Below are 115,000 nucleotides of genomic sequence, written 5' to 3'. Positions count from 1 at the left end.
CTGCCTGGAATGTGCTCACAGGGGTGACCTAAATGCTTGGGATGGAAACAGGCAACCAGCCTGTCCAGCTCACCACACTGCTCCCATCTAATTGCATCAAAGGGGGAATGGTGAGCCAGTGGACCTAGCAGGGTGTTCTTTTTCTGTTAGTATCTTCCCTAAGCTCCCCTTTCTCCCTCTCCTGAAGCAACTCCCTTTCTTTCTTCCAGACTGGAAGAGGAATTTGAGCCCATAATAGAGAATAGCCTAAAAGTGGACATCAAATATCCCTGCTCCAGTCTCTCCATCCCAGCAGGAATAGTGCCTTACAAGGAATGTCTTTGAAACTTTGCCTTCCCATCCTCTTCTGGGGACCTGTCCTATTCAACAGATATTTAGTCTTCTCTAAAGTCTTCTCTTTTTCAACCATAGGCTTTTCCAAATTTCTGACTCTGGGAGAAAACGAAAAATCTTTTTTTTTTTTTTTTTTTTGATGTAGACCAATTTAACTTCCTTTGCCTTAAGGTCTCCATCACAAACCATATCCTAGGCTTGGCCATTCTTAACCATAAAGTCCTTTAGTTTGTTTACAGAACTAAAAATACCTTTTACCCCGTGGATTCCACATCTACCAAAATAAGCAATAGATATGAATTTTAAAACTATGATTTCCTTAGCTGTGCCAGAGGTTCAAGATCAATCTCTTGGGGAATCGTATTCAAAGAACTTGTGCTTCCTTCCAGTGGTAGAAGAGGCAGGAAAATATTTTCCCCATTTTTACAGAACATGCCCTGAAAGTCATGGCTTTTTTATTTTTCCATGGACTGGCATTTGGTATTCCTTCCCTTTGTGCATGCTATTTGGGGCAATTTCTGCAATTAGACGTGGCTTTGTATGTCTTATTCAGCTCTCCTTCCATCACCCTGCTCCTCCCCACTTCTCTCTCTCTCTCTCTCTCTCTCTCTCTGTCTCACACACACACACACACACACACACACACACTCGTGCAGCTGCACAGAATTTGCTTTTATTCCACCAGCGCCTTGAGAAGGACGGTGTTGCAGCTGAAAGGAGATCCTTTCCGACCTGTGTCATTCCTTCTATCACTTGCTTAGTGACTGGTGCTCTCTGCACAGAAGCCACCTGGTCCTTTGTCTCTTCTTCTTGGTAGGTTGATCCTTCTTCTCTCCCTCATTGTTACTCATCAACTCACATTTATCAAGCACCTGCTTTGTGAAGGATATTGTGCAAGGCCAGGTGGAGAAGGTGTAATAACAGAGTCCATGTTCTCAGGATGCTTGGAGTCCATGAGAAACTTGTGATTCTCTCTGACCTGCCGCTTTGTCCTGGGAGAATTTGCTACTTATAACCTTTGGGGTAGAGTCCTGCTGAACATGAAATTAAGAGATCTGGATTTCAGTCATTGTAGCCATTAAGACCGTGGAAAAGTTATTTGCTCACTTTATACTCCTATTCTGGCATCAGCAAAATTATGCAGTTGGTTGAGATGATTTTCACCATCCCTCCTAATTCTTAATTTCTATGATCTTATGTTCTTGTGTTCTGTAACATGCAAGTGCCTCAGAATGTGAGGCTTGGTGAGAAATAGGGTTTTGTGGTTAAATCCATCTGGGAAACATTGGGTTAAATAATGTTAAGGGATGTATCCAAGGCTTTACTATTCTAATGTCTATTGTGAACCTCTCTGAGACAAAGTGTAAGATCCCTAAGCTTATTTTATTGGGGTGGGTGTGTATACAGATCAAATCAATTTTTTATCAGACTAATTTTTCTTCAGAGTTAAAGAATTTACATCTCTAGGCAGCTGGTTCCTTCATGGGGAACTACAGGGTGGAGTGCTCTGTGTAAATATCTATTAACATGGTGAGAACTAGAATTGTGTAGAATACAGTTTGGGAAGATGAAGAAAGAGAGCTTTCCACATGGGCTCTGGACTCAAGAATGGTGCATTTTTTTGAAGGGTCTCACCATATCACCCAGACTAGAGTACAGTGGCATGATCATAGTCTTACTGCAGCCTCCAACCCCTTGGCTAAAGCCATCCTCCTGCCTCAGTTTCCCATGCTGGGACTACAGGCATGTGTCACCATGCCTGGATAACTTAAAACAAAATTTTTGTAGAATGGTTGCCTTTGAAGCCTGCTCAGGTACCCACTGGCTCTGTTAGCTGGTAATTAAACTTCCTGTCCTTCCGTTCTCATTTTTAAAAGGAGGCTAGGAAAAGCTTCTACCTCATACCGCTTAGGAATGTACTTGGAATGCAGTATGCATTCGCAAAACGCTTATCATTAGCTATTACTATCTTTAGTCAATATTTACTGAAAAGTTAATAAAGAAAGAAAATTACAACATTTTATCACAAACACTTAGCCACTGTCCATGACCCTTTGGAGATGCAGCTAGGACACCAGAGTTAGACAACAGGTTGCTATCATTTCAGGGGGAGAGTTAGCTCAGAAGATGGGCAAAAGTTCACACCAGTTCAATATAAACAAAGTGAAGATCTCTACAGAAAGTTGTGATAGGAGGAGAGGTAAGCAATAGGAAGAATGAAAAAGTTGGACAAAGGCTTTTGTACTTAATTTCATGATCCACGTTTGATTCTCTTCTTACAGCCATATTGTTGTATTTATCTTCCAGGTAGGAATGCAAGCAGGCATACTGGTCAGGAGAGCCAGGGTTATACTGCAGTAGCAAACAGTCCACAAAGCTTAGTGGGTTACAGCAAAGGACTATTTAATTCTCAGACTACATAGCCATCACTGACATTCTTAGGGCTCTGCTCTATGTCTTTTTTCTTTTTTCTTTTTGAGACGGAATCTCACTCTGTCACTCGGGCTGGAGTGTAATGGTGCAATCTCAGCTCACTACAACCTCTGCCTTCTGGGTTCAAGTAATTCTCCTGTCTTAGCCTCCCAAGTAGCTGGGATTACAGGCACCTGCCAGCATGCCTGGCTGATTTTTTGTATTTTTAGTAGAGTTGGGGTTTCACTATGTTGGATTGTCTCTAACTCCTGACCTCATGATCCACCCGCCTCAGCCTCCCGAAGTGCTAGGATTATAGGTGTGAGCCACCCCACCCAGCCTCTGACTTTCAATCTGGGTTGTAGGCTGATGGTGCTACTACCTTCCCAAGTGCTATGGGTCATTATGGCAGAAGAAAAGGGCACTGGCAAGTAAATGCTGCAGACCAGATATGACACACGGCACAACTCATCAGCTGAGACTAGTCACGTGACCTTCACCCAATCATGAAATCCAAGAAGGCTGCAATCTTACCATGCACCCAGGAGGTGAACAGGCTGGAAATGTCTGTCAAATAGCAGCAATGGCTACCATTATCTGGCATTAGGGTCACAAAATGTTTGTCTCCTCCAGGCAAAATACACTTAGGTACTCCCTAAAGAAGACAGCCTAAAAGTGCTACCCAGTCCTAGTGTCAAGCTGAAACCCTAGGGTCTCTTGTGGTGTATAACAGTGCAGTTTTCACATTAGTGAGCCACATGTTCTAATGTCCATATCAGCTGTGAATGTGGATCCTTTCCATGCTGAGACTTAAGCTCCAAAAAGATAAGTTATCTTTTCTCTCCTACAAGAAAAGAAATGATTCATTCGAAGTGGGATAACTGCAATTGATATTCCCATTCAGGAATGGGGAAGACGGGGGAAGCACAGCAGGCACTGGTCCATAACGACTCTGAAATCCTGTGCAACAGAATTCAACCCTCATTTGGCTGCCTGGGAGGAGATCCCAGCCCATGGTTCTCTGCCCATGGCTTCTCCCTCTGAAGGGTCTTCTTTCTGTTGCCCTCCTTGCTCCTATCAGAGATGGAAATTGCAGATGATATTGAGCAGCTTTATTGGGCAGCTTCTTGTCCATAATAATTTAGGGGTCAACGGTACTTTACATCTTGAAAAGTCATGAATGGTTTTGTTCAGGTCACGGTTTCTTTGGCAGGATGACTGTCTTAAAATCTTTTTAGGCTTTTTCTATGTGTTTAAGGCAGAGCAACATGCCAGTAACCAGTAACCACACCCATGGTTACAGTTTTCCTACAGTTATCCTATTTTATCCTAGTCTAAATGAGCCATTGTATGTTGTGCTATGGGATAGAGGCAGATAATTTGTCTTTTTTGTTTCTAAGTCTCTGAATTACAGAAATCCATATTCAAAACTGATGTAGAGACTAGAACATGTCACTCCTTAATATAAAAGTTACTGGCTGGGTGCGGTGGCTCACACCTGTAATCCCAGCACTTTGGGAGGCCAAGGCAGGTGGATCACAAGGTCAGGAGTTCAAGACCAGCCTGGCCAATACGGTGAAACCCCATCTCTACTAATAACACAAAAAAATTAGCTGGGTGTGGTGGTGCGTGCCTGTAGTCCCAGCTACTCAGGAGGCTGAAGCAGGAGAATAGCTTGAACCCGGGAGGCGGAGGTTGCAGTGAGCCAAGATGGCGCCACTGCACTCCAGCCTGAGTGACAGAGCGAGACTCCGTCCCAAAACAACAACAACAAAAACAACGACAAAACTACTGTACTAGTAGAGAACCCAGCATTTCAGCTTGATACTGAAACTGCGTAGCACTTTGGGGTTATCTTCCTTAGGGAATAAGTAAGTGTATTTTGCCTGTGGGAGCCATGGTTCTTCTCAGTGTGAATCTAACAGCAGTAACATGGATCTATATATCATCTGTGGGATCTTACAGCTTTAGTCTTATGTTTTCTCTCTCTTACCGGAGCCAATTTGCCCAGTTCGTTAATTTTGGAAACAATAACTTCAATTGAACTTTTGCCCTAAGATGACTTATTCCATTCAAAGGAACTGACGATGGACATGACTGCCCTATGCTTGATTTGTTTCATGGCATGAGCTGAAGTACTCACCAATTTTTCTTGTATAAATGGCTTTTAAGTTTTGTTTACTTCTTTGTGGAGTGGGAAGCAGCTGCCTCTGTCTACCCCTAAAATCCCCACCCTTCTGGACTCTTTCCTGTCCATTTCATCTCTGCTTGCCAATTGGCCAAATCTTTTCTGAACTCATCAATATCTTGTACCGCACTGTCAGATGCAGCCAACAGTGGCCACCATACAATATAACAAGCTGGTTTTCAACCTTCTTCCTAGATACGCAAGATTTTAGGCATATCATCTGCCTTCTAAGTTATCACAGGTGACATGCTTCCAAATTTTTTCCATTCGTAACATGGATTGCCTGCCATGGCCTCCTACAAAGTTTCTTCAATGTCTGTCATCCGGCCACAGAACCAATGTCACAAGTTTTAAGTTTTTACTTTCAGTAGCTTCTTACTTCAGTTTGGATAGGCTTGATTCTGATATGGGAACAAATCAATCCCTGAATAACCAGAGGATTAGAGCAATAAGGGTTTGTTTATCACTCATGCTACTATGGCTTCAGCTGGAGGCCAAGCTTCCTGCCACCCCACTTGCAACACACCTCGCTCTGACAGAGCAGCCACCATCTTGAATAAAGCTGGTCATTGTGTCTGGCATGAAAAAAGCTCTGGGGGCTTTCCCATGAGGAATTAAATATTTTGGTTTAGAAGTGACACACATCACATCTGCTTAAAACTCACTGTCCAGAACTACTTCCCTGGTACCACACAGCCACTAAGGAGTGAGGGAGTAAAATTCTCCATGTTCCTGAAAAGTAGGGAGCTGGAGACATTTGGAAAACAGCATTAATGATTATCACAGGAAGGGAATTGGATGAAGATGCAGACTGCAAACTTAGGATACTAACAAGCTCTCTTGGGAGACTCCCCGAAGGATAAAGAGTTCGTTATAGATTTACTCCTTGGCATGGATAGTAATTTCCTGAGGCTGTTGATTGGTGTGGTACAGACACCTAATGCATTTCTTTTCTAATATACAGCTTCACTCAAGTGAAAACTGTGAGATTTTTCTCTAGTGAATTATGGAACATCATCATCACCATCACTACTTTGTAATTGACATCATCATCCTCATTAAAAATTGGACAAAGCAGCTAATTATAAATAGTGCTTCTGTAGAGCATATGTGTTTGCATTTGTACCCCCAACTCCATCCACTTGCTTACAGGGGGAAGCCCAGGAGAAGGGAAATGGCCACAGTGCATCCAGAGACTAAATTAATATAAGGGAACTTCAGGCCGAAGTATTGTGCTATCAAGTGTCAGCAGGGCACATCAATTAGTTTGTGGAACCAGTGTGTGCTACTGCAGGAAATTAACCCTCAAATTTCAAGATATCTGATTTCTTTTTAACATAACACTCAGATGACCAAATTTGTGTGTGTGTGTGTGTGTGTGTGTGTGTGTGTGTGTGTGTGTGTGTGTGTAGAGGGAGTGAAACAAAAGAGAAATAGCAAAAATTGGCTGCAAAGTATAGAATTACCCAAACATCCATTTTTCTCCCTTTTTTCATCAGGATTCAAAGCTGTCTTCTCACTCCAGCAGAAAAAGTGGGAAGAGGTTAAGAAGCGTCAACATGACCCAGACCCTGGGGAAAAGGGTGAACAAAGGAACCAGAAGAAGGGGTTTGGGCCAGGTGGAATACTGTGTGTGGACAGAGAGGCTTCCATGTTCTTCCAGTTCTTCCATGAAGAACTGAAGGATGAGGGCAGAGCCTTGTCCAGAATGAGACAGTGAGAAGAGGGACACGGGGTCAGACTCATCACCCCTGCTTCTCACTGGCTGTGAGTGATTTGGATTCCACAGTGGAAAGCTCAAGAGTGGGGTGGGTCGTCCTAGGGAGGGTGCGTGTGTGCTTGTGCACAAGCATTGTGTTGTTGTGTTCTCTCAGTAAGAGGTAAGGGAGCTGATCACTTGCCACCCGATCCTCACAGCCAGAGGCCTGTGGGTGACAGGGCCAGGAGGAGAACCATTCCCAGAGTTACACAGAGAAAGAAGAAAACTTCAGGGATCCTATTACCAGAGTGATGACAGTGCAGGTGTGTGTGCACGTGCATGCACACACACACACACACACACACACACACACACACACTCAGAGCAAAGTAAAAATGTAAAACCTGGCAGATAGATCATTCATGATCACTTATATGTTTGGAACATGTATATTTTAGAGCCTTGGGCAGAGGTCAGAATATAAATGGTTATCCCATGATGCTTCATGTTATCTTGCTCATCTTGTTGGGCATGTACATCCATTCTTAGGTGGTTCTTCCCGTGGATGCCCCCGACATGCTTCTGACCTGCTGTAGATCATATGTTCCACTGGAAGGCCAGCGTGGCCCCAGGAGGATGGGGCCCTTGGGGTCTAGTCTCGGTTGTTGGTTTCTGGGGCCTCCCTGTCTCTTGGCTTTCCTTTGACCTCACTTGCAACCCCTCAGCCTCCTTTGCCAGTTGCCCTTTCTCCTGACCTTGATTGGTAGATTGAGGATTGCTGTGAAGGACTCGGTTCTGGTCATTTCTCTTCATTGTCCATATTCTGTTTCTCCAAAAGCACTTAGTGCCATGAATTTATATATTTCTAGATGTTTTAAATTCATAAATCATAAATTTCTTGTTCATATTCCAGACCTGAATAAATAACTGCCTCCTTGATGTCTTCATTTGCATGTATAATTTGCCTCTCCAATTTAATACCTCTAAAGGTGAGGTCTTGACACATCCCAACTTGTTTAACACCTTGTCCTCTCTTTCTTAGTAAAGGGCAACACCTACCTACCTAGTTGCTCGAACCTGGCATTGGCTGCTTATTTCTCATGTTCTGTCGACGACCAATTCCTGCTGATTCCATATTCTAAACGTACCTCCTCAGTTCCTCTCACCTCCTCTCCACTCTAGCTCCACTCACTCTACCTTTCTCTGGCCCAAGTCAACGTCGTCTTTTCTCTAGACGACTGCAATTTTCTGGTCTTTCTATTTCTTCTTCTACCTCTTCATAATTCATTCCCCTCACAGCCTCCAAGGAAATCGCGTCACGTCTCTCCTCTGCTTGAAAACCATCATTGGCTTCATACCACCCTTAAGATAAAACCTGAACACCTCACCCTATAAGATGGTAACCTAGCTAATTCTTCAGTCTTATCTTGGACCTCCCTTTTCCTTGAGCATTCTGCACCCAGCATAGGACTTTCTTTATGACCTTGAACGTCCACGACCTTTCTAGCTCAGGGCTTTTGCCCTTGTCAGTCCAGAATGCTCTTCTCTGCTTTTGGCACTGTGGCTTGCTTTATTTATTTATTTATTTATTTGACAGAGTCTTGCTCTGTCACCCAGACTGGAGTGCAGTGGCACAATCTTGGGTCACTGCAACCTTCACGTCCCAGGTTAAAGCAATTCTCCTGCCTCAACCTCCTGGGTAGCTAGGTTACAGGCACCTGCCATGATACCCAGCTAATTTCTGTATTTTTAGTAGAGACAGAGTTTCTCCATGTTGGTCGAGTGGGTCTTCAATTTCTAACCTCAGGTGATCCACCCGCTTCAGCCTCCCAAAAGGCTGCGATTACAGGGGTGAGCCACTGTGCCAGGCTCCATTCTCCTCTTTTGATTGTCAGTTGAAATACCACCTCTCCAGAGGGAACTTTCCCAGTCACCCTTGCAAAATTGAGTCCCCAGGTTCATTTCTGACATGGCATCCCGTTTATCCTCCTCAAAGCATTTACTGCAATATGGAAATATCTTCCTTATTGTCTACTGTAAACATTTTCTGTCTAGAACGTAATTTATTTATTGTATGAAAATGTATGATTATCAAAGCAGATATTTTGTATAGATCACTGCTAAATTCCCAGCACCTGACACCATGCTGGTACCCAGTAGCTGCTCAATAAATACTTTTTAAATAAATGAATGACCACTATGACCATGGCAAACATCTGAATCTAGATAAAACCACAAAAAATAACATCAAAATCTGTGCTGGTATGAAACGGGTGCTTGGCGAATGCTGGGGAAGCAATCACCTGCCTCTGGAAGCCACTTGGCAGTGTCTACGGATAGAGTTGTGTCTTCCTTCACCTGGGAACTGGTACTTCTGAAGGTGCGATTGTACTCAACAGACACTTTGGAGGAGTGATCTAGGCATAGGGTTTTTCTTAAACTAAGAAATGAGTCTATTTCACTAAACAACTAAAAACAGAACTCTGATTCATGAATTTGCTAATGGCTTTTCCTTCTCAGGGGAACCTCCCCGGGCACAGTGAAACCTCTCTTGGGGCACAACCTCATGCTTGATGTGAAGGTAACCATGGAACATCAGCTCTGCCTGTAGGGTGGCAGGCAGCCCAGCCGAGCTTAACCCACGGGATACTCAAATGGAGGAGGTTCTTGACGCCTTATCAGGGTGTGTACTCTTCTGCAGAGTGCAGGTGCCGTCCCATGCTTTGCCAGGGTTGGTTGAAGACTTATTGACCTAGTTGACAGTCTCGTGCATAAAACTGGCAATGATGAAAACAAACCTGCAGACGAATCATTCATTACGAATTTTGAAAACAAAACCAGAAAGAATCGTGGGTTAGTCAATGTATGACTCATAAAATAACGACGGGTAACTGGATGAAGGTAAAGAGTATCTTCTCTATTGTATTTGTTGCTGGTTTCCTTTGCTTTTATTTCGAACATTTTTTTTTTTAAAACAGAGCAACTTTTGTGTGAAGTCTAAGTTGCTTATTGACATAGCCCGTAAGTGAGAAAACTCCTCTGGATGACTCCGTGTACTTGCCTTCTCTCGCTTCACTGTGACAAGCAAGGTGACAGAATGGAGTGGAAATGCATGAGATGGGCAAGCTGACTGCTTTCCTGTTGTGATGTGGCTTGGAGAAAACAGAGTAAAAGCCCCTTACTCAGGCTATACCTCCCAGCCAGGCAGCATCGGAGGCCCAAGGAGCCATTCACCACAAATTAATGAACCCCTTGGTTTCAGGAACTAGGGACCTTCCTGAGGCTCTGCGTGCCTAGCTAGGCTTAACTTTCACCTCATTGTGAACTTTTCTTTATTTTAAAACTAAAACTCATGCCCAGAGGTGTAGATTTCAGATGCTGATGACACATATGTTGTATGAAGCAGCATGTTAAACCACCACATATGTGCCAGAAAAACCTCACCCCTACATGCCCTGACTTCCCCTTACTGCAGACCCCCACAAAGAAAACCCACACCTTGACTTGGGAGAGCAGCCCACTTCCTTTCTTGGTGTTTGCTTTCTCACATCCGTAAGCTTTCATAAGAAACCTTCTCTTTGCGACTTTAGGCTGTGATCTCTTTTGATTTCTATCCTGGGGGATCAAAAAAGCCCACAGGGTATTGGTACTAGAAATCAGCTGTACAAGCACAGAAGGAGAGCAGGCTGTTGCCTGGCTCAACTGGCAAGGAGAAAGACTGAAGAATGAGCATGCAGTGAGTTCTAAAGCCAGCATCTTTCTTACCCACTCAACACCTGACCCCTTCCCGACACATTCAGGAGCCTTGGTTCTCTCTTTCCTCCAGCCCTCTGAGAGCGAATGCTGCTGAGAACCACCATGGTTTTAAAATACTCCGTGCAATACAAAGAACTCTCAGAGGCAACTTGTGGTTTAAGAGCCCCTTTATGTGTCATTCTCATCATTAACCTCAACGAATGTGTACTAATGATCTAATAATACGCACCAGAACCTATACAAAAACACCTTGTAGTTGTCAGCCAATTTATTTTGGCTACAGCCAGCCAGAAAAGAGGAAACCGAGGCACAGAGAAGCAAATGTCAACCCCACCTGGAACTGTCAGTCTGAAAAGATCAGTTGAGTCTTCCCCTACCAGACCCCAACTTGTCTGGTCTGGTGAAGAAAGACAGAAATGAATGGGAAACCATTCTAATCCCCTTCTTGCTGGAGAGTTAGGGAGAGTCAACTAGTTCCTAACAACAAGTGCTGCCCTACTCAAATATTGCCAAAGGGGTCTTTGTTGTAACATGGCCTACCAGCAGAGGACATCTTTCTGGGAAAGCACCTACAATGTGGCTGGCACATATTCAATGCCCAGTAAATGTAGCTATTATTTTTTCAATCAACACTCTTACATACCCCTTTTCCACTCGCCCTCTTCTCCCTGTTTTGGGGCTGCCCAATAAGCAGAAATTCCAGATGCATCTCCTGGGGGTGGCTGGAAGCAAAGGATCCCCAGGGTGCCCTGTGTCCTGGGCTGCACTATCTCTGAGGTGATTCCATCTTCTGGGTCCTTCCTCACTGGGGCTGTTGCTTCAGGCTCCCAGGTCTCCGCCTGGAAAACTTCTGATGGGAAAGGCATTCATCGACTTGCCACCTCTACCATCCGTTTGCAATCCTCGGAGAGTTGCAGCCTCACCCTCCTAGGCTTGCAAAGGTAGAGGGAGAATTTAATTGGAATTTAAATTGGAAGCTCTTAAGACATCTCAAAAACACTTCCTCTATTTTTTTTTCCCTGCAGATATTGGAGAGGTTGGCAGACGGGTCTTCCTAAAGACAGAAGAATATATGATTTAATGTTTTCTTTAGATTACTGGATGAGTGGATGCACAGTGCTCTGTATTGTGTGGTGGGGCGGGGTGTGTCTTCTTATTGATGAAATACACTGCGCAGGTCAACTCGGTAAACCGAAATGAGAAAAGCCGATTGCGCGGGGTGGAGGGGGTGTGGTATTAGGGTGCCGGCGCTTGTGGAGGGGGGCGTGAATGTGAACGTGTGAAAGGGAGTGGCGTGCCAGGAGAGCGCGGGAAAGCTTACTGGTGAGGCAAGTGTGCGTCTATTTCCATGGCGCCCTGGCTCGCGGCAGCCCCTGGCTGGGCGAGGGGTGTGATGTGGGAGTGGGGTGGGAGGGGGCAGCAGGCGGGGCCTGCCACGTCACTTGGAGAGTGTGTCTTGGGAAGGAAGGGCAGAGCGGAGAGCCGAGCCGCTGCAGCTGCGGCGGCGGCAGAGAAGCCTTGAGCCGTGGGGAGGTGGGTCCCCGCGCCAGGGCGCCGGGGCAGCCCAGGGCCCTGTGCGAGGCCTGCGGCGCGGCTCCTCGGGAGGAGGTGGCAGCTGTGGCGGCCGGAACCGCGACCTTGGCCGGACCCAGCCCCGCGGTGGACGCAGGGCGGAGGCCGAGCACCGCCAGGAGTCTTTGCCGAGCCGGAGGGAGGCGCATCTGGCGCTTCGGTACCAACGGGAGCCGGGGGTCCGGAACTGCTGGAGGAGCGCAGTGGGAACTGGGAATAGCTAGACCGGCTGGAGGGCGGACCCCTGCGTTCCTGAACCGGGTCTCAAGCACCTCTGGCGGTGAAGCCACGCGTCTTTTCGGGCAGCCAGTTTGACTCGCCCCTGTGTGCCGTTCCGGGCATCCCAGTAAGCTCTAGCTCCGGGGAGTGGGTAACGGGAAGCGCAGAGCCAAATCCCCGGCGCCCAGGTCGCCTCCCTAGACCCAGCCTTGCGGGGACAGGGCTTCAGAGCTCACGGACCCGACAGCCAGGTCAGACCGCGAACCGGGAGAAGCGCGAGCCCCACCCTAAAGAGAGGGCGCAGCCGGGAGCTGGGGAGCGGGTGCCGCACTCCAGAGGTTGTGTCGTGGGCGCCGTCCTAGTGGCGGGGAGCGCACCGCCGAGGGGACATGAGATCGGAGAAATCCCTTACGCTGGCGGCGCCGGGGGAGGTCCGTGGGCCGGAGGGGGAGCAACAGGATGCGGGAGACTTCCCGGAGGCCGGCGCGGGCGGGGGCTGCTGTAGCAGCGAGCGGCTGGTGATCAATATCTCCGGGCTGCGCTTTGAGACACAATTGCGCACCCTGTCGCTGTTTCCCGACACGCTGCTCGGAGACCCTGGCCGCCGGGTCCGCTTCTTCGACCCCCTGAGGAACGAGTACTTCTTCGACCGCAACCGGCCCAGCTTCGACGCCATCCTCTACTACTACCAGTCGGGGGGCCGCCTGCGGAGGCCGGTCAACGTGCCCCTGGACATTTTCCTGGAGGAGATCCGCTTCTACCAGCTCGGGGACGAGGCTCTGGCGGCCTTCCGGGAGGACGAGGGCTGCCTGCCCGAGGGTGGCGAGGACGAGAAGCCGCTGCCCTCCCAGCCCTTCCAGCGCCAGGTGTGGCTGCTCTTCGAGTACCCGGAGAGCTCTGGGCCCGCCAGGGGCATCGCCATCGTCTCTGTGTTGGTCATTCTCATCTCCATAGTCATCTTTTGCCTGGAGACCTTGCCCCAGTTCCGTGTAGATGGGCGAGGTGGAGGGAATGGTGGTGGTGTGAGCCGCGTCTCCCCAGTTTCCAGGGGGAGTCAGGAGGAAGAAGAGGATGAAGAGGATTCCTACACATTTCATCATGGCATCACCCCTGGGGAAATGGGGACCGGGGGCTCGTCCTCACTCAGTACTCTTGGGGGCTCCTTCTTTACAGACCCCTTCTTTCTGGTGGAGACCCTGTGCATTGTCTGGTTCACTTTTGAGCTCCTGGTGCGCTTCTCCGCCTGCCCCAGCAAGCCGGCCTTCTTCCGGAACATCATGAACATCATTGACTTGGTGGCCATCTTTCCCTACTTCATCACCCTGGGCACTGAGCTGGTGCAGCAGCAGGAGCAGCAGCCAGCCAGTGGAGGAGGCGGCCAGAATGGGCAGCAGGCCATGTCCCTGGCCATCCTGAGAGTCATCCGCCTGGTCCGGGTGTTCCGCATCTTCAAGCTCTCCCGCCACTCCAAGGGGCTGCAGATCCTGGGGAAGACCTTGCAGGCCTCCATGAGGGAGCTGGGGCTGCTCATCTTCTTCCTCTTCATCGGGGTCATCCTCTTCTCCAGTGCCGTCTACTTCGCGGAGGCTGACGATGACGATTCACTCTTTCCCAGCATCCCGGATGCTTTCTGGTGGGCGGTGGTTACAATGACCACGGTAGGTTACGGGGACATGTACCCCATGACTGTGGGGGGCAAGATCGTGGGTTCGCTGTGTGCCATCGCTGGGGTCCTCACCATCGCCCTGCCCGTGCCGGTCATCGTCTCCAACTTCAACTACTTCTACCACCGGGAGACGGAGCAGGAGGAGCAAGGCCAGTATACCCACGTCACTTGCGGGCAGCCTGCGCCAGACATGAAGGCAACTGACAACGGACTTGGCAAGAGTGACTTCCCCGAGGCTAACCGGGAACGGAGACCCAGCTACCTTCCTACTCCACACCGGGCCTTTACAGAGAAAAGAATGCTCACGGAGGTCTGACCCATGTGGGCAGGGCCTGCAGCGGGGGAGCACTGAGCTAACAGTCTCTTAGGCTTCCTTCTCATTTTCACTACTCACTCTAGCTTCAGTTGACTTCTTGACTCTCTCCCCTACATCCACTACCTGGCATCCAGGACCAAATACCTGGACTATCAGCCTTGTTGGCTAATCCCTGCAGCATTCAAGGTTAATCCATCTAAGTGACGTTTTTGAAATTCCAACGGTGCCACCCAATCATGCCCATCTTCTGTCACATGGATGAGACACACATTCAGGTCTGACCTTCCCTCAAGACTGACTTTTCATGTCTGGGACTTGTAATATCTCCAGGAACAGCAATGTCAACAGGATGGAAGCCAGCCATACCTGAGTCTTTGTTCTCTCCTTAGTGCCCTTTGCTTTGGGTCATGTGCGTTTCCTAGCTTTAGGCCACTTGGTAACTGGAAGAGGCTGGAGGACAGAAGCAGTACTCAACTTGCTGTTATCCCAGTGCTCTGTAACACCCGCTGGGCATCCTGCAGATGACACTTGGCAGTGTCTTTATTTGCACAGCCTCAAAATAGGTTTTTCTTTTGGAAACTTGGGTGGAATTAGAGAAAATACAAGCAAATTTTACAACTTGGAGGACACAGGGGTTAGTACAGGACCAAAGGGGCCAGTGGATTTTCCAAGGCGTGCCCCAGCACAAGAGGCACTGGTGTTTGGTCAACATTGGGTCCTCCCCACTCTGATCCCCTGATTCTCCAGCTTCCAGGAAGGTTCCTTCTCAGAGCCACATACTCTTTTTGTGCAAGTGCCTTCCTGAGCAGAAGAACTGGAGAAAGGGAAGCAGAGTCAGGAGGAGGGTCTGAATAGAGTCAAGCAACTGGCTTGACCACAATCTGAAGCAAGGTGCCACTTAAACAGATACTGTTTTCTCAAAAGGGCAGAGGAATACTGTTGCAGATGGCAGCCTTTTCTCCCTCATTTCCCCCAAGTTTTCTCTAGCCCTGTATCTTGCTTTCTGGGAATTTGATTTAGGATTGCTGTTGAAGTCTTCCTCAAGCAAACTCCAGCTTAAAGCCCCAGGCATCGGAGCGCAGCATAGGTTTCTTCCTATTTTCTGGGAAGTAAAAGCATACATCGGAGAGCAGCATGGGTTTCTTCCCATTTTATGGGCGTGAAATATGTGGTTTAGAATAAGGAACAAGCATTACTCCTTTGCCAACAGCCTCACTCTAAGAGGCTTTTTTGCTGAGTCAAGCAAACGCTTGCCTGCTCTGCCCCTTGGAGCTGCATTTGACCTGCTCTCACTGGTAAGGTGACATGGTGGCGTTCCCGCTTGATCTAAGCCATTTTCTCTCATTGTGAGACCACTGCCATCTGTCCACCTGCCCACCTCCCCTCTTTTCTCTCTCAATAACATTGCCATTTGTTTTTTGCCTTTGATAAACTGTGATGTACTGTTCTGAGATCTTTTGGGTGCAGTTCTGAAACTGAAAGGACTGTTAACATGCTTTTAATTTTATATCTATGCTTTCAGACTCTGACGATAATTTTTTTTTTAAAATTATTTTCTCGAAGAGCAACTTACAAGAGGACAGCCTTACAAGGGTTTGCTTGAGAGGCAGTGTGGCTTCTGTGAGTGCCAGATCTAAATCTCGATCTTGCCCCAGCTTTACAGGGTAACTTGGGTCCACAGTCCCTCTTTGTGCCTCAGTTTACCCACCCATTAAATGGGAACATTACTGTCTTCCCCTCCCTACCTCATGGGGCATGTTTGGGAAGCTGGGGACATTGCTATGCAAATGTGTGAATCTTAGTCACGGATTTGATTTTTAGTTCTCCCTGCACCCCACAGGCAAGGCCTTCCCATTGAGTTCCTGCCTTGGATCCCAAGCCTAAGAATAGGCCATTATGGAGCATTGGCTCCCTAAATCCCTCCTTGGCCTCTTGGACTGAGCTCCTCAGCCTTTCTTCTTACCCTTCAGAAAGGAGGGTTCTCTTTAGATGTATTCAGGGGGATCCTGCAATAGCTGGAGGTCACCTTGACTGGGTGCTTGGCTTCTCCATGCCTGAAATATGGTGGAAGACACAGGTGTTTATGATGTAAAAACCTGCTCTGAGGTCAGAAAGTGCTAGTTTTCCAAACCTCTCTCATGACTGCCAGCTATCTGGGGAAAGAAGAGAAGAGCCCATTCCAAAGGCAGAAGGGAAGCTCCTAGCTGAGGGTAAAAGTTGGGACATATATGCATGTATCTCTGTATATGTGTATGTAATCATCCTCATCACCATCCCTGAGAAAACATCCCCTTTGCAAGTCAGAGCACGCCTGAAAGGGTTTGTGGAGAGCCCAGCTCGCCAGGGACTCTGGTTGCCGTAGCAACCTTCCAGACTGTTCTCTCTATCTTCAGCTTTGGGCATCCAGGGAGACCAGGGGACTACATCTTCCCAGCTTCTCAAATGGGAGCACCTCCCACATAGTGGTTTAGGGGCTGGAAGTGCCAGGACAGGGATGTGGGACTTTTGGAAAATGAGGAGGAAGCAGGGCCCCAAAGCTTCCTGTCTGGACTTTCCTTCCTAGTTTCCCCACCCAGTCATTGAAGCTGCCTCATCTTACTCCTGATTCTTCAGAAATTTGAATGTTAAGCAACTGCCCAGTTAAACCAACGTCGATATTAATTTTTTCGAGCTGCTGAGGGAAGCCCTTAGAGGGGACAACTTATCCTTGGAGTGGCAGCCAGGCTGGGCCACACCAGGAGTGATAACAGTCTTAGGTATCATGGAGTTCCCATCTCTGCACAGACAGGCTCTTCCCACCTCCACGAGAGACGAAGAATTGCAATTTCTTCCTCCCCGGGAGCAGTCTTTCTAGCTTCTGGGAGGAATCTCAAAGATCTTTCTTCTTAAGACATCAAAGAAAAACTGAGAGGCTGTAGCTCAACCTAGTTTCTGGGAAGAATTTTGTCAAGTGATCCTTCTCTGACCCTGAGCCTCTTTATTTGGATTTTGTACCCTGAGCACCAAGAGAATATGCACTCTGTGTTGCCTGGACAGCTGGGGTGGTGATTCACAGACACCAGGAAAGGAAGGGTCCAAGCCATTGCCACACTTGACTCAAGCCGGCAAGAGCCCCCAGAGGACTTCCTGGAACTGCCAGCCTCAGCCTGAGACACGGGATATTCATCCCCAAGAAGCGAGGAGGGACAGCTGGCCGCCTTTGCAGGTGAGGTAGGTTCTACTGGAGGGGAATTTCATTTTTGGCTCAGTCCTGCAGGCAAAATTAGAATGGGGTGGGGAGAGAGAGCAGGTGGGGGAGTTTTTCATTCCCCTTCCCTCAGGGGCTACCTCAATTTTTCTGTGTATTTTTCTTTGACTCCATCAGCTTCAGTTTCCTCTTTCTCTGTGTCTGTCCCCTTGATGCTGCTGGCCTCTTTAAAAAATCGTCTCTTTATCTGTGCATTTTCCCCTTACCTTCTTTTCGTTATTACTGTCTCTGCCTTTCTCCCCCTTCTCTAGTTTTCTTCCCTCTGGTTTACCCCCTTTGTTTTACTCTCTTCCTCCTTCTGTGTGTGTCTTCCTGCCTATCTTTCTCCCTCTCTTCACCTTGTTAGTGGCTGGGAGCACCTAGAGGGTTAGCGTCAAGGTTGCACATTGAACTCTAGGACAGCCGTGCTCGCTAAGGTCTGTCTACAGCAGGAGGATTCTGCTTTTTCCTGACTTCTCACTGCCATTCTTTCCTGCCATGCTCACCTCCTGGGGGCAAGTCCTACACCTGCCAAGCAAGATGAGACTGCCGTGGGCTTAGAAAAATGTCTTTCAGAAATGTCCTGAACCTGCAAGGATAAAGGAGAGAAGGCAGGCTGGGAGGGAGACAATGACACTGAGAAGTCTCAGATGAATCCTCTGCTGAGTAGGCCTGGACCACCTCAGGGTCCCCGACCTCAGAAGGCTGGCAGAGAGGTCAAAGACAGAGGAACAGTATAAATAGTGAAATAAACAGAGAAAATTGAGGGCTTAGGAGGCAGGCATAAGGTGGGAGTTAGCCTGGAAAAAGCCTTAGCTCAGAGATAGCCTTAGAACTGACCTTAATTCACTTGAAGGTTTTGTTAGTATCTGGCTGTCTCCCTCAGGTACTGAAGGCAGAACAAAAGGAAAGGACATAAATCTCAGTGGTGCAAGGTGCAGGGAACACTCCTTCACAGGAGGACTACGATTCATCAGCCAGTCCCCAAAGAGAATTGATGGACCCCTTGCTAGAAGGCTTAGAGCATGGGCTAGCTCCCACCTGCAGCAGGACATCAGGACCACCTGAGGGGCCCTTAGGGGGTTGAAGGTTGTGCTATTACTGTTGGCCCCAGGTAACTTTTGGGGGGTAATAGAAATGCTGTAAACAGGATTGTGATAACAGTCATACCACTCTAAAAATTGAATCCCCAAATCATTGAATTGTGGGGAAAAAAAAAAAGAAAGCAATGAATCTAATAATCTGGGAGTTTTCTATCTGGGCTGGGAGAACGGGTTGGTTTTATATATCTAGAAGTTTAGCATGTCTAAAAATGGACCAGACAATATCTAGAATAGAATGACAGTTTTTTCTTCTGCCACATGGGGATACTTTCGAGCTCACATGCAGCTGATCCTTGCTATCCATGCACAATACCATGAACTGGTGTGTGTGTGTGTGTGTGTGTGTGTGTTGCACGCGTGCTTCATTTTGACATCAAATTGTTATGAGGTTTGCACGGTTTTTTCATTTTTTTCCTCTAAAGATATGCCTTTTTTTTTTTTGTAAGTGCAGGGCATAATTAGCATGCATTGAACTATGATATATATGTTGAACATTATTCATTATTCATTATATGGTCTTTAGCTTGCCCAAGGAACTTACATTTTGTTGGCAAAAACAAAACAAAACAAAACTCCAAGAAAAGTTCCCATAAATCAAAAACGCCTCTAAATCCCTGCACTTTTAAACCCAGAATTCCTTAAGAGGTGGCATAGGGGCCAAGGTTTTATTTATTTATCTACTAAGGTTGTTATTTTATTTTTGAATTTTACTGTTTTATGGGTACATAAAGGTTTTATTTTTCCTAGCCCCTTCCCACACTCCGCTTACAGTTGTCACTGATGCTTAACTGCCCTGTGAGGAGGTCCTAGCAGTCTTTGGTGCTTTGGGTAAACAAAAGAAGCGGGAGGTAACAGCCTGCATTTGTCTTACTGAGCCTTTCAATGATTCTCTCCCAGACTCTTTTCTCCTCTTGGCCATCTTCACCTTGTGCCCACCGGATCCTTCCCTTCCCTCCCCTGGGTGCTTTCCTCAGATGCACCAGCCAGTCCTGCGGCTTATCATTCCTCCTGTCCGCTGGCTGAGCCCTTGCTTGCAGCATTCTGTCTGCCTGCAACTCGAAATACATTCCAAGATAGATTCCCAGAGAGCGTGGTCCTCCCAGGACAATCTGGCTGGAGCTGCCATCCTGGCTCACATGGGTTTTGACTGCATGTTATTGCCGTGGGAAGGAAAGTGTGCTCCAATCTTCCTTGTCACGGCCCCTTAGGGGAGGAAAAGAAATCCATTTACTAGGTGGTGGGAGTTCCTCTCTCCATCCCACTTTGTGTTTTGCCTCGGGTTGCATAGCTAGCTCATGGCAGAATAAGGTCTGGAGCTTGGCAATTGGCCGGGAGAGGGATCTTCCCAGACACCGGCCGTGGGGAAGAAAGACAGACGGGCTCTTAGCGTCTCATCTTGCCAGGTCTCCTGATGAACCACTTTTCTGTTCTGGGCTTGAGATCTCTTCGGGGTTTGTCACGTTTTTCACATCCCTTTGCTCTGAACTTGAGAGAGTATTTCACCCTGTGCCTTGGTCTTCTTGGTCCGCACCCCCTGGCTTCACCGGGTACCTTAAAGGGGGAGTGGAAACCTATCAACCACCGCCTTTGAAGAGTTATCAAAGGGGCTGTGGCTTTTGAGGCACACAGTAACAACACAAGAGTGATTTCCTAATTTTCAGAACAAAAGAGGAAAGGTTCCTTCCCTACAGAAAGTGTCATTCACACTGATCTAACCTTGGCTCTCACTGGACCTGTTTGGGGCCTAACCCTGCTGGGATTTATTTAAAAAAAAAAATATGTTTTTTAACCCAACTCCAATCTCATCATTGTTACCCTAAAGAGAATTCCTCATTCCTCCGTCACGAGACTCAGCAGATACACTTTGCCTCCTCCTAGAAAACATTTTGGAATCTTAAGCAGCTTCTGCTGCAGGCTGCAAGGAACGCAGACAGACCCTGGCTCTTTGGTGAGAGCAAAGCCGACATTTCAAAAGGAAATTGCAGCCACGCAGTCTGCTGGCGCTGCTATTTTTGACATGCTTGCTGTTCTCTCAGGGCTTGACAACCGCTGTCTCCAGGAGACAGACAAACCTGCTCTTGGCAGCAGAGACACTGCTTTGAAAAAGAACATGGGAAGACAGTCCTGCAGTTGGGAGGGGCGGGGAGGACATGCCGCGGGACGCGTGGTACCTGGTAGCGGGGCTGCAGATCTGAGGCTGCAGGATTTATCCTCACCCAGGGAATCCTGACCCTGCATTGCATCCTTCCCAGTGGGAGTAGTCCTAGCAAGAATAAGAATAGCACCATTCATTTACACAGCATTTTCAAACACGTTCAGTGCTTTCAGACATCTTGCTATTTAACGAAGGGGTTAAGAGCCCAGTTGCTGGAGCCAGATCGTCGCGGTTCAAATCCCTCCTTTGATGGGTGACATTGGGCAAGTTATGAAAGTGTTCTGTGCCTCAGTTTCCGTCTCTGTCAAATGGGGGGTAATGACAGTACCAATCTCATAGAGCTAGTTTGAGGATTAAATGAATTCATATATGTACAGTGTTTAAATGTATAATGTCAGCTGTTCTTATACAGCAATGACCTGAGCTAGGTAGGCTAGACTTTGTTTTTTCTTTGGCAGATAAGAAAATTGAAGCTCAGAGGGGTTGTGATGTGTTTAAGGGCACACAGTAATGTGTGGTTCATCCTCTTCTGGGGAGGTGGAACAGAATGGAATGCAGTGAGGGTCTGATCGTTATTGGGCAAGAAGAGAGAATGAAGCCATAGCTCCTAAATGTGTATGTAGGCTTCTGTTTATGTGCCAGCTTGTCTCTGATGCAACAGCAGTAGGCATCTTGTGCTTTTGCCCCCTATGGGTCTCTGAAAACACACACATACACATGCATATACATACATATATATACACACATACACATATATACACACATACATATATACACAAATACACATACACATGTATACACACAAGCAAAGCAACATAGACACACACATATATACACACACAAACATCTATATACATATGCACACATATACACACATATATGCACACATAAACACATATATACATATGCATAGGCACACATATACATGCTTATACATACACCTACATGTATACACACATATATGGTGCTGTATATTAGATATGTATGTAGCATGTATATGTGGAATATCTTTCTATGGAGCCCTTCCTTACCACTGTCACTAATCTCTCTCTCCCATTTTAACATTTTCAGTGGTTGACACTCACTGGAGTTTTCCTCACACACCTGCTCACGCCGTCCTCCATGGGAGGAATGGAGGGTCTTATAGTTAGCAGGAAGGACAGAAGCCATGAACCAGATCCTGACTCAGAGTTTTCCTGCACTGTTCCAGTGGCTTTCAAACTTCCACTGCCCTGGTCCTCATCCTCAGCATCCATTCTGTTCCCTAGTCACCTTCAGGTCCCCCTTTGCAGGTGGGGGCACCCTTTAACCTCCCGTGGGTGTGTTTCAGCTTTCCTGCCCTCTTTTAAGCTGGAGGAGACCGGAGGCCCTGGAGATGGAGGAAGCCAGCTCCCCTTCCCTTGTGGGTCTCCCTTTGCCTCCACTCCGCCTAAAGAGTATTTACGACGCCTCTTGTTAGGGGTCTTGGCACGGGCCAGATTGCTGTCTTCAGCCTCAGCTCACTGCCGTAGCCACTACGGCTTCTTACAAAGGTCCCATCCCAGGGCAAGGTGACGTGGCTGCCCTCGTGTTTGAGGATTCTGAGCATGCTGGCTTGCTTGCCTTTGGAGTTGGAGAATTGGTCTGAATCATGTTTATTAGCTGTACCTCATTTAACCTCTCCAAGCTTCAGTTTCGTCATCTGCAAAATAAGGAAGCTAACATCACTTGCTTTACACAGTTGCTGTGAGGCTCAGAAGAGACAGCCAGTGAAAGGCTTTAGCAGGAAATAAACTCTCAGCAAAGCGTGGCTCTTCCCTCTGCCAATCTGCAGAGGGGCCCTTAGAGACACCAAATATCCACCTGAGAGTGGGGCCGAAACTATCTGCCTGTCAGAGAAAGGCAGGGCCCTGCTCACTGCAGTTTCGTTCTCCGAAACAAACACTCAAATGAAATATGACATAAAAAAGAGACTCAGGATAGCTAGCTATTTTTACCAGAAGGCTCTTTGCCTGGAGGATTCACAGCAGAATTTCTTTAAATAATTGCACTTACGATGTGATTTAATATACAGAAATATAATCTGAATATATCTTGAAAGAATAGGATGGTTACACTGGTAATATGTATATATTTTAACAAAGTTGGTTTCCAGCCAAACTGGAATGAGAATTCTCACTTAACCCATCCTTCAAGCCCTAGAGCATTGCAGAAGGAGGTGTTGAGGGTCACAGATGGAAGGGACAGTGAATAGTGAATGCCTCTTTATGAAGGAGGATACTGACGCAGAGAAGTGAAATAATTTGCCCAAGATCACACAGGAAATTAGGGGCAGAGCTGTGCCTGGGACCCAAGTTTCCTGACTCCAACTCTAGCATATTTTTCCATGGGAAATGGAACTGTAAGGATTATCTAAACACACTACACACACACACACACACACACACACACACACACACTCAAAAATAACTATTGATTTTCAATCCAATCAAACTCCTTAGCAGAGCAAACCCCTTAGCAGAGCTGCCCATAGACAATGGAATTAAGTGAATTTTGATTTTGCCTTTCCCTCCCCTGAGTTTCCAGGGCACAGGGGCAATGGGCCTAGCTAGAGATGCCCGGAGTCAGACGACCCGCTTCAGGATTTTTAAGGAAGGACTAATGACAGAGGACTAGTGCAGGCCACAGGTATTTAGCACTGGACAATGAGGAGCTCATGCACAGGCTCTGCCGTTAACAGCCAGGCCATGGGCTTCCAATCTCACTGATCAAGGGATTCCTTAACCTCTTAAGGCTTTATTTTTTCTGTTAAATTGAGTGACTGGACAGAAAGAAACTCATAGATTGGAAATCTGGAAAGCAAGGGGTTATCTGGGTCTTCCGTATTTCATAGAGGAAGGAAGGGATGCAGAGGGTTAGCATCTTACCCAGGAGCGCTGACTTCTGATGCCTTGAGAGGCAGAAAGCAGCTTCGAGAGCCTTCCCTGCACTTTGTTGCCCTGCTGGAGAAAGAGGAGTTACTGTCAGTTACAGAGCTCTTTTACAAATCACAGGACCAGGGTCAGGAGGAAGAACGTTTCCAGAAGCCTTGGTAGTTGAGCCATAAATCAGCCAGGCACTCCCTGGCTGCTTTAAGGCAATTTGGCATTGCTGGAAACAGAAAAAAGGTCTGGTATGGTGGGGAAAATAGCTGTGCTCCCTGCAGAGACTGCTTCCTGTGCTTCAGGGGAAGGATTGCATTCCCCCAGGAGAGCACACATATGTGCACACACGGGCGCCCAGGCACACCCCAACCAGACCTTCTACTCACTTGGAAGTGTGTGTTTTGTTTTTCTTTTTTCTGCATCTGCAGTCTCCTGGTTTATGGTTTTACCTGCCTCCAGCAATTCCAAATTGCAATCACAGAGCACCTAAAACTGGGCAGGTTTCTCCTTATAAGAGGTCTTCAGTTGTCACACGTGGCTTGTGAACCAGATGGGACACAGCATTAAGAAATATTGGAAGATTTCACACACAGACCTCAATTTTGGTTTCTCTTAAAAGTAAAGGTGTGAGCTTGTTGTTCCTGCATATTTGGTTTCCACCCACCATCAGCAAAAGCTGAGGCATAGCGGCTCCCTGCAGAAGGACGTGGGCCCTCTTTGCCCAGTGCCCACCACTTCTTAGTCCCTGCCTCTGAGGCTGGGTCATCTGTCACTTTTTTTTTTTTTTTTGATGGAGTTTCACTCTTGTCACCCAGGCTGGAGTGCAATGGCATAGTCTCAGCTCACCGCAACCTCTGCCTCCCAGGTTCAAGTGATTCTCCTGCCTCAGCCTCCTGAGTAGCTGGAATTACAGGTGCCCAATACCATGCCTGACTAATTTTTTTGTGTTTTTAGTAGAGACGAGATTTCATCATGTTGGCCAGGCTGGTCTCAAACTCCTGACCTCAAGGGATCCGCCTGCCTCGGCCTCCCAAAGTGCTGGGATTACAGGCCTGAGCCACTGTGCCCATCCCGTCTGTCAGTTTTAATTGTGCCACCAGCCATGTTTTCTTGTAGGTGGGAGACATTTCTCTCTATGTACATTTCTACTAAAGCTTAGAAAAGGAAAGACAGAAAGAGCATCATGTTTAGGGAAAACGATACGGTAACCCTCGGGGACACTGGTGCTTTCGGGCATACTCAGAGCCTTCCTGTGGGATTTCACCTAAGTGACTCAGAGTCGACTATCTGACTTAGAAGTAGCAGGTCAGATGGAGATGGGAGTATGTGTGTTTTCTGGAAGAAACAGAAATGAGGGCAGAAATGAAGGCTGCTTGCTGGGATAACCAGTTCCAGCTACCCTTGAGAGACGAAATTGCGAGGCTGCACAGAGCAGAAGGCACTGGAGGGTAACGAGAGCATGCTGTGTTCTGTGTCCAGTTAAGCAGGCAGGGGAAGGTGTGATGCAATTCAGAGCTCCCATCCGGAACGATGAAAATGACAGACCAGGCAGACTTCCGCGTTCAGAGATGTGTCCAATTAGAGAACCGCCTTCTGTTTCTGTGATGTCAGACTTTGGGGCACCACTCCTCCCGCTGGCTAGGACTGAGTGGGCGTCAGTGCGGGGGTTCACAGGTGGCATCCTGTGGCTTTCCTGATAACGACTGCCCACTCATCCATGGGCTATGCATCTGTGTGGTTGCTTCTGCAATGTCATGAGGCCCACGGCTATCCCCGGATTCGATCTTGCCTCTCCTGGGTTATTCCCAGTTGGTTTCAGCTCTCAGGTGGAATCTCCTGTCTTTGAAGTTTACTGGCCAAAACCTAAATGGCCATAGATTTGGAGCCATGTCCAACATTATTTCCTTGGGAGGGAGGTAAGAAACACCACCACAGTCAGCTAATGTTTGTATTTTTAGTAGAGTCAGGGTTTCATCATGTTGGCCAGGATGGTCTCGATCTCTTGACCTCACGATCTACCTGCCTCGGCCTCCCAAAGTTTTGGGATTACAGGCGTGAGCCACCGTGCCTGGCCAAGGCTTTCCTTTTTATAAGCTTTATATTTGCCCTTTCCAAGAGGGCAGGAAATGTTCAATCAGGTTACGATTAAATAAAATCCATCAAGAGCCTTACATTTGAATGCCCACAGCCTCATTTCTTCCAACAGATATAACTCCAAAAAGTTGTTGTTTTGTATATGTGTGATACAATTATTTTCCCATCAGAGGAGCTTTTTAAGAGAAGTGGGCCCTTTCACATTTAAAAAATTACACACTATAGTTAAACTTAAAAGAGAGCACGTAGTCAATAAAAAATGAATTTAAACTAGCTTATAGTGTACTTCATGCAATCATAATTCCTTCCTCCAGCGGAAGGAAGAGAATGCTGTGGCATTGGAAATGATGAGGATTACTGATTAAACTCAAAAGGAAATAAACAGCTGAGGAACTAGGAGATATTTTTCAAAATGTATGTTCAAAAGTGGGAACTCTGGCTGGGTGCAGTGGCTCATGCCTGTAATCCCAGCACTTTGGGAGCCCGAAGCGGGAGGATCACTTGACATCAGGCGTTCAAGATGAGCCTGGCCAACATGGTGAAACCTCGTCTCTACTAAAAATACAAAAATTAGCCAGGTGTGGTGGCAGGCTCCTGTAATCCCCACTCAGGAGACATAGGCATAATTGCTTGAACCCAGGAGGTGGAGGCTGCAGTGAGCCAAGATTGCACTACTGCACTCCAGCACTCCAGCCTGGGTGACAGAGCGAGATTCTGTCTCAAAAAATATATATAAAAATAAAAAAGGGAGAATTCCAAGAAACTCTATTATAATCTCTCTTTTTTTTTTACTGCACGCAGTAAGTGATACATTTGCAGGTGGGCAGCACTGCATTTCCCACACCTGTAGTTATGTCAGGTGAGACAGGACAGGAGACGTGAGGACATGGTTCTGAGCCTCTTGGTCTATCTGTGAACAGTGCAGGCAGAGGGTGATATCTGTCCACCCTGAAGGAGGCAGCTCCCAGTGCTGTTCCCCACTGATGTGTACCTGTGTGACCCAGGGAAGAGTTCAGAACCTCTCTGAACCTTGGTTTTCTCCTCTGTAAAACTGGGCCATTAATAGACATCCCACATGGTGGCCAGTGAATCAGTGGAATTAAAGCAGATAATGCTGACAGGCCTGGTATGTGGCAAGCATTCAGTTAAAGTTATCATTTCATGGCCTCTTTCTTATTTGCCGACTTTGACAGAGTACTCCCTCATAGGCAAGGCCTCTTGTCCAGGCGTTAGGTACAGTTAAAACCACTCATAGCTCTCATATATCAGTTTTTTGGGAAATATGTCTGTCTATGTAATAGTTTCTCTTGTTTTGTGGATTTGGACTTTCTGATCCAACAGTGACCATGACTCAGCTATTCAGCTGTCAATCACTTGGTCATAACAGAGGTGACGCATGTGAAGGGGCTTACTGCCTCTTAGAGTGAAACTGTTGCCTTGCTAAAAAAGCCAGCAGAAGAGAATATCCAGGGATTTTCTTAAGTTCCTAAAGAAAGAACATAAGCAATGAGGTGACTTACCCATTGAGAATCCCTGAGATCAGCAAGAACTTCCAGAAAACTTGAGAATTCACAGAGAGGTTGAATGACTGAGTGTGGAAGGACCAGTGGCTCAGCTCTTCTCTTGGCTGACCGGTGGGCTTGCGTAAGCAGAAGAATGAGCTGGGAAGGAACGCACAAGGGTGCGGGTAGGATGCTTCCTCCTCATGCGTGAGGTCAGTGCTTTTCCTTGCAATTATAATACACATCAGTGGAAAACAGACTCAGCTTACAGCGATTGTATTTGCTTTACCTTCAACATTTCAGGAATGTATTTAATTTGCAAGCCAGTCAGCTCAACTCACTATAAATAGGGAATAAGGACAAATGACATGGAATAATTGAGGAGGAAGAGAATTCTAAAAGTCATGGAACTCACTGCCTTGCTGTGCATTAGAAACATTTCCAGATGATTCCAGGCCTATTCTGAAAAATGCCCAGAGAAGGAGAATCCATAATATAGACTCCTTCAAGCTACTTGTGTTTGCACACCCTTTGTCATGATGTTTTCCTCATTTCTGTGACACATCTCCTGCTGTACGTTCAGCTCCCTTCCTCTTGTTTTGTCTTCTGCTGCAATGGATACTCAAGTGACCATATTACCTAAAATAACTCACGCCAGAGTTCCTCAGATGTGATCTGCAGACCATCAGTCCTGCACAACTTTCCATGGAGAAATAATCCACAGGCGCTATGTTTCCAAAATGCTGCCTCTTGGAGATGCACAATGCATTATGGACACGAAAGGCTCTGAGAAGTCCTGCACCACATAAACCTATTTCACTTCTTTAACCCAGTGTTTTTCAAATTATTTTTACCACAGAATCTCCATCCCTCTTTTATAGCAATATCTGCTCGCATACCCCCAAAACTCATCCAACAAATACATTTTGAAAAACTCAAAGAGATCTGAAGCTCGTTGCAATGGATTTGAGTCATGGAGCCTCAGCCATTAAAGGTTTTTTTTTCACATGGACCATTTTGTGGCTTCTTGTGAATCATCTTAAACTTCTTCAGACCCGTCTTGAGTTGTGCAGAACCAGAAATGGCGTTTTGATATGGTTCTGAATAACGTGATAAAAGATAGCCTCTCCCCTATAGTCCTTATGAGTCTTAAATAGAAGTCTTTGAGAAAGTAGCAGTAAGAGTTGGTCTTCTTTGTTAAATTGAGAGCTATCTTGCTAGAAGATGTCTACAGATCTCATGCACTCTTCCAGGTGAACGAGGACATCTGCATGGCTTGCCTTACGGTGAAACGGTCTAATTCCTATGCACATCGTGAACCAAACCAAAAATTGTAACATGCAGTTCTTCTTACAACCACTTTTCTAACTGAATCAAACCTTTTGATGAAAACATTCACGATAACCTTTTCTAACTACCCTATTTATGAAATCTTACTCACAATCTGAGAAAGATGCAAACACCAGCAGTGAGTTGTTTTTCTCAGTATTCTTTTCCATCTTCCTAAACACCGTTTTCAAGTGTGACATTTGTCCTTTCTCCCGAAGTATTTTTGGTGTTGACACATTACAGTTGGACCTGGTTCCTCTGGTGTTTGGATTTCAGTCCCCCAGAAAGCTGTTTTCTGCTAGGTTTTTTTTTTTTTTTTTTGCGTTTTTTTTTTTTTTTTGGCGGGGGAGGGGGAGACGTGGGTGCTGCTGACGGCTCTTAACTCTGACCCTCCTCTGCTCATCCCAGCAAGGCCTGATGCTTGCTGTCTGCTCCTCATCAACTGGTCCAGGCTGAAACTCTTTCTTCCGTGGTGTCCCTTCTGTGTTCTGAGGCAAATGCAGAAAGGATGTATTTGCTCTTGTCCTGTTGTTGCCTTTGTAGCGATTTCTTTTCTGTACATCTTGAGCCATGAGGAAAAGTTTCCGGTATTAAATCTACTAAAAGTCAGAACAAATGGACTATGGGGTGGTGAAGATTGCATCCCATTCTGGGTCTGCCACTAACCTGCTGTGTGACCCTACGAGTGTCACCTGCCTGGCACTCAGCAAATGGTGGCCCTTAGTATTGTTCTCCCATCAGTCTTCACTGTAAAGTGAGGTCATTGGATTTGACAGCTGAGTTTCTGCTTGAAAATTCTGCTGATACCTAAGTGTGCTCATCAGATGTGCAGTTGGCTCCCTGAAAACTTGGCAGACTTTATTGCTTGGCTTTTGCCACTGGACTGATCTTTGAAAAAGAGAGTTGGAGTTACTAGATTTTCAACTTTATATAGAGTCACTGAATTTCAGATCTCATATGCTCCAGTCTATTATTTTACAAAGATCAGAACTTACATTTAAAAATATACTGAGCAGGTTGTAGCAAAGTTTTGAAAGTGATACAATAATTTTTATCTAGTATCAAGCATGATAAACATCTTTCTCCTTTCTTTCTCCCTCTATCCCTTCCTCCCTCCTTCCTTCCCCCCTCCTCTCTCCTCCCTCCTCCCTCTCTTTCCTTCCCTACCTATGTTCCTCCCTCCTCCCCTCTCTCCTTCCTTTCCTCCCTCCCTCCTCCCATCCCTTCTCCCTTCCCTCTCTCCCTCCCTTCCCTCCCTCCCTTCCTTCCCTCCTTCCCTCCTTCCTACCCTCTTCCCTCCTCCCTTTCTCCTCCCTTCCTTCCCTCCCTCCCTCCCTTCCCTCCCTCCATTCCTTTCTTTCCCTCCCTCCCTCCCTTTCTTCCTTCCTCCCTCCCTTTCTTCCTTCCTTCCTTCCTCCCTCCCTTTCTTCCTTCCTTCCTTCTCTCCCTTCCTCCCTTCTCTCCCTCCCTCCCCCTTCCTCCCCCCCTTTCTTCCTTTCTTCCTTCCTTTCTTTCTCTCTCCCTTCCCTCCCTCCTTTCTTCCTATTTTTCTTAGATGAAGTCTACCCTAGTTATTGAGTGATTTCAGATCCTTCTTTATTTTAGTGTTGCAAAATAAACATTCCTTGGTTTTGGCTGTGTCGAGCACCTTGGCATTATGATTGGAAAAATGTTGGGCATGAAAAGACATTTCTATATTAAGGAGAAGCAGGGGAACTCAGCCCAGCAGGGATGCGAACCAGTGTTCCCTGGGTCTCAGGCTCCACACTCGTGGAAGGAATCTGCAGAAAGGACATAGGAAAGAAAGGTTGATGTTACTCTCTGGTATCCTTAGACAAAGTAGAAGCTGGCTTTTTCCATTTCTGGGAGAGAGCAGTGAGAAGCCCCAAGGGCAGGCATTGGATTGTAGTGCCTGAGTTACCTCCCTGTGCCACAGAGCGGCTCTGGGATAGAAAGGTCCCTGAAAAAGTGACTAACTCTGCCCTTGCAGTTCTGCCCTGGGACGCTTCCGAGCCAGGGCCTAGCCCTGCACAGCGCTCCCAAGGTCCTGCTGCTTTTTGGTGTGTGTTCATTATTCTCATCCCCCTCAGCTTCCCTTCCTGCTCTTAGCCCAGCCTCATGAAGCCTCACAATCCCTGGACAGGGACGGGAAGCCTGTGTGGGCTCCTAATGTGCTGTTTGACCTTGAGCAAGCTGCTTCAATTGAATGCTTTATTTTCAGACTCTAAAAGGAATATCTGCCCATTACGGAAAATTACTCCAGTTTAGAAAAGTGTAAGGAAGAAAATAAACATCCCATAACCCCACAACCAGAGACACTCTGTGTTGGACCTCTGTTGTATTTCCCCCCCAGACTAACTTTGTCTGTGTCTGTATCTGCATATCTATAGAGATCATTCAGTATTTCATTTGAAAAGCTTCATATTATGTCTCTAGTTTTCTCATGCAATTACTACATGGTCATCATATAGATGCAGCGTTACTTTGGTAAGCCACTTCCTATTGGACATTCAGGTTGCTTCTTATGAAAGGTGCTACAGTGAACACTGGTAATGTAGATATTTGTTCACATTTACGACTCCGTCCTTGGCTATAGTCCCAAAGGAGTCAAGAGATGTGAACGAAGGGAGCAATTAATTTCCTAGGTATCACCTTTCTCACCTATAGTAAAGCAACAGAAACAACAGTAACGGATAGCAGCAGACACTCACGTAGCATCTTGTGTGCCAGGCGCGTCCGTCAGGGCTTATGTGTACCAAAGCATTTAATTGTCCTGGTTGTCCCATTTTTATCTCCTTTCACAAAAGTAGCTTGCTCAGAGTCACACACATCCAGTAAGTGGGGTGGTAGGATTTCAACCTAGGCAGTCGGGCTCCAGAGTCGTGCTCTTATCTGCTAAGCTAGTATTGCCTCTGTGGGATGGAAGAGCTAAAATGAAGCATCCCTGGGGTCCTGTTACTCGGGAACATCGCTAATGTAGCATGGAATACTGCAGATAATGCTAAACAGAGTAACGCAGTTACCTGATAAGAGTTCACCGGCTCCTGTCATGCTCTTTGTCCTCCCATTTGTGTGTTTGGTGAGTTTGGGGTCTCTGTGTTTGTGCGTGCATGTGCATGGACATGCATGTGTTTGTATAATTTTATGAATGGAACAGAGTCAGCGGGGTGTGACGCAAGAAAGCCTGAACAATCTATTGACGAAACAATAAAGCACTCGTAATTGATGCTGTTAGTTATAGATAACTCATGGTTTCCTTTTTATCTTAAGGTTCCCAGGCACTTTGGCTGGGAAATGTGTCATTTTGTAATTGGAATGTCACCCTGGTGGAGCAGGAATCAGAGGGGATTTGGCCGTCTACGGTAACCCCATCCCCCCACAGCATGTCTGTACTTATTATCTGAGGAGGGTGCTTCCCCTCCTTGAGCTGATTTGCCTGTGCTGTCCAGAAGCATTGCTGGCTGTGATTATCCAGGAGAGAAGAAGCGAATCGACAGACTTTTCACCGGCATAACATGTCCACGTTGCTCTTATTGTTGGCTAAATATAGAGATTGCCAGGACCCTTTGAACTTTTGATTCAGTAGATCTGGGAAAAGCCTGAGAGTATTTTTTTTTTTTTTAAACATGTACTCTGAGTGATCATCTTCAGGGAGTTTGGGGAAGTCTTAGGTATTTAGGTAGTGGGTCTCAACCTTCACAGGATATCAGCATCACCAGATACTTTTGAAAAAATACCACTTCCTGTCCTTCCGGACACCTGGCCAATGGGATCTTAACAGAACCAGGTAATGGCTGCCTGCTTGCCCTTACGTGAATAATTGATCTAGGGTGGTTTCCAAGTTCAGGATTAAAAAAACAAAACAAACAAAACAAAACAAAAAAACAAAAACAAAAACAAAAACCACGTCTCTAGAGGTTCTTGTGCACAGCCAAGAACTGTGGGTTCTTGGGTACCCACCTCCAGCCTAAGAACCTCTGGTGATAGCAATATCGCACCTCCACATTTAATTGCGCTTCACATTTTACAACTCTCTTTCACCATGGAACACCATAACAATTCACTAAGGTCAGTAAAGCAGGCATTATTATATTGCCCTTGGCCCAGAGAGGTTGACTGAATTCCAAGGGCTGCACAGCTTCTCCCCCAGTCAGCAGCAGCCATTCTCTACTTGGCTTGTGGCCAGTCCTGCCAATTCTTTTGGGAAGGGCAGCCTGAAACTGTCTCCCCTGAAACTCTCTCCAGATGAAATCAGTTGCTTCTCCTAGTGCTGACGCTCGCCGGGCCCTTTCCTCCCCTTCTCAGCCACATCCTTTCTCCTGAAGCCACACTTGAAAGGTGGGGCCTCTCTCTGAAAGGTGCAGTTGTGTTTCCCTCCCGGGCTCCATCCCACCTAACAGTCAGATCTTGGCACTGAGGGATAGACAGCTTGGGGCCTGGACCGTCCACATCCTCCACAGTGGTCTGAGGACACAGACATGCTGCCCCCAGCTCCAGCCCCTTCGATGCCGTCCTGCAGAAAGCACTGTGCACGGTGCACGGCAGGAGCTCGGAAAGTCCCATCCCAAACACTGCTGCCCCCAGCCACAGCCTCACACCCCCATCCCAGATTCTCACATCCACCACCAAAGCTTCCCTCACCCCTTGCCTCCCACTCCGACAACCTGAAAGCCCACCTGAGTCCTTCCTGGGAGGCCGCTGTGTGGGGCTGGAGCCCTCTGCAGTGGTGAGTCCCACTCCGGACACCTGGCCAATGGGAGCTTAACAAGGTGGCCAGCGAAAGAGAAACAGAACCAGGTAAGGGCATCTGCCCCTGCTGCCCTCCTCCAGCCTGCAACCAACTGCGGGCTCCAATCTCTCTCGATTCAAACCGAGGACTTTGTTTCTCTGTACTGTTCCTCTCCTTGTCCAAACCTTTTCCTTCACCCAGGCTGTATCTTGGAGAGGCTCCCAGCGACTGCAGACTTCCTGTGTCAGAATCCTGCAGCCTCTGTCCCTGGGCTGCTTTGGGTGGAGTGGGAGGCGGCGGGAGGAGGCGGGGTTTGCCTTGCAGGCAATGCAGGCAGTGGCGCTGCACCCAGGGAAGAGTTCCAAATGCTGATTCTCCGCATTCCCTTTACCTACCTACCTACCTATTCAGCAGCCTCACAACTGAGACGAAGCCACCCGCCAGCAGACTTCTGCAGGATACTCACTTCCTTTCTCAGGATTCACTTTCCTCTTTCAGGGCCAGCCTACCATGGGTTGTTGGTTTTGTGGGTTGGGGTGTGTATGTGTGTGTGTGTGTGTGTGTGTGTGCGCGCGCGGGTGCAGGGGGGTCAGCAGGGTCCTCAGTGGCTTTCTGTCTTTCAGCACTGACTTTCAGGAAAGGTAAGCTCTCGGTCAACAAGGCTGGTCCCCACTGTGCCTCCTCCTCTTATACAACAACCCTAGGTGGCTTTCCTGCCAGGTGAGAGGATTTGGAAGGAAGGTGGAGGAGGATGTGACTGACTAGCTCTCCTTTCTCCGAGATTTAGAGTTGGTGCAGTCACTTCTGCTGCAATGCTGTTGACTAAGACTTGGTAATGAGGAAATAGACTCTGCTTCTTGATGGGAGGAGCTTCAAGGTCCCATTGGCAAGAGCAGGTGGAGCATTTTTGTAGTGGGTCTGCCACAGCCAATGATGTTAGGGCTTGAAGGAGTCTGTTCTTAGGACTTGCTTGGCTTTTTGCCTCATGCTCACAGATGGCAGCAGCAGTTCCAAGCATCATGTCCTCACACAACAGTGTGTGAAGGCAGGAAGGGTTGAGTCTAAGGATGAGGAAAACTTCCCCAGCTGTCTCCTCTGAGCCTTTCCTTAGGCTCTGGTTAGGGCAAGGCTGTCCCAACCAGAATAGACAAAAGGCTAGGAATACCATGATTAACTTAGAGTTACCTCTAGGCTGGGAGGGACTTGTCTTCTTCTCCTTCTTCATCTTCATCTTCCTCTTTTTTTTGAGACAGGGTCTTGCTCTGTCACCCAGGCTGGAGTGAAGTGGTGTGATCATGACTCTCTGTAGCCTTAATGTCTCTGGCCCAAGTGATCTTCTCACCTCAGCCTCCTGAATAGCTGGGACTACAGGCACACCCACCATGTCTGGCTAATACATTTTTATTTTTATTTTTTTCATAGAGACAGGGTCTTGCTATGTTTCCCAGGTTGGTCTCAAACTCCTGAGCGCAAACAGTTCTCCCACCTTGGCCTCCCAAAGTGCTGAGATTACAGGCATGAGCCACTATTCCCAGCCAAGCTGTCTTCTTTGAACTCTTGGCTTCCAGAAACCTGAACAAAATTGGGGTTCTGAGAGTACAAAGGCAGGAGCGGGGGGTGACAGCTGAGTTGGGAACCAGTAGGGTGTGGAAGAAGAACCTCATGCGGTGTCTTGTACCCACTTATTTTTTCAAACAGACATTTATATTAAGCCTATATGTGTGAGGACGAGAGAATTAAAGGTGAGCGAAACTTGAATCTTCTAAGAAGGTCACATCTAGATGGCAGATACAAGTAAACAGCTGACTGTAGCACAATGGTGGTAAGTGGTAGAGGCGGGGGCTTGGGGGTTAGGGGCAGAATTTTAGGGCTTACATGAGGGCCCAGATCCTCCCCTACTGTTCATGCCTTGTAACCTTGTTCCAAATGCTGATTCTCCGCATTCCCTTGACCTACCTACCTATTCAGCAGCCTCACAACTGAGACGAAGCCACCCCCCAGCAGACTTCTGCAGGATACTCACTTCCATTCTCAGGATTCGCTTTTCTCTTTCAGGGCCAGCCTACCATGGGTTGTTGGTTTTGTGGGTTCTGAGAGTAAAGACCAATGTGGACAGCAAGGCACCACTTTATTAGTATCCAAAGCAAGAGCCAGCTACCTGCAATTCAGGGCTCTCCAGTAAAAGACTGAGTTGAAACCCACAACTGAGACTGCAGGCCAAAGTGGGGGTCTCTTACTGTCATCTACCATGGAGGCAAAATCTATGACAAGCTCTTTTAGAGGCGACTTTCAGGAGGGAGAGAGAGAGAACAAGATCCAAAGGTGGTTCTAAGCCCTCTTACTCAGCTGATTTCATGGAGTGAGAATCATACAGGCAGAAAGGAAAGGGGCCTGGTCTGACCCAAGGGGCCGGGGACTGATGAGCCAGCTGGGTATGAGGACCGACTTAAGGCACAGTAACTCTGGTAACCAGTAAAACGTAGTCCAACCAATGTCTTGGGCTCAACTATTGGGATTAGGAATTTAGCCTTCTTGGAGCCTGTAGTGGGGAAGCTAATAAATGCAAGTATAACTGAGAACTCCCATTTTTCTAAGAAAAAGATAATGATTTTTTAAAATTATTTTTTGCTTTTGTTTTTTTTTTTCTCCATTTCCCCCTATTCCCCACTTCCTACTTAGCCCTTTAGAAATGTAATTCTAACCTCTACCTCCCCTTCAGCAGACACTCCCTACAGGGCAATTTCATCTAACTATGCGCTTAGAAACTCCGGAGTGGAACTCTCCCACCAGGAGACCTCCTCACGGGACAACAGTCAATCTCCAACCCAAAGCCTCCTCCCATCTGGAGAGTTTTGGCTACCTTTACAACCGCGTTCTGCCCACAAAGACAGCAAATCAGCTGCCTGATAGATAAGGCACCAAAGCCAATACGTGTACCCCACCTTGCATGCCATTCATGCTAGGCCCCCTTTAAAAAGTACCTGCTTTCCAAAAGCAAAGTGGTGCCCTTAAGGCACGAAGCCTGTACTTCTTCCCCTAAGCTAGCTATGGAATAAAATGCCACTGTCTTTTTTTTTTTTGAGATGGAGTTTCGCTCTTGCTGCCCAGCTGGAGCGCAATAGCACAATCTTGGCTCGCTGCAACCTCTGCCTCCTAGGTTCAAGTCATTCTCCTGTCTCAGCCTCCCGAGTAGCTGGGATTACAGGTGCCACTGCCTGGCTAATTTTTTTTTTTTTGTATTTTTGGTAAAGATGGGGTTTCACCATGTTGGCTAAGCTAGTCTCAAACTCCTGACCTCAGGTGATCCATCTGCCTTGGCATCCCAAAATGCTAGGATTATAGGTGTGAGCCACCACACCTGGTTAAAAGTCGCTGTCTTTATACAAGACCTCACTCTTGTTAATTGGATTGGGCTCTTCTGGCAGCGAGTAGATCATGTGGACTCTGCAGTAAGTGATACTGTGAAGCCATGTAGCGGGTGGTCGGGGTAAGTGTTTCTTGGCACTGCAGGGGCTCAGGGAGGGTTTCCCGGAGGAATTAACACTTCAATGGGGTCTTGGAAAATGACTTGGAATTTTCATTGTTGAAAATAAAATTCTTAATAGAAGAAATGGCTTGACCAAAAGCGTGGGGCTCAAGAATGGGATGCTGTGTTCAAGGAACTAGGAGCTTGGGATATACAGAGTGAGAGAAAGGGTTCAGGAAAGGCTAGAAAAGTAGGTTGGGCTCAAGATTGTGAAGAGTCCTGAAGCTGCTTAGACATGGGATTCATTCTGAAGGCCATGGGAGCAAGCGGGAGTTTTAGATCAAAGTGACATGCTCAGGTCACATTTTGGAATGATGCCTCTGGCTGAAGCAAGATGGGAGTGGGAGAGACTAGTATTGAGGGGACCTGGTGGGAGTAGTGTCTGATGTAGCCAGTTGCGGGGAAACATGGCTGGGCAGCTCACCCAAGAAATATTTTATCATTGACATTGCTTATAATTGCTAACTGTGATATTAGGGAATATATGGTTGGTTTTCATCCTGTTTCCTGGCATAGGAATCTCCAAAGTGATGTTTTTTTGTATGTCAGTGAGTTTACTGATGGCTGACAGCCCCTGGATAGTTTCAGGACATTGACTGGTCACTGAAAAGACCAAGGCAGGATTATAGGGCTGGAACTTTCAATCCTGCCCCCCAAGGGGTGAGGGGCTGAAGGTCAAGGCTATCATCAATAGCCAGTGGTTAAATCAATCGTGCCTATGTAATGAAGCCTCCGTAAAAACTCCAAAAAGGGCTGGTTTCAAAGAGCTTTCAGATAGCTGAACATATTGAGGTTCCTAGAAGGCGGCACACCCCAGGAGGGCATAAAAGCTCTGTACCCCCTCTCCACACCTTGCTCTGTGCATCTCCTCATCACTATCCTTTGTGATAAACCCGTAAGTGTAAGTAAGTTTCCTGAGTTTCTGCGAGCCACACTAGCAAATTAAGCAAACCCAAGGAGGGGGTCATGGGAACTCCAGTGTATAAAACCAGTTCCTCAGAAGCACAGGCAAAACAACCTGGGGCATATGACTGGCACTGGAAGTTGGGGGCAGTCTTGCAGGACTGAGTCCTCAACCTGTGGGGTCTGATGCTGTCTCCAGGTAGTCAGCATCAGAATTGAATTGGAGGACACCGGCTGGTGTTTGCTGCAATTGCTTGCATGCTGCAGGAGAGGAATCCTCACAGATTTTATCACAGAAGTCTGTGCTGATTGTTGTGGTGTGAGAGCAGAGAAAGAAGTGTGTGATTTTTCTGCTCACAGACACATATGGAAATAAAAAGCAGTCAACTTTTGCCCAGTTTTATTGTTTTAATATCCTCTGTGGACAATACACCCCTTATTGCCTGTGTGGGTGCAGACTGCTCTCCACCTATGGGGAGCTTTTATGGAAATCCAAGCAGAGGACACTACAGCCACTTACTGAGCATCTGCTGGAAGTGCATGGATAGACTGCCTGAGTGTGGGCTCTGCAGCTCAGAGGCGGTTTGAAGAGAACCTTTGTATTTGGGTGCTGCTGCGCTAAGCTGCTGAGACTGCTCTCCAAGTGTTCCGCTCTGAGAGAGTAGAAAATAAGCATACCCTCTAAGAGGGCATAAGGTGGGGAGGGATGGGGTGGTTATCATCATCTGATTGACTTCGGCTGCAGGGTCTCATAGGTTCCACCTCCGTGGCCATGACCACAGTGGCATCCCCTTGATCCTCTCCAGGAACCTAAGAACCCCTTTCTCAGACTGCTTGGAGGGGGTGGTAAGGAACGGTGTCTCCTTGATCTTGGAATGTCCTTCATAAAAATGTCAGGGCTGCCTGGGAATCAAGTTGAGTGGACATGTTTGACAAATAGATTTTTTCAGAAATGAGCCTAATGCTTTGCCTGCAGCCTCTGTTGCTCCTGGCTCGTCTAGGCAGCCCTACTCCCTTCCCTGCCTTTGATGCTGGGAGGTGGTAACATGGCACGTTCCACACACTGGAGACCATCAGTGAGTTTACAGGGTTATAATATTTGCAGAGTAGAAACCGAAGACAGCTTCTTTCCTTGACCTGTTATTACTTTTCGAGTGCAGCCTACATGAAATGGGATGTGATGGTCCAACGGTCCAATTTACTCAGTCGCCTCTGAAAAATGAGAAACTTTGTTGTGTCTATTTGCGGTTGACCTGCTGCCTGATTTTGAATAGAGCACATAACCAATCTGCCATAACTAAATACCGTATACTGGGAGGCTTCAATCACAGACTGATTTTTTAACTGCTGTGGAGGCTAGAAATCCATGATCAAGGTGTCAGCAAATTGGTTTCTGATGAGGGCTCTCTTCATGGCCTGCAGACAGCTGCCTTCTCGCTGAGGAGGAACATGACCTTTCTTCTGTGCACAGAGTGAGAAAGAGCTCCAGTGTCTCTCCCCTTTTTTGAGGTCACCAATTCCATGGGACCAGGGCCTCACCCTTATGAACTCATGTAACCTTAACTACTTCCTTAGAGGTCCATCTTCAAATACAGGCATCCTGAGGTGTAGGGCTTCAGCATATGAGTTTTGGGGAAATACAAACATTGATCCATAATGCATATCCTTAAAGACGTTCTCCTGTTTTGATTGCTTTCAAAGGCTCTCAAGGAGTTCAGACGTAATATGCATAAAAAAGCAGGCAAACTGTGCTTATGCATAGCATAGTAAAGTTTGTGCATTGAACTCAAAAGCTTAAAGAAGACCTGGTTTAAAGATTCATAATCTTAATCATAATCTTAATAAGTTGAATGCCATTGACTTGTGAACAACATGGGTTTAAACTGCATGAGTCCACTTATGCATGGGTTTTCTTCTGCTTCTGCCACCTCTGGGACGGCAAGACCAACCCTTCCTCTTCTTCCTCCTCCTAAGCCTACTCAGTGTGAAAACAACGAGGGTGAAGACCTTTATGATGATCCACTTCCACTTAATAACTAGTAAATATATTTTCTCTTCCTTATGATTTTCTTAGCGTTTTCTCTTCTCTAGCTTGCTTTATTGTAAGAATATAGTACATAATATATGTAACATATGAAATAGCTTTTAAATGACTTTTTATGTTATCAGCAAGGCTCCTGGTCAACAGTAGGTTATTAGTTAAGTTTGGGGGAGTCAAAAGTTACATGCAAATTTTCAACTGCTCAGGGGTTGGCACCACGAATTCCCAAGTTGTTCAAAGTCAACTGTATTTATTTATCAAAGCAATGTCCTAAATAACTATTCAGGGCACTAAAGCCACCTTGTGGAAACTAAAAAGTGCCCATTGACATGGATGTATATGTACATAGAAAAAAGACCGGAATAATATTAATAATAATAGTCACAGCTAGCAGTTACAGAACACTGTGCCTTACATCAGCATTATCCTAAACCTTCTCATCATGGAGGAGCTTCAGTTATAATTTCCATATGTCAGAGGACCAAGTTTGTGTGACTCCAAAGGCAAAGTGATTTTTTTTTTTCTGGGAAGAAGGGACATGCACATTTAAAAAAAAATAGTTTTCTGAAGTCAGTGAATTGTTCATAATGAGCGTTTTTTAGGAAGAGAAAAAACTATTGTGAAAAATTATAATGGATGGCTATGGTAAGAGGCAAACAGGGAAAAGAAATCATCAGCTGTGTATGAGAGCGTTTACCCCTGAATATTCTGAATATTCACCCTTGAATATTCTAGTTGGAGAAGGAAGCTATTAATTTGGACATAAAATGGTATTTTGTTTGCATTTCATTGATGATTATGACATACATATCCTCTTAAAGATAATGTGACCCTTGAGAGTGTCTGGACAATTTTCCTGTAAGTAACAACCCCATTCAAAAGTGGGCAAAAGACATGAACAGACACTTTTCCAAAGAAGACATGCATGCGGTCAATAAGCATATGAAACAAGCTCAATATCACTGATCATTAGAGAAATGCAAATCAAACCTACAATGAGATACCATTTCACACCAGCCAGAGTGGCTACTGCTAAAAAGCATAAACTGTAGACCTAACTTGTTGCATGCCGCTTCTTCACCTCCTGGGAGTGAATGCACAGGGCTTTGGTGACAAATCTGAAGGAAGCAGAAAATCTTACCAAGCTCAAGGTTTTAAGGGATGACACATTCCACATCAATCACAGAAACGGCAGAATGCTTGGGAAACAGCTATTGAGCCTAACTCCAATGAGACTGAGATGGTCAGTGGTATACACTGCGTCAGCAAGAAGGATGGTTCCGATTCTGGTCCTGGACTTCCCTGCTAATGTGGCATAGCCCAAGCTCTGGGGAGTGGAGCCCATTTAAGGATGTGTCCCCCAATAGCTAGCTATTGCCAGAGACTGATCTGGGGCAGAGGATAGGGTGTTTTTAAAGTGCACACAAGGAAGATTCTCAATTGTTCAATTGTATTATATTGCAAGCATAAAATGTTTAGGACTCCCCATGATGATTGCACCTTGTGTCTGAAGGGGAGCTTATTTAAAGGAAGACAACCTGTTAGTCTTACTCCTTAGAAGGCACTTTAAGAATATTTGGTTGATCATGTAGTCCTGGATAAGCAGGAAGAAAAAGAAAGGATGAATTTAAACTTATTTTACTCAACGAAGGACATTAACATTGGATTATCAGGCGGTACCTAATGGTACAAGGAGTGTAAGCAAGTGGTGCTCAACATTAGATGTTCACATTGATAATCCCCTAATGCCCTCATCTTCTGCTAAATTTGGAATCTTGTGCATTAGCTGACAGACGAGCATTCTCATGGTGGCCCTGTCAGTCAGCCTGTATCATCATCTTTTCTGTATAATAATGCTGTATGTATAATAATTTGGCAATTTTATTGCATTTTTGTCCTTATTTTGTAAAAATGAGAAGAAAATAAAGACATCTACAATACAAAGCATAGGTGTTAAAACTTAATAGAGCTGAGGCAAGATGAAAATCGTTAGATTTGCCTAAAGTGCTCTATCAGATGTTCACTGGAATTCAGCCAATTGAACATGTATTGAAGTGCAAAGGAAGGTAACGTATTTAAAGATCATGTGTGAAGTGCTGGAAATACACCATCAATGATTATGTCTAAAAGGCAAAGTGTGAAGGAGGGTTTTGTACCATGTTAGCTTGCCAGCATAGAAACCTCATACAACACATGATCTTTTGCACACTTTTCTGTCAGTAAATTTCCATTTCCAGAAATTATACCTAAAAATGGGATTGACAATATAGAGAGGAGAGAGGGAAACAGGCTTTCAAAGAAAAAACATGTGATCTCCAAGTTGTAGAATTTTAGGGTAGGGATGAGACAGAAGAATAAATGTTATTTGAACCAAAGCAATATGTACTGGTTGTTGCTGTAGTAAAGCATAGCGCTTTAAACAAATTCTCCAGCCTGTATGTACTGAGGTCCTCCTTTCTTCTAGACACTGGAGCTTACATGTGTGTGTGTGCTGATGAGGAGGAGGAGTTGAAGGAGATGTTAATCCATTAAGCCCAAATGTAAAATTGTACCTGTGCACATGTTACTAGAAACGGGTACCTACAAAACTGCTATGAAAGTCCAAATTAGGGACATTTAAGTTAATGACATTTTAGCTGATATTTAAGTCAGAGGAGGTGGAAACCGCATTCTAGGCAGAGGGGACAGTGTATCCAAAAGCCTTATGATGAGAGAAACAGGGTAAGTATGAGGACAGTGAGCTTGGAGCTAGGTCCATAGGTTGAGTTTTATCTTCAGCCTTGGAGACATGGGATGAATGCCTTAGTTGGGTTTCATGTGGTGGGGTCATAAAATGGTTTGGCAGTTCTCACACTGCTATAAAGAACCACCTGAGACTTGATCATTTATAAGGAAAAGAGGTTTGATTGACTCACAGTTCCACAGACTGTACAGGGAACATGACTGAGGAGGCTTCAGGAAACTTATAATCCTGGTGGAAGGGTGAAGGAGAAGCAAACATGTCTTCACGCGGTGGCGGGAGAGAGAGAGAGCAAAGCGGGAAGTGCTACACACTTTCAAACAACAAGATCTCATGAGAACTCACTCACTGTCATGAGAACAGCAAGTGGGAAATCCACCCCCATGATCCAATCACCTCCCACCAGGTCCCTCCCCCAACATTGGGGATTACAATTCAACATGAGATTTGAGTGGGGACACAGCCAAACCATACCAGGTGGGGTAATATGATCAGAATTGTGGGTGAAAGTATTGGTCTGGCCACAGTGAAATGGGTTGGAGGGACTGGGTGGGTGCAGGTGGACCAATCATAAAACTGCTGTCAGTGACCAGGTGAAAGGTGGTACTAGGTCAATAGTGACAGAGATGGAAAGAGGTGAAATGATTTGAGAGCTTTGGGAGGCTGAAAACTTAGGGACTTGGGAATAAGCTAGAGGCAGAAAGGGAGGAAGAGGATGACTTCCAGGCCTTAATAATATAAAATAGTAGATAATTCAGCAGTCACTTCATTTTGGTATTGGAATGAAATATGATTTGGGTGGAGGGCGAAACAGTGATCATGTTTTTAAAAAACACTTTACTTTTTATTAAAGTAATGCACATAGTTTGAAAAGCCAAACAATAGTTGTGTTAGGCCATTCTCGCATTACCATAATGAAATACCTGCGACTGGATAATTTATAAGAGAAGAAGTTTAATTGACTCATGGTTCTGTAGCTTGTACAGGAAGCATGGAGGTACCTGCTTCTGGGGAGGCTTCAGGGAGCTTTTACTAATGGTAGAAGGCAGAGTGGGAGCAGGCAGTTCTCACGGTGAAACCAGAGGCAAGAGAGCAAGGCGGGCAGTGCCACATACTTTTTAACAACCACATCTCATGAGAACTCACTCGCTATCTCAAGGACGGCACCAAGGGAATGGCGCTAAACCATTCATGAGAAACGCACCCCCATTACCCAGTCACCTCCCACCAGGCCCCACCTCTGACAGTGGGGATGACATTTGACATAACGTTTGGGTGGAGACACAGATCTAAAACCATGTCAATAGTATAAGACTTCCAAGGAAAACGAGCTTGCCCATGTCTCTCTTTTTCTCACCATGAAGCCAAGTCCACAGGGGGATGACGTTCGATTATTTTGTTTTCCAGGATTGACCTTTATTTTTTCCCAGTAAATGCATATGTTGCTCTTTCTTGATTTACTTTTTTTTATGGATACATGTAACAAACAGAATTCCCTGTCCTCATGGTGCTTTCATTCTAGTAGGAAGAATAAGCAAATGTTTAAATGAAATCCTACTCTAGCCATCTCATTATAATGAAGTGGTGCTCTTTACAGAGATGATTGTAAATGATGTGGAGAAAAGGAAATGACAGCAGAGGTAATGTAGGGGATGTCAGGGAAGAAGTGCAATGTTAAATAAGGGAAGGGGGTGAGCTTACTGAGAAGACAGCAACTGAGCACAGAATCTGAAGGATGGGAGGAATGGATATTGGGGGAAGGGCATGATAAGCAAAGAGAACAGCATATGCAAAGGCCCTGAGGTGGGAGGATGTGGAGTAAACTGAGGAACAGAACCCCAAAGGGGCCTTTACTGCTGGAGGAAGGTGAATGAGGAGGAGAGTCATTCCGGTGGGGTAAGTCAGGGTGACACAGATTGGGTAGGGCCTTTGGGCTACTGTAAGGGCTGTGACTCTGTGTGATGGGCATTACCTCTTGCTTTTGTCCATGAAGTCGTATGTCCTCTACCGCTTTCTCTGCCTCCCCCGTAAGTTTTTTGGTTAAATCAGTGTTCAGTGTTTCTGTCATTATCACTATCAAAGACTATTTTCTGCATTGCCAAGCAGTATATTATACTATTTATTGAATCTCTTGTAAACAGCTTGTTAATAATTGCCTCATTTTCTTCACCTGCTTAATTTTCAGTGTTCCTGTTTATAATTGTCTCCAGATTTGCCAATGGAGTTGGAAGAACCTCCAAACATGGTTTTTCATGGGATCAGATGCATCAGGCTCTGACCATTCGTTTCCTTTCCCCCGGAGCCCTCCCTCCCCACTGTCTTGCCTGCATTCTCTCTGCCCTGTACAGCTGGCGTCCTGCGAAGTCCTTTTCCTCCCCTTCTACATTGGGTCTTTGTTTTCCCAGACTGTTTTCTTCTTGCTTGGTTTATTTCTTCTCTGGATGGGGTAAACCCTTCAGTAGGGTAAGAAAGGGTAAATAGAAAGCACAGTTTTGAACTTGCATGCCTAAAAGTGCCTTTATCCAGTTCTTAAACTCCGTTAATTACTGGATGGATGTTAAATTCCAGAATGAGTGTCATGGTTTCTTAGAATTTTGCAAGCATTGCTCCGCGGCTTCTTAACTTCCACCCTTGCTGTGAGAAGTCCATGCTTTTCTGATTTCTTTGCAGGTGAACTTTTCTCCCTCTGGAGGTGGTTAAGATTTTCTCTGTGTGGGTGCTTTGCAATCATGGCTACGTGCATTGCTGTGGATGTGTTGGACATCACGCACAGGGTTCCTAGAAAAAACAGAGGATGCCTATTAGATCTGAATTTCAGATAAACTAGGAGTAATTTTTGCAATGTTTGGGATGTACTTACACTAAAAGATTACTCCCTATATAAAATTTCCTTTTTGTTTGTTTTTGCTAAACCTGTCAACCTCAGAACTCAGGGTTTTCAGTCTAGAGACTCGGTTTGGAGACATTTTCATGTGTCATTTCTTTTCTTTTAAATTAAAGTATTAGTCTAAGCACAGGAAGGTAAAATATTTCATAAGGCTTACAAAAACAATAATAATCCCCTGCCCTACCCTTCCTCATCCCTGTCTTGCATTCTTCCAAATCAACTTCTTCAAACTCTTCAGCTGTTTCTTCTAGATTTGCCACTGGATTTCTCAGTTCAGGTTGCCGATCCTTCATTTCAAATATGGGGACCAGACATGTTTCAGATTTTAGAGATTTTTGGATTCTGGAATATTTGCATATACATAATGAGATATCTTGGGGATGGTACCCAAGTCTAAACCAAAATTCATTTATGTTTCATATACACTTTATACACATAGCCCGAAGGTAGCTTTAAAATAACTTCGTGCATGAAACAAAGTTTGTGTACATTGAATCACCAGAAAGCATAGGGCACTATTTCATGTTGGCACCAACACATTCAGATTTTGGAGCATTTGGATTCTGGATTTTGGGATTAGGGATGTAAGACCTGTAACGCACTCACATTGCTTTTTAATTTTTATTTTTTAAGTCTTAAGAAAATTGACTTATGGAAGATAAGAATTTAGCTTTCTTACACCACCCACTGTTACTCTGCACAATATAGACAAACACCCTTCTCAGCCCACTGAAGTATAAATGACATATTTTAATAAATATTCATATTTAATAAATAGTTCAGTGTTCATCCTGCTTTATTATGATGGTGCCAATAGTATCCCTCCTCAAGCCACTTAACGCGCAGTGCTGTCATTCTGTTTTCTTTCTTGTACTACTTTTTGTTTTCTTCTGGAGCTACTGAATATCTTCTTTTCATTGTTTAGTTTTCTATATGCCTATCACTGATACCCAAATGGAGAGTGGAGTTCAGCAAACTTCCCAGCAGAAACGTCAATCTCCGCTTACATGCAGATGCGTGCAGATTAAGGCTTTTCCTTAATCACATGTATGTGCGAAGAGTCATGAGTTTTCTGCTCATTTTCCTTTGAAACAACCAAAGAAACTTTGACCATTTGCTAAGGTGCCACCTTTCACCTGATGGCCACCGGAATTTCACACAGAGATTTTTGCTCTTTTTTCCTGCCACTTTGCAAGAGCTACTGCACGCTGACGAAGCCAGTAGAAAGCTCCCCGGACAATGTCCTTGTGAATCTGATGCCAGAGGGTCAGTGACAGTCACCAGGCAAACTACTGCCCTGAACACCAGGCTTTACAGTTACATTTGTGCTTTAGTAATATCACAAGTTACGCCATGTTACAGACCTTTGAGTTTGCTCCCAAATTATTGAAATGACACATATGAAATCTTTCCCTTCTGCAGAAGTCTACTGCATGGGCACAATCATGATACCAACTGGAGTTTATGGAAATTTTATTTACCTTTTTCAAAGCAGTTTCATGGACACCTTAATGTTGCTGCTCCTGTTTCACGTGCAGAAACAGAAATGACAATGATTGTTGGTTTGTTTGTTTAGCCAGGCTCTCTCTCACCTTCATCTTGACTTCCGGGGCCACTCTGTCCTCCTGCTCCAGGATGGTCTAGGCCTGTTGCTTCACCACTGTCCTGGAACACCCCTTAACTATTGCCCCGCCTCTCTGCTATAAGTAGTTGCTTTGATGAGGATAGCATTTGAGGTTGAAAACCACCTCCATTGTCTTCTAGCTTCTAGTGATGCTTTTGGTAAAATCTGATATCCTAATTTCTAAATTTCATGATGCTATACCTTGATGTAAGTCTATCTTTATCCATTGTCCTGGGTGTTCAGTGGACACTCTGGGTCTGGAAATGCATGGTTTCAATTCTTGAACATTTAAAAAAACTGTTTCTTTAACCATTTCTTTCATTCTTTTTGCCTATTCTCTTTTTCATTAACTCTATTATTAGACTTTGGATCCCCTGGGCTGGTTCTCAAATTTCCTTATTTTTTCTCTATTCTTTTTCTTTGTAGTCTATCCTACTTTCTGGGAGAGTTCCTCGTCTTTATTTTCTAGCTCTTCTATTGAAGCTTCTATTTGGGTTGTCATATTTTTAATTTCCAAAGCATTATTTTCTTCTTCTTGTGTGGTTTCTTTTCTTTCTTTCTTTCTTTCTTTCTTTTTTTTTTTTTAATAGAAGGCTATTCTTGTTTCATGGTTAAAATATTCCATCTTATTTATCCAAGGATTTTTAATATATGTGAAGTTTTTTTCTTGCTTCTGGAATTTTCTGTTTTCTCTGAGTTTCTGTCTTTGGTTTTGACCTTTCGGAGACTTTCCTGAGATGTTTGTAATTTGAGGATCTCTGTTCATTTTCATGAGTGAAGTACTAAGAAGCTTACTGGAATCTCTGTGTCTTTGGGTCTTGTGGAATGGTGAGCTCACTGCAGAATGATGAAGCTGGGGTCAGGCTGTCTCACTGGGGGCCTCCAGTGTCTACAGGCTTTTATTCTTGGAATCCTTTGGTTTCTCCAGGAAAAAAATTCTCCAACTCCCTGTTTGATATTATCCTGGGAACAGAGCAGGGGAAGTGGCCAACTCTCTCACCATTCAGCATCTGACTTCCCCTCACACTTAACTCCTTGCTTTCAGTACGGTACCTCCAGAGCCTTATGCGGTGTAGCTTTCCTTGAGTCTAGGCCCTTCTGGTCAAGTTTCTCCAGAACAAATTTTACATCTTTTGACGAGGAGGTGGGCTGGGTAGCTGCTTGGCTTTGTGAGATTGCAAAGGAGACCTGAAAAGGTGTGTCTCACTGCATCCAGTTTTTAGCCCTGTCCTGTAGCCCTGCTTCTGTTATATCTGACACCCTCAACTCCTCAGCCTTTATGGGTTCCTGGGGGTAAGTCAACTTGTATCTCATTGGCATCAGCAGGGACCCAGGCTTTAAGTCTTGCCCCTCTCCCAAGTCAATTGCTCTCCCTCCAGGGGCTTTCCATCATCTGCAAATTGGCTTTTAATTATTTCATCCACTGTTCTGATTTATAGTGATTTATATTCTGATTGTAATTTACCTCCTCTGTCTTCTGTAGAAATTTCCTTTACTGTTATTTTCGAGGGTTCCAGGAGAGAGCAAAAAAAAAAAAATCCAACTTTTTAATCTGCCATTTTAAACTCTAAATCAGATGGACTTCTCCAGTGATGTTTTTTTTGGACTCATATAAAAATTATGGTGCATTCCCCAATAACATACTGTAGGTGGAGCCATAGAGCAGTCCAGGAAGAAAGCTCCTGACGTGTAATTTACATTCACAGCAGGAGAATTGAGTCTAGTGACCCTTAGCATTTGGAACTTGTGTTCAGGCACCTGACACAACTCCACACTTATGAATGCAGAAGTGCTTGTGCAGGCTTTTCCTTAATCACATGTATGTGCGAAGAGTCATCAGTTTTCTGCTCATTTTCCTTTGAAACAACCAAAGAAACTTTGACCATTTGCTAAGGCGCCTCCTTTCACCTGATGGCCACCGGAATTTCACACAGAGATTTTTGCTCTTTTTTCCTGCCACTTTGCAAGAGCTATTGCACGGTGACGAAGCCAGTAGAAAGCTCCCCGGACAATGTCCTTGTGAGTCTGATGCCAGAGGGTCAGTGACAGTCACCAGGCAAACTACTGCCCTGAACACCAGGCTTCACAGTTACATTTGTGCTTTAGTAATATCACAAGTTACTCCATGTTACAGACCTTTGGGTTGGCTCCCAAATTATTGAAATGACACATGTGAAGTCTTTCCCTTCTGCAGAAGTCTGCTGCATGGGCACAATCATGATACCAACTGGAGTTTATGGAAACCTTATTTACCTTTTTCAAAGCAGTTTCATGGACACCTTAATGTTGCTGCTCCTGTTTCACATGTAGAAACAGAAATGACAATGATTGTTCGTTTGTTTGTTTAACCAGACGTTGGCTTTGTGGAGCGCTTTGTGGTAGTCACAGAGACACATGGATTGTGTCAGGGATGACAGCGACAGGAGTCCATCTTTGCCCAGGCCACGGGAGAGGCGGATGTTAACACAGGACTTTAGGCTTTGCCATAGAAAATCACTGCATACCTACTGTGTGGGCCAGATGGTAAAGGCAGCAGGAGTGCAGAGCAGAGAGAGAGAGATCAGTCATGCAGGGGGCAGCCAGAGGGGTTCTTGGGGGTGGGGGTTCAGCCTGACTTAGAGGGACTGGACTCCGCATTGTGGGAAGGAGACTCGAGAACATTCTGGGAGGGTAGGGGCAGGATAAGGAGGAGCCAGGCGGTGGCAGGAACTCTTTCAGGGAGGGAGGAACACGCCTGTTGCTGGTGCAGGTTGAGCATCCGAGATGGACCCCTGGGACCATGTGGACAGTAGGGGTGTCCAGGAGCAGTGAGACCAGCTGGATAGATCAAATGAGACTGTGCTTTCTGGGATCTGGAAGTCAGGCACACGGCTTGGACTTGACTCTAGAGGGCCCCGGGGCCATTAAAGGTGGAGAATTAATGACAGCAGTATTAAGGACAACATGGGCAGAAATGGCTTCAGGTTGCACCAGCTCAGTCACTGATTAGTTGCTGGGGTTCACTGGGTGGCAGTGGGAGGTATGGTTTAAGCAGACCAGGGAGCCTAGAGATAAGGGCCCAGTAGGACAGCATGAAGCAAACGCCAGCAGGGTGAGGAAGGACACTGGTGCTCCTAGGTTTCTGGGTTCCACCCCTCACATGACGTACCCTTGTATCGCTAACTACATGCCCTTTTGTTCTGGTTCATCTCTGGCAGGAAAAATGCTGGCAGGTGCTTCAAGCAAGGACACCTACGCATAGAATTCTGACAGCGGCTGGACCCTCAACTTCTTCAGAAGACTGACTGGGTGATCTGGCCTGACACCCGTCTGGTGGCCTCCCATGAACAGGAACCAAGCCAGAAAGAGCTGAGACCAGACCCGCTGTCCCTAAAGACCGGGCCCAGAATGTCAGGGTGAAGCTGTAGGGGGAGGGTGAAAGCTGGTGATGTGGGCAGAGACCAGCTATGGGGTGGTCAGGGGATTCTGGGAGGTGCATGGCTATGCTGCAGACCCACCCAGGACAGGGGTGGCTGTGGAAGAATGACAAATAAATACATGGCAAAGTCTCAGGGGCTGTGCATTATGCCATGAGAAAACACTGACGGCCAAGTGAGGCAGACAGGCCAGCAGGAGCAGGCAGGTATCCACGATTCAGAGCACCTGCTGCTTTCCTGCGTCCTCACTGCACTGGAGGATGTGATGGCCACCCTCAAATCACCAGGAAGAGAGCTTGATCACCCTCTGCGGTGACCTGGGCCACAGATAGGGGACATTCTGCAAGAAGGCAAGATGCATAACCCATGCTCTAAGAGTTATCTGCCTCTGATATACATATGCCTGGGCAAATATCAAGGGCAGAGTTATTATTTTTTTTTATGTGGACTTCCCAGAGGCCAGACGATGCTGTGTGCAGGGTCTCCCAGGTACAGGAAGGACGTTCTTTCTGTTCACCCACATTGTTCTTGTAGCTGATGGATGTTCTCTCTCGGACTGTCCTCAGTGGAAGGGGGTAACGTTACTTCTCAACAATCAAACAAGTCCTGTACTCTTCCAGGATCTCTGGTTGGGGACATTCCCATGGCTAGTCACTCATTCCAGTATCTTTTCTGCTTTGTGACAAAACGAAGGATCAGGATGATTTTCCTAAATAGGAAAGAAAATTAGGAAAGCTGGGGCTCCAGGTTGCTTTAATGCCCACACCTTCCTAGATTGTCCTGAGTGCTGGGGCTTCGTTACCAGGCTGCAGAAGACAGCAGGGCCATGTGTCTAAAAGGGCACCTGATACAGAACTGTCAATCATCAAATGTGTGGTGAATGAATGAGTGAGGAAGTCAGTGAAGGAAGTGTTGGGTCTCGTTAATACATACAGTTAAAACACTTACATACAAATAATCAGGGGCTCACACGTTGTTTTCTACAAGTGAAGGTGGTTGTCAAACATCCCTGAAAAACACACAAGCACACGCACACATGAACATACACACCCTTTTCCCTGCCAGCCATCTCTAAATAAACCCAATGACTCTACTAGAAAACCCCAATCAATTTCCTACTAAATAAACCCAACAATTCTGACATCTCCTGTGAGGGTCTGTGTCAAACATTGATTTGTTCATTCAACAAGTGTTTGCTGAGCGCCTATGTTCTGAGCACATTTCTTGGTGCTGGAGATTCACTAATGAAAAAAAGCAAGAAGAGTCCATGCCCCTACAAAGGCTGGGTTCTGGTTGGGGAGAAAGGCACATAATACGCTAAATAATTAAAATATATTATATGCTAGGTGAGTATAGGCAACAGAGGAGAATCAAGCAAGGGGGCCAGAGAGTACAGCAGGAGTGTATGTGTGTGTTTGTGTTGGGATGGGGAGTGGACAGCAGCTTACAGGAGGGGAGACTCGGGAAGTAGGACTTACAAGGTAATGTTTGCATAAAGAGCAGAATGAGGCCAAGGGGAGCCAGGGGGATGTGCGGTGCAGGGGAGGGTCGGAAGCATCCTCGGAGGAGGAGCAAGTGCAAAGGCCCTGAGGTAGGTGCATGGCTGGCATGTTCCAGGAACAGCAAGGAGGGCACTGTGGCTCGCAGGACGCAGTGAGGCATCAGGACTTCACTTGTACTGTGAGTTGGAGGGGAATCCATTCCTCCTGGGTTCTGAGCAGAGATGGGATATGACCGGATGTAAATTGCAACCGAATTACCAGTTAGGAGGCTGTTCGAATGATCCAGGAGAGAGCCTGAGGCTGGCTTGGACCAGGCTGCTGCAGTGCAGGTGGTGAGACGTGAACAGCTCTGGATCATTTTGCAGAGCGTGCCGGCAGGAGGAACTGGACGTGGAGTGGGCACGAGAGAAGGTGAAGGCCAGGAGGACTCCAAGGTGGTGAACTTGAGTGGTGGGTGGAAGACGGGAAAGGCTGCCAAGCCAGCAACTGGTCCTGGAGGCTAGATCCCCATCCCTGGATGCTGTTTGAGGCTGGTTGCTGCCCCTCCCAGAAGCTCCCAGAGGCTGGCCTGCGGGGCCATCCTAGCCAGTGAAACAGGCTCTGATGCCAGCCGACCCTCCTCCACATTTCCTAATAGGTCTAGTGGGGCCTGACTCCATGTCCCAGCCTCCGCCTTTCTCTCAAGGAAGCCAGTGGGAGGGGGCACTGCCATTGTCCTTCCCTGCTTGTCTTCCTGACCCCAAGTCAGGGTGGGGGGCATCTGAGCGTCTGTGATACATTCTCAGTCTCTCACCCTTCCTGCCCTTCACACACCCACCCCCAATTTTATTCACTACCTTCTTCACATTCCTGTTGTCCACACTCACACTAGAGCAGGCCAGGTCTGCTTCTTGGCTGGCCATGTGACAGAGCACCTATAAGAAAGTAGCTAGAGAACCCCAAGTGCTCTCGGGCCAGGGAAGTGCTATCAAGTCTATGGTGACAGAGCAGTAGAGACAGATTATCTGGAAGGTGCTCCTCCCACCTAGCCACTCCTAGGAAAGTTGGGGACATGACTGGCACTGACTCCAGCTGGCAAGCGACATCTGGTGGAAGCTACTCCAAAATGGGGAGCAGGAGAGCAACTACACTGGGGTAGAGGCGGTGGGGAAGGGAAAGCTGGTTGCATGGAGGACCTCAGCAGAAGGACCTGAAACCATTCTGGAGCAAAGAAGAAAATCCAGTGGGAGGCTGAGAACACCTCCATCATAGCTCCCGAGGGAGGGCCAGGGTGGTCTCTTCCAGAGTGGACAGATAATGGAGGACGGCCACCCAGCATCTGCAAGCAGGAGGGCTGATGGCCCAGGCTGCCGTGCAACTGTCCCGGCTCTCTGCTGTCTGCTTGTCGTTGGAATGCGTCACTCCAGGGGTGACTCTTGTCTTTATTTGAGGGTGAGGTAGCAGAGAACCATTTTGCCAGGACACTCCCGTGTGCTGCAGGCTGATATTGGACAGATTCTGTTTCCAGAGCTCAGCTGGGCTGGCTGACGGCCATGGAGCTTCCTGGGCCGTCGAAGGGGAGACCCCGGGGCTCTTTATTCACTCGAGTATGTGGTGGCCACAGCATGGGAGAGAGGAACAAGCTTTGGGATGAAGCATAAAGACCTGGGGGCCAGCCGCAGCCCTGCCGCTACCTCACTGTGGTTTCACATCAACACTCCACACCCTGATCCCCTAGTTAGCTCATCGGGAAATGGGGAAATGGGGAAATCTTCTCCAGTGTCTCCTCCCACTTTAGTAATTCTGAGATTAGTAACTGTGGAAAGAATAACCAAGGGTGAACCGATTTCTGGGACCTTCCTGGAAAAGGGAAGCCCTTTCCTCTTGCCTAGGGAGATTCATGTAAACCTGTCAAGCATCCATACTCTGTGGCAGGCATTTATAACAACCAGGTTACTCTGGCTCTTATTGCAGTGATTCTGCATCCAGGCAAGAATGGAAGGTTCTGGGATGACCTGTGATGTAGGGTTGCTGTGATGATCAAATGAGTCGCTGTAAGTATATTGCTTCCCGTGCCTGCCCGGTTTAAGTGTTAGCCATTGTCCTGATTATCATCACTATTATGGGATGGGTCACATAGACTTTCTCTTTCTGCTAAGGAAGTCTAGAACTCCTCTGCTTTATTTTCATGGGGCTCCTAGACAAAGCTAACAGCCCTGATTGAACCCTGGGTCTGGACTCTTTGGCTCTGTGGGCCGTAGAGGAGGACCCAGCTCTCAGCTCCATCTCAGAGCTAAGAGAGATGGAGCCAACCTGGTTGCTGGGGGGAGGGGCAGTGGGAGAGGTGAGGATAAGGTGAATCCGATGGCTGTCGCGACAGCCAAGTGCGGTGACGTTCATAAAAGTGCGTGCGGCTACCAGACCTCCTCCAAGTGTAGAAGGCCATGAATGATCCTGCTGGCGGCCTCTTAGATGAACAATGAGCCATGACTTATTCGGTCATCTCTATGGAGTCCTCGTGTGTCAAAGCACTTTAGAGACAGGAAGTCAGCTGGTGGACCTGCACACCACAGCCTCTAGCAAATGAAGGAAAGCAAGCTTCAGGGAAGGGAGAGTGGTTGGTTCACGGTGAGGCAGGGCTGGAAGAGGTTTCCAGGGTAGGGGAGCAGCACTCGGGAGCTCTGGCTTCAACCCGGCCTGTGGCTGAAGGTAAGACTACAATCAGAGATCAAGAGTAATTGTCTCTATGGCCAAGGCCTGCATGTGCTGGACATGATGAAACAAATGAATGAACGAACAAACAAACAAACACACAACTTCTAGAAACCAACACGCAACTTCCTGTAGAAGTTGTGTGTGACCTGAGGTCTATGCATGAGAATCTTTGAGCCGCAGACATCAGCCCTGTAGCATCCAGCAGAGCCTTCCCGCTTTCCTTGAAGATTCAGAGCCACATTCGCTCTCTGACGTCTGCCCACTAGAGGGAGCCATCACCACTTGTATTTAATATTTCTCCTTAGCTGGTCAGTGCTGCCCATGGGTGAGCCATGGCTTGTTGGAAGAGCTGTCCGGGAAGGACCAACCCAACCTGCGATGCGAATCTACTCAGGCTGGGAGTCAGCACTGCCTTCCTCTGGGGCTGCTGGATTCTCTTCCCCTTTGGCAGAGGCATGGCCAGCCGTCCCGATGTGGCTGGGTGGCCAGTTAATGGGCAATCACCTGCCCTTCTGCCCCACTCCCCCGGAGGTATTGGGTGCAGAAGTGAACGCAGCTGCTCTGGGATTCTAAGTAGATGTCGGGGAGCTGATGCCTCAAAGGCTCCTGATCCCCTGACCTGTGAAAGCAAGCGGGCAGCTTAGGGAGTCCTTGCCTATGGGTGCCTGCAACTTCCAGGAAGAGGTCGTAGAGGAAGCGGCAGGAAGTACTGGGAAATGCTCCTGGCAACTCCATGCAGAGGCTGGATGCCCCGGGGACTCTGGTTCAGTTTACTCTGTGGAGGGAAATTATCCGTAGGGACCATGACACAGCAAAGAGATCAGGTGTCTTTCGGGAAAAATGATTTTCCAGGTCAAATTAAACACCACTTGCTCACAGATTTCCTGGAATGTCACCAGGCTAAGAATGAGGCTGAATTATTTTGAATGCCTCCCTGGTCATTAGATCTGGAATGAGGAGGGGAGACATGGAAAGGTGATCTTGTACACAACCCTTTTTCCTCCAGTGTCAGTCTTCCACTCAGGGCCTGGGTTTCCTTGTCCAGCAGGCAGGATGTTGATTTAGGTGATCTCCAAGTTTCCTCCTGCAATAGACAGTGGTATGTTCACTTTTTCCTCTTGTGCTATGGGTCATTTGTTACCAACTTGCTACTTTCCGAAGTTTGAACAGTATCAAAAGTGGCCCTATCCCCCCACATAAGCAAGCATTTAAAAAAAAAAAAAAAACACCGGTTAAAATAAAATGAGATTGGCCTCTTAGAACCAGTTGACTCATCAAAATGAGGCTGAGCCCTTCTGAGCTCAACACTGTTGACAGTAATTGATGCACAGCACCAGGCTGGAAAAGTGCAAGTCCAGGGCTAAGGTTTACATTTCCTGTGTCAACAGTCACTTGCTTGCTGTCTGGTTTCTGTTTTGGTCCTGCTTACTTTGCGCCGGCCAGTGCCAGCTCGTGGCGCCCTGTGAGGCCGCCTTCCTAATGGTGACAGAGTCCTTGCTGCTCCTGATTTCCCAGTCCTGCTTCATCTCTTGGAGATGCTTCAGTGACTCCATTCCGAGGTGGGTTTAGATGACAATGGGAGGAGCAGGGAAATCTCCTTGGAGACAAACCTGGGAGAAAGCATTTCTCATTCCAATCAACACATAATTGTATTATGTTATTCCACACCATGTATGGATCCACTATATGTATCCAATATTATTCCAATCGAGAACGTAATTGCATTATTGCATAATTACAATATTACATATTGCTTGGAACAGGAGGAAGTATCTTTCAGTTTCTTTTTGTTCGGCTCCTCAGCAGAAGTTGCTGGTGATTAACAGGAACAAAATGTCAGGGCATGCTTAGTTTAGGTCAGTCCTCATGCCTCATGGTGGATCTGAATCAGCTGGAGAACCTGTCAAATGCAGATTCCTGGGCTCCGAACCGCCGAGTTGCTGACTCAGTAGGCTTCAGAGGCCAGAGAATTTGCATTTCTATCAAGCTCTCAGGTGATGCTGAATGCATAGCTCAGGGACCACACTTTGAGTAGCACCGGCCTGGAACACAGTGATACCAGGTCTCGGCCTCCATCCGCTGCAGTAAACACTACGCAGATAACCACCTGGGGGCTTTTGAGCTTGTAGGGAACACTCAATGCAATAGAAGCACGCGCTGCTAGGTCTCCAAGGAAACGGGGACCGTGTCTTCTCCCGCTGTTAGTTAATGAGAGTGTGGTTGTAACTACACTGCTGGCTAATTACCACGCTGGTGGGAGGCGTCCCAGGTCGGCGCTGTGAGCTTCTGTCGCTAGGGGGACCCAGGGCTATTTCTCCAAGGGCCCGGGTGTCAGAAGAGGAAAAGTACTGCCAGAGTGAGCCAAGCCGCTGAGAAAACACTGCACCACCGCGTGCCCCAGGCCCCCGCACAGCGCTGCCGTCTTGGTGTGCACAGACACCGAGAACCAGGGCTTGGCAGCGAGGGGGGATGGTTTTTCTTTTCTAAGTTGTTTGGTTTTCCTCCCTTTCCTTAAAGCACATTCACGGATGAGAAGCAGCAAGGGTCGCTCTCCTGGTTTTGCAGATGGAGTGAGCTCGGGAGACAGGGCAAGGAGCTGGGGAAGACGCCGGCAGGGGAGGGCTGGGCTGGCGGGACCCAAACATTCCTTGCCCAGGAGGGTCTTGGAGGGAAGGGGAGGCGGGCCTGGGTTTGGACTGGCCAACTTCTGGCCGGGTATCTGCCAACCGTGAATGTGGTGACATAGATCAGGATGAGCTCCCTCGGGGTGGGGAAAGCAGAGGAATTCCTAAGGAAGAAAACGACAGAAAAGCAGGTTCTGAGGTTAAGAAGACAAAATGACCAAGAGGGTATTTTCCCTGCCCTGAACTTGCAAAGAAGTATGGGTCATGAACTGTGGTGAGTGCCACCGCACACCCTGTAAACTGCTGTCTTCTGGGGACAGGCATATTGTGACCGCCACAGAGGGCAGCGCGGCAGCCACAGTGCCAGCTGAGCAGGAACGTGTGCCCTAACCTGCCGCGGTGTCCCAGCCTCTTCCCCCCTCATCACTCCCTCTTTCCCTTACAGCTTTGGAAACTGCTTCATCCCTAACAAACGGTCTGGCCGTCCCTAAAAACCGCTTTGTTCCCTTTCTTGGCATGGCAGTGACCTTCTAATGCTTTTGGAGATAAGATAGGAGTCCAGGTGATGTTGGAATCCATGGTGGGCTGCATAGGTACTTATTTGAGGAACAAATTTCCATAACGTGTGTGTGTGTGTGTGTGTGTGTGTGTGTGTGTGTGTGTATGGTGTGTGTCTTTGTGGGCATGTGGCTGTACACCTCAATGGCAAATTATGGTAACAAAACACTAGCTATCAAAATTTAGTTTGGGGGCTTGGTGTCTAGTTCCACCCCCCAACGATCTCATTCACTTACTAACACTCATTCGTCCCTTTGACCAGCACATGCGACTCACGGTTCAGAGGGAGCCCACAGCTGAACCGAGCCACCAGGAGCCCTTCTTTCTCCAGCTGCAGCCTGACTTTTCTCCAGGTTACGGTGATAGCTTTTTGGCAAGTGCAGAATAAGCAGACCCTGTCTTTCATAATTGAAAATGAAAAGTGTGTGTGGTGTGTGTGTGTGTGTGTGTGTGTGTGTGTACCCTTTTCGTATTCCTTAAAACATTTCTATCAGGTAAAATCATGTCTCTATGCTATTCTCTCACTGCCAGCACAGAAAGGATCGTACGCAAAGAAGTCCACGGGGCTCTGCTTCTCCTGCACTCAAGTCCTGGATGGGAATTCTGACTTTCTGAGTGGCCGTTCCCAGAGGGCTTCTTTGCTCCTTAGTTGAGTGTAGATGCAGGAGCTCTTCAAGACAGAGCAACTCTGTCACCCCTTAGTCATTCCGAGCTGTTTGGCTCACAAGCACTCTCAGCATCAGATCTGGTCCTGACTCCAGCTTCTGCTGAGTGCACGTCTTTACGGCCTCTACAGGGCAGTGCACCCATGCCTGGAGGCCTCTCCATCCCTGGACCCCAGTGGCCACTCTGCACGGCTCCTATTTCTAACCCGGGAATCTGCTGCTCCCTGCTGCTGCCTTGAGCACCGCCCGGCTGCTTGGACCAGGCAGGGCCCAGTACCACAATTCAGGGAATGGAGAGAGATGTTTGCCACAGATAGCGATTCTGATCCTTCCTCTGTCCTTGAAGGACCCCCTCCTCCCCTATCTCCCTCACAGCCTTCTCCAGGGCTGGAACTGACCCGGAACATCAGAGACAGGAAAGTCACTGCTCCAGTTGAATTTTGCTGCAGTTTCTTTTTTTCTCCCTTAGATGCTGAGAGCTATTTTTAGCCAGGGACTTTTTTTTTTTTTTTTTTTTGCAGGGGATCCACAGTCTATTTTAAAGGCCCTACAGAGGCCCGATCATTCAGTGTTTCTCACAGGGACTTCAGAGAGAGTTAGGTGGGACAGGCCAGGGCGGTGGGGATGGTGGTACTTTCCTGAGGATGAGAGGGTATCAGGAGAGCCCTGGGGAAGGCTGGGAGAAGCCCGGTCTCCAGGCAGGGCGGATGGGCTTCTTTCTCATGCTGGAGAGCACAGTAAGAACACACCATGCTCCTCCCTCCACCAGGCTTCAGATCCAGAGCCGCTGACTGTCTTCCCATCCCAGTGGCCACAATGACATTGCCTTCCAACGTGGCAGTTGATTTAATTGACTGTGCTTTCCTTCCTTTTTCCTGAACTTCTATGTTCAAATATCTTCCCCTTCTCCTCTTTCCATGGCACTCCCCTGCCTCTGCAAACTGAGCTGTGGAAAGTTTTGGGTCATGGCTGGGCCTGATGCCGGCCCCAAGTGGGCAAAGCTGGAGTCCTGGGTGAAGAGGGGACCTCGTGTGTCACAAGGTGGGGACCAGGGTGGGATGGGCTCCCCCTGTGACAGGCAGCAATCGTGTCCTGGGCTCCCCAGGAGGGAAAGAGGAAGGAAGAAAAGGAGGAATCAGAGGGGAGGCGTTCAGAGTGACTTGGGCAGGGACAGCAATGGGCCACAGTATCCTCAGAGACTCCCCCAGACCCACCCTTTCTCCCACTCCTGAGTCCAGCCCTTTGTGTATAACTCCAAGTTCTGAAGGTTTGGGGTCTGGATTCACAAGCCCAGGATGGAGTAGTCAGGGAGAAGGGCCTAGGTGGAAAATTCCAGACAGAGTTGGTGAAAATGCTTCCAAGCAGCCAAAGCTTTCCTCTCTGTGAACAGACAGGGGGCTGTCCATGCAGGAGTCCTGCCACCACCCCACTGGGTGAGGCTCTCACGCTTCTCCGTGCTGTCTCCTTACAGAACTTAGTTCGCAGGCCCAGGGCCTGGAACTGCTCTGAAATTAACTGGGATGCTCTCCGGATCCCCCTGCCCATCTTCAGCTGTACCAAGGAGTGAGAAGGAGGGAGGTAGTGAGTGAGGAAGTCTAATTCCAGCTCGTTCGCCGACACCCGCACTGCCCTTCAGACAAGGGCACGCTGTGGATGCTGCTGTGCGGCCTTTCTTGGGGTGCCAGGACCCCTGGGTAAGGCTGTCTGCCTTGGGTGGGAGCTGAGACACAGTCCGGGCACCTTCTGCACGGTGGGTGGGCTGGGACAGCCTGGCCTCCCTGGTTCCGTCGGCCAGTGAGGAAGGGGCCAGAGCGCAGTGTGCTCCTCCGAAGACTCACGCTCCCCACCTCACAGTCTCCACCATCATCTTCTTGACGGCCTCAGGCCAAGCTGCAGAGCTCTCTTTCCCTGTTCACACCGATCTCCACAATGCTCCCAGGTTGCAGGTCTTCGCCCACTCTGAACTCTCATCTCCAGAGCCCCCAGACTTTATCAATGGTCACTGTATTGGTCAGGCCCTTCCTGACCACTATATTTAACATGATCACTGCCCTCGCTAGCACCCACCCCCCATGACGCCCTCCTTACCTTAGTTGTGGTTTCTCCCACCTGTCACAGATCTCACCACCTATAGTTTATTGTCTGTCAAGCTCCACAAGGGCGGGTTTTCATCTATTTCATTTATGGCTAAATCCCTCAGTGCCTAGACCAGTGCCAGCATATATGAAGCACCAAATATATATTTGTTGAATGAATTAAGAAAAGAGGAAAATGTGCCATGGTGTAAGCATCCCTGGGGAAAGTTCTCTCTGACCTTTTCACTCCAGCCCAGCAGAAAATTGAGGGAAAAGAGTGACCTCTCTCCCCTTCTGCAGCAGAGCAGTTCAGTCCTGGGGATAACCGGCAGGTCAGAACCTCAGCATATGAGAGCAGGAAGGGGCCAAAGAGATCATCAGATTTAAGTCCCACAGTTTTGTGGAAGAGGGAGCCAAAGCCCAGAGAGGTGAAGAAATTTTTCTAGCATCACACAGCCAATTGGTGACTGTGAGTAGAACCCAAGTTCCCCGCTCCCAGGCTAGAATTCCTTCAAGAAGCTCAAGTCGCCTCTTTCTGCTTAGAAATGTGGAATTAGTCAGGCATGCTGGTGTGCACGTGCAGTCTCCCCTATTTGGGAAGCTGAGGAGGGAGGATAGCTTGAGCCTAGGAGTTTGAGGCTGCAGTCAGCCATGATCACACCACTACACTCCAGCCTGGACGACAGAACAAGATCCTGTCTCAAAAACAAAACAAGGGCAGAAAACCAACAAACAAAAAGCCCTGAAATGAAGGAAATCATTACATTCCCTCCCAGGCCAAGGAAGCCAAGGCCCTCTTGACAAGCAGGGTAGGATTGTCCTTGAACTTGGGGCATCAGATGCAAAGTCCAGAGTGACTGGGCTCTTTATCAGCTGGAGGGCTCTGGCTTGTATGATGTCTACTCTCAGGAGGACGCAAACTACACACAGGGAAGAAACTGCATCAGCAGGGACAGACACTGCTTCTAGGGGCCATCAAGGACTGGCCGTACCTCCACCCAGCGGAGTCAATGTTGTCAGCAGAGGTAGTTTGGGGGACTTGGAGGAGGGCTGCCACCTCCATGCTTTCCTCACTCATGGGGTGGCCTGCATGGAAGTCACTGAGCTGACAGCAACTGCAGAAGCTGCGTCCAAAGCTGTTTGTAAAGAAAAGTCATGAAGCATCCCTTACTTCTGGGGAGGAAGAGTCCATCAGTCACCAGCCCACCTTACATTAGATACCCATTACCCTCAAGAAACAGACTTCTCCCCAAGCTCAGGAACTCTGCTTCACATTGAGAGGCAGGAGACATTCCTCCTTGCCCAACCCAGGAATTCAGAGACCATTATAACATATGTGAATTCATAGGCGAAAATTGAAATCATGCAACAGTGGGACTAGGAAATGAGGAAATCAGGTAATAGAGCAGTAATACAAATCAATGATAAAAGTAAGTGTGTAAGTATGCCTATGTGTTTGTATGTGTGACTTGTACAAGAACAGGTTTAGGGTGGCTTAATTCATTATATTACGATGCTTTACAATGTGCCAAGTGCTTTTCACACCCATAGTGCTGCAAATTCTCTATGCCTGTGAGACCAGCAGGTCAAGGATTTACTACCTGTTTTATGACTAAGAACACGGAAGTCTAGAAAAGTGGAGTTGCAAGTTAAAATTCTCTCCAAAAGCAAGTGGCACAGCTGCAGTGATGGGAGATCTAGCCAGGCAGGACCATGGAGGGCTGGCAAGCACAGAGCGAGTGGTGAAGACGTGGGAAGCCTCCAGAGTGAATGTCACAGCCTTCGACTCGGAGTCCCCGAGGCCCTGCTGAGAGTGGAAACAAACTGGCCACCATCCCATCCTCAGGCTGCCCACACTGTGACCCTTGGAACCTGTGGGCACACCCTTATTTGTAAACAGATCTTTGTAGATGTGATTAAGTTAACCATCTAGAGATGCAATCATCCTGAATTATCTGGTTGGATCTTAAATCCAATGATAAGTATTCTTCTCCAAGACACACAGAGGAGAGACAAGGTGGGGATAGGGGAAGCCGTGTGAAGTCAGAGACAGAGATCAGAGCCACAGCTGTGAAACGCCTGTGGCCACCAGAAGCTGGAAGAGGCAAGAGAAGATTCTTCTCTAGAGCCTTTGCAGGGAGCATGGCCCTGCTGACCCCTGAATTTGACTTCTGGCCTCCAGAACTGTGAGAGAATGCTTTTCTGCTGTTGGAAGCCATCCAGCTTGTTATCGTTTTCATGGCTGCCTTAGGAAAGTAGCACGGCCTAGAACACCGTTCTTCTCTCTCACCCCTGCCCCTGAACCAGCCAGCTCCTCCTACATCAGGACTCAGCACAGATGTCCTGTGCCCCTGAGAAGCCTCTCCTAGTCCGATTCACTTCTCCATGTTCCATGAAGCCCTGCGCTTATCTGTTGTAACATTGGTCAGCTCAGATGAAGAGGCATTTGTCTGTTTTCCCTGTTCACTCAAACTTGAGAGCAGGGATGTTTTCAATTTATGACCCTAACCCCAACATCTTCATGGATTCCAGTGCTGACTTGGTGCTTAGTATAATAGCAGGCACCTGGGTCGGAGAACACCTGGCTGGGCTGTGTAGGAGCATATGAGGTCACAAATCAGAGAAGTAAGAGATCACTGTTCTGGGGGAAGACTTCTTGGAGGAAGTAGGACTTGAGTCAGGTTTTAAAATATGAATCAGTTAGACAAAATGGCAAAAGGAGAGTATTTTGTGCAAGGAGTTAGTGTGAGCACTTGCATAGCAGTGAGGCTAAGTATTGTCACATGGGTGGGTGCTAGGCCAGGGTGGTAAGGACACCAGCAAGACCAGCTAGATGCTGGAGAGAAGTATTAAGTCTGATAATGGACATTGCTACCACCTACCAAGTGAATTCCTGCATCAACCCTAAGGGAGAGACATTCACATTATTGAAACTATCCCTATAAACTTTATAAAACGAATCAGAGGAGAAGGGAGGGGAGAAACAAAAATAAACCAAGCTTGCAGCACACTTAATGTGAATCATTAGGCCAGCTTGCTGTCTGACCTCTCCTTCCTCTATACACACATCAACTTGAGCACTGTGAAACATTAAGTTTTTCATCTGAGATATCCTTTCAGGTCCTGCATACCAACAAAACTACTGACACCAGCTGGTCTGAAGGACAACACGGGAGCTGAATCACCAAGTTTGCAAGTCCTGATAATTTCACCCCCTTACCCTGACAATCAGTGACCCTAATTTTTCAGCCCCCCATCCTCCATGAGCATCTTAAAAACACCTGGCCCAGAACTCCAGGAGGAGGTGGATTTGAGAGTCTCTTCCTATCTCCTCACTTGGTGCCCTGCAATCGTGAAAGTTTCTCTGCTGCAAAACCTGTTGTCTCAGTATCATTGGCTTGTTACTCTGAAGTAGGCGTATGAACCTTGTTGGTCCCATAACATTATCCTTACTTACAGAGAGAACAGAAGCACAGAGAAGTAAATTACTCACAATTAATAAGGGGTCAGGGGGATGCTGGAATTCAAACCCACACAATCTGGGTGCAGAGCCAGGCTTAGGATCATCATGCTGTTATTTCTATCTTTGGGTGATAATGATGGTGATGTGGCTAACACAGAGCACTCACCATGTGCCAAAAGCCACCCAAAGCCTCTTGCATGAATTAATCTAGCTAATCCTCATATGACCCTGGAGGTGGTTATTATTATAGGTGAGAAGATAGAGACACAGAGTGTTTAGGTGACTTGCTCAAGTGAACTGCCCACTGTTAGTAAGTGGTGAAGTGGGATTTGGATGATGAGGTTCTCTGGTAATAAGAACAGTCCTTTCTCTGTAGGACTCGGTACCAACCTGGGCACACCTCAGATCACAATGAGCATCAAAAGCCTGTACTTCCTGGGCCTACCTCCACGTGTTCTAGGAGGATCCTCTGTCCAACCAAAATTACTCCCCGAAACACCCCATGTGCTCTTAAGAATTTGTCTTGACAGCTAATGCTTGGTTCCCACCATTGTTTTTGTCTCAAGTCACTGGTAAGACAGTTATGAGGCTTCTCATGATTACTTCCCAGTCCTGCGTCAGCTGCTGGTCAACATTTATATATCAGCTTGATATATATCAGCTATATATATATATGGAAGAGGTAGAAGCTGACCAGAATATAAATATATATATTTCACAAGTCACTCTGAATGGGAAATCAGACCAACTCTTTACAGCCTCTCAGTTCATTTCCTTTCCCTACGCAGCACCAAGCAGGAGTCAGGCTCAGGCCCACGGGGCTGGCAATCTGAGTGACACGTGCAGGACCCCACTCCATGTCCCTCTGTTTTCCACTCATGCTGCACCACTGCTCCTAGATGGAGAGTGTGTTCAGTCTCCGGAATTAGTTCATTCTCACTGGGTATCAATGCCTCATACGAATCACTTTCTCTGTTAGATTCTCCCCAGTGGGCCTTCAGATATGTGCAGATGAGTCTGAATTTATGTTGAACCCAGTTTTATATCTCAAGCTGATGTTTTGAGATGAGTCAGATTGGGGAGGGAGCCGGCAAGCTAGGGAGTTTGAACGTCATGAGCTACCCATGAAGGGTGTTAAAGGTTGCAGTAGAACTGCATCAGGATGTGAATAGCATTTTCCAATTTTCACAGCACATTTGCTTACACTGGGTCATCCTCTCCCTTTTAAGTCTCTGCATTGATCCACCAGCTCTCCAGGGCTATTCTGTTGTCTTGGCAAGCTCTGGAGTGGATTGGCCCTGGAATGGGATGGCTCAAACCTAAGCTTCCAGGTCTGAAGATTTGCAGCTTCCAGGAGGAGGTGCTTTCAGAAAAGAACTAGGGCCGAGCTAATAGTAACCTGTGCAGGGTGGAAAAACCCTGGATGGAGTCTCATTAGTAGAAAATTCCTTTTGCCTCTTTATGTCTCAAATGCAAATGTCTTACTTGGCTTCTAGTTTACGTATCTGATCATAGTGTGGGGGGAATTGCAAAGTCAGAGCTGTTAACTGGGCTCTAGAAGTCTTCAAAATCTGTCCTTCACCAGTGTTGGAGGATGAGGGTGGATGGCACTGAATTATTTCCTGAGACTTCTGGTCTGAAGAAATTTCCACTAAGAGCTGAGTAATTCAGAAAGATGTGTGGACAGATACTTACTTACAGCCTGAGTTATTAATGTAAATAATGATGATGGTGATGATGATCTGAGGTTGATCATAGCAAAGATAACATGATGCAACTAGTATCAGCAAATGTTTCTTATGTGCTAAGTCTATACTGGGCATTGGGCTGAGTCGTTGACATGCAGTAACTCACTTAATCCTTACAGCAACCCCAGGAGGTAGGTTCTTCTAGGATTTCCATTTTGCAGATAAGAAAACTGAGGTTTAGAGAGGTTAAGCAACTTGCCTGAGATCACATAGCAGGTTAAGTGATAGAGCTGAGTCTCACATGCAGGAAGTCTGCTTCCAGAGCCCCAGGGATGAAGCAATACTTTCTATCACGTTTTTAGTTCCTGGTTACTCCTCATGCATTCCAGATCTGTAATCTAGATAATGGCCTCAACTCTCTCCCAAGTACAAGTTAACATGCTCTTACCCAATAAAGGGGACACAAGTAGTGTGCAGGCAATAATTAGAGCTGTCTGCATAGCATATATGCAAAACAGCCACAAGAGGAGACACTGCATGAAGGAGTGGAAGGAGAAGAAATTAGAGGCAGGTTGGCTGAGGAAATGAAGGAGGTTAGGGTTTAACTGTATATCAGAGGCACTAGGGAGCCATCGAAGGTTTTGGAGCAGAGAAATGATGAGATCAAGCTTATATTTTAGGAAGGTTAACTGCAGTGGCTAAGATCTGGATGGTATGATTTTATGATTCTGTCCGTATTCCTTCATGTCGTAGCGGCAGAAAGGCCTTCTCTTTCACGCACTTCTGAGGCTGAGGCAGTGCAGCCTGTGTGGCAGAAAGCAATGAAGTATCCACCCATTTTAAAGAGAAGGAAGTTGAGGCTCACTTATGGGTTCCATGCCATTCTGGCTTCCCAGAGCACTCAGAGATGAGGAAATACACTTGTGCAAGCAGTGGTATGTTGGTGAATGCTTAACAACTGACTCTTTGATGAAAAAGCCCTGACTAGAAGCATTTGCAAATTCCTGTGGTAGATGCTCCCACTGAGGCTAATTTCAATCCACAATATGATGACCACCAGGTTGCAGAACTACTGAAAATTGAACAATGAGTTCTAGCAAATCAGCATAAGCTGGCTCAAACACCTCTGCATACCAGGCGTGTATTCATGCAGACCTGGAGGGAGCTTGCAGCCAGCTGGTGAGAGAGGTGAGGTAACTTGCCCAGGCCACAACTGACTGGGAGATGCAGGAATTGAATGAGAGGTAGGAGCCGGCATCTTGGTTCCCAGGCCATGGGCTTATGCAGGCTCTGTTTAGGAAGGCAAATTTTTATCTTTGGCTGGCCCCCCTTCAGAAGAGAAGGGATAGCAACATTTTTCCTCTGGCTCCTAAGAAATATGTGTCAGCCACAGCCTCCTACCAGAACTAGAAAAACAATGTCATGGAATATTTTTAATAGTGAGTACAAATCCCATACAGTGATGGATGAAGTGTGAAGATTCAAGTCCAGAGTGTCGGCTAGATTACAAATCATTTTCCAGTTTGCATTGTGCTTCTATTCATTTGCTCATTCGTTCAACCATTTATTCAATCACTCAACCGACATAAATTGGGAGCCCAGACATGGAGATTATTAGCAACAGGAGAGAAGGGCCACCAGTCAGGTACTGATGAGAGAGCAAGGCCAGCTGATGGAGAGAGAGTGTCAGAGATCAGAGGTCAGAGGCAGGAGCAGTTGATGATGTGTCTGCATGCAAGACAAAAGTTTAAAAGTCAGCAGTAACTGGAGTTTCAAGAACCAACAGGTGAGAAGCTCAGGACCAGCAGGTGGAAGGGAGTCTTGAGCACCAGTGAGCAGAGAACGTTGATCTAAGCAGACTTGTCCCAGTCATTGGGCAATTACACACTTTAAAAAAATTAATTATTTTCTTTTTTGACACAGGGTCTCACTCTGTCATCCAGGCTGGGGTGCCATCTCGGCTCACTGCTCACTGTCCTTTATTTCCCAGGCTCCAATGACCCTCCCACCTCAGCTTCCCAAGTAGATGGGATTACAGGTGTGTACCACCACACCTGGCTACTTTTTGTGTTTTTGGTTGGGAGGGGGTTTCGCCATGTTGGCCAGGCTGGTCTGGAACTCCTGAGCTCAAGAGATCCATTGGCCTTGGCCTCCCAAAGTGCTGGAATTACAGGCGTGAGCCACTGTGCCCAGCCTACACACTTCTTTTTGGGACAAGAGATAGCATCAGGTAGGTAAAAGGAAAGGAATGAACAGTTGTAGAGAGACCCTGGCATCCACAGGCACTGTATGAGTTTTGTTTTTTCAAGTCCTTTCAGCAAAGGGAGACTCTTATGAGATAGGTGGAATTATTATTCACTTGAGAAACGGTTGCTCAGAAAGTTTAAGTGCCTTGCCCATGGTTACACAGCTAGTAAGTGGCAGGGCCAAGGGGGATGAGAGGGTAGCAGCTGAATACAGATTCAGCAAAATTGGCAGCTGAGCCAGTTAGGTGTCTCCCTGCACATGAGGGCTCTTTGGCTATTGGTGGGCTGGAGCGATTAGGGGCAGACAGGGCTGGAGGAAGGAAAGTGATATTTTCATTCTCTCCAGGCCACTAGGAGCAAGGTGTTCACTGTCCTGTCCATGTGTCCTCCCCAGAGGAAGGGCTCTGAGTGTTTACACAAGGGCACATTTCTGGTACGCTGAGGAGGGCCAAACTATAAACGGAGATCATGCCCCCAGCTCGGCAGATGCCTGAGAGTGAGGCGCTTGCTGACATGCTGATGGAGAACAGGGACTTCTTGTTTACCCGGCTCACCATCTGGACGAGCGAAGCAATGTCCAAGGAAGTGGCTGTAACTAAAAGCTCAGAGCTGCCTCCCTGGCTCCCTCCATGCTTGCGCCGCAGGGCTTGGGCTGCTGCCTTCCAGGTATAGTGTGGCTGGTAGAGAGGGAGGGCAGAGGCTTAGAACAGGGGTAGCGTGGGGACACTGCCATGGGGTGGATGATGACTGCAAATGTCTGGGGGTGAGAAGTTGAGCGCATTCTCTCTGAGGACTTACATGAGCAAATGGACTTCTTTCGAAAGAGAAATTTAGATCAGACAAGGGGGAACACTTCCTCACTAAAGAGTTGGAAAACAGTACAATGTGTTAAGCAGACCATTTTGTGAAATGCTTTTCTTTAAAAAATTTTATTTTAGGTTTGAGGGTACATGTGCATGTTTTTGGGGAGCTGAGTTTGTTTTTGTATCGCATGTATTCGTTTTCTAGGTTGGGTTTTCATATACATGTAAATTAGGGTGCGGGGAGCTGAGGGCTAGAGTTGGGGAGGCAGCTCAACATCTACTTAGCCGGTGGCACCATTTCAAGGCTGATGGTGGCTGAGGCCCACCCATCTCTCAGACTGAGGTGAGCAGTGCCCAGGGTGCCAATGCTAAATGGACTCTGGACATTTGTTCCACATAGCACCAGCCATGTGGGCTCCTGGGGCTCTGGCTGGGCCATGAAGGGAAAGGAGACAGATGGCAGCAGAAATACCCCAGGTTTGGTGTGCGGCTGGTGGCCCGCGGGTGTGCCCTGTGTAGTGTGCAGCTGTTTCAGGGAGCCTGGGACCCCCGCTCAGGCTGTCTACACAATTGTGCTGATGCCGCTGGGTTTGGCCTTGCTGCTGGTGGGGGGCGGCGGGGGAGGGGCTGCCTGTGATGGTGCGCTGCGTGCTACATGTGGGCCGAGGGCAGCGGTGGATGGCCATGGGCGTGGGCCTGGCAGGCTGGGTGCCTCCCACGGGGGCTGTGGCGGTACTTGTGGGCATGCTGAATGTGCTGGGGTGGGTGGTGGCGGTGGGGGGTGGGTTCTGCTGCATGTGGCAGTGCTGGGTGTGATGCCTATGCATGGGGGCTTGCAGCAGCCCCTCAGGGGGCCCTGGGTGGTGGCCAGCCACGGAGTGCTGCAGGTGGGACAGGACCACTGGTATGTGGGGGGGGTGGCGGGGCTGGGGCTGAGGCAGATGGGCCTGGGGAGGTGGTTTCCCTCTCTTGCTCCCGAATAAGGAGGCCAGGAGGGAAAATGAGTTGGGCATAGTCTCGTGTGGGCAAGATGGACACTGTCGTGTTGATGTAGCTCTCAGGCTTATGTGATGACTGCTAATGATGGACCCCGGCTTCCGAGAGGTCCCACAGGGAGCTGCTGAGGGCACTGTGCTTGAGGCCCTCGCTGCAGTGTAGCTGTCGTCCAGGCAGGCCCAGCTCAGTGTTCCATTGCCCGACTCCTTTTTGAGGCTGGAGCACTGGGACATGCTGGGCCGCAAGACGCCATTCTGCTTTTCCAGCTCCTACTCTGTCCCGTGCTTCTTCATTTCCTGTACTTCTACAATGGACTCCTGCAGGCCATCGGTGAATTTCTTTCTATCTTGAGGGTTGGGGGCATTGAAGTTTATTAACACTTTGATATCTGCTCCTGGGACACAAGAGGTGAGCTGAATGCCATAGGGGTAGTTCTGGTACTTGAAGAGCAGAACCTGCATGCTGTACAGTGAGAAGGACTGTCAGAAGCTGTACGTCACCGAGTTCTTCTTCTTCTGGAAGATCTTGGTGACACCAGGAGGTCGTTGAACAGGAAGTTTTCTCGCTGGTGTAGTCTGAGTTTCTGGGGCTTGTTTGGGTCTGGAACCTTGAAGAGCTGGCAGTAGCAGACCAACCAATGGTGGGGCAGAGAGGGCACACAGCCAAGTCCGTGATGCCGGGATCCGACTAGCTTCTTCTCCACCTTCTGCACCCGGGACACATGGTCCTCATTGGTCTTCAGCTCTCGCTTACAGATCATAGATCCCAATCAGCATCTCCCGGGGAATGTCCTCGCCATCGTCCACATCTCGGAGGTTCTTGATGAAATCCTCCAGCTTCATCTTCCGCTCAGGTTTGATGCTGGGGCTGTACCTGTCGGTGTTCAGCAGGATGATGGCAAAAGCCAGGATGAAAATGGTGTCTGGGCTCTGGAACTGCCGCACCCCTCCGGGGTTGCAGACGAAAGTAGCTCTGGCTGAACGCCTCCATGAGCCGCTCTACTTTCTGAGCCTCCCCTTAGACACAGATGCGCTCCTGGAATTTCCTGAGGGTCTCAATGGAATTTCCTCAGCTCCGTCGCAGAGAAGTCCATCTCATCCACCACGCAGTCGAGCACCTCACGCTTGAACTGGTTCTGCGGTTGCCCAGGGACTCGCGGATCATCTGCCTGCTGAGGCCCTTGCACTGCATCAGGAAGGGGGCCAACCCCACGGGCGTGTCGGGTGCGAAGCCACCTCAATGAGGTACTGGGCTCCCTTCTCAGGCTTCTTGTTGAAGAGGTTCAGGCCGCTGTGGCAGGGCCTCCTGCGGATGAGGTGGCTGCTGAAGGCGGGAGAGTCCCAGCTGTTGCGGGCCTCCTTGTGCTGGGTCTGCTTGCTGAGCATCTGCTCCTGCAGGCTGTCTTGGGTCCACCACTCGGAGCTGCAGTTGATGGTGTCGTTGGGGTTGGATGTGCTGTTGATGCTGTCATTGTCGCCTTCTGAGTAGTCCGACTCAGACTCAGACTTGCTGTGCCGGTTGGCCGAGCTGTTGATGGTCATGTGGCTGTCTAGGGGCCTGGGGGATCAGGGCCGCAACTCAGGCTCCTCCTGGGGGAGGCTCTTGGGGGGGCAGGCGCTGTGGTGACCAGGCTTGGGGCTGCCCTGCTGCCCGCTGAGGCTGTGCTCGTAGGTACTCTGCCTCTTGAGGGAGCCCTGCTCCGAGCGGTCACTGAGGTCCACCGAGCTGTCGCTGGGTGGCTCGATGGTGAGCAGCGGGCAGTGCTCCACCCGCAGCCGCTGAAGCTCGTGTCTGTGTCGGCCTTGTCCTCCTCATGGGCTGGGGCACAGCAGTCCTGGGCAGTGGCCCCAGCCCGCAGCCGCAGGTCTGACTCGGTGCTGGACGGCTGGTCCCCCACCTGCGAGAGGGGCAGAGGGGGCAACAGCTCCTCCTCGTCGACGTACAGGGTGATGTCGTTGTACAAGGTTGTCATCTCATCCAGTTTGCAGTGGTCCATGTTGTGCAGGGCCATCTGGGGCTCGGCATCCAGGGCCGCGCCTCCTCGGTGTGCAGGCTGTGGCACTGGAGGGCATCTTCGATGGACTCGGCCAGTGACTTCACCGGCCGGGAGAAGGCATCCTCCAGCTCGGTGACCGCCTTCGCGGAGTCGCTGGAGGGAGCCAGAGACTTGAGGGTGGTCGGCTCGCTGAGGTCGCCACACTCACCACACTCTGGGAGACATCGTTAGTCACTGAGACCTGCTTCCCCTCGAAGTAGGAGCTGTGCACTTTCTCAGGCCCCTCAAAGGAGAACTGCATCCTCATGTTGCTCAGCACAGTCTGCTGGAAGTTCTTGTGAAACTGGCACTGGTGAAACGCCGTCTGGATGGTGCGGGCCGTGTGGCAGGTTACCAGGTGCCCCCCACACTTCGGTTCTTGCATTTCCACCTGCTTGTCCTGCAGGTCCGAGGAGAGCTCATAGCGCTCGGAGAGTGAGCATGAGCGCTCGATGGCCTCCTCCTTGGCCGGCTTGTGCAGGATGGAGGTCCAGTGCTGCAGCTTGGGCCTCCGCATGCACTGCTGCTGCCCCGGCGGCCCCGGGTACAGCCCATAGGCTCCCACCAATGTGTGCTCATAGCAATCCGGGCTCAGGCTGGAGCCGGGCACCAAGGGGCCCTGGGGGTAGGCCAAGGGGCTGTCCAGGGACATGCCCCTCTCGCTGCTGGGGGCCTCGCCCTCGATGCCGCTGTCAAGCTCCAGCTCCAGCAGGCACTGGGTCCTCTCCGAGTTGCAGGGCAGGTACCACGTGGCGGCTGCAGCGGAAGCAGGACAGATTGGGAGCCGGGACCCAGGCCCAGCAGAGGCCGTGGACTCCTGCAGCAGTCGCCAGGCCGATATCTGGCCACCCGGAGACAGGACCACCCACTAGGCAACCACGTCGCGGCTCCTGGTCCAGTGTCCACCGGCTCCCATGGATATATCACATAATGATGAGGTTTCTAGTATGTATCCCCTTCACCCAAGTAGTGAACACTGTGCCCAGTAGGTGATTTTTCGAGCTTCACCCCCTCCCAGCCTCCCCACTTTCATAGACCCCAGTGCCTATTATTTCCATCTTAATTTCCATATGTACCCAGTTGTTTAGCATCCACTTACAAGTCAGAACATGCAGTATTTGATTTTCTGTTTCTGAGTTATTTCCCTTAAGATAATGGCCTCTAGCTACATCCATGTTGCTACAAAGGACAAGATTGCATTATTTTTATGGCTGCATAGTATTCCACAGACCACGTTTCTTTATACGACCCACCAAGGATAGACACTTAGGTAGATTCCATGACTTTCCTATTGTGAACAGTGCTGAGATAAACATACAAGTACAGGTATCTTTCTGATAAAATATGTCTTTTTGATTTCTTTTCCTTTGGGATTGCTGGGTCAAATGGGATTCTACTTTTGGTTCTTTGAGAAATTTCCATACTTTTTTCCACAGGGTTTGAACTAACTTACATTCCCGTCAACAGCATATAAGCCTTTCTGGATTGTTTTTGGGATTGGTGGAGAGAGACGGCTGGGAGCAGTACCTCTGGCTGGTTGGGATGAGTAACTGATGAGGGTGACTTTCTCCCAGCCCAGACCATGCAGTTTGGGAGACATCAACTCATTTCACTTGAAAGAGCTGAGGAAGCTGGGGAGAGTTGAATCCTTGCATCCTTTGTGGGGATGTGGGTATAAAAGTAGGTCACTCGTACCTTTGCCCTGTGCCATTCCTGCTCTTGAAGGAGCAGAGTGATCCAGAGAATCCAGAATTGTGAGCAACCTTCAAATTGTTTCTGTTTGACATTTAGGATGCCTTCTTTAATTGCTTTGGTTCAGGCTGATTTGAAAAATTGTTTTCATTTTGTTTTGGTCAGGATAGAGTTGCACCAAATGATCCCAAAATCTCAATGACTTCACTTGATAAATTGTGCTTCTCACTCACATCACAGCTGCATGTGAGGTGGTAAAAGAAGGAGGGCATGGGGGATGCTGTGTTCCACGTAGTCATTCAGGGATCCAGGCCCTACCATTACCTAGCCCCATAGTTCTCTGTTGCTTATTGCTGGGAGGTAAGGAAGGGAAGGAGAAAGACAGTAGGATTTCTCAGAAGATTTTAAAGGGCTAGTTCTAGAAGTGACATAAATTATATATGACCACATTCCACTGGCTAGAATCAGTTATATGGCCCCATCTACTGCAAAAAAAAGATTAAAATGAAGTGCCCGGGACGAAAAGGACAGTGGGTTTGGTGAACTCATAGAAGTGTCCCTGGCCCACATCTCCTGAGATGGTTTCTGGGAGTACAATGCATATTCGTATTAGGGGAATGGGTTGTAAGGTCCTCTATGATTTTCCTCAGACACAGGCTGAAATAAGCACCATGCAGATGACTCACAGCTTTTTGCAAAGGGTCATGATGCATTCTCCAGGAGAAACAGGACTCACCACTCTGCATTGTGAAGACACCTGGTAATGATGGCAGCTATGTCCTTGTCGTTGGGAAAATGTTGTGAATCTGGGACTTCATACAGATTGAGCCTTTGGAGGGTGGCCCTACTGTGGTTCATTCATAGTGCATTCATCCGAATGACTCAGGCATCAGGTCTGGAGACTTTCAGGACCTGAGCTCAAGGATTTTAAGAGGTTTTGCTGGCTTTCTTCTGGGACCATTGCATTGGATTGTATTTGTAAGAGAATAGGTCTAAGATCCCTGTAGACTCTAGGTTCCAGTCCCCTTGTATCTATAGGACATCCAGGCCTGTCCAGCATGGATTTTCTAGCATTTCTACCTAACTCTACATAGAGAAGCTCACAGAGGTGAAGGAAAAATCCCTTTGACTATCTGCAACTTATGGGTGGGATGATCACTGTCTTGGTTTACCAGGACAGCCCTGGTTTATGCTTATTGTTCAGGCATAATGATTTACAGTGCCTGCTTTTGCTGTTAAAAGTATACTAGTTTGGACAATAAGTTATGCAGTCACCCTTCTGAGAAGAGACTCATGACCTGGGCTCCATCCTGTCTCTGTGATTGCATGCATCTTTGCAAGCAGCTTGCACACAGAGCCTGATGATGCCACTGCGATGATGGAGTTGGGCTTGCATTCTCAATACCCTTGTCATTGTCACCCTGTGACTTCCAGTTTCTATAGGATCTTGGTCTTTCTTTCAGGCCCCAGAATCACACACCTGTGCTCAAACAGTATTCACTAAGCACACAATAAAACAAAAGACCAGCATACTTAGGAGGTTACTAAGGCATGGGTTATAGTTCTAGTTTATAGGACTATAAATATTTAGGACCATGAAGATAAGTAATATTTTTAAAGTCAGATGAAGCACATACTCTAATTCTAACCCAGGCATTCTGTTTCTAGGTGAGTTTTTCCCCTTATGCCAGATATAATGTCTCAGATTCCCCTTACCTAACGGGAGGTCTAAGTTCATACCAGGCAAAATTCTACCGGAGGACGAAAAGCCAAACTTATAACCAAAAAGGATTTGTGGTGTGATTAATGTATAGACATTATTATAGCTTTCTGGATCCTCTCTCATCAGAGTGTTTCATCTTTGTCTCCAAAAAGCCTTGTTTGCATGGAGTAATATACATAGGCCCTAAACCACATGTGTTCCTGGCTCTGTAAGTGAAAGGCCCACAGAGCACTTCTCTGAAGGTAAGGATGACATTGCTGCTGCATGAAGGAAGAATAAAATATAAACTCTTAATTAGTTGAATATCAGCATCAAATGGAGTCCAGGATTAGTACCATTTGGGGTGGGGAGAACACACAGTAGTGTATAATCTGGTAGTGATGAGTGTTGCTATCCACCTTCCATATTAACCAAACTGAGTTCTCCAAATTTCCAGCACCTGTCTTGGTTATGGTTTTATGTTTAGTTTGGATGGACTATTTATAAATCTGGTTTGGAACTCCAAGTGTGAGCTTTGGATCTCTTAGACTGTGCTTTCAGCAATCTGGAGCCTTCTCTGCACAGAATTTCTAGGAAACAAACAAAAAGGATGAACCCGAGAAGCGGAGGACATCTATTACAGATCTTGGAGTCTATCACTCGGTGTTCCTCTAGTCCTCCTGCCTGATTTCTCTGGGGCCTTTGGGATATCATTCAAAGCTTATTTCATGAAAACACAGACTCTTTGAGCTGGAAGGGGCTTTAGAGAGTATTCAATAACTACCAAACATGATATATTGTATCACTGGTGGAATACTAGATTCCAGGAGCGACATAAACTTTAAACATGTATACAGTAAGTCTTTACTTACCATCATCGTATGTTCCTGGAAACAGCACCTTTAAGAATAATTGATATAAACAACAGTGAAGTTCCTACAGTATATTTCTGGTTTCAAAAGAATCAACAAATTTCTTAGTAAAGACCCAAATAATATTAAACATTGAAATAAATGTGAGTTAGTCATACATTTAATAAAGATTAATAAAAGTAAGTAAGACAGTTATTTATCCAGTTAGTCCAGCTGCGTATCACAGGTGGCCAGAGCTTTCAGGAGCTCAGGGTGCCAGGCAGGAACCAGCCCAGTGCACGGTGCATTCACACATGCAATCATGCTGGGACCATGTACACACAACAATTCACCTAACAGGTACAGCTTTGGGATGTGGGAGGAAACTGGAGTTCCCAGAGAAAACCCATGCAGACATGGGTAGAACATTCAGACTCTACACAGACTTCCTTTCTGGGAAGCAATTTTTTTTCTCATCAACTTTATGGGGAACCAACATAGAATGAAATGACATTATTTGAGGATTTGCTGTATTACTTGAGTGTTTAATTAAATGTAGCTTAGAAAGAATATACAACTACAGCATCAAAGCCGTTAGTCCACACATGGTATTGATTAAGACAAGGCAAGTAAGTAGTAAGTAAAACAAAGTCAATTTGAAGAGAAATGACCACATTAAGGTTGGCACCTGGGTATGCTATGTCAAAGTGATGCCAAATGAATGCATTTTGCAAAATTCTGATTTGGTGTGCCTCTCTTGCTTTTCAAATGAAGAAATTGAGGACTGAATAAAAAAATAGTAGATCCAGGACTAGAACCATGGTGCCCACCCCTCTGTACCACACACCATCTTCCTAGGCATGTTTTCTGGGGACAACTTTTCCGTAGGACCCACAGCTAGAAACTAATGTCCAGTCAGCGTTCCCAGTACGTCATTGGTAGGTCTCCTTCCAGAGAGTTGAGTCACTGTTCCCTCCTCCCATTGAAGGCACTCCCCATCTTCATTCTGCCAGACACACATTTCCTGTCCTATGGAGTGTGGTTTATTTTTTTCTTTTGTGGGTCCGAGATGGGAAGGTAGGACCTTGCCTGTTGACTCAGGGTACTTAATGTTGCATGGATGTTTTAGAAAAAGCAAAGCAGAAGATTTCTGTCTGCTCATTGAATGAAGAGCAATATGCACAGGCCAAATGCACAAGTAGATCATCCGCTTCAGCAGGGGTTGGAGTCAGGCCCCTTACTGCTAGAGATACTCTGCCTCGATCTCCAGCATTGTGATCATCAGGAATTGAGACCTGGGAGAAAAACTCTCAAGCATCTTCTGGAAGAAGGCACTCGATCAACCATACAGTGGTTTACATTGGTTCCCTGGGGCTGAGACCTTTCTCTCTGTGCCAAGAAGCGTCCTCCCCACCTACATGAAACTATAAATATCAGCCGGCAGAAGCACTGCATGTGCTTAAACTTTAGAGACAGGATCTCTCTTGGCCATCAAACACTAGCTGTGCATGGACTTGCGGGCTGGTGGGTGTCTGCAATACTCACAATGTCTAATCCCCTGTCTCTCAATGCAGACTGGGGGCTCTAACAGCTTCCAAGAGCATCGAAACTTCTCTTAAAGCTTCCAGTTTCAGTCTGGATATTTGTATATATGTGTCATGTGGCCACACTAGCATTATAGAACCCAAGACCTTGGTGGAGGAGAATGAAAGAGAAAAAGAACAGCCTAAGGCGATGGAAAGAAGAGTAACAACAACGGAGCAAGGTTGAAAATGAAGGGGTGGAAAAATGCATGCCAAGCAAATACTAACTAAGAGAAGTCCAGGCTGGCCATATGCATACTAGCCAAAAAAGACCTGAGAGGAAGACAGTTTTGGAGATAGTCATTCTTTAATTGCTAAAGGAATAATTCATGGATAATATACAGTAATTCTGAGCCGAGCTGCACCTAACAATTCAAACTAAAATTACATAATGCAGCTATTGCCAGCATTATAAGGAGGAGTTGACAAATACATTTGAATATACCTTTCTAAAAACTAATAGATCAAGAAGGCAAAAGAAGAATGACAGAGAGAAGATTTGAACACCATGGTTAGCAACCTGTGCCCAGTGTAATTGTGTGGAATCTTGTACTCCAGAATTAGAGGATTTGGTCTTTTTAAACATGGAAGAATAGCCAAATTTACTATAATTTTTATTTTTCTTTAAATCGATTGACTTTTTTCAAATCCAGATATTTTAAATCACAACTGCCTTGCAGGTATCAGGTGCAAATTGATTGACCTTTGTCTTCCAATTGACTACTTGCCATTTTATAAGGAATACTACCCATGGACTACTAAGTTTGATGTGATAGTTATTATATTTCTTCCCAAGACATATTTTATTGTGTATACAAGTAGTACACATTTAAAAGAAATGCTTCTCAAAATCCCCTTTTATTCTACCAGTAGCATATATAAGAAATATGTAAAAATGCTGAAATTAATGAAATAAGAGTCCAACTCAAGAAGTTATAAAAGAACAATAAGAGTCCAACTCAAGAAGTTATAAAAGTAATCTAATGTAAGTAGAAAGATAAAATAATAAAAATAAGAGCAAAATGAACAAAACAGGAAAATATGGAAAGAAATGACTAAAATAGTTGGTTCTTCGAAAAAAGTAACAAAATAGTCAATCCTTAGGAATATTGATGAAATAAAAGAGTGCATAAAAACAAAATCATAGAAATGAAAACAGAATTAATTCCATTTACAGTACAGATTGTAACATCATGAAATAATTATAATTAAATATATGACAATACATTTGAAAATCTAGGCAAAAATATTAATATAACTTATCAAGATTGAATACATAAAAAGTAGGTCACACCAGTAGATATAAAACTATTAAAGTACATCAGTAGTTAAAAAGTTACCTATGAAACAAGTGAAGAACAAAACACCATACTCATAGTTTTATATTGAATTCTACCAAAGCTTCAACAAAGAAATTGACATCCTATATAAACCTCTTTAGAGAACAAACAGGGACAACTGTGCAACTTTGATATCAAGATCAGCCAAGTTATAAGATGGGCAAATTGTAGACTAATTTCAGTTATAAATAGGTACAAACAGCCTGAATAAAATATTCTCAAGGCAAATCCATCAATGTATTAAAAAATACATTGTGACTGAGTTGAATTTATCCTAGGAGTTTAAGAATAGTTTATTGAAAGCATTACTAATATAATTGACAACATTAGAGTAATAAGCTGTTAGCATCTCAGAGATATAGAAACAGTATTTTGAAAATTCAACACTCAATTCTTGTTAGAATATAAAAAAAAAACCCTTAGCAAACTAAGAAATGATCAGAATTTATTTAGCTTGGTACAGTGCCCACCAAAAATCCACAGCAAAATCTTACTTAAAGGTCTGATCTGATAAGCATTATCTTGAAAATTAGAAACAAGACAAGGATATCCAAAGGATTACAAATCATTCTACTATTAGGACATGTGCACACGAATGTTCATTGCAGCACTGTTTACAATAGCAAAGACCTGGAACCAACCCAAATGCCCATCGACGATAGACTGGATAGGGAAAATGTGGCACATATACACCATGGAATATTATGCAGCCATCAAAAATGATGAGTTTGGGTCCTTTGTAGGGACATGGATGAACCTGGAAACCATCATTCTCAGCAAACTGACAGAAGAGCAGAAGATCAAACACCGCATGTTCTCACTCATAGGCGGGTGTTGAACAATGAGAACACATGGACACAGGGAGGGGAGCACTACACACTGGGGTCAGTTGGGGGGAAATAGGGGAGGGACGGTGGGGGGTGGGAAGCTGGGGCGAGATGGCAAGGGGAGAAATTACAGATGTAAGTGATGGGGAGGAAGGCAGCAAATCACACTGCCACGTGTGTTCCTATGCAACAATTTTGCATGTTCTTCACATGTACCCCAAAACCTAAAATACAATAAAATAAATAAATGGGAAAAAAAAAGAAACAAGACAAGGATGCCTGCTATTGCCACTTCTATTAAAAGTGATGTTTACACAAGGAAAATAAAGGAAGGAAGAAGTATTGCAAGGAAAGAACAAGTCTCTCATTATTACAGATGAAAGAGCTACCAGTATATAAAATAAAAATAATCTGTAGATCAACAATATAAATAATAAGTATTAATTGAGGTTATTGGATTTAAGGTCAGTACACAAACTGTTAGTATTTATATCTAATCAACAGCAAATGATGAATATAGTTTGGCAAATGAAATACTGTAGAGCAGATGAAAGAAATGAATGAGATCAGCCTGTATCAACAGTGATACATCTCAATTAGCAAAACACACTGAGTTTAGAAAAGCAAGTTGCAAACTTGCTATCTACCGCAGGATACCATAAATACAGCAAATGCATAAAGACATGCTTAGGAATGATAGACACCTTTTAGGATAGTGGTATGTCTGGGACAGAGGAAAGGACACGGAAGGTAGAGATTCTGCAGAACTCTTAATGGTCTTTGGAGGGGAGGTTTGAAGTGAATATCATAACATGTGTGATTTTAGTGTCTATTGTATTATTTCATTACCTTTTTGCACATTTTTAACATTCCATTATTAACTCTTAAAAAGGAAAATATCTCTAGTGGCAAGCCTTAAGACATGGCTCCAAGTAGGTGTTAGAGACAGGTTAGTAGTCTTGTCCTCCCATGTGGGAAACCTCCACTAGCAGGCCTGGGGCAGCTCACTTACTGGAAGGAGCAGGGGTATATGGAAGACATTGCTTGAACTTCCTGGCAGAATAAGCTTACCTGCACTGAAGCAGAATGCTTCCCCATACCATCCCCCATCCCAAACTCCTACTCTACTGGGGTTCACGTCTAACAGGGAAAGCTACTACACCCTGTGTTCTGTAGTGGGAGGTTATTGTGAATCTGTTTTAGACTAAGATAGGTGCTATGAAACAGAGCCCAAGGCAACCAATTATGGGATCGAGGCCACTAAGAAAAGAGAGCAGAAAAATTTCACCAAGGGAAAATTGGGGTAAAAAGCAAAGAAAGGTATTTTATGTCCATGGTTTAATTTTCATGTTATCAGTCTTGGATTGAAAAGGATAATGTTATAAAACCTGGCTCAGCAGGTGTGGAGGAAAGAGTGTTTTGAAGCTATGTCTTTTGGATTGTCTTGCTTGTAAATATCCCTTGAAATGTCCTTCCCATAAGAAAATACAACCACACAACCACAAGAAGATAAATAAGCTGGTGTCATGTGGGCGAAGCACCAGGCCTTCTAGAAGGAAGAATAATGGAAAGAAAACACCAAGTGTTGCCGTCTTGGCAGTCTAACCGGGAGCACACGTTCCTGCTTCTCCAGATCCTTGATGGGGTTTGTTCATTTGAGGAGCTTTTTCTTTTTTCTTGCGAAGTGATTAATTTTCCTTTTTTTTTTTTTTTTTTTTTTTTTTTTTTTTTTTTTTTTTTTTTTTTTTTTTTTTTTTTTTTTTGGAACATCATGCTGCAAATGATGATAGTTTGATGCTATCTTAGTCTTTCTTATGAATGGAGGAAATGTCCACAAATCACTGGATCCAGCCACGTGTCCCCATGACCTTCTCTGACACTGAGGCACAGAGGCAGATCCATTTTCTTTGTAACAGCCAGATGAAGAAAGAACATCTCTAACAAAACACCCATTCCAGGTCTGAAAAGTCTTTCCTCTATGAAACAGTTTTCCTTCTGTCTAATCTAATTTCCCTACATTGCAGCCTTGTGGGTTCCAAAATGAAATTGAATGGAATGGAAAATCCATGGACAGTCAGTATATAGTGCACAAGCCTGATATCATGAAGAAGAATTGCTTTGAAGCCTGAAACAACTTGATTATGGAAATAGAGAAGAGTACCAATACTAAATAGATCACCTCCAGAGTATTGTGGGTGTGTGGGTCTCTTCAAAATGGGTACTCGAAACGCAAGTGTATGCAGAGGAGAGCAGCCATAAAAGGCAGACATTGATGGAAACCGTGCAACAAGATGGACTCTGATAAATTGGAATGATTTGACCCAGAAAAGAGGAGACTCAGAGAGATATGAAACTTATTAATAGGATTGATGGTTGGCTTGCCCAGATGGCAGGTAGGACTGCCATGTGTGCTAGTAGAGTGGCTGAAGAGGAAGGAGAAGGATCAGTAGGATATAAACACCCTCTCATATTTAGCTCCCTGGAGCCTGGCCTTGAGGGTGACCCTGGGCCATGCAATTGGCAAACCTGCTCTGTGCATCAAGCAGTGGAGCTTATTTGCTGCGTACAATTCTCCTTCCTGCCTCTACTGGTGATCTTTTCTGAATGTCCTCTAATATATTGTCCTAGACTACTAGGAGAGGAGGAAACGGGGTGGAGATCAGAAGAGTGTATTATAGTGAGTAAGAAATTGAGGTCCAGTTGGAGACATGCTTGGATCTAATCCCTGCTTCTGCCTGTCTGAGTGACTCAGGGCACTGTCTGAGCATCAGAAGATGGATAAAATACCAGTGTTGGACCTAGTGGCCTTGAAACCTTACCTAGCTCTAGGTTTTATTTTGTCTTTTTCCCCTATTCTACTTTGGGACTTTTTGCACTTTCAGTTTCTACAACTCCAGATACATCCTTCACTTTGAAAATTCTCTGATCCAGCCTCAGATGGGGAATAGCAATGCCTCACTATGGATCAAAGTATAGATGTTTCTCCCAAGTATTTCCACAAAACAGTGAGCACCAGTGTGCACTGTTAGAGTGGTAGGATATATGCCCATGGGACTGTGAGCTCCTTTAGGACACAGCACACATCCTGAATGTCTTTATCCCAAAGCTAAGTATTGGACTAGCATGTAAGTGTTCAGTAAATGTCTTATAATAATGAATGAATAAATAGACGTTATTGATTTAAAATGCTCTATGTTGTGCCCCAGAGACATTTTTCTGGGGCTATTTCAAGGGCAGAACCCTGTGTATAGACAAGATAACTACTTTAGTACTTGGAGCTTTCAATATGTGTTCACGATTTGCTCTTGGCCCTTAATTGTATGTTTGAATTTTAAGTCCTCTCTACTCTGGGATAGAGACAATTCCTAGGGAAGCAGGTAAGTAAATATTCAGTAAGCAGTAATGCTAGGGGCTTTCATGAGGTAGTTTCATGGTATATTAACCACATCTTTTATTTTCTGTATTCTGATGCTTTGACACCTGGGGCCTTGCAGACCCTGGAGGGACTGTCCCTTCCAAGGTCGGCCAATTGCTAGAGATAATAAAAAACTCACTCACAAGCATGCCTGTCAAATGCAAACCAGCCAAGCCAGAGTCCATACCACCAACCACCTTCTTTACTGGGGTCACACTCCAGGCTACTATCCATCTGCCCTAGTTACCCCATGGCCAAGACCAGGCAAATAGGGACAGCTGCTGTGCCCAGAACCCTCTGAAATTATTCAAAACAGCCAGTCCTAAACCTTCTCACCCTCCTACAGCCGTTCTTTCCTTCAGAAATCATAGTCACAACTCTTGCCATGGTTACTCCCTCTCCCTCTGCCCGCTGACCAGTGCCGGGGTTCCTCACGTGCTCCCTTGTGGCCTGGTGTGCCCTCTTCTCTTGAGCTCTGCCAAGATGGAAAACTACCTTTTCATTGGTAGTTGTCTCTTGATCTGTTGGCTATACCATATCCAAATCATAATATAAACCGATGAACTTCTGACAACACCCTGAAAAGCAAGATTTCACAAATCAACAGCTCAGGCTAGTGAAGTGGCCAAAATGAGACAGCAAGTAAGTGGTGGAGCTTTGATTGGCACCCGGGCCTAGAAGCCCTAAATTCAATGTTCTTTCCACCACAACATGAGATAACTGGGTCTTTTGATGGGAAAACACTCTACAATAAGCATTTTTAAACATATACAATGGAATATGGACATATAGGCATATTCTTACTTGTATACAGAGGTTGTATTCGCTATACGGTGCTTTCCATCTTGCTTTTTATTTTTTTCTTGAAACAATATATCTTAGTTTTTTTTTGTTGTTTTTAATCAAACTTTTTCCTTTTTTTTAAAGTGAGGAGGGATACATTCATAGTGTGCATTTTTCCCAGTTTTAATACCAACCAAATAGAGCCCGGTGAGGCCAGGATCAATGTAATTTGGAGCACAACATTTCCCTAGCCAAGACTGTCATGTAAAAATCATAATCGTAATCATTTCACCAACAGAGGCTAACTATGTACTAGTCACCACTGTAAGCACTCATTTGCTCATATACTTCCTCAAGAGTGCTGAAGGAGAAGCAATTATTCTTCTCATCTTGAAGTTGTGGAAACTGAGGAATCTGCCTGTGTTAGTCCATTTTCATGTGGCTAATAAAGACATACCTGAGATTGGACACCTTACAAAAGAAAGAGGTTTAATTGGACTCAAAGTTTCACATGACTGAGGAGGCCTCACAATTATGGTGGAAGGCAAAGAGGAGCAAATCATATTTTACATGGATGGTGGTAGGCAAAGAGAGAGCTTGTGTAGAGAAACTCCCATTTTAAAACCATCAAATCTTGTGAGACACATTCACTATCAGGAGAACAGCAAGGGAAAGACCCACTCTCATGATTTAATCATCTCACACAGGGTCCCTCCCACAACATGTGGAAGTTATGGGCGCTACAAGATGAGACTTGGGTGAGGACACAGAGCCAAACCATATAATTGCATAGCTGGCCCCTCCCAAATTTCATTATCTTCACGTTTCAAAACCAATCATGCCTTCCCAACACTCCCCAAAAGTCTCAGCTCATTTCAGCATTAACTCAAAAGTCCACATTCAAAAGTCTCATCCAAGATAAGGTAAGTCTCTTTTCCCCATGAGCCTTTAAAATCAAAAGCAAGTTAGTTACTTCCTAGATACAATGGGGGTACAGGTATTGGGTAAATACAGCCATTCCAAATGAGAGAAATTGGCCAAAACAAAGGGGCTGCAGGTGCCACGCAAGTCTGAAATCCAGTGGTGCAGTCAAATGATCTCCTTTGACTCCATGTCTCACATCCAGGTCACGCTGATGCAACAGGTAGGTTCTTATAGTCTTGGGAAGCTCTGTCCCTGTGGCTTTGCAGGGTACAACCTCCCTCCCAGCTTCCTTCACAAGCTGGCATTGAGTGTCTGTGGCTTTTCCAGGTACACAGTTCAAGCTGTCAGTGGATCTACCATTCTGGGGTCTGGAGGATGGTGGATCTCTTCTCATAGCTTTACTAAGTGGTGCCCCAGTAGGGACTCTCTATGGGGGCTCCAACTCCACATTCCCTTCTGCACTGCCCTAGCAGATATTCTCCACAAGGACACTGACCCTACAGCAAACTTCTGTCTGGAGATCCAGGCATATCTATACATCCTCTGAAATCTAAGCGGAGGTTCCCAAACCTCAATTATTGACTTCTGTGTACTCACAGGCTCCACACCGTGTGGAAGCTGCCAAGGCTTGATGCTTGCACCCTCTGAAGCCATGGCTTGAGCTCTACATTGGCTCCTTTCAGCCACAGCTGGAGCAGCTGGGACCACAGGACACCAAGTCCCTAGGCTGCACACAGCATGGGGACCCTGAGCCCAGCCCATGGATCCATTTTCCCCTCCTAAGCCTCTGGGCCTGTGATGGGAGAGGCTGCCGTGAAGACCTCTGACATGCCCTGGAGACATTTTCCCCATTATCTTGGGGATTAACATTCGGCTCCTTGTTACCTATGCAAATTTCGGCAGCTAGAGTGAATTTCTCCTCAGAAAAGGGGATTTTCTTTTTTATCACATTGTTAGGCTGCACATTTTCCAAACTTTTATGCTCTGTTTCCCCTATAAAACTCAATGCCGCAGTGTCTCACACCTGTAATCCCAGTACTTTGGGAGGCTGAGGCAGGTAGATCACCTAAGGTTGGGAGTTTGAGACCAGCCCGACCAACATGGAGAAACCTCGTCCCTACTAAAAATACAAAAAAAATTAGCTGGGCATGATGGCATATGCCTGTATCCCACCTACTCAGGAGGCCGAGGCAGGAGAATTGCTTGAACCCATGAGATGGAGGTTGCAGTGAGCCAAGATTGCACCATTGCACTCCGGCCTGGTCAACAAGAGCAAAACTCTGTCTCAAGAAAACAAAACAAAACAAAACAAAACAAAACTGAATGCCTTTAATAGCACCCAAGTCATATCTTGAATGCTCTGTTGCTTAGAAATTTCTTCTGCCAGATACCCTAAATAATCTCTCTCAAGTTCAAAGTTTCAGAAATCTCTGAGGCAGAGGCAAAATTCCACCAGTCTCTTTGCTAAAACATAGCACGAGTCAACTTTATTCCAGTTCCCAACAAGTTCCTCATCTCCATCTGAGACAACCTCAGCCTGAAGTGATCTAATTGTCCATATCATTATCAGCATTTTGGCCAAAATTATTCAACCAGTCTCTAGGGAGTTCCAAACTTTCCTACATTTTCCTGTCTTCTTCTGAGCCCTCCAAACTGTTCCAACCTCTGCTTGTTGCCCAGTTCCAAAGTCACTTCCACATTTTCAGGTATCTTTTCAGCAACTCCCTACTCTCAGTACCAATTTACTGTATCAGTTCATTTTCACACTGCTGATAAAGACATATCTAAGACTGGGCACTTTACAAAAGGAGGTTTAATTGGACTTGCAGTTCTGTGTGGCTGGGGAGGCCTCACAATCATGGTGGAAGGCAAGGAGGAGCAAGTCATATTTTACGTGGATGGCGGCAGGCAAACAGCTTGTGCAGAGAAACTCCCATTTTAAAACCATCTTTAAAACTCCCATTTTAAAGATCTCGTGAGACCCATTCACTGTCACAACAACAACATGGGAAAGATCCACATGATTCAATCATCTCCCACTGGGCCCCTCCCACAATGCGTGGAAATTATGGATGCTACAAGATGAGATTTGGGTGGACACCCAGAGCCAAACCATATCACTGCCTAAGGTCGCACAGTGAGGAAGTGGTGGAGTCCAGGACTCCATCCCCAACTGTCTGATTCTAAAGTTCATGCACTAGGTCAGTGTTTTTCTAACTGATCTGCATGTGACTCATGGAGGGATCTTTCTAAAATGCAGATTCTGATATGGAAGGCCTAGGGTGGGGCTCTCAGGGGATGCTGGTGCTTCCGGTCTGCAGACCACACTTTACACAACAAGGTTCTCCACTGTTGCGGAGAGCCTGTGGCATTGCTTGTGAACTGCAGTCCTTTACTCTGCCTTTCCACAAATGTGCTATTTGGGTGTTCTTCACTGCTTATTTCCAAGCTTCAGCAATTCTCCAGTTGCTGCGTGAAATCACAGAAGCCTCTGGGGATGTTGTTGAGTGGGGAGGAGCAATGAATCTCATCATTGCTCATGTAATTGGCAGCTATGGGGGAAAGATGAGAAGAAATGAAGGAGGACAACATTTAAACAAAGAAAGTAGAGGGTAGAGGATCCTTTATTCCAATAGGGACTGAACTATTTCTCTATTTTGACAGATGATGCTTCAGTAAAATGAATTTCCACCAGAGCGTATTTGAGCCCCACTTGTTCTGATGGAAGTTCTAATTAAAGACCATTAGCAGGAAAACACGGAAAGGAAAGACTATTCTCAAAACAAATTCACTGCTGATCTATACAGAGAGAAGATGCTTCTCTGCTCTCTTGCAATGGACAAGGTGCTTTGTCAACAGGCAAATAATTCTTAATGTGGATCAATGATTTGCAAAATACCTTTTCCCTTGTGCATCATTCTGTGCTACTAGACAAGTAATTAGAAGTACAGGTTATATTTTATTTCCTTTCCTAAAAGAAAATTTTAAAAGTGTGTGTAACAAATGGGAAAATCCATGGCTTCCACTGCCAGACAAAAGATACACAGCTTTGTGCTTCAATGATATGAGCTAATTCATAGCTGTCCTTCAAGTTCTTTAAGGAATGCACTATGAAGTGGTAATGGCTGGATTGATGACAAAAGTTGTATTGCTGAAATGCCTGTCTTCGTAACTCTGGGATGGCCATATCATCAGGACCCCCTTGGTCCCCTTCACAGAGCAAATTGCCACAGCTCCTTTTTCCTGTTTCAGCTGGGGAAAACTACCCACAGCAAACCTGGAGACCTTTCCCTTTCTCTCTTTTCTAAGGGTCTGGGGAAATTTGTTCATTTATTCAGTAAAAATTAATGAGTATCACCTTTTATGTACCAAGCACTCAGGTATGTTTATTTTACCTTATAATATTCATGTATTAATTACTAGTATACCCCGACTCTGAGAATAAATTAAGAGTATATCAAATGCTCAGTCTTTTTGTTTTTGTTATTTATTAACATTTTCCTGCTAAAACTCAGTGACAGCATAATATTCCAGCCTTCACTTTACATTCAACTTTCTTAGCAAAATCATAAAAAAAGTAAGTTTTACAAAAATAATAAAAGGTTTTATTAATTTTCCAAAGAGCCTCTCTTAAGCTTTTGACAATTATATCTTTTCTGCTTTTCAGCATCCTTGTAGAATTTGTGTTTCTATTGTTAGCTGCTCTTATACCACATTTATCAATAGTCAGTGCATATTTCTGAAGGTCAGGTCTTTTCACTTCAGCTTAATCGTAGGCTTTACTTAAAAAAACCCTTCAACTATGATAAAAATCTCTGACTCTTTCCACTTTTCCTGACTCCTTGCTGTACCCATGTCCCTCTTAGGCCACATTCAAGGGCTCCTTACCATCACCTGGAAGGGCTCTCATCTGCCACCACTTCTGCCACAGCCTCAAGGGTCTACATGAATATTTCACTCTAACAACCTGTAAATAAGGAGGTTGAACTCGGTAACTCTTTTGAGCCAAATGGTAGGTTCTAAACAGATACTTGGTTGATGTTTAAAACCAAAATATGCAACAACTCATTGCAATGTAGAGAGTGTGTCTCCCATCTTGGGCCCAGTCTATCTCTCCTTTAATTAAATTCAATATTAATTTTCATCCTGACTCTGCCACTCACAAACTATAAGCATTGCATAGTCTACTTAACTTTACCAAGCTTGAGCTTATTCACCTGCAAAGCGGAGGCAATAACATCTAGAAATTAAACAAGATAATGTATGTGCCTAGCACATGGAAATTTCTTAGCACATCCTAATTCTCCTGTGATCTAATTTCCTAATTCCTCTTTCTCTCTTTTTTTTTCCTCTTGGGAATATGGCTCATTGTATGTGAAATAGCTTTGCAATTAAAATATTGCAGAAATGTTGTTGCTCCTATTACATGATGCTTATGGGATAATTTCTCCCTTTAATGTATATTTTCTAATATAATATTAAACAGAATGATGGCCAAGCTCCCTGAGCCTTTGTTTGCCTGCCTTTAAAATGGAATGTTATAAATATTCAAGGAAGTCACATTTGTTAAGCATCCTACACAATATTTGATACATAATAGGGGCTCATTAAATAGTAGCTGTTACTATTATTTTATAATCAAAATTCATATATCTTTGTGCACTTCACCACTTAGTCTCCTCAGTTCATGGTTTCCTGTACTCCTCACCCTCCCTCTTCAGTGAAAAATTTGGTCAAGGAGCGAGGAAACCCAGGATGTTGAGGTGTACTGAATATACTTGGGATCCTCATAATGAGTTGTAACACAAGGGCTGAAAAGTGTCTATAGTTTGCTGGGTCTAGCACTTAAAGTGAGTGGTTATTTTATGTAACTAGTCATTGATTCATGGTCCTCTAATGTATATAGGTGCCATTTCCTTTCCCCAGTATAACAAACAAGCAAACAATAAACTTGTTGATCTGTGCATCCTTCTATTCTCTGAGGTCTCCCATTGAGAGAGAAAGAAAATTTGTAGCTAAGCCTCCATGCTATTGATTCTTTGCCAGTGGAATGCTATATTATTCATAACCTTATATGGTCTCATGTGTAAATAGGGCAGTTTTTATTATGCCCAATCTGCAATAAGCCCAGCAGATCCTGTTATAAAAGAGCAGGACGGGATGCTCAGCATTGGAGCTCAGACATCCCAGTGGTTAGAACATCTGCTCAGGGCCCTGCCAGATGTGCTCTCTAGCGGCCGTCTCTGCCATCTCTATTTATGAGTGAAGCTGCAAGCCTCTGAGAGCCAAATCTGAGCAGAGAAGGTGGAGGGAAGAGAAAAGCACCTGCAGCTTAAATGTGCTTAGCCTCTCCTTTCAATCTTGTTCAAGCTGACACCTTGTATAGCTGCTGCACTGGGCTTCAGTGAGTACACACAGAACTGGAACTCAACCATCAACTAGTTAGGACCAGCAGCTCCTCACCATGAGCCAAGGCAAGCCCTGAGACTTGTGAAATGGTGCAGAGAAAGGTCTATCACAAGAAGTTACAGATATTGATACTGCTTATTTGGAGCAAATGACTATCACAGTACTTTATAACTTGCACCTGTGTAATGTCGTCTCTAGTCCATTCTCTATTTTGCCCCTCAAGGAATCTTCCAAAAGGGTGTCCTTGTATTTAAACACTCCATCTTCAAATAGCATCCATGGCTCTCGATGACTTCTCAGATAAAGTCTGAATTCTGAAACCCAGCATTTGACAGTCCATTGCAAATCCACATGTCTGGTGTATCTTGAATTACTCTCCTTGAGGAACCCTTACACTTCAGCCAAACTAAACCACATGCCACTCCGGGGCTTGCACGACATCCCCTTCCCTAAACTCAGCCATTTGTCCACGGTGTTCCTTCAGCACACATTGTCTCTCCGCCTCCTCCCTCCAAACTGCCTGTCTCAAACACGCTTGTCTCTCATTGTCCAGCTCACAAGCCACCCCCTTCATGACACCATCTCTGAGCACCCCAGTCAGAATTTATTTCTTCCCCCTCTAAACTTCCCTAGCACTTTTCATGGCCTCATACTGGTGTAATTGATGAAATTTTTCTTCCCAAACTATATTATAAATCTTTGAGGGCAGAGTTTATCTTGTGCCTAGATTAGTGAATTATATTTAATAAAACACCATAAATATTAAACCAGTGACTACATACTGTCCTCCATACTTTTCACTTGGCTTTAATAGCAATGATTATTTATATGTAAATCGGACAGTTTTTTATCATTTCCGTTTTATAATGGGTGAAACTGAGACTTGGAAAGTTAAGTGACTTCCTAAGGCTGCACAGATAAATGGTCCTGGAGTTAGGAAAGAACTTAGTACTTTTACTCAACCCCAAGGTGAAAATAGTTTCACTGGTAATCCACAGCACAGGGCTTTGCTAGGGAATGGAGTGGTCTGAATTGTCTGGTGAAGCAGGCAGTGGATTAACAGGGAAGAGAGAAGTGGGTGTTCCGGGAAGGAGATAGTGACAAAGGTAGACATGAATATATTGTAGTTTACAGGTGAAAAATATTTTCACTATGCTCATGGCCCAGCCTGGGGGAAAGCAGGTACTGAATATACACTAACTGAAAACATAAAGGAAGGGAGGAAGAAAGGGAAGTGGGGAGGAAAGTTTGGAGGAGGAACATTGCATCTAGATTAATGAAGAAGCACAGAAATTACCAGCCCAGTGCTGGAAAACATGCCGGATTGTCAGTGGAGTTTTATTGCACAAGTCCTTTATTGGACAAGTCCTCTCTGGCTGGGAGGAAGGTGTGTGCTCCCTTCATTGCACAAGTCCTCTCTGGCTGGGAGGAAGGTGTGTGCTCCCTTCATTGGACAAGTCCTCTCTGGCTGGGAGGAAGGTGTGTGCTCCCTTCAGCACTGCAGAGGGACAGAGTTCCCTAGGCCATTGTCATTATTGTTGGCATCTTTGTCCCATATGAGTATCAGTGGTAACTGTTGTCTGATTTTGATAGGTAAGAGACCCCAGTGGTAGGGCCTACTAGAACCTACTTTGCCGGCTACTAAGCCACTCTCCCCAGCCCATTTCCTTGAAGATCCTGATGGTTCTTGAGCATAATAACTCATGTTGATTTGGGGAAGAAAAACGTAGACTCGAAACCAAGAGACTCGTGTGGCTTTAGATAAGTCCATTCATCGTCATGTCTCTTGGCCTTAATTGCTTCCCCAGTTGACAGGCAGGGATAATAACATCTGCCATAACCTCAGGGACCATGAGGCTGCAATGAGAGACAGATCGGAAGTACTTTGAAATTATGAAGTGATGCATAGCATTGGAAACAAGGGTGGATTTCTGCCTCAGAAAAAATAATTGGAACGCTCGTTCTCCAAGTCTAACATTTTGATTTTACCATTCAACCTGATCTGAGAAGTAAACCACAGCCCAGTGGGAGGGGCTTTGTGCATCACCCACCCTCTAGATTTATGACAGCACAGAAGACACCCACACCCTCAAAGGTCTTTCCTGGAGCACCACCTGGGAACCACCCAGTGAGGTCTCAGGTCCAGCCCTCCATGCGGACATGCCTGACCTACCTTGCTGACCATTCTTTGCTAGTTCCTTATGAAATAACCAAGATAGCAATAACTCAGCTCTTTATCTTTTTATTTCAATGAAAACTGGAGTTGCTATGTACATTTAACCTAAGGAGTCCATATGGTGTGACAAACAGCAGAGCAAAGAAACCCCATGTGTGCTTCCTCTTTGCTTTCTTCCCCTTGCTCATGCCAGCCTCCCAGTAAAAGGCCATCCCTAAAATTGTTTATTTCCACCAGCATTGCAATTAATAATCACTAATGTAAGTGTGTCTTCTACCCCAGTGGCTCTCCATCCCTCAGGAACACCCTGGCCAGAAGTCTAAAAGCATGCACTGCAGTCTGTGAAATTCTTACCAGGCTGTTATTTCGGAGCTGTTGGAAGCAGCATGCTCGGATGGCTGACGACATCGGAATGGGAAATACCTGCTCCAGAGGGGGCCAAACAATCTCGGTTGGTTTTACTGCTGCCACATCCAGGAATCAGGTGCTTGGAAAAAATATGCTGACAGGATCAGACTGAGGAAGCTTCGATGCCATCTGGGGTCAGGAAAAGATTTTTGTCCATGTGCCAACTGCGGGGGCTGAGGCAGTGTGGCGCTCTGCTGGCATCGAGTCTGAAATAGCCCAGGAGGTGCTGGGGAAGCAAGGAGGAAAGCTGCCCAGAATGTTACCGGGGAGGATCGGGGACTTCGGTGAGGATGGGGGAAGATACTGAGGCTTGAGCCTGCTACACTGGACATTTTGGAAATGTTCCGTTGCAGAAATTTTGACACATACACAGAAGTAGAGACGTAGCATAAGAAACCCTCATGCACTCACTGGTCAGCTTCAACACCTACCAACTCAAAGCTAATCTCGTTGCGTCATCCATATTTTCTTTTATTTCCCAATCCCCCACTTCACTGGGTTTTATGGAGGCAAGTCCTAGACATCATACAATTGCATCCATGAATATTTCTGCAACATCTCTAAAAATAAAAACCTTAGCTATCGCACCATTATCATATGTGAAAATTTACAATCATTCTACTATATTGAAAAAAATCAATATTCAAATTTCCCAAACTGTCCCTAATAGCATTTGCTATTTTGATCAACCTGAGCTAGAATTAAAGCAAATAATTAAAAGGAGAAAATGAGAGACAGAAGGCAAAAATAATAAGGGAAAGAAAGAGGGAGAAATTATTCAACATATATTTGTTGAATGTTTATCATATGCCAGGCCCTGTACTGGGTTCCAGGGCATTGTGACCTCAGTTTAGGAGACAAGAAAAACAAAAGGCAGGCAGGTGATGTCATTCTTCCAAAGCTGGTCCTCTTGTGAGTCTTGAAGATGCAATTCCAATTCAGGCCTATAGGGTTCCAAAGCCTGCCTTTTTCTTCTACACCACGTTTCATCTAAAATAACTAAATCACCTCCTAGGAGTTATTGGAAAGAAGGAGAAGAGAAAGGATAGGGGGAGTAAAATTCGATTATCATCAGAAGGTAGTAAAGTAGAATTGTTTTGGAGTCAGATATTCCTGGATTTGAATCTCAACTCTGCAATTGAGCGGAAAAGTTTCTTTACTTTCCTGAATCGTACTTTCTTCATAAGTAAAATGGGATATAGCAAGGATTAAAATAAAGAATCCAAACATTTAATAGTGGTGGTTGTTGTTTTTATTGTAAGAAATTGGGATGGCAGTGGGGATGAGACAAAAGAAGGCAAGAAATTTACCTCATTCTTCTTCAGACTAGTGCTGGCCAGGCACTGATAAGAATGATAACTAAGAACTAGACAAGGCCGGGTGCAGTGGCTCATGCCTGTAATCCCAGCACTTTGGGCAGCTGAGGCTGGTGGATCACAAGGTCAGGAGTTTGAGACCAGCCTGGCCAGCATAGTGAAACCCCGTCTCTACCAGAAATACAAAAATTAGCTGGGCATGGTGGCGCGTGCCTGTAATCCCAGCTACTCAGGAGGCTGGGCAGGAGAATCACTTGAACCTGGGAGGCGGGGTTGTGATGAGCTAACATTGTGCCACTGCACGCCAGCCTGGGCGACAGAGTGAGATTCTGCCTCCAAAAAAAGAAAGAAAGAAAGAAAGAGAGAGAGAGAGAAAGAAAGAAAGAAAACAACAGCAACAACAGCAAAACTAGACAAGGCAATCCAGCAGAGATAAGGAGAACAACAGTGGTCTGTGTAGGAGGAAGGGAAGGGCAGAGGAAGGATGGATCAAGGAAGGACTGGCCAGTGCCTGTCCCCTTCTGAGTCCAGGAGCAAAGGAAGGAAGTGAAGGAGCAGATGGTGTGAGAGCGGCAGAGTCGGGGACCCACCTGAATGATGGAGTGGGTGGGGGTGGCTCAGCAGAAGTGGGAAATAAGATGAATAGACAGAACCTTAAAAAGTGGGAGGTAACTGAGAAATATCCTTTCAAATACTGTTATTGTGTATATTTAAGGTGTACACCATGACGTTATGAGTTACATATAGATAGTAAAATGGTTACTATAGTGAAGCAAATTAGCATATCTGTCATCGCACTGAGTTACTCCAACCTCCTTTTTGTGTCAAGAGCAGCTAAAAGCTACTTATATCGCAGAAATCCCTCATACAGCACAATTTTATTGCCTATGGTCCTCATGTGTACATTAGACCTCTAGACTTGTCCAGCCGACATCTGCTACTTTATATTCTCAGACACATGTCTCTATTTTTGCCCTGCTACTCTCATGGCTGGTAACCACTGTTTTTTTCTCTACCCAGAGATATTCTTAATCAAGCAAAAAATTTGCTCAGAACTTCAGGAATATGAATCCAATTCTGATATGCCAGCCAGATTGGGTAAGAGAGAGATGGGGGCAGGGACACAAATATAGTAGGTATTGTAAATCCTAAAGTAGGTCTCAAGGTATTGGGATGAATGCAGATTTTATAGGTTTGTGCAAAATTTCCCCTGCCCGAAGATTTTTGGAGCCTGTTTGTAACACAGAAATTTTTTTTTCCTTTTTTTTTCAGAGAAGGTCTTGCTCTGTTGCCCAGAGTGGAGTGCAGGGGTACCAACGTGGCTCACTGCAACCTTGAATTGTTGGGCTCAAGTGATCTTCCCACCTCAGTCTCCAAAGTAGCTAGGACTACAGGCATGTATCACTACGCCCAGCTACTTAAATTTTTTTTGTTTGTGTTTTTGCAGAGACATAGTCCTGCTATTTGTCCAGGTAAGTCTTGAACTCAGGCCTCAAGGGCTCCTCCCACTGTGGCCTCCCAAAGTGCAGGGACTACAAGTGTGAGTCACTGCTTCCAGCTGAGGATACTCTAACGTTCTGATAGTAAGGTCTTCTGGTCTCAAGAAAAAAAAAGATATGTTCCAGATATCCAAAAACACCTTGACCAGCCATGGCCCCTTTGCAGAAAGAACCCATTGATCAAGGCCAAAACTCTGTCCACCAGCAACTGTAGACACAAAGTCACGATGGATGAAGATGTTGCCAAAGGAAAATGCCAGGAAAAATATGCAAAGGTGACACTATGTTATTATCACAAAATAAACTCAGAGACCCCAAGAGCTCTGGGAATCTTGCTTATTTTGGATACTTGTCCAAATAGACACTTATTTTAAGACTCTTAAAATGCCATTTTAGAGGAGCAGCCTTAGTGACAATGAAATTTGAGCTAACGACAATGTCAAGAGTTTCCTGCACTACCTATAGCTATTACAAACAATCTCATAGTCTCTTAGTCTCAAGATTTCCTTTTGACCCAAAGTGAGGTTCAGCTATTGATTTCCAAAGAGTTAGATTGCTAGAATCATTAGGTTGGAATGAAGTACCAGAGATGTCTTGCACATTCTCATTTTTCCTGCAGAAGAACCCGTGTGTGTGTGTGCATGCGTGTGTGTGTGATTTTGTAGTACATTATACATATACAGAGATAGAGAAAGAGACAAAGAGAGAATCATAAAATCACGGAAAATCTTAAATGCTGTATGCGAAGGATATGCCACCAAATATTTTTATTTGCTGGTTTAACAATACTCACTTTCAGGAAATTCTTCAATCTGTCTTGCTTGCATTTCATGGTTATAATTTAGGTCAATATTCTAGATTTGCAAGCACATTTAATAAGCTTTACATAAGCACTTTAGAAACGTTTAGTCAGAGTACCAGGAGAGACTGTTATATGATAGGGTCCATTTATTGAGACTTGAGGGTTCACTTTCAGCACTAAATGATGGCTTAAGGTCACTGACAGCTTTTGGTTCAAGCCTACAAATCTTGATTAGACTTTACAGTGGTAGAAAAATATATCTAGTTATACTTATTTTAATTTGTTTCTTCATTTATTTCTTTGTTCATTCCTTCACTCCTTCTTTCTTCTCTTCTATTGACTTCTGCAAACCACAGAGATATCGTAAGGCCACTTTTAAAAACAGTGACTTTCTAATCTATCTTTCGTTTCTTTGTCTTCATTCCTCTTTTGAGAAATATCTTCTCTAAAGAATCAATTTTTGGAGCAATAATTTTTCTGAATGGATAGCTAAAAATTCATTTATTCTGTTCTTTGAGCAGTCATAAGAAAAGAAATAGTGATAAACTTCAGTTTCTGTGTCATGCTAGGTATGTGAATAAATCCTTTTCTTAAATACAATTAAAAATTTGGTTACAAGGTTTTAAAAAGAGTATTTTCAAAAGCCAGAATTGCTGATGGGAGAGTAAGAAACACCAGGAAAAATATCAGAGACATAATTAGATCTCCAAAGTTGCCTCAAATATTCTTTATTCTAACAAACCTGAGCTTCAGTTTTGGCAGACACGAGGGGTAAAAGGGAATTATTTCAAGAATTTAGTGTTCTTCAAGGTGGGAAGTCTGATAGGATATTTTCCCTCCTTTAAGTGAGGATACAAAGTGATACACCATCAGAATAAGAGGAATAAGAACAGAGCTTAGCCCCACGTCCAAAGCTCAGGGAAAGTCACCCTGATGCTGAAGAGGGCAGACGAACAAAGGCAAGATAAACATCCTCAGGAGGTTGTGGAAAGAAGATGGTCCATCAGGGATTTACAAGTGTGGCTGGTGTTGTCTAGGGGGTCCAGGGAAGCCAAAGCAGTGAACTTGGTTAACATTACCTAGAATAGTAGTACTTACAGGAGCTTAGAATAAATAAACAAAAATTTTTCCTGGATGAAGATGCCCTGTATCCTAGACCTTTCCCATAAATACCTTTTGCAAGGATAGTAAACAGTACACCGTAAAACACTGTTAAAAATAAGAAGGGAAACAAGGCAATATGAGTGAGAAGCAGCAGAAATAACAAACTGCAGGAACCAACCCACAAAGATTTTAGATATGAAAATTATCAGAAACAGGCCATAAAAGACCTATGCCTTATTTCTGGATTAAAAAATGTAAAATCATGAAATTGTAAGGCATAAAATATTTTTAAAGGTACATTGGAAAGAATTTCTAGAATTGAAAAACATAATTACTTTCTAGTAATTATGTTAGTATAAAAATAAATGGATTGAATTAGCCAATTAGATGAAGGGAGAATCTGTGAACCAAAGGATAGATTAAAAATCAACACATTGAAACAAAAAGATGAAAAATATGGAAGAGAGGTAAAGAAATCTAGAGGATACGGTTCCAGAAGGAGCAGGGAGAGAATGAGGACAAAATGTGAAGAGAAATCGCTGATGAAGGACATCAGTCCACATATTCGAAATATCTAATAAATTACACAAGATGAATAAATAAAAGTAAACTACACCTGGATTTATTAGAGGAAAACTTCAGAGACCTAAAGACAAAGGTAACACATTAAAAGGAAAAAAGACAAATTACCTTCAAAAAAGCAACAATAAGACTAAAATTAGACTTCCCAGTGGACACAATGGAAGCCAAAGACAATAACTGTTACCCTAAAGTTCTACATATAGCACGAATATATTCAAGAATAAGGAGCAAAGACATTTTCAAACAAAACAGTAAGTTCGATGCGAGAAGACCTGCACTGAAGAATGCACTTCAGGAAGAAAAATGACCTCCAATGGGCAGTATAGACTGAAGGAAGGACTGGAAAGCAGAAATTAATAAAATGAGAAGATATGTATAGTAGGGTAGACTAATACATATAAAATTGATTCTTTGAGAAGTCTAATAACATTGACAAATCTGATGGACAATTGATCATAAATAGAAAGGGAAGGTGCAAAGGAACAATATTTGGAATAAAGTAAAGGAGACATAACTATAAGTGTACGTAATTAAATATATAGTAAGAAGATACCAGTAGCAACTTCAATGCAGCAAATCTGAAAATCTGATTTCTTTGGAAATATATAGTAGCAGTCTAAAACAAATTAAAAAATAGCCACCTTGATGAATCTTATTACCTTAAGTTGTTAATCAAATTAGTAGATAAAAATTTTCTTATAAAGAAATAATCGGGCTTATTTGGCTTTGTTAATGAATTCTACCAAAATTTAGTAAAACATTTCCAATTTTACAAAACTATTTATAGTATACCCTACAGAAGACTAACGATTCCCTAAGTCTTACTATGAAACTAGCATAACCTTGGTACCTATCTTAAGGAAGGAAAATCACAGGCCAATTTCACTCACGTATCTCCTATAGATATAAAACCTCTAACGAAATAATAGTACCACAAAACCAGCAAATTGGGGTTGTACTGAAGAATGCATGTACTGTTTGATAACAGGGAAAATTAAATTCACCATATTAAGAGATTCAAAGAGAGATGCTATGGACTGAATGTTTGAATCTCCCCTTCTCAACTCATATGTTGAAATTCTAGTCCCCAGTGTAAGGGTATGTGGAGATGGAGCCTTTAGGAGATAATAACGTCATGGGGATTGTATCCTTCTGATAAGATTAGCGCTTTTATAAGAAGAGACACAAGACAGCTTACTTCCTCTGTCACTGTCCCTCCTCTAGGTGAGGATACAGCAAGAAGGGGGCCATTCAGAGAGAGGGCCCTCACCAGACACTATTTCTACCAGTGCCTTGAACATCAACTTCTAGTCTCCAGAACTGTAAGAAATAAATATTTGTTGTTTAAACCACCTATTCTATGTTATTCTGTTACAGCAGCCCAAACTAAGATGAGGGAACTACTATAATTATTTTAAAAGATACAAAAGGTGATAAAATGTAACATCTATTAATGGTAGTAACTATTAGGGAAATAATGTTAGAAGAGGGCTTCCTTAATCTAATAGGGAATATCAAAATAAATACAAAATAATACAAATTCCCTAAGGCAAAGATTATGCTTTATAGAGCAATGTTGAAATCAATCCTGCCCACCACTTCTAGTAATTGTACTAGGCAGAACAGTAAGTCAAGAGAAAGAAATATGAGGTGTAAAGATTCAAAGGAAGAATAAATTTATCATCAGTTGCAGATGCCATATTTCTGACCTAGAAAACTCAAATGAAACCACAAACATATTATTAGAATTAATTAGATAATGTAATGAGTTTGCTGAGTGCAAATCAACATAAAAAATTAATTGCATTTCTCTACCCTAGCAATAGTTAGAAGTTGTGTATTTAAACTTCATGTCATTTGAAATAGCATAAAATAAGATAGCTACAAATAAATCTAATAAAATTATAGAAGGCTTTTATGATATTATAAAACTTTTATTGAAAGACACTAATGAAGACCTTTTCTCAAAATTGATTTTTATATTCAATGCAAATAATAGCCCCAGTTTTTATAATTTTGTTGGAATTTGGCACAATGTATATGAACCAGAAAAAGGCCAAATAAAGCCAGAATATTCCTGAAGAAGAAAAGATTAAGAATGTCTGTGAAGCTTTGGTAATTAAGAAATTATAGTGTAGAGTTGGTAAGTTATACAAAAATATAAATCAGTAATACAGGAAAAAGAACACATAAACAAACCCAAACACGTTCATACTGCAGCATAACAGTGTAGATCAATAAGGAAAATAAGGTTTTTCAATAAAAGCATTATTTGGATAATATGATACTATTTGGATTAAAAATGAAACTGGATCCCTCCATCATGTCAAAACCAAAATTCATTGTAGATGAGTTTTCACATTTCGAATGGTAAAATGAAAACTATAAGAGTTTAGAACACAATTTAAGATACTTTTTTTTTCTGCCTTGGGTAGGAAAGGATTCTTAAAGAATTCAGAAGAAATGTAAAATGTAAAGAAAAATATTCATTAAATTGTGTATTTTAAAATCGAGAATTTCTGTTCATAAAAATAGTATAAAGAAAGTGAAATCCGGAAGAAAATATTATAGCAATAGAACTGACAGAAAATTCATATCCAGCAGATATTAGGTTGGTGCAAAAGTAATAGTGGCTTTTGCCATTACTTTTAATTATTTTAATGACCAAAACCACAATAGATTTTGCACCAAACTAATATAAACAACTGTTACAAATTAATATATAAGAGACCACTCAAAATAAAAATAGAAAAAGACTTTCAGGTATTCAATAGAAAATGGTCATTATGAAAAGATTTTTAATTTCAGAAAGTCAGGGAAATAAAAATTAAAATACAATGAGATATTTCACCTCATTCCCATTAGGATGGCTAGTATCAAAAAACAAATAAACAAAACTAGAAAATAACAAGTGCTGACACGGATGTGGATAAATTGGAATCCTTGTGCACTGATTGTGAGAATGTAAATGATATGGGCACTGTGCAAAACAATATGGCATTTCCTCAAAAAATTTAAAACAGAATTACCTTATGATCCAGCAATTCCACTTCTGGATATGTACCCCCAAAAAGTAAAAGTAGGATCTCAAACAGATATTTGTACACTCATGTTTATAGCAGCAATACGTATTGCTATTTACTATTCACAATAGCCACAGTATGGAAGCAACACCAGAGTCCTTCAAGATTAGTCAAATATGGTATATCCATACAATGAAATTTTATTTACTCATAAAGAAGAAGGACATTCTGACACATGTTGCAACATGGATGAACCTTGAGGACAGTACATTAAGTGAAATAAGCCATCACAAAATGAAACATCCCCTGAGTTCAGTTCTGTGAGGTACTTAAAGTAGGCAAATTCATAGAGACGGAAAGTAGAATGAATGAATGGTGGTTGCCAGGGGCTGGAAAGAAGAGAGGAGTGGGGAATTATAATGCGTACAGGGTTTCAGTTTGATTAGATGAAAGGCATTCTAGGGATGAGTAATTGTGACGGCTGCACATCAGTGTGAATGTGCTCAATGTCCTTGAATGGTACACTTAAAATGGTTATGATAGCAAATTTTAGGGGATGTATATTTTGCCACAATTCCCCAAAAAATAATATGATGAGATGTTTCATATCCATCAGAATGGCAAAATTTTAAATGTTTGAACCATAGCTAGTGATGGTGAATATGTGGAACAACTAAGTCTTATATTCTGCTTGTGGGAGTGTAAGATTCAATAATTTTGGGAAAATAATTTGCCATTACCTTATAAACTAAGTATCTCTATTCCTGATGGCTCAAATCTTCCATTCTAGGTATAGATCTTAAAGCAACTCTTGCACATGTATACAAGGACATGCTAGCCCCGTTTATAATGATATCACAACAAACCGAAAATAACTCATATATGCATCAACAGTGGAATGGATAAATACATTGCATATATTCATAAGCTGAATTATTACACAACAACAATACATGAGTGAATTCCAGGAACATAAAATTGACTAGAAAAAATGCATGATAAAACAATATATATTCTGTTTGGAATATTCTATTAACAGATTGAATATCCCTATCTAAAATGTTTGGGGCCAAAACTGTTTCAGATTTTGGATTTTTTTGAATTTTGGAGTATTTGCATATACATAATGAGGTATTTTGGGGTTGAGACCCAAGTATAAAAGAAAATTGATTTATATTTCATATATACTGTATACACATAATCTGAAAGTATCTTTATACAATATTTTAAATAATTTTGTGCATAAAACAAAGTTTGTGTTAAATATTTGTGTGGAATTTTCCACTTATGGCGTCATGTTGGCATTCAAAACGTGTTGGATTTTGGGGCATTTTGGATTTGAGATTTCAGATTTTTGTATTAGGGACATTCAAGCTGTGCATTCAGAAGTCCACAAAATTACCAAGTATGCTATGTGAAACAAATGTTGTAAAACTATGCTTAAAAGGAAGGGAATGAAATGAGAAGTATGCTATGTAAAACAAATGTTGTAAAACTATGCTTAAAAGGAAGGGAATGAAATGAGAAGCTCTGGTCAGGGGACAGGGAAGGAGTTGAGACAGAGACCCCTGGGGGCTTAAAAGGTGGTGGCAATGTTTTATTTATTAACCTGAAGGTCGGTGCAGTACTGTTTACTTAATTTTTTATACCTTAAACCTGTTTGTTTTATAAATATAAATTGATATCTTTTCAATATTTAACCAAGTTTTGTCAACGTTGGCCCACAGGTGTGTTGGAAGATATATCAGTAAGTTATCAACTATAGACACAGGTACATGTCTACGTTACCCACAGCTATGTGTACATATGTGTCATGCAGATGCATGTTCTTTCCATTTCAAGGCAGGCATTTTCACAAAACAGTAGGGAAAAAGCCTTCCAGAAGGATACACTTAAGAGGGAATTTGAAAGTACAGGGGAGAGAATCTGCTGGTAATCTGTGGTGAAGCTTCCTGAGAAGGTGGAGGCTCAGGCCTTAGAGAAGAGAAGAAAAGACGCGGTTCACAGCTGGGGGCAGGTGTTTGCTGGATGTAAATGAAGTGTGGGAGTTCCCCTCCAGTGGATTCTGGTTTTCTCTGTAAAGTAGAAAGAAAGGGTGTTTTCTGAGAATGAGGGATTGGATACAAAACCTTTTCAGAAATGATTAAAACTTTGGAAGTGAGAACAGGGTCACTGGACCATGTTCTTGGGAAGGAGAGACTGGGAAAGTTATAGAGGACGAGGACTCTGAGTCAAGGTGGCCTGTCTTAACTTACTGGCCGCTCCTGGTCTGAGACACTTCTGACATCAGAGAGCTGAGAGCACAGTGGGTCAGAGTCTGCAGAGGGCTGGAAAATGAACGCTAAGGGATAAGTGTTGGCATTGGTCAGAGGGAGAGACCTTCGGGAACTGGGTTATAGTCAAGTGGGTCATGACTCTGACTTGAATAAGTAGCTGTACACTGCTCAGAGTCAAGGCAGGGTGGAGGCTTAACAGCTCAGAAGAAACAAACACATATGGCTGAATTGATTAATTGCTGAAATAGATGAGTTGTATGTTCTATCAGGCTGCCAAGAGAGAAGATTTCTTTCCAACAACAATAGGTAAAGCTGTTTCCAGCAGTGATGAGAAGGTGCTAAGATTTTAGAGAAATGTAGAGTTTTTGGGGAAGCACAAAGTGTTCTGTTATTTGCAAAATTATTGTGTCTGATACATAAGCTTCTTTGCAGCGGCTTTGAAGATGGTATTCATTTGTCCAAGCAAAAGTATTTAATTCTGTTGTGCTGCAGTTTATAAAATATTTACATTGTTATTCTACATATACACATTGCTTACATCCAGTTGCATTTCTCTCTGATGCACTTTCAATAAGATTTGGACTCCTGACACTGTCATCCAAGCCAATTGTTAGGGGAAAGAATCACAGAATCACTGCAGCTCACAAAGCCCCTGGGATGTCAAACCATCCATCCTGTTGTCTTTCGGCAGAATAGAACCCAAACTAGCCCGAATAAAGAGACTTGTCTCCTAAGCATGAAAAATCAAGAAAGACAAGCTGACCAATCTTTCTTAATTTTCAGCTATCCTCCTCAAAATCAGAATGTTCTGAATAACCCACTTTCCTCCTACTGTAATTACTGTGTTTCTTAGAATGTGGTATTTAAACAGAAAATCCCAGAGTCGCTGACAATGGACTCTGAATTCCAAATGTGTGAATGAGAATTAGAAGCAATTTAAGGCAGTGGGGTACAAAGGAAAAATAATAAACTAGGAGTCAGGGGCCAGTGTATGATGTCTCTGTCCACATTGCCTGTAAAAACTTGGAGGGGTCACGGGCCCATCACCCCTTCCTACTCAGTGTTCTTAGAATGTTAGAATAATAAATGCTTTCTTCCCCTACCTCCAAGGGTTTATTTGAGGATTAAGCAATAATGCATAAGAGTTTTTGAAAAGTAGAAAGCATGATATGTAGATAAAGATTTAAAACAAATAATCCATTACCATGGGCTGGGTGATGACTGCCTCTGGGAACCTACCCTCTTTTACTATCACCTGAAAACTGTCTGCAAATTGGCTTTTATTTTTCCTTCTGAGACTAAAAGCAATTGTTATCCGATTGATAACGCTTGGTTGTTCAAGGGTGGATTGCTGAGTGTGCAGGGTTTTCACAGTTCCTTGCTTGGTCTTCCATCTCCCTCCTGCCTGGTTTTATCCTTTCTCTGCTCATTTGCGTCTCCACTCGAGTGCGCTTCCATGACTGACCTATTCATTGTCCCCGGAAAGGGCTTGTGCTTCCCACGTCTGCATCTTTGCTCTTGCCTTCCCTTCCTCGTAAATTGCACCCTTCTCTTCCCCTCTGCTGGCCCTTGGGAGACACTGCTCCTGCAAAGCAGCTCCAGCTGGTCATGCTATGAGGCACCACCTGTCTCCCGCCCCGAAAGCCTTCTTGAACACATTCAGTTGCACTGATCACTTGCCTTCTTTTGGAAGCTGTCATTTTCCATTCATACATTTTGTCTGCTCAATAAAGATAACAAATTTATTGAGGGTATGGGCAATGCATTTTTTTCTGCCTTTTCCTCAGCAAAAGACGTGACTTGTAAATATTCAGTATTGTAAATAATTGATTGATATGAATAACAAGAAGAAAAGTGCCAGACATTCAGAGTGGAGTATTTTTTTGGGTGAAATGTGAAAATAAAGAAGGGACAAATTGGTTTGGAAATTCTGAATTCAGTTTTTCTACGGCATCCCTATCTTTAATTATGTTGGATAACTAATCATAGTTTTTATCTGTGGCTTACTTTACTGTGTGAATAAAATGCATGCTGTAGAATCAGTGAGAGAGGTGAGGGGGGCATGTTCGAAAGTTTCAGTAGTCTGAAATCAGCATTTTGTATCTAAATGCCTAGGATTTTAAAAATATATGGTATTCATAAAACCACAATGCAACCACTCTGGAAACCATTTAAATAGCCACAATGCAGGACAGACCTTGTTCTGCCAGTTACCTGCCAGCTACAACTGCATTTGGATTGGTCAAGCCTCTGAAAGCCTTGTGCTTTAATACGGGGTTGAGTGTTCGTCGCATAACACCGACACCTTGGTTAATCTGTTATGTAGCAAAGCAGTGGTTTAGGGTGCTATCCTCAGTGGCTGAGAAGGATACTGAAAGGGATGAATTAGAGCTCTTAAGGGCTGTGTTTTAAGGATATGGTTTTTACTAATGATCTCATATCTGGGTTGTGAATGAAAGATAATTTCATGCCTACAAGTATGCAGGTATGTATGTAATAGTTTGATCTATTTACTTATGTCTTACCTCTATGTCAGGAAGGATTTAGGAAGCTAAAAAATACATGCAGCCTAAAAGTGTAAAATAAATTTCGGAGGGCAAGAAACACACACGCACACACGCACACACACACCCTGCACACAGAAATGCATAATGTGGGTCCCTATTGGGTTGCGAGAGGAAGGCTGAAAATGCAGCTTTAAAAGTTTGCCTGAAGACAAAAAGGCAAATGCAGTCAGCTTCAAGAATCATAGTAACCACAAGGCATAATCGATGTTTAAAAAAACCACAGCTAGCTCGGACATTGAGACGAAGATTTCTTCTAGGGATCTTCACAGCAGAAGACACCGAGTAGCATGGTGGATGATGTCCTCCACAAAGTCCAGATGATACTTATCATCATGCATTTATAGGCCTTTTTCTTGTAATGTTCCTCTTTGCAAGCTAAAAGCATAAAAACGACTCTATGAGGGACCCAAATGGTGCTGCCCTTGTGTAGAGCTCACTGTGAGTCTGGATTAACCCAAGGGTAGAATCTCTAAGCAGCTTTGTCTAATAAAAATTTCTGTGATGATGAAAGTGTTCCCTATCTGCACCATCCAATATGGTAATCACCAGCTACGCATGGCTCTTCAGCCCTTGACATGTGGACAGTAGATGAGGAACAGCAGTTCAATTCTGACTGAATTCATTTAAATGTAAATAGTCACATGTTGCTAGTGGCTATTGTGCTGGACAGAGCAGCTCTAGGAAATGTCTGTATCATATACCTTTCAACCATTGTGGATATTATTTCTTGCAACTGAGGTTTGACAAGTTATAGGGCTAAAGGAATTCCTACGGCAAGGGCAAAATTTACCTCTGAAGACATTTCTAGGTCTGTTGCAGCACAGAGAAGATTAGGGAATAGAGATCTCAAAGCTCTATGCCATCAGGTAGATGTAGTTATTATAGAACATTTTGAGATGTCAGCACTCCCAGCATATGTATTGTTAGTTAGAAGTTATAATCTGTGTTCTGGTGTCTCATCTGTTTTGGACCTTATAGACATACGCATCATTTTAACAACTGTTTTTAAACCAATACCATCAACCTCCTTTTCTATTCAACACCAGAGTTGCTGAATTTTTTTGGAGAAAGATCACACACAAACAGGCATTTCTCCAGATTCCTGGTTTCTGATCTCAACTGGGCCTTTGATGCTTTCTTGTGAGCCTTTTATGTGTGTCCTTCTTAAGGTTTCATTCCTCCCACTCTTACCCCTGGTGGAGAGGGGATCTTTTTCAAAATAGCACATTTTGGTGCATGAGTGGTTCAGTGGTAGAATTCTTGCCTGCCAGAAGAACACGGTTTGGCTATTACTGTGAGAGGTGATCAACATTAGCAAGAGGGAAGGCGGCTTTTCTTTTAGTGATCCTTTCTGAGGGCTTCATCATTGCTCCGCTAGGATTTGCATAAGCTCATGTCTCTCCAGCTCAGATGTGAGGGACAAAAAGGTTTCTCCAATCTGCTATAGAAGAAGGGCACAATGGAGTGGGGACCCTGAGAGCAAGGCAGAGGAGTAGATAAAGAATAAAAGGGACGGCCAGGGGAGGAAAGACTTCTGGGCTTCCACCTGGAGTGGAGTTTGAGTGGATTGGAAGGTGATCCACTTAGAAGAATCACCTTAAAAGGAAGGTAACAGTTAAATTTATTCATGAGATGGAAATACTTTCTGAGAAATGCATCATTGGGTAATTTCATCATTTTACAAACATAGAGTGCAGTTATACAAACCTGGAATGTACAGCCTACTGCACACCTAGGCTATATAGTACAGCCCATTGCTCCTAGGCTACAGACTTGCACAGCATGTGACTGTGCTGAATACTGCAGGCAATTGTAACACAATGGTAAGTACCTGTGTATCTAAACATATCTATGCATAGAGAAGATACAGTAGCACTGGTATGGTGGCTCACGGCTTTAATCTCGGCACTTTGGGAGGCCAAGACAGGAGGATTGCTTGAGCCTAAGGGTTCAAGATCAGCCTGGGAAGCACGGCAAAACCCCATCTCGACACAATTACAAAAAATCAGCAGAGTGTGGTGGTGTGTACCTGTAGTCCCAGCTACTTGGGAGGCTGAGGTGGGAGGATGGCTTGAGCCCAGGAGGTCGAGGCTGCAGTGGGCTGTGATCATATCACTGCACACCAGCCTGGGTAACACAGTGAGACCTTGTCTCAATTTAAGAAAAAAAGAAAAGATATGTGAAAATACGGTATAAAAGATAGAAAGTGGTACTCTTGTATAGAGTGCTTACCATGAATGGAGCTTGCAGGACTGGAAGTTGCTCTGGGTGAGTCAGCAAGTGAGTGGTGAGTGAATGTGAAGGCCCAGGACACTGCTGTACACCACTGTGGACTTTATAAACACTCTACACTTATGCTACACTCAATTATTAAAATATGTTTCTTCAAAAATAAATTAACTTTAGCTTACTGTAACGTTTTTACTTAATACGCTTTAATTTTTTTTAACTGTTTGACTCTTTAATAACACAATTAAAACATAAACACATTGTATAGCTATGCAAAAGTATTTTTTTCTTTGCACTCTTTTTTTTATAAGCTTTTATCTATTTTTAATTTTTAAGAAATCTTTTAAACTTTGTTGTTAACAAGTAAGAAACACACACACTAACCCAGGCCTGCATGGCATCAGGATCACCAGTATCACTGTCTTCCACCTGCACCTATTTTCCCACTGGAAACCTTTCAGGGGCAGTAACACTCATGGAGCTGTTATAACAATGTCTTCTTCTAGAATACCTCCTACAGGACCTGCCCGAGGCTATTTTACTGTTAACTCTTTTTTAATAAGTAGAAGGAATACATGATAAAATAACAATAAAAGTATAATATAGTAAGTACATAAACCAGTAACTGTTGTTTTATTATTAGCAGGTATTATGTACTGTACATAATTGTATGTTCTATATTTTCATATGACCAACAGCAAAGTGTGTTTGTTTACACCTGCATCACCACGGGCAAGTGAGTAACGTGTTACACCACCATGTTACTAGGCAATAGGAAGGTTTCGGCTCCATTACAACCTTATGGAGCTACCGTCTTACACATAGTCTCTTGTTGACCAAAAAGTTGTTATGGGATGCATGACTGTACATTATCCCAGTCATTGAACTCTGATTGATTTGTGATTTGCTGTAAGACTGGGTTTTTATGGTGATGGACCACACACCTTCCAGATGATGTGGGGCAAAACGGCAAGGTTCCATGTGTTTTCCTAATCCACTCTCTCTTCTATTCTTCTTTGTGACCCTCTTCAACCTTTCATGGTCTCCTTTTATATGCCCATCAGTAGGTAACATCCATTTCACTCACAAACTAGAAACCTTCAGATGCAATCTCCGTCTAGTTTCTGAATTCACTCTCCACTCACAGGTGCAGGGATACGTTCCCATCAGCCCTTGCCTCTTTCCAGGTGATTACAGTGAATGAGGTCTCTTATTCTAAGATTAATGATTCCAGCTGTACTCTTGATCGCTCTTCTCATTATTCCTATGGCTCTCCATTAATTTTCCCACTTTTGCCCTATAGCTTCAACCTTATTTTTGCTCATATTTTCTTCAGTTACCATTCTTAGCATTTAAACATGCTCAAATGTTACAAAAAAAAAAATCCCTTGACCTCAGGGATCTCTTTATTACCTCTATCTCTCCCCTGCCCTCTAATTTTTTTTTTTTAATTGCCCAGGTTGGAGGGCAATGGTGCTATCTTGGCTCACTGCAACCTCTGCCTCCCAGGTTCAAGCGATTCTCCTGCCTCAGCCTCCTGAATAACTGGAACTACAGGCACATACCACCATGCCCAGTTACTTTTTGTATTTTTACTAAAGACGGGGATTCACCATGTTGGCCAGGCTGGTCTCGGACTTCTGATCTCAGGTGATCCACCCACAGCCTCCCAAAGTGTTGAGATTACAGGCGTGAGCCACCTCGCCCGGCCATTCCCTCTGGTTTCAAATTTCTTCAAAGAATGCCGACTTGCCCAAACATTACTTGCTCCCTTCATCGATTCCTTTCCTACTGCAACCTGGTATCCGTTCCCACCCACTACTTCACCGGAACTGCAGCTTCAATGCAAGACAATCAATGGCCAGTTGGTGGCTACATCTCACTGTATTTCTTATTCTAACTGATCTTCCCTTATCTGTACATTTCTCTCTAAGATGCTCAGGCCAAAGACCTGGGAGCCATTTCTAGCTCTCTCTGCTCCCTGCTTTTCTGGATACTTGTTAATCAACTCCCTGGTGTGCAGTCCTCCCTTGTCCTTTTTAGCAGTGCTCTGAAATCTCCAACCTCACAGTTTGGGTGAGATTTACTACATTCCATCTCCAGGAAAGGGTCCTGATTCTTTAATCCAGTCAGCACAGCCCATCTTCCCGACTGCAGTGATTGGCTCAAGGATGAATAAATAACACAAGGCAGGCCAATCAGAGTCACTAAGACTCAATTTTGAGACCCTTTTTTGAACCATTAGAGAAGTGGACTTACACTTCCTGCTAGATATGAGAAATATACAGCTAGTGCTCGACTTACGACCACGATTGGTTCTGACAGACCGGTCATAACACGATTTGGTAGTAAGTTGAGTAGGCTATATGTACAGTACTGTGAAATGATGTTATAAAAATCTTTAAGTCATATTTTATTATAATTTTCTTTCATTATTGTTACATATCATAATTTTCTTTGTTCATTTTATGCCATTTGTATCATTTCTACACCATTTTGTTTCTTATTTTTACATTCGTCAGGTTTAAGTAAAACACTGCATTACCAGTACAACTGGTTTAATATTTTCAAAACATACAAAATTACAAAATACAGGTGCATACAAAAATACAAAATACAGGTGTAAAAAATACCATAGGAAACATTTTCCCAATTGCAAAACATATCAAAATATATAAACGTGTACGAAACATTTTATTGGCTGCTGGTGCTTGGCTGCGGATCGTTGATGTCGTCATCTGAGGCAGCAGTTGGGGTTACCGGAGTTGGTTTTTTCATAAACATGGTGAGCTTTGTCTGAATTGTATGTTTCTTTTTTTCTTCATAAATTTCACCATACGGATGAAACACATCGTGCGCCATCCGTTCAATCCTTGCAAATCATTCGATGTTTGGGTCCATTGCTTCAAATGTACAAGAAGTTTATTGGGAGGGGTTTGATGAAAAATATCCAAGACACAAAACACAAATTGCTGTACCGAGTCTGGGATAACAGTTGAAATGGTTCACGCGGAGATGGTAGTGCTGCTGGAAGCTGGTCCGCACTGTCGTACGCCCAGCTGGGCAACGTTTGCACTGCCAGACGCGGAGCAGTCGTGGCTAGCGATTGTGGTCGTAAAGTCGAATGGTCGTAAGTTCCATAGGTTGTAAGTCGACCAATACCTGTAGCCTCAGGAGTGTTGCAGCCATCTTGGGAATTCACACAAGAGGACTGCTGGAGAGTGGAATCTGCCCAGAGGCCTGGAGGGGTGGAGAAATGCAGAAGGAAAAAAATAAGTCATGGTCATAAACTTGAGTGCTGGAGCAAGCCTTTCCTGAAGCTTCAAACCTATTGTAAAAATGCTGTTTTCTTAGTAGTCCCTTTTTCTTGTGTAAGCCATGTTGGGTCACAGTTTTCATGTATGTAATCAGAAAGAGTTCTGACAAAAGGGCCCTACATCTGAATCGTGTATCCATGATGTTTTGCAAGTCTGTTTAAAATTTTTAATGAGAAGTTCTTTAATGAGATGCAATGGGCAAACTCAACTCTAACTTGACAATGAGGAAAGTAATTGAATTTCGTAACAGGAGGTTCCATGCGAAGAAGGCTTTGTGACTGGTTGATTCAGCAGCCTACCGATGCTGCCAGATTGCAGGGATTTTGTCTCTCTCTGCTGTGACATCTTCAGTGTTGGCGTAATCATTTGGGCTGCTAACAGAATGGATATAGCAATGACTCATCCAGACATGGCATCTAGAGGATGAAGGGGAAACAGTCTTTCTGTAGTGTTTCCCTGTCACTGAGGAAACCTCTCCCTGAAGTCCTCCAGAAGACATCTTCTCTCATTTCCTAAGCTAAAACTGCATCTCAGGCCAGTTCCTGAATGAGATACTCTGGAGCAGTGGGCTTCTTTTCTGGCACATGGCTAGGTAGAAGGCAGTTCTTAGGGAGATAACAGGGAGGATTGGAAGCTCAGGAGGGAGCCAACAGGATCCACTATAGCAACAAGCAAGAGGTTCTATGACCTGGCTCCTGCCACGTCTCTGACCTCATCTTTTGCCACTCACATCTTTGTATGTGACCTTGAAGATCTACTGACCTAAGTTCTGTTTTTCTGAGCATTTTATGCACTCACTTGTGCATCTAGGACCTCAAAGTGTGCTGCTGCCTTTGTTCTAGAATGCACTTCCACGTCCATACCTCATTGCCTACTTATCTTTTGGGATTCATCTTATGTGTTACCTTGCTGCTTACCCTGAGAATTGCTCCCTCACTCCCAAGGCTTGGATAGGGACCACTCTTCTATACTCTCAAGGCACCTCTACCTGTCCTGTTAAAGTGTTTGTCATGTTACCTTGTAATTGCCTGCTTATTTCCTTGTCTTCACAACTAGAATATGCCCTTGAGGATATGATTTTTTTTTTTTTTTTTTTTGAGATGAAGTTTCACTCTTGCTACCCAGGCTGGAGTGCAATGGTGCGATCTCGGCTCACCACAACCTCTGCCTCCGGGTTCAAGCAATTCTCCTGCCTCAGCCTACCAAGTGGCTGAAACTACAGGCACGTACCACCATGCCCAGCTAATTTTTGTATTTTTAGTAGAGACGGGGTTTCACCGTGTTGAACCAGGTTGGTCTCGATCTCTTGACCTCGTGATCCTCCCGCCTCAGCCTCCCAAAGTGCTGGGATTACAGGCGTGAGCCACTGTACCCAGTGAGGATATGATTTTTATCTTGGCCTCTGAAATATTACACAATAATTGAGGCATAGTAAGTGTTCCATAATTTTTTTTTTTTAGTGGATTTCTAAGTCTATACTCCTCCAAGATCTGAGCCTGCCCAAATAGGCCTACTAAGGCAAGATATTCTTCCAGTCCTTCATGCCACATATACTCCTCTTTGCAAGGGCAGCCCAGAACAGTTTTTTTAGGAAATCACAGGTCAAGCTCTTGAAAAATTCCTGTTTCTAAACTTCTTCTGTCAGCTATATAACTTCAATATTATTTATTTGACAAGGCATAACTAAAATAAATGTTACTTAGGCCTAATTTACACACAACAAAATGTAACCACCTTAAGTATACAATTACATGATACCTTAAGTGTCTATTGCACTATCTAAATTAGATGTCCTTGTAACTGCTACCACAATCAAGATATAAAACCCTACAATTCACTCATGCCCTTTTGCAGTCAATTCTCTCATCCCTGATACCCAGAAACCACTGATCTGTGTTTGCTTTGTCTAGAATCTCATATAAATGGAATCATACAGTATGTGTTTTTTGTATCTCTTCAAATCTTTTGTCCATTTTTTATTGTGTCATCTGCCTTCTGCTTGTTGAGTTGTAAGACTTACTTATTTGTCTCAAAGAATGCTTTGTCCGACATATGTGTGACGGATTTTTCTCCTAGTCTATGGCTTGCCTTTTCATCTTCTTACCCCTGTCTTTTGAAGCACAGAAGTTTTAAATTTTTATAAAATTGAATGCCTCACCTTTTTACTTTGTGGCGCATCTGCGTTTAAATTATAAAAATTTTCTCTTGTGTTTTTTTTTTCTAGAAGTAATATAGCTTCAGCTTTTACATCTAGGTTGTGATCCATTTTGAGTAATTTTTGTATAGCATGTGAGATAGGTATGAAGGTTTATGAATGTCCAGTTGTTCTAGGTCCATCTATTGAGAAGACTGTCTTTTCTTCATTACCTGGCCACCTTTTTTGAAAATCAATTGACCATATATGAGTGGGTCTATTTCTAGACTATTCTGTTCTATGAATCTCTATGTCTCTCCTTATACGAATACTACACTGTCTGGATTATTGTACCTTTAAAGTAAGACTTAAAATGAGGTAGAGAAAGTCCCATAACCTAGTTCCTTTAAAACTTCTTTTAGCTATTCTAGGTCCCTTATAGTTTTTAAAATAAGCTTTAGAATCAGCTTGATTTTGGGTTAAACTTCTGTGAAAAAGTTTGATGGTATTTTGATTAAGTTCATGTTGAATCTTTAGATATTTGGGGAGAATTGATATCATCATAGCCTTCCAATCTATGATCATGGTATATCTTTCCATTTGTTCATGTCTGCTTTAACTTACCTCAGCAATATTTTGTAATTTCCCATGTATAGGTCTAACATAAGACATATTTTATTACATCAAACTAAGTATTTTATGTTTTTTGATGTTATTTTAAATGCTAGATACGTGACTGATTTTTAAATACTCAGCTGGTATACTTCATCCTTGATCACTTCACTTATATTCTAGTGGTTTTTTGTAGATTCCCTAGAATTTTCCATATACACAGTCATCATGCTGTCTAAAAATAAGGACGGTTTTTCTTCTTTATTTTCAATATACATATTTTGTTTCTTTTTATTCGTTTATTGCATTGGCTAGGATCTCTAATATGATGTTGAGTAGAAGTGGTAAAAGCGCATATCCTTGCCTTGTTCTCAGTCCTAGGAGAAAAGTATTCACCTTTTATACAATTAAATATGATGCTTGCTGTAGGTTTTTTGTGTGGATGTCATTTATCAGGTTGAACAAATTCCATTTACTCCCACTGCGCCAAAAGGTTTGTTTTGTTTTAATTATGAATGGGTGTTGAATTTTGTTGAATAGCATTTTGGAATCAATTTTGAATCTCCTATTCTCTGAAGTGAGTGAATTGCATTGACTAATTTTTTAATATTAAACTAACTCAGCTTCGTAGAGTTGCATAGCATTTACCTTAGCCATGCACAGTTTAGTATTCAGCAACAGACTCAAGGGGGATCCATGCAGATTTCTGGTGCTTTTTCTCTTTGTTTTTTTTTTGTTGTT

At 44.8% G+C, this 115,000-nt stretch overlaps 1 protein-coding gene, 1 long non-coding RNA gene, 1 other non-coding gene and 1 pseudogene across 3 annotated transcripts; 2 read left to right on the top strand and 2 right to left on the bottom strand.

The window, feature by feature from the left end:
• The first annotated feature begins 11,927 nt into the window (after window positions 1-11,927).
• KCNA6 (potassium voltage-gated channel subfamily A member 6) lies at window positions 11,928-14,756 on the top strand. The gene has a single exon (XM_037744858.1). The coding sequence runs from the start codon at window positions 12,569-12,571 to the stop codon at window positions 14,159-14,161; it is 1,593 nt and encodes a 530-aa protein (XP_037600786.1). The 5' UTR covers window positions 11,928-12,568; the 3' UTR covers window positions 14,162-14,756.
• A 19,548-nt stretch (window positions 14,757-34,304) lies between these two features.
• On the bottom strand, window positions 34,305-93,079 carry LOC119473804. The gene is made up of 4 exons (XR_005203041.1): window positions 92,745-93,079; window positions 44,820-45,190; window positions 43,524-43,526; window positions 34,305-34,316 (listed from the first exon to the last, which is right to left on the bottom strand). It is a non-coding gene; the product is annotated as an uncharacterized LOC119473804 (long non-coding RNA).
• LOC108316362 lies at window positions 36,487-51,482 on the top strand. Its single transcript, XR_005203040.1, has 2 exons — window positions 36,487-36,689; window positions 50,121-51,482. It is a non-coding gene; the product is annotated as an uncharacterized LOC108316362 (transcript).
• On the bottom strand, window positions 69,707-72,256 carry LOC108316370 (annotated as a pseudogene).
• Window positions 93,080-115,000: the final 21,921 nt, after the last annotated feature.

The sequence above is a fragment of the Cebus imitator genome, unplaced genomic scaffold (genome assembly GCF_001604975.1).
Source record: "Cebus imitator isolate Cc_AM_T3 unplaced genomic scaffold, Cebus_imitator-1.0 Scaffold187, whole genome shotgun sequence".
NCBI classification, from domain to species: domain Eukaryota; kingdom Metazoa; phylum Chordata; class Mammalia; order Primates; family Cebidae; genus Cebus; species Cebus imitator.
Note: the sequence above shows the minus strand (reverse complement) of the source record. Positions and strands in the feature narration are given on the sequence as shown.

What these genes read in the sequence shown, in the direction of transcription:
- KCNA6 (XM_037744858.1), top strand. Translation starts at nt 12,569, where the DNA reads ATGAGATCGGAGAAATCCCTTACGCTGGCGGCGCCGGGGGAGGTCCGT.